Genomic DNA, 116,470 nt, shown 5'->3' with positions numbered 1-116,470 from the left:
ATGAGAATTTCACGGAAAGAGATTAGCATGTGTTTGAAGATACAAAAGTAAGACCATGAGTTGTCTATCAGCCACGGGATGATGGTACATGTTTGGTTTTAGGTCAAGAATTTAGAACCAAGGAGGAAGCAAAAGTCCATATTCAGACGACTTCACATCAGAAATGTTTTGAGTTTGATATAATTAAGTCGGGTACTAAGAGATTTGTGCTTAAATGCCGAGGATCCAAAGACGACTGCAAGTGGTTTGTGCGAGTTGCAAAGTTAAAGAATACAGATCTTTGGACGGTTAGAAGTTACATCATGCATAATACATGTTCTGTTGTTACTACAAGAACACTGCCTGATAGAAGGAAAGGCACATCACAAATCGTTGCATCTGTTTTGGCTCAAGATTATCCTGGTACATTTGACACACCAGTTCCCAAAGTTCTGATCGATTTGGTCCATCGAAGTGTTGGTGTGCATGTATCATACACCTCAACATGGAGAGGAAAAAGAGAAGCTGCTAATGAAATGTGAGGAAGTCCAGAAGAGAGTTTTACTTTATTATATTGTTATATGCACATGCTAGAGCAGACGAAAATTGGCACAAGGACTCGTGTGGTAGTGGATGAGGCCAACAAATTTAAGTATATGTTTTTTTGCCCTGGGAGATAGCATAGAAGGGTTCAGTGCGATGAGGAAAGTCCTCATTGTGGATGGAACACACCTCAAAAATGTTTATGGTGGAGTTCTCCTTATTGCGACTGCTCAGGATCCTGATCATCACCACTACCCAATTGCGTTTGGTGTCGCAGATGGTGAGAATGATGAAAGCTTGATATGGTTTATGGAACAGTTGAAATCAGTGATATCCGATTTCCCATAATTGGTATTTCTTTCAGATAGAAACAAAAGCTTGATCAAGTCAGTACGTCTAGTGTTCCCTGAGGCCGAACATGGGTATTGTATATGGCATTTGTCTCAGAATGTTAAAAGCCACGTTCATAACAAGAAAGATACTTGTGCATTCAAGTTTAGAGAATGCGCACACACTTATACGAAAAAGGAGTAACTGGGGAAGGATGGTTAATGAGTGCCTTAAAGATGACGCTTGGAATCAGCCAAATTTCGTAACGTCTCCAGATTTCTGTCGTTGGTAAGTAGAAAGCCAGACGATAAGAAACAGATGATGGATTCCAACATGATATGGTCGGATAACAATCAATTTACATAAAATCGGTGGATAGTACGGCGGTAAGATGAAAAGAATCTGTACTTCGGCGGCCACAAATTCAGATTGTAACGGCGGAGTATCCAAGAGAAGAAGACACGAACTCGGAGTGTTTCAGAGATAGGGATGAATATCAGAAGTCAGCCACATAACAAAAATGTGAGACGAACCCTAGGTCTAGCGTTTTCTTTTAATTATTTACAAACCTCAAACCAATCAACTGAACAACTACTTTGTTCGCTTTGCTTATTTACAGTTTTCATAATTTACCTAACTTAATCACTATTGGTTAGGATCTATTGTGTGTCCTAGCTCCTTGTGGATTCGATCCCTAAGTACTACAACTGAACTTTTTATTTGAGAGAGTAAAAGTCACTCCTTAAAATAATTTGAGTAATATCAGAACTGCAAATCAAATCTCGTAAATTCTATTATATATTCTTTAAATAAATTAATTAGTATATTCAGTACTAACATCAGCTATGTTATAGGTAGAAAATCAAGAAAAAGTTCCTCAAACAACTGCAAACAATGTAAACATGTTTGAACGAATATTAGATAAATCAAAAGCACCCCTTGCTCTTCAAAAGCATAAGTATGTTTATGAAATTCTCTTTATACAAACTAAATAAAGAACAAGAAGTATAATCACAGATTGAAGACCAAGACAATAAAAACCTTATGAAGTGATTCAAAGTTACATATTTGCACTGAGTAGTAAATATAAATGATAAATATTACTATTTTTTTGTTTTTATTATTCAAACCCCTGATTTTAAAAAAATATATATTGATAATATCTTTCTCTAAAAATATATATATATATATATATATATGTAATTATTATTATTTTCTTTTTTTATTTCTAAAAATACTTGTAATTATTTTTACAATGGCTCAGAAAACCATCTTATTATATAAAGCTTGGTTCTTCAAAGTTGCAAATTAACATGATCGCGACACATGTCAATTATATATTTAAGATTGTGACATGTGTTAATTTATCTCATAATTAAAAATATATATATTAAGATATTAAAAAAAACAAATTTTATGAAAAAGTAATTATAAATATTATTTAAAAGTAATTTTACATTTTTAAAATCCTAATCAAAAGATAATTACAAAATATTACTTGATAATATTTATTTTTTTAATATTGTGACATGTGTTTAAATATATACTGATTAAAATATATATAATAAGATAAAAAAACAAATTTTGAAAAAACAGACTTTCAAATTATTTAATAGTAATTTTTTTGTTTAAAATATTTAATATTATTTTTTAAACAATATTTAGTGGTAATTATTTTAGAAATTTTCCTTTTTCAAAATCCTAAAAAATAGATATTAAAATTTCATATAGTTTTAATTTTCTAAAATCTTAATGAAAATATTATTATAAAAGATTATATTGAGCCTGGTTCTTCAAAATTGCTAATTAACATGATTGTGACACATGACTGTTATATATTTAAAAATGTGATATCTGTTAAAGTATCTCATAATCAAAAATATATATACTAAAATAATAAAAATGATTTTGTTAAAAAATAATTATAAATATTGTTTAATAGTCTTATTATATAAAATTTATCTTCAAAGTTACTAATTAACATGATCGCGACACATGAAAATTATATATTTAAGATTATGATATTTATTAATCTATCTCATATGTTAAGATATTAAAAAACAAATTTTATGAAAAAGTAATTATAAATATTATTTAAAAGTAATTTTACATTTTTAAAATCCTAATCAAAAGATAATTACAAAATATTACTTGATAATATTTATTCTTTTAATATTGTGACATGTGTTTAAATATATACTGATTAAAATATATATAATAAGATAAAAAACAAATTTTGAAAAAACAGACTTTAAAATTATTTAATAGTAATTTTTTTGTTTAAAATATTTAATATTATTTTTAAACAATATTTAGTGGTAATTTATTTTAGAAATTTTCCTTTTTCAAAATCCTAAAAAATAGATATTAAAATTTCATATAGTTTTAATTTTTTAAAATCTTAATGAAAATATTATTATAAAAGATTATATTGAGCTTGGTTCTTCAAAATTGCTAATTAACATGATTGTGACACATGACTGTTACATATTTAAAAATGTGATATCTGTTAAAGTATCTCATAATCAAAAATATATATACTAAAATAATAAAAACGATTTTGTTAAAAAATAATTATAAATATTGTTTAATAGTCTTATTATATAAAATTTATCTTCAAAGTTACTAATTAACATGATCGCGACACATGAAAATTATATATTTAAGATTGTGATATTTATTAATCTATCTCATATTTTAAAAATAGATATATACTAAGATATTAACAAAAAATGAATTTTATTAAAAAGTAATTATAAATTTTATTTAATAGTTATTTCCATTTTTAAATTTTGAAATCAAAAGATAATTGCAAATGATTATCTTATAGTAATTTTCCTTCTAATATTGTGATATGTGTTTAAATATATAATGAGTAAAATATGTATAATAAGATAATAAAAACGAACTTTTAAAAACGAATTTTAAAAATTATTTAATAGTAAAAACAATTTAAAATATTTTTTAGTAGTGATAATTTTAGAAATTTTCCTTTTTCTAAATACTAAAAAACATATTTGAAAACAATTTATTTAATATAATTTTCTTTTTCTAAAATCTTATGGAAAATATAATTATAAGAGATTATATTGAGCTTGGTTCTTCAAACTTGCTAATTAAAATGATTGTGACACATGGCAATTATATATTTAAAAATGTGATATGTGTTAAACTATCTCATAATTAAAAATATATATACTAAGATAGTAAAAACTTTTTTTGTTAAAAATTAAATATAAATACTATTTAATGGTAATTTTACATTTTTTAAATCTTAAAAAATATAATTGCAAAATATAATTTGATAGTAATTTTCTTTCTAATATTGTGACATGTGGTAGAATATATCATGATTAACACTATATATATAAACTAAGAAACTAAAAAATAATAGAAAAAAGTTTCAAAATTATTTAATAGTAAGTTTTTATATAAATTACTTTTTTTTAAATCGTAAAGAAAAAATATTTGTAAAATAATTAATATAATAATAATTTTCCTTTTCTAAAATCCTAATGAAAATATAGCTGCAAACGATTATTTGCTGTTAATTTTTTTTTAAAATTTTTTATATTAATTTCTATCTTGATCTTAACATGAAACTGATGTTGATTTAAAAAAAAATATATAATTGTTATGATGTTGTATGTATGTTAATGGGAAAAGTTAGTGTGACTATTATGCTTATGTATGATTATGTTTATGTGTGTTTGTTCTTATCGACATATAAATTTGGTTATGTTGTTGTAAGTCATGCTACTAAAGAATTTAAATCAAATAGAAGGGCTTTGCAATGGAACAAGATTACTAATAACTCGCCTAGACAACATGATTATTGAAGTAGAAATCCTAACAAAAAACTTTTTGAAAAAATGAATTTTTATTCGTAGAACAAATGTCATACAAACAAATGTAAGATGAACTTCAAACTGAAAATACCATAATTCCCTACTCTATATTAAGGTTAAAGCTTAAAAAGTTGATCTATATTTGCCAAGTCTACTCTTACAATCATACGCCGCACTACTATGAAGAATCACTACAACTACAGAGCTTCAGATTTTTAAAATATTACGATAATAGTGTTCTACAAAATATTATATATCAAGAAATTTTCAATAGTATATGATATATAGAAAAAGAGGTTAAAGTCATGCTGCTAAAGTAAACATTTATATTTTGATTTTTTTTTTTAATGTGTCTAAAACAATATAGAGAGTTCACAGTTTTATATGTTTCAATTAACTACAATCAATATTATTTTGAAAAAAATAAAAGTGATTATTTACTAAAAATTTACAAACTAATATACTATTTAAAACACCATGATTATTGAAATAGAAATACTAATCAAGAAACAAATTATTATTACAAAAGTAAGTCACCAATATATACTGAAAAGTTCAAGAACTAATGTGAAAAAAGATTTTCATTCTTCTTATGTGTTCATGAAATTAAAAACTCAAATAAAACCCGTGCAACGCACGAGTCCACATCTAGTATAGTAATAAGAGTTCGACATATAGTCATAAAAATACCAATGGTTTTGGATCGATTTAAATTGAGCTAGTATAGTAATAGTAAAGCTGTAGACAGCTTTAATGATATGATAAATAAGAAAACTTCACAAGCTTTTTTCTCTCTTAAAGATAAGGCAATGTGCATAGCTTTTGACATTATAGTGATGAGGAAGAAAGATCTGATGTGGAGTTCAGGATCATGGATTCAGGGTATAGTGGATAGAGATCACAACCAGAAGCATCAGATTTCATTGTGGTTTCTGTTTGATTTGTCACACCTGACGTGCTCGAGCTACCAATTGTAGTAGTGACCCTCATCTTTGAGATGCTCAAGTTGTGTTCATATAAACCGTGATCTGACATTACCGGTGTTATTTCCATCTCTCCCTCGAGCATTTGCACGGCCTCTAACATAGTTGGTCTTAAGGCAGGTGATGAATTTGTGCAGACAAGAGCAACTTTGATCATCCTTACTGCTTCTTTACTGTTGAAATCACCTTGGAGCACTGGATCTACAACCTCCATTGCGTCTCCTGTCTGGTGTAGAGCCAGCGCCTGAGATTTGATGTAGGAAGGGGTTAGTAAACTCATAGAAACACAAGTACACATATTCAACTATAAAAATGTGAATATAATGGATTAAAGAGATAGAAAAGCTCAATGATTACCCAATTGATAAGCGAGACATGATCATCATTTCCCTGCGGTTTAACATTACTCTTCCCACTAACAATTTCCATTGCCACAACCCCGAAACTGTACACGTCTGCTTTCTCTGTTAATTGACCCCATAGTGCATATTCCGGAGCCATATATCCACTGCGGCATTAAAACAACCCCAGGATGAAACATATCTTTGGCTATGGTATGGTTTTTTTTTTTTTGCTTTATGTTTTATAATTACATGGTTCCTGCAATTTTGGTGCTAATGTGACTGTGTTCTTCTTCATGGAGCCTAGCCAATCCAAAGTCAGATATCTTTGCATTTAGGTCTGCGTCTAGAAGGACATTTGTGGTTTTTATGTCACGGTGAACCATTCTGATCATTGATCCTTCATGAAGGAATTCGAGCCCTCTTGCGATTCCTACACATATCTTTTGTCTTGTTTCCCAGTCCAATGTCTGAGAGTTATTTCCTACAATTAAATTGTAAACCAAAAAATGATATTACATTACATGTGCTATAACATATTTGTACTAGAAATGACATCACTAGAATTCGAATAGACTTAAAATTAAAGAAAAGATGAATGACTGTTATTTACCATACAACGCAAGCGCAAGAGAATTGTTTTCCATGTATTCATACACGAGTAGCAATTGATTCTTCTCGACACAACATCCATAAAGCTTGACAAGGTTTGGATGGTTCAACCCTGAGATCATTCCTATCTCATTCACAAATTCACGGTTTCCTTGGCATGAATTAGAAGAAAGCTGCTTGACTGCTATGATAGTTCCATCCGACAGCTCTCCCTGCATTGAGTTTCTGATATCATAAACCAAAACAACAACAGCCCTATTTACTCAGATATCTGTTTTTAGCTTACTTTGAATACGGTTCCAAAACCTCCTTCTCCAAGTTTGTTGGCTTGATCAAAATTGTTTGTTGCAGTTTGTAATTGTCTCCACGTAAAGCAAACAGTTTGCAAACCTTGGGCTTTCAGATCTACTTGATCAGGTTCCCAAGAGAAAATCATTAACAATGCTATGAGGGTATATGATGAATGGATTCACATACGCTTTGAACTCTGTTACCTCTTTCTGTCGTGTTCTTGTCTCCTCTACATCTTTTCAAAGCATATAACCCAAAAGCCAAGATAGTAATTGCTACAACGGCACCCGTTACCCCAAAAATTAGTGTATTCTTAGTGTGGTGCTTTGTTATCTCCGCTGCAAATGAAAGAAATGTAAGTATATATACATTTACATCATAAAACAAGCCACAGAAGTATAAACAAAGTATTTTTATTTGTCTTTGAACCTCCACATTGTGGCTCCCGGCCTGAAATTTTTAAAAGATAAGATTATCGTTAGATGGCAGGAACCAATTAAAAACTGAAGTTATGGCCACTTCAGAGTAAAACAACACGTTTGACAGTTAAATAATTTGGAGTTTCAAGCAGTGTGTGTTACTTACTACTGTGACACAAAGAGATTGCAGATATAAGAGGACCATAATTTCCTCTTTCGGGAATGAGAGTTGTCCCTTTCCCTGCCCAATATAACTGAATCTCTAACACATGGTCGGTCACGTTCAAGCTCACTTCTTTCACAACAGGTTTTAGAGTTCCATTAGCCTCCTCTTTTATGTTAAAATCCCTTAAAAACAATTCTCCCTAGCATACGAGGAAAGAGACTAATGGAAATGAACTTCCAATCTGACATAATTGATTAATGAAAACAAATATTCAGTAAACTTGATGCTTTACCTGAATATAGACGTCAAATATGCGTCTGCCTAGACGACTGTATAGTTTTTCGTCTGTAAACTGAATCTCCATAAAATGGAGTTTCACATTGTAGGCTCCATTTTCCAAACAAAACGCATAGTAAACCAGAGAAATAGCAGATCGACGTGCAGTCTTATAAAAATCAGGGGAGCCTCCAGGTAGAGTTAAACTAGTGGAAATGGTGTATATGTCATTCGACAACAGACCTGTGTTACTGATTCCCCAGTTTTGAAAGTGTTGATTTGTCACGGATTTTGTTTCACTGTTATCAGCTTCATAAGTGATTTTACCCGAAGTGTTTGTAACCGTTGTACTTTCTCCACCACAATTTATATGTAGTGAGCGCTGATCTACAATTAATAACGACTGTAACCGTCAAAAAAAAAACTAGACACGTCTGATTTGTTTTATATGATACGAATATTATAAAAATCATAAGCATATACGGGCTCAATAGGTACTTACATCTCTTGCAGTTCATTGGACCAGCGCACGGAAGAAGTCCAATTCTTTAGGAAAAGAAGATGATAGTAATCAGGCATCTTATCAGCACAAGATATCTATTCTTGTTTCTGGATTGTTGCAGGATAAAGTAGAAGAATGTACTTACAAATTGTTCTTCAAATATGAGCTCCGGAATGTGTTAATGTTACTGATTCAACAGAAAGTGGAATTAAACATTTAATTAACATTGGTAGGTGATAAACAAGTCGATAGAAGATATATCTTATATACCAATATATCGTGTTCAGACCTTTTGTCCTTGCAGGTAGAAGACCATGAGAAATTGTTGTAAGAGATATCACTTTAAGGATTTACCAAATATTAAAAACCAAGAAAATGATTAGCTGGCATGATGATGTAAAGCTTTTTCGAGCTATACAAACAATTGAAGTTTTGAATTGTACATATTGGCTTCTTCGTAGATTGACAGAGCAGATCCAACGTTTCCCGAAAGCATGTTTCCAGTCAAATAGCTGAAACAAAATTTTGAAACAATATATTACTCGAGCGTGATTTTGTGGTATTAACAACATTAAAAGGTGTTCAATGCTTTAAAACTCTAGATCTCAAATTGTAGCACTTACGTATTTGCGGGTGCTTTTTCTAGTTCTTGAACTCCACCAGTCAACTTGTTAAAAGATAGATCACTTCAGCAAACAACATGTAATAATATTACTATTATTATTTAGTGACGCATAATTGTATATATCCAGTATACTCTCATACTTGCATATTAGTCTCATACGTATAGTCTATAAGTCTTTTTCTCTCTACGATGCTTTCTTAATATTATTACCCATGAGTCTATAAGTTCACATAGATGTGCATATGTAACTGTAAAAATATCATTTTAGTACGTGAATCCAGTCTTATGCAAACTCATTAGCAGAGAAATGTGGAAAGGATATTATAAAAAGCTAGACAAATTACTATCTTACACAAAGGCTCTTCACATGTCATGAAAAATAACTTACAGATTCTTTAGGTTTGGCATACTCCAGATGTAAGATGGAATTGGACCAGACAAACCCACATTCCTCAAAGTCCTGGAAAAGGGACAGAGACCTAATTAGTTTGACATTAATAAAATTAAAGCACCAATAAGAAAAGTGGAAGATATGTACAGGGTTTGGATGGCTCCGCTGGATAGAATTGGAAATACGTTTATCCCAGTCGTATCACTAATTCTCCTGCATATGAATATATTCGCATAAAACAAAACATCAGTCTTGTTTCAGTTGTCTTTTTTTTTTTGCAAATCTATTGAAAGTGGTTCATTACAGTTCATTAAGATTTTTTAACCGGGCAACTGCTTCAGGAATAGGCCCTTTCAGTCCACTTGCATGTATATGTCTGCTGATCATAAACACAAGTTAGATTGTGCGTAAATACAAACTATAAGAGAAACTAAAATAAGCAATGAAGGAACGAGCTTACAGCCTTTGAACCCCAAACCAGTTGCCAATATATGCAGGGATGGTACCACTGAAGTTATTATCACTTACCCTACTGAGTAATGAAAACAAACAACTAATTTAGAGCTTCCGTAAACTTTTCATAAACTGAAGTGAGAATTTCTAAATGGAAAGTAAGTTCACAACCAAACAATCCATCGTAAGAAGGAACAACAAGAAAAAGTTCAATATATGTGCCAATAAACACAACTCCTTCCTCCTAAGCGAATTTACTAATTAAAGTTGAGCATCTTTAGTTACAAATCAAAAGTAAGCAACAACTTACAAATCCTTAAGGTTCACCAGTCTAGCTAGAGTGATTGGCAAGCTTCCATTAAATTGATTGGATGCAAGATGCCTGCAAAAACACAGTTTCAAAAAATATCAGTGTTGGAAACTGATTGGATGTCTGCAAAGCCAAAGATTGTCTTACAGTTTTGTTAGGTTGGTCATACTACCAAGCTCATCAGGAATTGGACCAGAGAACTGGTTGGCTTCAATTCCTCTGTATCACATTAGTGTAGTATCAGACTAATACAGAGGGTAAATCCAAACAAGATAGAGGTGTAAGAAACAATTTGAGACGTACAGGAACGTCAGACTCTTAAAGTTTTGTAAACCAGCTGGTAAAGGCCCAGTCAAATGATTCGCGCAGAGCGACCTGCCAGAAAACTCAAAGTTACTAGCAAATCATGAGAGAGAGAGAGAGGGAGAGAGAGATAGAGAGAGAGAGAGAGAGAGAGAGAGAGAGAGAGAGAGAGAGAGAGAGAGAGAGAGAGAGAGAGAGAGAGAGAGAGAGAGAGAGAGAGAGAGAGAGAGAGAGAGAGAGAGAGAGAGAGAGAGAGAGAGAGAGAGCTGACATGGAAGAAAAGTATGGCAAAGAAGCCCACTCCATTGGGATTGTTCCTGAAAGGTAATTTCTGCAAAAATCTCTGCCAATAATAGCAAAAACTCGCATGAAACTTTAGTAGTTGCTAAAGATTTTGTTGATTTCTTTAGGACTATTTCAAATTATAATCTATGAATCTCTTAAAGAGTAGAACACCAGACCGTGGAAACCTTGACGAGTTTGAATTTTATTTATTAAAGAATTAATAATCAGAAAAATTTTTAAAGTTAAATTATTTAAATAAAAAAAGATGCTCTCCCAACAACATTGGTAATTAGGGCTTATAATCCTTGATATGATCTGATAAAAAGTACAAATGAGATTCGGTGGTCAAAAGGTTTCGGTATAAGGCTATTAGAGCATGATTAATGGGAGGTTCTTAGACCATGATTAACCCGGGGTTCTTAGAGTGTAGTTATTAGCGGAAGTTAAGAAACTATTTCTTAACTTTTAACTAAAAAAATTAAGAACCGGTTCTTAAAGTCCTTATTTAAGAACCGGTTCTTGGTTCTTTTAGTTAAAAGTTAAGAAACAGTTTCTTAACTTCCGCTAAGAACCCCATCCTAAGAACTCCGGGTTAATCATGCTCTTAGGATGGGATTCTTAGCGGAATATAAGAACCCGTCTCTAACTAAAAAAGCTAAGAACCGACTCTTAAATATCTTAAATAATCTTATTTAAGAGTCGGTTCTTAGCTTTTTTAGTTAAAAGTTAAGAGACGGGTTCTTATATTCTGCTAAGAACCTCATCCTAAGAACCTCCCATTAATCATGCTCTTATATTATTGGCTTGTCGTTTATGGAAGATTTTTCATTGAGACATCGAAGAATTTCAGAATTCCGTTTTTGTTCCAAATGATATATGATTGGCTTATCATATTTTAGTGTTGTGGTTTGATTTTTGTATTAATGCATAGAGAATTGGAATATGATCATGCAGGCCCGTGATCAAGAGAAGATATTAGAATATCCACAAAACAGAGGAAGAACCGACTTTTCAAGAGCTTTCAAGTCAGATGATCGTGTCTAGCGTCCTGGACCCTCCCAAACTTACGATCAAAATTCACCCCCCCCTTTAATGGTCCTCTCCCTCTTCCCTCTCCCTTCTGAAAAATGAGGAATGGATAAGACAATCTTTGATTTGCTAAAAAAAAATTTTAGACAGTCTTAAGCGCCTGGAAACATGAGAAATTGCTACTGCTGGCAGATCTGCTCTGTGAATCTGGGGAAGATAGTCTCATACATCTCAAAGGAAAATCAGTTATCCCGTACACACTTACCTCACGCGCATGAGTCTCCTCTGCTTGTGACACCAGCACGGTTATTCGAGATTAAATATCTTCCTCATCACAATCCAAGAAACACTTTGATCCAAGGTATGTTGAAATCTCCTCTAGTCAAGATGATAAAGCGAATTAGAATGTAGAAATTATACTGTGCTAGAGCTAGACCTAGAGGAACCACTGACAGGTTGCGATAGCAAGGTTGATAAAATGGCTGTGGAGACTTAGCTTTTACAAATGAATGATGAGATGATTAATAAAAATGATTTGCTTGGAGATACTCATGATTATGATGCATGACAGATTAAAGCAATTTTTCAGATATCTCCAGCAATTACTGAAAACAATTAAAAACACCTGATTGATCCAGTTCAGTGTGTAGCTGTGCCACCTATAGTAGCAGCACAAAGCTCGACAAAACAAAGCCATCTGATAAGAAACAGTCTGAAGGACACATTCCAAAAGGCTACCTGAATAAAATAACTCCAAGATGCCTTGACCTCAAAGGCACAAAGCATCCAAGAAGCTTATGAATCATAGAGGTCATGCCTCACCAAAGAAGAAGCCCAACTCGGGTAAACGCCTTACTTCTTCTTTGATTACTTTCGTTCAAAATGAGGTGTTCCCTTCTATTATAAGAAAGAACTCTTTGTCTCTCTCAACTTCACTGGTGTCTCTGAAACCACCCAGTAATTTCTTGGAATTTTCAGGGCGCCAGAACCTATCTGAACAAGCAACATCTCCAACAACTTCAAGGAAGATCCATCTCCCTCCATAACTCTTTATGTTCCATCATACAGTTTGAACCATAAATAAACAAAGAGAGATATATATCATATGTATCTTTAAAACACACCCAACAAGTTATCATATGTGCACTAACCATAAGTGGCACAACTTCAACAGCTTCAAACCAGCAAACTCAAATCCTTCCCAGTCAATGATGGCTGTAATTGTGCAAATATTGCCAGCCCGAGAAAGTATAAGTAAAGACCTTTTTGAAAATTATCATGAACTCTCGTTTCCACCAAAAAACCTAAATTTATTTTTTCCTCCTTAACCCAATATTTTACTGCATTGTGTTTGCGCGGTTGATTGAATCCACGCATATAACATGCAAAGATTGACGTCATCTGTTCCTACTAGAGGAAAGCTTCTTGCTTTGGTTGTTAATCACTGCATTCACCAATCCTCTAGTATTCGCAATCATCGACTGACCTCTTCCTTTTCTTTTATGTACCGCATTATGTCCCATTCTTTATTTCCAGCTATATCTTCCCGTTCATGAATTTGTTCCTCTTCATTCAGCGGAGCTTGATATATCTTGTCCTCCATAACTTCTTCATCCTCCACAATTTCCCCTTCCTCACGTATACCTTGAAGGAGGTGAAAGCTATTTGGAGAGACAACCTTTTCCAACAAGTTTTGTTCCCTGAGAGATATTGTGACTCTGCCCTCCCATAGTAACCCACTTCTCTGGTTCCGCACCAGAGCTAAGATTGTTTAGAAACAACCTCAACTCCTTCCCAAAATCCTTCACAACCCTTTCTTGTAGTACAGAGGTTACTGGAAACTTTTCTAGTTCATTAAGTAGTTGTGCAACAACCTCTTTTCCAGATAGTTTACCGACTTTCTGATTTCTATCGCATGTAACCTCTTACTGTTCTTTCTCCTGTGGCTTCTTCAGAATCTCCACTGGTATTTCCAGATGACAATCCTTCTCATGATGACCCCATTTAGAGCAAACACCACAACTAGGAGGGAGAAATGGGAAGCTCATCCCAAACAGTGACATCCTGACCTTCTTTGCCCTTAAAGTAGATCTTCTTTGACAGTGGCTTCTCCAGATTAACCTCAACCAGGACTCTTGCAACATCAAGGCGAACACAATATTCAGTAATGAGATGCAACTTCATGAATTTGCCCACCGTCCTGGATAGAAAACTAAGACCCTTCTTTGAGTTTAAGTAAATCAACCCATAGTGGCATTGCTGAGAGATCCGGTGGGGCTTTGGCTGTCTCTGGAGTCCACTCATTCAACATCAGGGGAACTTCCGAGATATGCCAGAACTTCCTTCTAATGATTCTGCTGCGAACATGAGCATCCTCCACTCTAAATAACACAGTCTTCTTGCCAATAAACTGAATATCAATCTTTGAAGCCTTCTCCGGTAAAGCCCAAATCATGTTCACTGTGGAATGAATGGAACCTATGTGAGGCACATCATTCATATAATACCCACCACCAAAAATTTCCATAGAGGATCAACATCCACCAACAGCTCCTCCGGAATAGAGACATCAGCAACACCATCTTTAATCTCAAACTCTGGTTGAATCTCTTCCGACAAAGCATCAGTTTCTATTGCTGAGTATGATTCCTTTTCCGCTGAGCCCCACCCCCCCCCCCTCCACTTCTAACCCTCCCCTATTTTCCCTTAGACAACCAGCATCGTCCCCTCCAATAACCTCCTGAACTTCCTTACCAAAATATCCTCCCCTCATCGCCTGAATCTGAAGATCCGATTGATCCCATCCACCAGAAACAAGAGTCCCATCATTCATAATCTCAACAAGAGCCATGAAAGCTACTTCAGAATCCGCAACCGAAGCACTCGAAACCCCCTTCTCCTTACTTTCCACCGCCTGAAATTTTTTTCTCCTCTCTAACAAATGATATGTTGATTGTTACTCCCTGGTGAGTTCCACCTGTTCCCGGTTAAGATAATGTTTCTTTCGAGGTTTACTTGTCTGCTCTGGAACTGGTTGTAGATCTACTTCATATATCTCTGTTGCTGGTTCTGATAGGCATCAGTAGAGTTATTGAAAGATCTAAAGTCTAATCTCACTTCATTTTATCATGGTAGATTCGTGTGTATGTGGTCATTCTATGTTTGTGTTACATGATGAGTAAATACACCAGAATGATGAGTCAAGGAGGAAGCTCCTACCAAGCGAGAAGGCGACTTTATCTTGATGATGGCATCATTTGGATCCCAAAGTTTGATATGATTGCTATGGCCGAGTGAGTCAAACTCACCTTTATTGGAAGGGTTGTCCACCTTGGTGGCAGAAGCATTAAAGCTTTGATTCTCTGCTCCTGAGAGTTCGCATATGGAATGTTGAAGGTCGGGTGCATGGACTGAACCTAAGAAATGGTCAATTTCAATGTGATTTCGACAATAAAATACACATGATGGTGATACTGAATATGAGGCCTTGTTATTTTAACCAATAGAACTTTGTGCTTGAGTGATGGGAGAAAGCCTATTCACAGGCTGTATCAGATTATAAACGCACTTTACCCCAGATTTGGAGGTGATGAGAAATCCATAAACCATTTCTTATTCTAATGCATGTGTCCTCCAGACGTGGGAATTATCGGATATTCCATCAGTTCCAGAACAATTCCTGAGTGGTTCCGTCCATGGAAATTTTGACTTCCTCCTACTTACAAAATCAGCAGAAGGCGTACCGGCAAAACTATTATCAAAATTCTCAAGGATTTTGTCATACTTACGGAAAGCCAAAAATGATAAGCTTTTCATCAATAGACATCTCGCCTTTTCACATTACAGAGGGTTATTCAAGAGACCTAGGTTTGGAATGTTGCACTAACAGTTTTAAAGACAAGAGACATGAGGGAATTCCCAATCAACCAACCGGGAAGAGAAGAATATGTAACACAGAACAAGGTGTCAAATGGATGTATCTTGGACAAATGATCAGTCTACTTTGGATGGAGGTTTTGTTATAGAGCAGGAATCGGGAATCATGGTCTTTGGATCTCTAGGAAGGAGCCAAGTCCATCCACCCATTCACATGGAGTTCAACACACCACTATGAGCAATGAGTAACCCTCTTTGTATGGGTTTCCATCTATGCATTTGGCATTGGATTAGATGCAAATGGTGAAGCCGATCGATGACGAAGAAATACAATCGTCTCTCGCTAAAGAATAAGAATATATTGTTCACCTTCGTTCTATGTAATTCACCTTATTTTTACTATTTTTATTTCTCTCGATTTTAGTTTTCGAACTGACATCTTTGCAAAATGAGTTTGTGCAAATGTTTCTAAATTTTCTATATAAACTATATGGTTATGTCATAGTTAGTTTCTTATGCTAATCCTTTAGAACCAGTCTAAAAATATATAGAAGTTTTCATAATATAATTAGTAATTGGAGTTTAACGGTTTTGTTTAGTAATCTCAAACTCAAATTACAATCTAAATAAAATTAAAATTGTAAACAATCATAATCAAACTCTAATTGTACAACATTAAAAAATTTTAAAAGAAGAATCAACATTTTCAACAGCATTTATAACATTTATGGAAACTTTTTGAGATATACCATATTATAAAAAAATGTTCATTATGTATCACAAAGAAAAGATGTCTTTCTAAAATATCACTTATATAATACATTTAATAGAGTAATTTAAACCCATAGCATTTTTAACTTAGTTTTTCGTTTATTGATTAATTATTAACTTATTCGTTTCTTACAATATGTTAGGAGAATCCATATTTGTGTCATGAATAATTTTACAGTGAATTTGAATTACTCAAGTTTTAACCGATGAATGTACTTAAGTATTTCAAATATATTTTTGACATTTATTATTTTAATGATGAAAATATTCTTGGTACTGGTGATATTTTGATGACGGAAAATGAAAACTGTAATGTACTATATAAATTTTGGTCAATTTGTTCTTCATCAAAATTAGATAGTAACCGGCGGTGGTAGTCCAGTGGCGCTTGAACGAAATAAATCTAATACGGCGAATCTTGGTTTGAATTCCGCTGGCTACACAGATATGACCTATTGCTTTCGCCTCATTTGAGTGTCCAGGTGAGGGTCTATCCGTGGGTTGTACCTCCATCCGGGGGTTAGGTTTGTGTCTTTAATAGATCCGAGTTTAACTTTTTTCAAAAAATAAAATAAAATCACTTATATATTAATTGAGAAACATTATAACTTTTAAGTGTAGCCACGTGTCATCACCAAAATAAAATTCGGAATCTTTAGAAAATATGTTGGTCCAATTAAGTATATATTATACTTTTCATTAAACTAATCATAAAATTAATTAAAGTGTACAATTACTATTTTTTTATTTTCATAAATAAAAGCTACAGAATTACCAAATATCACTAATATATATATATATATATGACAATTAATGTATCTAAATAATAAAGATTTGATAACAATTTATATCCCATTCATTGTTTTTGTTTAATTTTATATTATTAAAATAAATTAAACAATAAAATTATCTATAAAATTAAAATATAGATTTTTTTCGTATATGTTATATTTTAAATTTTTAAAAACGACAAAATTACTAAAACTGTTAAAATTATTTTGTTAAAAATTAATGATCAATGGTTTAACATCCCCTATATATTAATAGGGAAACATTTAAAAAGTTTAGAACATGTAGTTTGTACTAATTAAAAAACTGTCATGCTGAGTTGTCACATAATTGGAATGTTAATTTTTACTTGGCTCCTTAAAAATCAATTGAGAATTTTGTTAATCAAAAATTAAATTGCTAGAGAATGTTATATTATATAGTATGTCTATTATGGACCATTTATTTATTAAATTAAAATTTATTATATATTATTTCCTTAAATAAAACTTACGGAATTACCTAATGTGATTATGATATATATAGTAATTAATAATTTTAAATAATAAAGATTTGATAATAATCATTATACTTTCTATTATTTGTTTTAATTCTTTATTATTAAAATAAATTACACAGTTACATTAATCATATATTAAAATTTAGATTTTTTAGTATATAGTGTATTTTTAATTTTTCAGAACGAGTATAAATTACTAAAACTATTAAAAGTCTCACATAAACTTTTGTGATCAGTGTTTAATTTTTTTTTATAATAAGATAAAATGATAATAAAATTATATAAACAAATAATTTTATTTTAATAGGTGCTTATGTTAATATATATATAAATATACTTCATGTCGTTTAAATTTAATTATATATCATATACGATAGATAAGATTAATTGTTTTGATTTATTTAATCTAAAATGATTGTGAATAAATAAGAGCGGTCATTCGATTTATATATGCAAGTCAATTTATTACATAATAATAACTGATTCTTAGTTATTTATTATATAATTATTATTTTATTATTTCATAAAATATACAAAAATATAAAATAAGTAATAAATATAAAATTTTTATTCTACACAAGGCGCATATCTTAACATAAGTATGTATCTCTTTAATAATTTTGAATCTTAAAAAAATTTCTAAATCTCAGGCCAAAATAAAAGAAAGAAAGGAGAATAAACTCAAAAATTAATATTTATATCGAGCAAATAATCAAAATGATACAAAAATGAGAAAAATATCGAAGATAGATAAGATTGACACGTAAACGTAAACTTCTCGTAACCATTATTAACTTTTAAATTGCTAAATCATGATATAAAATTGAGCTGACATAGTTTCATTGTAACCAAATAGTAGGCATGAGATTTTTCGGCCTAAACGTTAGGTTTTTATGTGATAAATAATGTTTTAACCTAAAATACTTTTAAGAATGGGACCAGTTCATTAGTAAACAAATTATGTAGCTAACAAAATTTTTTTTGAAAAATTGTTGAAGGGCCAAAAATATTAATTCGATCAATAATATAAATTTTATTTTCCATACGATATTTCTTAAATAATTTTCATATAAATTTACCCGAGGAAAGAAGAAGAATGAATGTGAACATATATGTCAATAGTTTGACAATCTATTTAAAATAATGGAAAATTGCCAAAACGAAACAAAAAAACAACATAGTTATCCCTATGGTATAAAACCATATTTGTCCATTTATTCTCTCTTTTACCCTTTTCATTTCTGAAATTTAATGAAATAAATAGTTTTATGAATCCAAAAAAATATTAAAACTATAAACAATTAATAAAACACCTATATACACAAACACATATTTTGTTTTGGTTAAAAAACTTTGTAAATAAAATTTTAAAATTACGTTCCACTAAAAGTAGAATTCGTCTTCTACGGAAAATGGGTTAGTAGAAAACGAATTCCAGAATAAAAAAGTCCGTCTACTTTTTTTAGAAGAAAAAATCTAAAAATGATTAAAATTCTAAATATGAAGAATGTGAATTCTACTAATTGTAAATATCGGTACTTTTCTTTTGAATGCATTTTCTACTTTTATGAAGTATTCTAAAATTCCGGGTATGCGAAATCCAAACTTAACATGAACATCTACAAAAAGTTAAAATTATAATTTCTATTCAGAATTTTTGTCATAGTTCTACACAGTGTAGAAAGTGCCTTCTACAGATAAAAAAACCAGTTTTTCCGAAAATTAAAGAAGATTCAGTTAAGAAAATATTCTAAAAATATTTTAATTTTCTAAAATGTGTCCTGGTCGATTTTCTTTGTCAAAAAAAAAAAATGATTTTGGCTTTTCTTCTTCATCAATATATGATTTCTCCATAGTTTGGCTTGTGATTTTCAAAAATTCTTGTTCTATGATGCATATCTATACAATATGTGGTGTTTGGGAATTTAGTGCAAGCACAAGATGGGTTTTTTGGCTGATGATAAAGGAGGTAGACTACTGTTATTGGAATCAAGTTCTACCTTAGAGGATTTTAAAAGAATAGTTTTGGAGGATTTTAGAAACCAAATGCAATTAGGTTACGGGATATTTTTGATTTGTGTCGTGTGTTCTTTTTTTAAATTTTTTTTTACATTTTTTTCCTTTCTAAAACATTATAGGATTACCTTATTTTTTTATCTTTTTCCATTAAACTTTTTAAAAATAGCTTTAATTTATGTTTAATTTGATTAAAGAAATGTTAGTTTTGGGATTATGAAAAATATTATACTATAGGGACAACTTAGTGATGGTTTTATACAATAGGGACAACTATGTTGTTTTTTTGTTCCGTTTTGACAATTTTCTCTTAATATAATTGATGTATTATTTGAGAAAAAATGATTCAGCAGAATATTATTTTTCTAGAATAAGGTCACCATTGAAATCTAGATTCCTTTTAATCGATTGTTTATAAATTTGATTCGCCGTAGAACTCACATAGATTGCAGATACTGAAGTTTGACTAACTCAGGTGGAAGTTTTCCAGGAAGACTGAGGGTCTTGAGTTTCCTGATAACCACAAGATACTTTGGTTCGATGAAAAAGAAAACAAAAAAATACATTAGAAAAAGAAACTCACAACTCTGTAATATGGCATGTCGTGCTGTCGTTGAAGGTACAGTCACAAATAATGCTGTTCGTGCCCTCCGGATTCTGAGCATCATCAAACTTAAGGATTCCTAAATGGCAAGGATCTCCGTTCCGTAGGTTCAGTGTCTTGATACCAAGTGTATTAGCTATCTCTCCAAGCGCTTTTACTGCATAATTCTTAACCAAAATAAAATTAATACTTATACCCACAATATCTGCAAATTACCTGTGATTTTTCTAAATTTTTTTAAGAAAATGGTGATTCTTGTATTACATTCATCTTTGTGAAGAGCTGATGAATCGGCCGACTTTATGATAATGGTGAAGAACAAAAGAAAACTTGAAAAGACGACCGACATGTCGATATAAATGATGTATATTGATTTTTTTGTTTGTGTGTGTTTGATTCACAAATGGTTTCGTCAACAAGTGAGTCAATACAACATTATATATAGAAAATACTTTATATTTTTATTTTAGGGAATTTTGGGTCGTCGGGACGACCTATATCAAGAAAATATTGTCAAAAATAATTAATAATCCTGGTCACAAGGTCTATAGTGATGAACAGAGAGGTTCATGAATTATAGATATTTTATCTCTTTATGTGTTTGCATTGGCATATAAAATTGGGACCACTAAAAACCCAAATCAGAGGTTCAAACCGAAGTAGGGAGCATTGAAATATATGGTAGATACTGCCTTTAATGGATTCATATAAACTTGGATTGAATAACATTGTTAAATCTAATTGATTAAATTCAAAGTCAAAATTTAGAGCAATTCAAAACTCAGTAGAAAAGGAAACCGTATTTTGACTGATAATGGTTTGAAGCGACCAAAACAAATGTAACTATGTAATAAACCGTGTTATGGCAGCTATTTATAAAGTATAATAAATATACATATATATATATATATAAATATTTTAAATTATTTTAAATAACAAAAATGCATAAATATATTTTAATTATTTGATCAAGTTAAGATTGTATAAATGTTTGACTTTTATCATTTCAACTATAATATATAATTCAAAAATTTTAAATTAAAATATTTATAAATATAGGTATATAATTTAATTTAAACAATATAAAAATAGATTTATTTTTATTTTTTATTTTGGATATCTTTTAAATGAAACTTCATATGGATTTATGATCATTTGTATTTTTATAGCATAACTTTTAAATGATTGATCACAAATGTTTTGATATATAATTTTTAGCAATTTTAGTAATTTAATGTTGTTTTTAAGAATTCAAAAATAAAATATTATATAATTAATGTAAAATTTTATCTAGTTTTAAGAATATCAAATTAAACAAAAAATAATATAACATACAAAACTTGTTATGAAATATTTTATTATTTAATATCATTAATCGTCGTATATTAATCAAATTAGATAGTTCTATAATTTTATTTAAGGAAATAATGAGCAAGATTTTTTGGTAGATAACTAATTGATTATATATTTAGTTTAATGAGAAATATAGTACATGTTAAGATTTTTGACCAAATAAAGAATGATATGCATTGAAATTATTCTAGTAATAATAAACATATTTTTGTAATGATTCTAAAAATCATTGGAGTGATAACACATTATCATAATAAAAATATTAAAATGCTTCTCAAATAGTATATAAAGGATAAATATCAAATCCAACAAGATAAATGAAAGAGAAATTTCCAAATATGACCTACAATTTGATGTTAAATATAAAAGTTTACCATAAATTCAATCAAATGCAAAAATAACCCAAAATACTAGTAAAGTTACAAGCATCTCCTGATGACCAAACAAAAAAATTTGTATGTACTTTTACGAATATAACCTCGTGAAGTCTTCTTTGGTTTGTGTAGTTTTTATGAGAAGACTTTCCAATGAGTCTTCTAATGGAAGTCTTCTCATGCATAAGATCTTAAAAAATAGTTTATATATTTTATAAACAATATATTTTTGCAGGAAAACTGAAATCATGTAATTATAGACATTTCTATATGATGTAAATTTGGATTTATTAAAATTGAATTGTTTTCAACATATATGAGTGGAGTGTTTTAGTACTTTATATATACTAGAGATTCTCACCGCGCTACGCGCGGTTTATGTATTTTCAAAGTTAATCATTTTATGTGCATGAAAAATTGCATTTTATTTTATATTTAATTAAAAAATTAGTATAACTAATATGATTTTTTTTATTTTCGATGCGGCTTAGATCTTCTTAATTGAAAAATATAAATATATTATAAATAAATGAATAGAAAGAAAATATTTCTCCAATAGTACACTTAAAATATCATTATAGATTATGTCCTTAACGTGAAATCAATTTTTGAATACCGAAATAGATATGAAACTATTTTTAATATATTTGTAACATGAAATGAATTAGAAGCATGCAATATATAATATTAAATTTTATTAACATAATATTTGATTCATTTTTTACATTTCTTTGTTTTTTATTTTTATTATTTGAAATGTTCAACTTATGACTGGCTAATTTCTTGATAGAGGTATTGTCGTATTTCATATAATATGACATGTTTGTTAGGACAAAACATTGATTGTTTGATTAATTGTTGTTTCTTCCTTTAAAGGTATATTAACTATTTGAGACTATTTGGGGATATATACCGGTTCTATGTGGGTTGCATTTTTTTTTTGAGATTAGTCTGGTCCATTTCATACGTCTGAGATACCCTTAGGTTAATCAAGAAAAAAAAAATACTAACTACTTCTGGAAATATTCTTCCTCAATTGTTATGTGATCATTTTTAGTGTTTTGGTTGCATGTAGTAATCATTATTCCTGTTTATTTTGGTTTAAATTTTCATTTTTATCTTTGCTAGTGTTTTGTTACATTTAATCTAATTGATAATAGAGTTTGATATGAACCATAAGTCTTTTTTAATGTTTTGTGGTTCATATATTTAATCTAATTGATAGTAGTGTTTTGTTATATATCTTGCTATTTTAGATGCTTGATTTATAAAAATAGCTGAGTGGACCATATTCATTTTTTTCATTCCTCTCTTGCTTCAGTGTCTAAGTTTCTCTTATACAAATTAGCCCCAAAAACTATGGAAGCTATTAAACTGCAGTTGACTTGTTTTTATTGCTAGGATGGGGAACATCGGGAAGCTTTTAGATATCCTCTTCTACAGCGACGACATGCTTTTGCTAAAACTCCACCCAAGTATGTGATGATTTAATCTCAATACTTTATTCAAACTAAATAATGAAACCTCTTATGTTATATGAACGTTAAATAATAGTCAGTAATGCAGTATTCAAAAAAAACTATATAAATTAACTTTGAAGCCTATTAACCTTCTGTTCTCAGCTTATTCAGACAATTTTTATCTTTATTCTAATAGTTAAGTTGAAGTTGTTGTAGAGTTTTTAATCAAAAATATTGTTAGTATATTTTTCTGATAGGTGTATTTATTATTTGTACATGTATTATTAGAAAATGTTAAGTATTTTAACAAAGAAATACCTTAGTAATGTTATGTTTTTTTACAGTTGAAACTTTTATGCTCGGCTAAAACCATAGAAATACGTTAGTAATTATAATAGTTTAAAGTAAACAAAAGTGATCAGATGAAAAAAAAATAGTACTATAGATACATGAGTACGACTGATAAGTGATAAGTGAGACAGACAGTGGAACATGAAAAAGAATTTAGTAAAATAGTTTCATATCCACCGCTGTTTTATACTAATAATTATTTAGAAACAACTACTTAAACAAACATTTTTAGTATCATAGTTATGTTTCAAAAAATGAAAACGTTGAAAGATAAACACAATCATACTTTTGGCTAAATACAACTATGGAAGACTAACAGAAGCAATGATCCTTTAAGGTGATCAATTTGTTTGTGGCGGACCTGCTAATTACAACCAGACAACAAAAAAAATCAGCTTAGGAAATAAGATAGCAAGCTAAAGATTAATCAAAAGATTATGGGAAGAATTAAATTAGACCACATACCATTTCCTAGGAGTGTATAGCTCAGTTACGACTCCTTTTTTTGCATGATCCTAGCTTTGAAAATTGATATGATCCGTAAGTGCTAAAATATTCCGACTCTCAGTCTCACACTTATTTTCTCCGCTGGTATTGGCACACTTGAGAATTCGGCCGGTAGGCGGGACCGTCTCCCTCCTGATCTATTTCTCTCTTCTATGTTCAAATGCAGCTGGGGAAAATATCCTCCACCATTCTCCTCCCACAAGTGGATCCGTACAATGGTGTTCCTGTTGATCATTTGTGTTCTACCTCCAAGCATGTAGTGTCAGTGTACACAGGAGAAGGTGCCATGAATGAGCTGCACATATCATAGGGAGTTACAAAATAAGTTAGATTTTTTGGTAAAATTTGTATATGCTTGAAGATTTAAAAAACAGAGAAATACAGAATGACTTACAATTTCGGCTTTGGGTTTTTGGCTTCTGATCCAAACGTTCTTTTATCTGTAGAGGTCATTTTCATGTAAGAGAGCTTATTGATTTCCAAAAGTAAAATTTAATTTGAGACTCACTATTGATTATCTCCCCTAGACAATATAGTGCCACAACTTCTTGACAGAGGTCATTCTCTTTTGGATCCTCCTGGTAGGTAGAAACATTAAGTATCTTACTTCATCAGCTGTTTGGATCTTCTCATAGCTCTCACCATGAATTTTTGTAAGAATCATTCAACTTTTCCATAGACTTTGCCTTTCTGCACAAAGTTTAACACTATCAAATCATGCCATGTGACAAAAGCTGACTGTGAAACTACGATGAGGACCATGATGAAGAACATTACCTAGATATTTTGTGACTGAAGATCTCAGTGGCGTTTTCCACCTTAGAATCCATGTGCAAAGCATAAACTATATAGTACGAAGCATGTGTCTTTCCAATGTCATGAACCTCCAAAAACTTGTAAATCATTTATGCATAAGCGCAATGCTCCGCCTTTGAAAATTAACAGAAGTTACCATCAAACCTACTGAGTACATAGATAGCTACTTCTTTCAGCATGTGTTTGAAAGTGTTAAGACAATGCACAATTACAGAAAGGAAATGATTTATAGAACAACCTAAGCAAGCAAACTAAAATAGTTCAGAACAAAAAAAACATGTAGCATGAACCAAACCACAGATTAGTTGAAATTCTTGGTTTCATACTCAACTAAAAGAATATAATTATAAGCAAAGGAAAGGTAGCTAAAGTACGCCACTTCTTTTCAGCTTTATCGCAGATGATAAAAATCACAAAATTGATATCAAAACTTAAGACAAACCAATGCAAGAGAAGCTAAAGAGAGGAATTAATACTATAGAGAAACAATAATCATTCAAAGAAATTTGATCCAATGAAAGCATAGACTACAAAGAGAAAGAGGGTCGAAACATGCAAAAAACTAAATGCTGCAAAAACATTAGCAGTGAGTTAGCTATCTAAAGAGAGGAATTATTACCTCCAAGACGTTTTGTGTTAACAGTCGGTAAAGCATGGTGGGAGTGTTTTCATAGGATATGAATTTCTTGCAGAAATCTGTTGCAGTCTTGTCCCAAAAGTACAGCTTCATAACAGGTACCCTGCAAAAGATTATAACTACCAGGGTTAGGTTCAATACAACTGATTGTGTAGATATGATTCAGATTTTGAACAGTTTATTATCTCCTAATCGTTAGAATTCAGTATTTCTAAATACATATATTATATACTGATGTTGGGAGAGTCAATAGAACACATACATTCATTCATCATAAGACGCCGTGTGTTTGCTATTTCCACTTCGTCAAGGATGGGAGCTGTCCATTCACCACCTTCACGTGGCCAACAAAATCTACAACATTTTTTAACAAAGAGTATAAGTTTAACGTGGGGGTAAATAGTGATAACTAAAACGCAGACGAACAATAGAACTCAAAGATAATATAAATACATATACAGCTAACCATAGAGATCACCTTTCAGTCCACAAAGGCTGTAAATCTTTCATGGTTTGATGCAAGTATTTGAACACTGCTTGATGGTACGGACCCGTGCATCATTGTGCTCTTGTGCTCTGTCAGGAGATAAATAATTCAGGGTTTATAATACTGATTAGGTGACGAAAATTTTGGGTTAAAATCACAAACCTGTTCGTCAATGATGAGCATTTCCAGTCCAATAAAGGTTCCTTCTTTTGCTGCGTTTTTTTGTCTCCCATAGAAATGTATGAGTCGGAATTGTAATTCGGATCGAGATGGACGTGGTGAGATGTGAAATACAAAGCGACATGAAAATTTCCGGTTTAAACGGGTGACTTTCAGTTGGATTTCATCGCTGTGGCTTAAGATTACTAAGAGGAGGCTTTCGACTTTCGATTTGTAGTAAGCTCAGAAGAAAGCGTTTATAAAGAAGGAGAAACAGAGGGAGGTGTAAGGAACGATTAATTGCAGAGGAGAATGGGTAACGGAGATGGAAGGTGATAAAGGTAGCCGAGAGAATGCTTCGAAGGTTCGAGCTGTTCGAGAGTAGAGAGTTCAAGATCCGAATCGGCTAGGAGCGTCTCCTCAGCTCCTTTGAGAATACGGTGGAGTGCGGATAAGTCCCCGGAGCTCGCTGATAGGCCCTGGATTGACGTTATCAGATTCCCCGTCGAGCTCATGCCTCCGATCGTTATAGAAATTTACGATGAACACAAACCCTAATCGATCGCCTGTTTCTCTCCCTCTCAATATAAATTACTCAACTGTTTGATTAATTACAAAGAAGATGAAACTGAGAAGACAGATTGAATGGAATGAGTGAGTAGATGGACGTTTTAGAGGATTAGGGTTTGTCAAGTGTTTTTCACCTGGGCTGTATATGAGGCGCAGAGAACTGATTTACGGAGATCGAAGATCCCAAAAGCCCGGGGCCCGATTTCTTTTAAGAATTGGCTAAGCATAGATGACGTGGCATAAAGGATTTCTCTTATTGGTTGATTATTATTGAGGATATGGACAGCATGAGAGGAGCTCTTATTTAACTTTTACTATAGTATAGATTTAAGGAAATGTTTGTTGCTATCAGGTTAGTTATTTGATTTTATGATTCAGAAGACTTTTTGGGAAAATTTTCTAACATGTAATGGATTAGAAGATTTTTTGGGAAGTCTTCTCAGAAGAATACTAAATTTAGGGTTTAAAAGACTTTTTTTCCAAATAAGTGTTCTGAACCGAAAATATTCAACCTAATTGATTTTTTTCTCTTTATATTAAGAAAATTCGCATATTCTCTCTCTTCCTCTCAAATGACTGCAACAAAAATGTAATGTTTCTCACTCTAAAACTCTTCAACCTCTCTCTAATCTCTTTATACTTGAAAACACCAAACTTTATATCAATTTCTTATTTTTGTGTCTCATGTCTTTCTTACTAATTTATCTTGTTTTTGCAGATTTTTCATTACATGATTCTCAGTTTCCACTTCTTTGAAGGTAGATCTATAAATTTTGGATATGTATTTTTGTGCTTTTTATACATTAGATTCTAGAAAGTTATAGATTCAATCTAATGTGAATGTTTTATTTATTATTCAAGCATAAAATCTTATTTTTGAAGTTTTTCTCTATTTTGAAGCAATTTGAACGTTTTTAGATATGAAAGTTTTTCAGATTTGAGTCAGACTCCGGAAGACTAGGAAGTCTTCTGTAGTCTTCTGAAGTTTTCCTAATTCAGGAAGACTTCCCGAAAGACTTCACATACATGATTGCTTGTCAAAAGTGGTACAAAAGGATGATGTTAAGTGGAGTTCAAGCTTATCTATGTTGAGGAATGATCTCTTGCTCCATGTGTAATAATTTTGTTTATGATATATTTTGTGATTTGTATGTGTACTCTTTTAGTTGTGGATTCTTTTGTAAAATTGAAGAGATGTTAATGAAAGAAATTTGGTAAATATATTTATGTCTACAATATTATTTAGCTAACATTATTTGACATTATTGAAGTTATTGATACAACATAACAAAAAACCTTTTAGCAATATCAATCACATTAGGCTTCTCGGAAATCTTCCTTCAACATTATCAATCATAGAAGATTTTTTAAGAAAATTCTTTAAAAACATAACCAGAGAACACAGTAAGATTTCTCTCAGAATACTTTTTGGAGGTCTTCTCCAGAAGTCTTCTCTCATAAGACTTCTCGGAAGACTTCTCCTGAAGATTTCTCGGAAAATTTCTCGCGAATTAAATGGGAAATAAAAATAAGCGGGAAAATAAAATTTAACCAAGAAATTGAAATTTCAAGTGAAAGTTGAAATTTTAAATCTCATGAAAGTTAAAAGTATATCTTATGATCTAAGAAGATAAATTAAACCACATGACTTGATATTCCTGAAGTTACTTAACACTTTTGAAAGTTAAAACACATATATTGAAGTTACTTAACACTCTTGAAAATACAAGTTTTACAAAAACTAACGTAGAAGACTTCTCTCATTAACTAGAAACATTAATAAACATGAATATTAGTAACCTTATAATTATCACCAATTAAGCTATGAATTTCATTCAGAAGCTTTAATATTGACTAATACACATGAATTAACAAGAAAATCTTATAAAATTTATTTTAAATTTGGAGAAAATAAAAGTTTAATAAACACTGACGTAGAAGACTTCTCATAGAATTCTCAGAAGTCTTCCAAAGAAGACTTTTTTAAGAATTCTTCCATTTAGGTCATTTGGCAATCGTAAATTTACTAAGAATACTTCTAAAGAAGTCTACTCTACATGAGACTTCTTAAAAAGTTTTCCTTTGAAAATATTTGCTTACTTTTGTATTTGAATTTTCTTAAAAATACCAGAGAAGACTTCTAGTGAAGTCTTCTCTGATAAACATGTTAGTTTTGCAGATATTTGACTTTTTCTTAGAAGAAGTTTTCTAACAGTCACATTAAGTCTTCTCACTATCGCAAGAAGTCTGTATAGGTTACTTTTGCAATTAATCATATTTGCCTTTTTCAGATATGTAGAAGTCTTATGACAAAATACTTTTATAGAAGTTCTTTTTCGTAATCAAATGTTTGACCAGAAACACTGAATAAAAATCGAGAATACATTTAGAGAAGTCTTCTGACAGAAGACATCTCTGGAAGTCTTCTAATTAATATTAATTTTTTTACTATTAATTTTCAATTGCTAGGAGGACTGGGCTTTAAAGATATAGAAACTTAGAATGACTCGCTTTTAGCAAAGCTTGGCTGGAGAATCTTGAATAACCCAACCTCACTGCTAGCTCAAGTTCTCAAGGGAAATACTTCCGTGAATGCTCCTTTATGGAGAGCACAAACAAGAACAACTCATCTCATGGGTGGTATGGAATCATGGCGGGGAAGAGGCTCTGAAACTGGGTCTTGGTTATGTTGTGGGTAACGGACAGGACATCGCTGTCTGGTCTGACCCATGGCTGTCTAGCACAGAGGTAGCAACTCCAATTGGCCCCATTACGCTCAGCGCTCAACATCTAAAGGTTGCTGACCTCCTAGATCACTCAACAAACAGCTGGGACTTGACTAAAATACGTCAAGAATTACCTCTCTATGAGGAAACCATCAGACAGATCATCCCAAGCTCACTTCAACCACCAGACAAGCGAGTTTGGCTGGGGGAGAAGAATGTAATCTACTCCACCAAGTCAGGGCACCGGTTGATGAGGAAGAAAGTCCCCCACACTGGAGACTCGGCAACAAATTGGATGAAGCTGATTTGGGAGGTCCATATACCACCTAAGATCTAGTTCTTCCTATGGCGAGCTGCAAAAGATGCACTCCCAGTAGGATCTCTTCTTGCTACTAGAGGCGTTCGCTCAGAGCTCAACTACAAACGATGTGGAGATGAGGAATCAATCCTCAATATCTTTTTTGACTGTGACTTTTGATTCCACTCTAATTATCCTAAGGAGTGAATTACTCTCTCAAATAAGAGGTTCAATTGTAGTACTTAGGGATTGAATCCACAAGGAGCTAGGGAACCTATTAAATCTAGATGATTATTAATTCTAAGGTTTTGTTGTTTATTGGTTTAAAAGTAAATAGCAATCCTAAATGAGCAAGTCTATTGCTCGACTAACAAGATGATTGGGGGTGTAACTTATTGGAAAGATATTAGATGCAGAGTTTCTATTCAGGTATTGGAGATTATAATCCTATAGAAGCCTATCAGTTGCTTGTATGATATGTTAGAACTCAACCCTTTAACACAGTGATCAGCAATGGCAATGTTTCACTGGTTAACTAACTAAATCTTGGATCTCAACTGTTGTTTATTGACCACAAGAAAGTGTCGATCGATGGTCCTATAGGGACATCGATCGATACACCTTTCGCAAGATCGATCGATTATCAGAAGACAGTATCAATCGATGCTTCTAGTTAAGCCCTAGGCGCAAGTTGATAATGAACACTAGCTTCCTGGTTCAGCGGTAGCCTTTTTCCTATCGTCTAGTCTGACATATTAGATTCAGGACTGGATGGTCAAGGTTGCTTGACTCATGCAGATTCCTAGATTCAATATTCTAGGTAGCTAATCTAGAACAAGCATTAAGATCAATCTATCAATAAATACCACAACTTAGCAATCTATAGTTGAGGCTAATCCCTCTAACCTATTTGAACCCTGAATCTAACAAGTGAACTACTCAGACATAGCTAAGGATTTCATGAAACAAAATGTAAATGAAAAATGCATAGAATAGAATAGATGAATCAAATGGAGTTCCAATCACAAATCTCTCTATGATATTCTCTCCTAAAACTCTTTACTGAAAATAAGAAAACACAAAAGGTGGCTGAAAAGCTCTCCTGCCTCTAAACACTTATGCAAGTATATAATCTATTAGGTTAAAAACTCGTCAGGGGTATTCTTGTAATTTGGTGAAGTCTTGGGTTTAAAGTCGGCTGCAACTAGGTCGTGCGTCCGCGTCTCGGCATCGATCGATGGTACAGGATGTACATCGATCGATCATAATCTTCAATCGTCGAGGCGTCTTTTCTGTATCGATCGACGACACTGGATGTGCATCGATCGATTGTCTCTCCTTCGTATCGAGACCTCTAATGGTCAGCTTGGATGAAATCTCATTTAAGCTCCTAAATGCTCCATAATCATCACTTTACTCCAAGATACTTCTGAACCTGAAAACATACCTAGTAGGATGGAATATATAGTATATAGATAGTAAAATACTTATATACCATGGGTGAAAATGGGTCAAATCCATGGTATATCAACTTTGCGAGGAGAATTTGGCAACTGGCTCCTATCTCTCCTTTATCTTTCGCAGGTCTCGACGGGTAGTTTCATAAGCAGACATGCCATAGCGCTAAAGGCTACCAACCTTTCCCCGTCAGGCCTAGTAGGAGCTCCTTTTGCACCTTGGATCCTTCTGATTTTCAATGTTTTAGTTTTAAAAATTATGAAAATATGGAAATCGCATAATATTTACTGTATCTAATTAATTAAAATTTGAGAAAATATAGAAACCTCTCTCGAACCCATTACCCATGACAATTGCCCAAGGCATTTAACCATCAGGACGGAAAGACCTTATGTATCTCTTATCTGTTCTGCAAGACTGACTCCTCCTCTCTCTCTGTTTTTTTTTTCATTGAATCCTCTTCTAGCAAACACTTCAGCTATCTTGGTTAGGCACATTTAGACCCCATCATCATCATTAAGAAAACTTGCAATCAATCACAGAGTCTCCTTCTCTCTCTCAGTTTTTTTTCATTGAATCGTTAGCACACAGTCTATCTCTCTCTTTCTTTTCAATTTTCATTGATTTGTTTGCTTAGACATCAGATTATTTACTTGTTTTTTACAGTACAAAGGTCCAAGGTTTCTAATCAATCTATAATTTTGAATATTCATTTTACTTAAAAGTCTAGAAAATTAAAGTCAGTGTGCAGCTCTAAAAAGAAGAAAATAAAAAGACGACTGGTTTTGCGCACACAGCTCAAAGGCTGTTCCTTTTTTTCAATTTCTCATTGTGTTCTTTCATATTACAGACATAATCATAACTTATCAGAGATTCTATAACGAAAACAGAGCAAGACAAAACGAGCATTGTGATGAGTTTATTGAACTTGAGGATTGAACTTGACTTTGTCTTGAGGATTGAACTTGACTTTGTCTCAGGGTACTGTGGAAGCTGTCTAACGTATCTCCTTATCTCCTTGTGTTGTCACTCCTTAAGAACCCCAAGCTTGAATCCTTAAGAATCACTTTGGTGCAGAAGAAAGGAGGGAGAGGGATGGAGGTGCTACTAATGCAATTTTGGTTTCAAACATGAATGTAATTAGCTTATAGTCTTATCTTTTTGAGGTTTAGTATGCAAATTGATTTGCAACAAAGTATGCACTAGTTGTAATAAGGCTTTTTTTTGTGAATAAATTTAACATTCATTCAAAAAAAAAAAGAATCCTTAAAAAGAATCACAGTAAGAGAAAGAGAGTTCTTAACCGGAAACAAAAGCTCTCTTGTCATTGTTTGACCGAGAATACAACCTACGGACCAGATATCAATTGATGCTGTTTACTCTGAGCAATTAAGGAGCAACTCTGGAGCTTTGTAACAAAGTATAACAATGTACTCACTAACTTGTAAACTAGAAACAGAAGATACTAATGTTCTACGTTTAAGAAACATGGAGGTTGACACACATACCCAGCAATGATCATCAGTTAAAGGTTGGTTTGAGCGTATAATCCAGTGAATATCAGTACTCATAAGCTCATAAAAAATGTGAACAGTCCATTAAAAGATATGAAAATCAAACCAATCTAAATATAGGGCTCTAAGTGAATGAGAAAAAAAAAATCATATATTGATCGAGAGGTAGATGAATTTGATGCAATTGAAGGTTTGGAGTATGATTTAGAGCATCTCCAAAAGACACTCTATAACATCATATATGAAGTTTTTTGTTCTCAAAAAAGAAACTTCAAAATTTCAAATTTGAAGTTTTGAATAGTGAAACTCTATATTTGAAGTTTCACTAATATAGAGTTTCACTACTCAAACTTCAAATTTGAAGTTTCATATTTTATTTGCATTGTGGTCCCTACAATCACACACCACTTTTATGATTCATAAATATTTATTCTTTATTGTTTTAATCTTTAAAAAAAATATATCTCATAAATATTTTAATTTTTTATACAGATTTTAAATCTTACACATAAAATTAAATAAAACTTTAAAATAAGATTTAAAATATTTTAAACTAGATTTAGACAACAATAATATACAAAAGAAACTAAGCAAAAAAAATTTAAAAAGTTACATGAAGACATAACAATTACACAAATTTAAATATTACAACAACACTAATAGTCAGGTAAGTTTGATCCGAAACCTTCAAAATTTTCAAATATTGTCCAAATTTTTTTTGTGTAACTTAAGATGGTTGTTGTTGTTGTTTTTGATGTATTTTCGTACAATATTTTCTTGTTCATATCGAATATATTCACGAGTATTAATATCATTGAAAAGAAATTAGTCTTTTAGCAATATTTTATGTTTCTCTTTTACTTTCTTGTTCAGATCTATTGTATTTACAAGTATCAATATCACCCGATTTCAACAACTTTTAGCTCGTAATCTACAAAGTAAAAATGAGGAGAGCTATTTTTACCTCGAAATGCACTAATAGATCATATATGCATTTCGAAACTCATTTTATAGAATAATATGGTATTTTGTTTGAAGTTCAATATTAATTAAGTTATTTTTATTTAAATTTTTATATTTTAATAGAATATTTTATTTATTAATATTGTTGTAATATGTTTATATATCTGCTAGTTATTTACAAAATTTTTATGAATTCAAATTAGTTATGACAAATATAAGGACCATATTATAAAATACAAATAGTTTTGAAGTTGAATTTAAAGTTTTGCTTTTGGTGTAGAACACCTTTAAACTTCAAATATATAATTTTGGAAACTTTAAAATAGAGTTTCTTTTTGGAGATGCTCTTAGTAGAAGAAAACGAAGGTGAACTGCCATGGAAGTGCAACAAAACGACAAAGAACAAATACTAGGAAGAAGAAACATAGAAAAAAAAAACAGGAAAGAAGAAATAGAGAACAGCGATGACATATTTTAACAGTGTGAAGAAGAAGATATCACCATTGAAGAGAAGAGGAAGCTTTCGGCAGAGTAAACAGGAGAAGAGAGTGAAAAGTAGGTTAACCATATGTTTTTTTTTGTATTTTACCTTTTCTTTTTATAAAATTGTATTAACAAAACAATTAACAAATATTCTATATTTTAATTAAGTTAAATTTCGATGTTGTCAAAAAAAGAAGAAGTTAAATTTGGATTAATCTAAGGGTATAATTGTATAATCTAAGTAAAATGAATTTTGGCATACAGGTGCATATTTTTATTCGAATTGATTACATAATGAATCACATTTTGAATTTACTTTACATCTAAAGTCACTTTCTACTTGTGACACACAATCACAGAAACCAAGAGACTTTGTTGACAATTTTACCCTTACTAAGACAAATGGAAAGACTTTGTATTCTCTGTTTTCTGTGCTATAATAAAGGCCACACGATCAAAAAAAGAATGTCAATCTAACGGCTTATAATAAAAAAAACTAGCTAATACATTTCGACATAAAAAACAAAAATTATGGACATGGACATAGAATACGGAGAACACATGGATATAAAACTGAAAGTTGTGGACAAGATTTTGTAAAAAAAATTGTGTGGACATGGACATAGAAAATAGAGAATACATGGACTGAAAACCTAAAGTTGTGGACAAGCTTTTGTAATGGACATGTACATAAATTAAGTCGTCACTGTATTTGATAGTACCCAATGCTATTAAAGCAGATGCAAGTGTGCCCATTTGTGCAAGCCTCTGATCAGGATCTTCTGATGGAACTATAAGTAATAGTTTTCTCCTTCTTTTCTTCACAGTCAAGGGAGCAAGATTATCTTCCTGATGCTTTCTACTCTCTTCTTCAAAGCAACAACTGAAACAATCAAAACTGAGCTTGCTCAATCTCTAACACATTAGAATAATGATTCAATGAAGCATTTCTGTATAAGATGTATTAGTAGTAAGCCATAAAAATCCTCTCTTCATCTTCATTAAGATGTTAATCAAGTGAAATATCTCTTCAAGGTAATGTGGACAAGGTGTATTGTGGACAAGGTTTCTTAAAAAAAAAACTATATCAAAAAACTCGAAACTTTCTTCTGAATGAGCTTACATGATTGATGAATCTGAATCGCAGCATTGAGAGGCTCCACAACCACGGCGGTGACAGGGGATACTCTGTTTCATTTAGTCACACAGTCTCGTCTCCATCCTTTGATTACTACATCTCTTGAAGTTATCCATGGACAAGACAACGACAGAGAAAACAGCTTGGTCACTATAGATGTCTCACTTTAAGGTAGTGTGGACAAAGATATGTGGACAAGGTTGCGTTTACGGCAGCATGGATGCAAAGAACACGCGATACTAGAGCCAATATGACCACCACACGGCAGCCCAATGGAATCTAATCACGCCTTGGAAGGAGCAGAAACCTCCCAAATTCTCTCGGGTATGGATGAGACAAACTATCAGTTTACTCTGGCTTTGCTTCTAATGTCCATGCCATATCCGCTGAACCTGTTCAATCAAAACCCATATGGAAATATCACATACCCAGAAGACAAAAAACTAAAAAATGGACAAGCTTTAAGCTGTACACGTCCACATCATCAACACAACAATAGCAAGAAACAGAGATAATGAGAGTCGTCGTGAGATAGAAACAGAGAGAAGGGAGAATGAACCATATGTATTAAACAATGATTTGCTTGGTTTTGTCTGAGAGGTTGAGGTTGACGAGATCTGAGAGCAGAGACATGGCTTTGTTGGAAAGGAGAAGAATAAGCAATCCATGTACCATGTTGTAATGCAAATGGAATCTTGCCGGAATCCTTGTCTCAGTATTTTGTAATATACTTGTCTCTGTTAAGACAATGACCAACAATTCAGAGTTGAAAAAATGGAATCTTTTTGAATAGTCCAGAATAGTTAAGATAAAATGTCTCTCTTTCATAAAACAAGAGGAAACTGAAATAAAATAAAATTGAGACGTTAGACCTAACAACAACAACCACAAGTAGAGAGATTTGAAACGCTAAGAGTTTGCATTGAGATGATGACCTGCAACGAGTATAGAGGCTCAGAGAAACTCGAGATCGGGATCCCCAAGGCCGAATTGGGGGAGATGAAACTAGAGTCGCAAGAAATAAGAGATAGCTTAAGGGACCATAGCAATCTGAGATTCAATTTAAATGGGATGCAACATCGAAAGGAGAGGAGGGATGGAGATGAGAGCGAGGCTGATATTCAGAGAAGGAAAACCCAGCTCGGAGGATGTCTTAGAGTTCTTAGTCTTCTTGTTGGAATCTGAAAATTGGGAACTTTCTGCAGAATCAGGGTTCGCGATTTGGTAAAGGGAAAATTAGAGGAGAGAGACGATTGTTTGGATAACTCAAGTTAGCAAGTAAGTTGGTTCTATCTCTGGTCAAAGGGTGTTGATGTCTTTCACACCTAATAATGTGTGTCTCAAGTGCAATGTGGCTCTGCTTGTAATAGCAAACTCATAAAGGAGAAATTTACATCTAGAGACACATTATCACTTTACAATTACATCTAGAGACAATCTTGCTTTTGACACACTTTCTTCATGTGATTTGTCTCTTCTACCTTTTGTTTAACCAAACAATAGGTTTAACTTTTATTCCAACTAAAGAGAAAAAATCAATTGTGGAATCTCACATCGCCGCCGCCGTAGCCAACCCTTCTTCTCCGATTAGAACCGCCGGATTGGCTCTTCACTGCTGCGATCTTCCTCTTCTACAACACGAACTCGCATCGGTTCTTATTGACAAGATCTGGAGCCGTTGTCTCTCCAATTCAATCTATCAGGAGCTTCTTCTCTTGGTAACATGTCTCCTCCGCCGTTTGTCTCGACCCTGAAATCTCACATCAATGTCGTCGTTCACCGTTTAAAATCATTGTAGCCATTAAAAAGTCACAAACTTCACTGTCTGAAGTCAATTGTCACTAATGAAAGGTAAAGTTCTTGGCTTTAACGAGATAGCTTTATCTAAAAATTGTAAAGTTCTTGGATTGATTGAATTAAATCCACATAAATCCTCAAATACAAAGACTATTGATGCTGAATTGCTTTTAATTAGTGTTTTTTCTTCTTGTTGTTGATGTAATCCTGTGCTGATCTATTAAATTGAACTTTTTTATCAACAAGATTAAGGCCAGAAACTCGTCCACAATTTGTATATCCACAATTCACTGGTTCAAACGATATCATTCATTCTATATAATCAATATCAACCCGTCCACAATCTGTATATCCACAATTCATTGGTTCAAACGATATCATTCATTCTATATAATCAATATCAACCCGTCCACAATTTGTATATCTACAATTTATTGGTTCAAACGATATCATCGTTCTATATAATCAATATCATATATACAAGATGTTTATGTGTATAAGAGATATGTACGTTAAAATTGTTCGTCCACAACTTGCTTTGTCCATAAAAATTAATGTATCTATATCCATAAATTTTCATGTATCCATGTCCACAAACATTTTTTCCTTCTTATTAAGGGTAGATTTGTCAAAAAAACACATAGGTCCCACTAGAAAGTGTGTCAAATGTGGAAAGTGTCTCTAGGTGTAAAAGAAAGACAAAAAGTGTCCTTTAGTGTAATCAACTCCTCATAAAGTGTCTGAGAGAGTAATTGTTTCTTTTTATTCGCATGTGTGCTGCCAAATTTACACACAGTCACCCAGGAATAGTAGTCGTACCAAAATTGCAAATAATTATACTTTGAATGTTTTTTTATTTTAATTAGTATTACCAAACATTAAACAAAAGAAAAATTATAGTTTTCCAGATGATTTAAGTTGATTAACATATTATCATGAGTGATGTATGCATTAATATGTTGCGAAACTGTATGTTTTGTAACTTTTCTATCCTAAGCCGGTTATTATTTACAAAGCGACTTTAAAAGTATATTCAACATGAGATTTGTGAAAAGTCACTAAAACACATTTGCAATTCCATGTTATTCAATCAACAATTCGTAAAAACTATATCAAATCAATTGTTATTCAATTGTAAACAGTATGTAGTAAGAAAAACTTTGTATAAAGATTTTAGAAGACTTGAAACTCATTTTTAGTTAGAAATAGTTCTTGTAGAATAATATGTCCATAGATGTTATTTAAAGTAACTTGAAAATATATTAGTTAATACATTCTGAATATATGTACAAACACATAAGATTTGAGACTTGCTTTGTGTTCTCGTTTTGCTATACCTCCTCACCCAGCCACCACTCTCATTCCCACATCACATCCTCCTCTCTCTCTTCCTCATTGGACCACCACTCTCTTATCCACATCAACCCCACCTCTTGCTCTCTCCTCCCCACTGAGCCACCACTCTTTATCCCTTCTGTTGCCACCGACGAGCTCGTATCTAAGGATTTCAGTTTGTAATTTACCTCGCTAATCCTCAGTCCCTCTTCCACCTCTATTAGCCTAGTCGTCTTTTTTTTTTGGTAAAAAATGTAGCCTTGTCATTGATTGTGGGATATTCAGTTGAGTGTTTTTCTGTTGAGATAACTAAACTTTTTCACCATGTTCCTTTTAGAAAGTAAGAATACTTTATAGTGATGGAAACACCAAGGGAAGAATGTCCCGGATCAGCTATGTTGACGTCTTTGAGAATAGATTTGACTGACACAAAAAAAATCTTTACATCGTCTTGATAAGGTATATGATGCTACTCTTAATGGAAGGTAAGGGTGTTCTGTACGTGTGAGTTTTAAGTTGTAGTTGTTCTGAAATTTTTTTGTAGTCTTCATGGTTTGATACGTGGTGAAAACATGGAGTTTGGTCGGGATTCTGATATTGGTGGACACGTACGTACTCTTCTTCCTGCTAGCACTTTTTCATTCCAATTTTGGTTGCTCAATTCACACTGTTTCAAATGGTTTGTCAGGTGCAGTATGTTGTGGAATTTGCACGGATATTGGGCTCAATGCCTAGAGTCTATCGTGTCGATTTGTGTTGACCAGAAAGATATCCGCACAAGAATGAGATAGCAGCGACTCTGAAACGAATTAAATGCTAAATCCTTTGGACACAGACAGCATAGAGCAGGAGCATGGAGAGAATAGTGGAGCTTAAATGAAATTTTATCTTAGCATGGAACAAGATATATAATATGATTCTACTTTATACGAAAGTCTTCTTCAGCAATGAGTCAATGAGAAACCGACACACACTGTTTTCAGCAAGATGATGCAAAGATGGGGAAAAGCTTGCAACAGAGAAATATCAGTTATATATTACCATTTCAAATCACCTAAACATTCTAATTTTTTTAGAAAATATCTTATCAAATCCCCTATAAATTTTACTTTTATTTTTAAAATTTTATTTAAACCACTCAAACAACTTCAAAACTCATCTAAATCCCACCAAAATTAAAACACTCCAAAATCACCTAAAATACTTAAATCAATACACTCCAAAAGAGTATGTTGTGTAGATTCTTTGATAACAAACCAATATGATATAATTTTTTATTTCTTCTACTTAGTACATGTTTATAACATTTATTGTGACATTTACAATGCCAATCAATCAACAAACTAAAATAAGTATCTTCAAATTTGGAAAGATACAACTTCATTCAGTAATACTAATCATCATCTATATGTTAATTGAGAAGCATTACAACATTTTTTGGTAGCCACGTGGCATCAATAGAATGATTCTTAGAATTCTTAGATAAATACGTTGACTCATCTAAATATGTTAGCAGCTTCGTCATGATGTTTTCTCTTCTCTTCTGTTTTAGTTGCATAAATAATCGTAGGCTCTTTTATTCATATTTTGAGTGAAATCCCGTTTGAGAGATGATTCCCTTTGTTTGGTCATTCTTAAGACTATTGATGTGATCTTGGGCTGACTTATGAAGTTTTGGACACTGAAAATATTTAGAAATCAACCCGCGATGTTAGGTGACATGTACAGCCCATTTTATGAAGTTACAAGCCCAAAAAGAATCAAAATCAAGTGGTTTCTTTGCTGTCCAAGAGAAATGACGAAAATCAGAAACTAAATTGCATGGAAAGCTTCTTTCTCCTGCATGCAAGGATTACGATTGCTTCTTCCAAGAACCTTCTCTCTCCTCCATGCACTGTTTTGTGATTCCTATGTATTAATTATCTAGCTTTCTCAACAAGTTTAGTTTCCTATAAATAAGGTGTAATCTCTAATGGAATAAAATAAGCTTTGAGTGATTTTTTGGAACCTTGAGAGTGATTCTCGCTTTTCATTCAATGATGTGTAATATCCATTGATCTTTTTGATCTGCCTTGGTGCGTCATATCCAAGGGATCAAACTGATTCGTCCTGGTGCGTCATATCCAGGGAATCATCCTCATTGTCGTCTAGGTGCGTCATATCCTAAGGCATTGAGTTGGAATACTGAAAGCCTTCTGCATCCTTCGTGCGACCATTCACTCCACATCTCTTGTCTTTGATGATTTACGGTTTCATAGCAGCAAGGCTTATCCCCCTTACCAACTTAGAGTGTCGACTCCTCGGGAGGTTTTCATTATTTGGTATCAGAGCAACAATCCGAGTTTGGTATTCACTACTATTATCCACCATTCTCATCAATCCATCTTCTACAAAAAAAAAGAGTTTTATTATTTATGTTCTACAAATCTGTTGGATCTTTAGGAAGTGTGTGTTCAAGTTTTCTTTTTTCAGAGAGCAAGATTTGAGGACAAATATTTTTGAAGAGGAGGAGTATGATTTGATCTTGGGCGGATTTATGAAGTTCTGGACATGAAAAATATTTAGAAATAAACCCATGATGTTAGGTAACATGTCCAGCCCATTTTATGGAGTTACAAGCCCAAGAAGAATCAAAATCAAGTGGTTTCTTTGCTGTCCAAGAAAAGTGACGAAAATCAGAAACTAAATTGCATGGAAAGCTTCTTTCTCTTGCATGCAAAGATTGCTTCTTCCAAGAACTTTCTCTCTCCTCCATGCACTGTTTAGTGATTTCCTATGTATTAATTATATAGTTTTCTCAACAAGTTTAGTTTTTTTATAAATAAGGTGTAATCTCTAATGAAATAAAAAGCTTTGAGTGATTATTTTTGGAATCTTGAAGGTGATTCTCGCTTTTCATTAAATAATGTGTATTATCCATTGATATGTTCGATCTGTCTTGGTGCGTCATATCCAAGGGATCAAACCGATTAATCTTGGTGCATCATATTCAGGGAATCATCCTCATTCCCGTCTAGGTGCGTTCCTAAGGCATTTAGTTGGAATATCGAAGGCCTTCCGCATCCTTCGTGTGACCATTCACTCCACATCTCTTGTCTTTGAAGCTTTACGGTTTCATAGCAGCAAGGTTTATTCCCTTTACCAACTTAGAGTGTCGACTCCTCAGGAGTTTTCATCATTTGGTATCAGGGCAACACTGAGTTTGGTATTCACTTCTATTATCCACCATTCTCATCTATCCATCTTCTACAAAAAAAAAAGTTTTATTATTTATGTTCTACAAATCTGCTGGATCTTTTTGAAGTATGTGTTCAACTTTTCTTTCTTCGGAGAGTAAGATTTAAAGACAAATCTTTTTGAAGAGAAGGAGTATGATGTGATCTTGGACTGATTTATGAAGTTATGGACATGAAAAATATTTAGAAATCAACCCATGATTTTAGCTAACATGTCCAGCCCATTTTATGGAATTATAAACCCAAGAAAAATAAAAATCAAGTGGTTTCTTTGTTGTCCAAGAAAAGTGACGAAAATCAGAAACTAAATTGCATGGAAAGCTTCTCTCTCCTGCATGCAAGGATTGCTTCTTCCAAGAACCTTTTCTCTCCTCCATCCACTGTTTTGTGATTCCCTATGAATTAATTATATAGCTTTCTCAACAAGTCTAGTTTCCTATAAATTAGTTGTAATCTCTAATGGAATAAAAGAAGCTTTTGAGTGATTATTTTTGGAACTTTGAGAGTGATTCTCACTTTTCTTTCAATGGTGTGTAATATCCATTGATTTTTTCGATTTGTCTTGGTGCGTGATATCCAGGGAATCATTCTCATTGTCGTCTAGGTGCGTCATATCCTAGAGCATTGAGTTGGAATATTGAAGGCCTTCTGCATCATTCGTGGGACCATTCACTCCACATCCCTTGTCTTTGAAGCTTTACGTTCCATAGCAGCACGGCTTATCCCCTTTACCAACTTAGAGTGTCGACTCCTCAGGAGGTTTTGGTCATTTGGTATCAAAGCAACACTTTGAGATTGGTATTCACTTCTATATCCATCATTCTCATCTATCCATCTTCTACAAAAAAAAAAAAGAGTTTTATACATTTATGTTATACAAATCTGCTGGATCTTTTGGAAGTGTGTGTTGAAGTTTTATTTCTCCACAGAGCAAGATTTGAGGATAAATCATTTTGAAGAGGAGGAGTATGATGTGATCTTGGGCTTATTTATAAAGTTCAGGACATGAAAAATATTTAGAAATCAACCCATGATGTTAGTTAACATGTCCAGCCCATTTTATGGAGTTACAAGCCCAAAAAAAATCAAAATCAAGTGGTTTCTTTGTTGTTCAAGAAAAGTGACGAAAATCAGAAACTAAATTGCATGGAAAGGTACTCTATCCTGCATGCAAGGATTGCTTCTTCCAAGAACTTTCTCCCTCCTCCATGCACTGTTTTGTGATTTCCTATGTATTAATTATCTAGCTTTCTCAACAAGTTAAGTTTCCTATAAATAAGTTGTAATCTCTAATGAAATAAAATAAGCTTTTGAGTGATTATTTTTGGAACTTTGGGAGTGATTCTCATTTTTCTTTTAATAGTGTCTAATATCCATTGATCTTTTCGATCCGACTTGGTGCGTCATATCCAAAGAATCATCCTCATTGGCGTATAAGTGCGTCATATCCTAGGGCATTGTGTTGGAATATTGAAGGCCTTCTGCATCCTTCGTGCAAGCATTCACTCCACATTCTTTGTCTTTGAAGCTTTACGGTTTCATATCAGCAATGCTTATCTCCTTTACCAACTTAGAGTGCCGACTACTCGGGAGGTTTTCATCATTTGGTATCAGAGCAACACTCTGAGTTTGGTATTCACTTCTATATCCATCATTCTAATATATCCATCTTCTACAAAAAAAAAAGAGTTTTATACATTTATGTTCAACAAATCTTCTGGATCTTTTGGAAGTGTGTGTTCAAGTTTTCTTTCTCCATAGAGCAAGATTTTAGGACAAATGGTTTTGAAGAGGAGGAGTATGATGTGATCGTGGGCTGATTTATGAAGTTATGGACAAGGAAAATATTTAGAAATCAACCCATGATGTTAGGTAACATGTCCAGCCCATTTTATGGAGTTACAAGCCCAAGAAAAATCAAAATCAAGTGGTTTTTTTGCTGTCCAAGAAAAGTGACGAAAATCAGAAACTAAATAGCATGGAAAGTTCTCTCTCATGCATGCAAAGATTGCTTCTTCCAAGAACCTTCTCTCTCCTTCATGCATTGTTTTGTGATTTCCTATGTATTAGTTATATAGCTTTCTCAACAAGTTTAGTTTTCTATAAATAAGTTGTAATGTCTAATGGAATAAAATAAGTTTTTGAGTGATTATTTTTGGAACTTTGAGAGTGATTCTCACTTTTCTTTCAATGGTATGAAATATCCTTTGATCTTTTTGATCCGTCTTGGTGTGTCATATCTTATGGCATTGAGTTGGAATATTGAAGGCCTTATGCATCCTTCGTGCGACCATTCACTCCGCATCCCTTGCCTTTAAAATTTTACGGTTTCATAGCAGCAAGGGTTCTCCCCTTTACCAACTTAGAGTGACGACTCCTCAGGAGGTTTTGGTCATTTGGTATCAAAGCAACACTTTAAGTTTGGTATTCACTTCTATATCCATCATTCTTATCTATCCATCTTCTACAAAGAAAAAAAAGTTTTGTACATTTATGTTCAACAAATCTGTTGGATCTTTTGGAAGTGTGTGTTCAAGTTTTCTTTCTCTATAGAGCAAGATTTGAGGACAAATGTTTTTTAAGAGGAGGAGTATGATGTGATCTTAGGCTGATTTATGAAGTTATGGACAAGGAAAATATTTAGAAATAAATCCATGATGTTAGGTAACATGTCCAGCCTATTTTATGGAGTTACAAGGCAAAAAAAAATCAAAATCAAGTGGTTTCTTTGCTGTCCAAAAAAAGTGACGAAAATCAGAAACTAAATTGCATGAAAAGCTTCTCTCTCATGTATGCAATGATTGCTTCTTCCAAGAACCATCTCTCTCCTCCATGCACTGTTTTGTGATTTCCTATGTATTAATTATATAGCTTTCTCAACAATTTTAGTTTCCTATAAATAAGTTGTAATCTCTAATGGAATAAAATAAGCTTTTGAGTGATTATTTTTGGAACCTTGAGAGTGATTCTCACTTTTCTTTCAATGGTGTGAAATATCCATTGATCTTTTTGATCCTTCTTGGTGTGTCATATCTTAGGGCATTGAGTTGGAATATTAAAGGCCTTCTGCATCCTTCGTGCGACCATTCACTCCATATCCCTTGCCTTTGAAACTCTACGGTTTCATAGCAGCAATGCTTCTCCCCTTTACCAACTTAGAGTGCCGACTCCTTAGGAGGTTTTGGTCATTTGGTATCAAAGAACGGGCATTCCTAGCTAGTGAATCATCAATTTCACTTTGCGCCCTTGGGAAGTAGCTGATCTTGAAGTCAGAAAAACACATCTGGAGAATTTGAATGACCTCCTGCTCAGTTGAGAAGTTTGGCCAAGCTTGTGGGTCCGTTATCATTGCAATCAGGTCCTTGCAATTTGTCTCAAATTCCTGACATGTCGAATGTTGTAGCATGCTCTCCATTGTCCATCTTAGCGCTTCCAGTTCTGAGTGTAGTGCTGTCTCATGCCTCCTTAGGTTTTGTGTCCCCATTAATCGGATCTTTCCTATGCTATCCTTCCAAACCCATCCAATTTCATTGTATTGACTTGTGGAGGTCCATGAACCATCCACCATGCAAATATTACTCAAGCTTAAGGCTTGTGTTTTTTCAACAATTTATGCTTGTGGAGGAACCTGTATAGTATCATTTGCATTCTATCAAGCCTGACACTCACTCACTGCATATCTGACTAGTTTCAATGGGTCCATGTATATACCTCTAAATAGCCTATCATTCATAGCCTTCCAAATATACCTAATTATCCAAGGATATGTATCTATATCATCTTCTGGCTCCATTATACTATTCTTCCTCCAAAATAGACAGTCCATGTTGGCGTAGATACTCGAGATGGGGAAATTTTGAGAGCTTGACGGTGTTGATGATAATGCCCATGTTTGTAAGGCCGGTAGGCAAGATCGCATGAGTAACAATTTCTTCTGGCTCTTCACATCTTGGACAGTAGTTATCACATTGCATATTGCGACGTACCAGATTCCTTGTGACGGCTACCTGCCCTGAAATTAATTGCCATATAAAATGACAAATCTTTTGTGGTGTATTCACTTTTCAAGCAAAGGCTTGGAATTTGGTTATACTGGGCTCTAAAACTTATTTTTCCTCGTCATCTGTCATTATATTTGTAGTTACCCAATATCCAAACTTGACTGTATATTGACCATTTTTGGTGTAGCTCCTCCAACAAAAAATATCACGTTGATGTAGAGCTTATTGCCAGACTCTGAATCATCGGTATGTCTTCTTGGTCTACATACTGTTCCAGCAGCCGAGTGCCACACTAAGATAATTAGTGGGTTTGATAATTAATGGATTGTTCTCATTAAGATAAATATGACACAAACTAAATACACAAAACATACATCCAAATGTCAACCTTTATACACTTTAACTTAATAGGAGAATAATCACCACAAACCAAGATCAAAAGATGGCCCATCCTTCGGCAAACCATCATTCCTCTGATTGCCCAAATGAGGTTTCACCGATGCATCTTCTTTTGTTTTCGTTTCTGACCTTTGTTTCGACAATAGCAATGTCGCATGCGCTTCCATGGCATCAAAGTCCAGTGTCGCGTAGAATGCATCATCATCTTCATCCTCATCCTTGTACTGTGATGCACCTGCATTGCTTCTCGGACCTTCATGGCTTTCCTTCTCCGTGGCTTGTGCATGAGCTTCAAACTTGTTTTCCAAGTTAATCACTGGGACATTCGCTGAGTTGCATAAGCTGAATTTCCTTTTCCGGCTGTCTGTTGAGATTTGTGCTACCGAAAGGTCTCCTGTGGCCATTGCATCCTTGTTTGACTCGTTGTTCGTTGTTTGTGGGGTTCTAAGAGAAGACAATGATTTATCTGAGTCGCTTCTGCTCTCATTTATTGTCTTCAAGAGACCAGAAGAATAAGGACTCGGACTTGATGCAGCTACATCACGAAATCTTGCCGGTAATGGTGATTGGCTGAGTAGAGAACGTCTGTGGAAACCATAGCTTATGATTCTTAGTAAACTCATAGACCATTTTACTCATAGTAGAAGAAAGACTTGTTTTGATTCGATATATACCTGTAAACGGCCATCATGTCAACTTTAGCACACTCGGCTTGAGTATTTGCTGTAGGCATTGTACCGTCATCTATGAAGCTATCTTCAAATGAATCGCTGGTCAAATCTACGTTCTCATCAACCGACATTTCTGATTCCGAAGACACCCTAATCAATAAGACATGTTTAAACAAGTAAATGTCAAACTCTGTATCAAGGAAAACTACAAACTGATTTGTGAAAGTAAGAAAGATAATCAGATGGTTGTTTTCGGATTAGATGATAACTTACTCAGCTTCCGCTTCAATGAAGATTCTAGCATTATTATCCGCGCGTATCTTCTTCTTGCCTTGAACACAGAGCAACTAATTAGCAATTAGCCAATTACTCAAACAGGTCAATGTAACAAGTGTTTCATTTTACGTTGAATAAAAAAAATTTGCTGTCGCTAATGCACAAAGTGTAAAATTCGACTTAAATCTTCCACATTAATGAAAGTAGATTCTGGAGATGTCAAGTTATTTGAACAAGGAAATACAGAATCATTTTACCTCTTATGTTCTTTACACTGCGAGAACGAGATCTGATATGGTCTGTCTTTGCAATACCAGGATTATTCTCCTTCACAGCACTCGAGCAATCTCCAAGTCTACGAAGTCTCTTCAACTTGCGAGGCTGTCGAAGAGTTTCTGACTTTTCTCCCGAACTCACGCGCCAATCTTTGCTAGCGCTGCTGCTTGCGTTGGTGATATTCGCCAAGGGAGTTCTCCACTCCTCAGGCATTGGAGAAACAGCGAAGCTTTCTGTTTCGTTGGCTAAATCTTCTTCCTTCTGAGGAGTTCTGAATTCATTGGCCGTAGAAGCAATGTGAACCTTTTTCTCAGGTGTCGATGGCTCTTCTGCCAATTCATTAGTTAAACTCGTGTGTGGAAGATCAAGGTCTTCTTCTCTGTTTGCTTCGTATGCAACTCCTGCAGCGTTAAAGATGTTATCAGAATATAATAAGTTCCAAGTCTTTGTTTGCACAAATGGAATAGAAAAGGTATATAGATGTGTCAAAGTAAACATGTTTCTGAGTTTTATTTCTATTACGGGCTCAAATTCCAGATGTTCTCATTGAAGAATGTATATATAGAACTTATCTAATACCAAACCTATGTGGTTGCAGCCAGTTGCAAGTTGCAACCGCAACCTCAAACACTATGATTGATGCGTTCAGTCTGTGTGAATCAATGGCAGATGCAAATACGTTCAAGCAGATTTGCTAGTCATTTAATTACTATCTAGTTATATTTCCCATTCTAACCGATAGTAAATGTTCAGGATATAACACTAACCTTGGTCATAGACAGGTGAATCTGGAACAACGCCACTCTTGATGAAGTTAGTGAGCCTTGGACTAAGCTCCAAATCCTCACAGTCGTCTTCTTCATCCGATGATATCATAATTTCTCCAGCACAATTCTCTATATCTCCTTTACCTACATCGGTGGAGTGCCTTTTCAAAAGGCTTTGGGACTCCAAAGTCTCGTTGGCACAATCTGGCAAGAATCCTTGCTTTAACTTGCATGAAATATTATCTTGCCGATGTTTTGAGGAACTATCTATCGGAACAACGTCAGTGTGGGACTTATTCGGGGAAGAAAGTTCTTTTTCTCTTCCCACGCAGTCTGACCCTGGTACATTAGAAGAGAATGAGAGAGGAACCGGCAATACAAAGACCTTCCCCAGAGTATCAACGGACGCACATTCTGAACTGAAAAGATAACAGTGTGTGGGTGAAGATGCTTCGAAATCCTTCTCTGTAGTCTCTAATGTGCTTGTGGGAGATTCTAAAATTTGTTTTGCCTTTCTCTGTGATGTGTTGACATCCAAATCATCGGAAGAGGGTAAATCTGCACATTAATACAATTGAACGGTTGTGTTTCAACACTATAAGGAAATGCCTGATTTTCAGATGTATGAGATGCAGAAGATACATGACAATAGCAATTTGTAGTTCCTTCCTTGATGCATTGAACTCTAGCTAGCATTACGTAAGATAGAAAAACATCTAAAGATTGATTTCAGGATATAAGTTTGGAACTTTTTACGATTCATACTGCAGCCTCACGCGTATGAGAGCTGTTATTAGTTCCACATAAACAAGACCATAAACTGTTTGATTAGAGTCTATAAACATCTACATCCTATAATTTAGTAACATTTTATTTGGGTTTGTGAGAAGTGACATGGATCTATATAGAGTATGCGTCCAATAACCAAGGCTATTTAGAAAAGCACTACCTAAACAGAGCAGAGAGTACATCCCTAAATAGGCTCTTTCGACCATGTCGTCTATAGACCTCCTACTAGCTAAGAGTAAATCATATCCATGCGTGTTAGAATAAGATGAATGAGACTAAATTTACCTTTCGGATCATCACCAACCCTCAGACCTGCGTCAAGCTCATCTCTTTCAGCCAAAGGAGCTCCATACTATCAGAGCAAGTGATTCCACGTAAGTAAAAATGAAAGCAAGGAAATACCCATTTTATTTACCAATATTACGATCCACACCTTAATGAAGAAACTTTTACTTTGCTCTGTCAAAGTTGTCTCTTGCAGATGCTGCATAGCATCAATTAATATGCTTGTTTGGCGTGAATGCATTACTTTGTGCACTTTGGATGGCAATGTTTGGAAGTGAGGGAAAGCAATCAAGGAAACTCTCCACTTTTCCTCGTTGGGTTTGAAATACTTGGCGAGCATATCCATCTCTTCCGGTGTAAGCTTTTTCTTGAAAGCTGGAGTCTCAGTGGCAGGCTCATCTTGTAGCTTCTTTCCACGTGGAATGAATTGCTCGATCGAAAACTTAACATGCTGAACTTCTGGCTTATAAACATGGGGAATCTATAATAACACATGACAAGAGTATATGAAAATTGAACACTGAAGCAAAAAAAAAAAAAGTAAGGAAAACAAATTTAAATGAAGAAAGAAAGAGTTTTTAACAGCTCTTACCATCCTTGGACTAGGATGAAAATTAAAACTATTCATTCCTCCATTCCGCATGTGTTTTTTAATGGCTTGGCCATTTGCTTTCTTTCGCATATAGCTATTCTTTTCAGATCCTTCACAAGCAAGAACTAGTAAAGGCTAGTCAAGGAATGGCATAATCCGATAAAAGTGGCACTGGAAATATATGTAATGAAAAGGTCAAGCTTAAGGATATCAACTCGGCCATTATTTTTCCTTCCAGTTCTTCCCATGCGTTGGATCATCCTCAGAGGGGATACATTAGCATCAAAACATATAACTAAGTCGACTTCCATGATATCCAAGCCTTCTTCGCCGATAGATGTTGCAACAATAACATTAAACCCACCAGATCTAAATTTCTGTATGTATATCACGCAAGGGATGGTTTAAGAACAAATCATAGTTGAAACTTCTTCAATAAATCAGATCAAGGGGAACATGAATACCTCCAGAACAGCCTGCTGAACTTTTTGCGACTGTCCCTTCAGTGTCTTACCTGCAATAAACATTCATTGTAAAAATTATAAATGATACTTCTGAGTAACTGAAGATGAAAGTAACAAACCTGAACTTTGACCAATAAACTCAGTTGCTTTGACAACATCTCCAATATTACTTAATGCGTCCATTATGTCTCTGAAATGAATGAAGTTACGTAAATGCAAGAGAAGAAACGTGATAGATAGTAAAACAAGGGAACAAAAACAACGATTATACAGACCTTACGCTTCCTCTGAAATTCGAGAAAATAATGACCCGTGATGTCCTCGGATCTTTTATTTCTGCAACCATAGAATAAAATCATATGAATATTCAATTAGCTGAGAACTAACAAGACGCCCTGATCAAGATCTAAAAAGAAAACATACTGTAGTGATCAACTAGAATCTCCAACATCTTGGACAATTTCGGGCTTGGTGCTCCGTTCGACAACCTTTGCTGCATCAAAAGCTTCGTCATCCTAATATCTTCATTCTTACTCATCAACCTAGCAAATGGCCTGCGGAGAGTGATAGACTTAGTCTTAGAGGCAACTTCTTAGTTTATTGAAAGAAAAAGCATACCCTTCCTGAAGTTTTTCTTCAAGCATCTCATACGCTGGCCTTATTCCATGACTAGAAAGAAGCTTGCGAATGTGATAAAGCGTGATAAGAGCTGCAAAGCAAGATTCTACATCTCCGTGACTTATATGGGGAATGCCTGGTACAGGTGCTTCACGAAACTTATCCCTTGCCATAAGTAATTCGTGTGGACTCAACTGTCAAAACCTTAGATGACATGAGCATTGACGCTAGTGGTGAAAAGAGAGATATAAGGATTCAGTCGAGGCACTTACAGTTTGATAATCCCTGCTTAGAATGACCCCGAAATTTTTAAGCCTGACAGCATATGGACGTATAACATCTAATAGGCGTTTAGATACCTCATCTGCATCTTTACCCAAGGGAACCTGCTCTGCCACAAAGACGGCTACAATTATTAAAGATGAATTTGGAACACATTTTGGAAAGAAAAAGAAAAAGCGGAAACGAGCTTGAACCTCGATTAGTTCTACTTTTCTGTCGTGGACATAAGGGCAGACATCATGGTCACTCTCGTTTCGATATTCAAGTGTTGATATCTGCAAATTATCAAGGATACCCTGTATGGCCTGTGTCTTTGCTGAAAAATGGCATCCAACAAGTTAATGAGTGAGGAGATTCATATAATAACCAAAAAAAAACAATCACTTACATCCAGGAGTTGCAGTAAGAGCCAATATTCTCAACTGCACTGGTACTGCCATCAACTAAAAGTTTAAAACAGGGAATTAATTTGGTAGCTTTATCTTGATCACCACATATAGATGGTACAAGATAAAAGCGTAGGCAAACAAACCTCACGAACTACAACACAATAAGAATAATTCCCTAAAGCTCGATGTGCCTCGTCGATCACCAAGCAAACCAAGCAGTTGGTAACACACGTTCCTGAAAGGGACGGTTTTTGTTATAAGTATATGAAACACATTACGAGTGTTTTAAATCAGAGCATCACCTGACTGTATATCCTTCTCAAGAACTTGTGGAGTGACGAAGAAAACCCTTTTGGTTTTCCACAAGGAAGCTCTTTTGGAAGGGCAAGTCTGACCCGTCAAGTCAATCGTCCATTCCTGCAGTCAGTTTAAACCCAGAAAAAACAGATGCTCAATCAAAAATCATTGTTTGTGGAAGAGAATCAAATCAAATGACATACTTGTGGTATCCCCACGATATTATGGCAGGCCTCAATCTGCTGCATCACAAGAGGCCTAGAAGGTGCGGCAAAGACAATTTTACCTGGCAAAACAAAAGGATAAGCGCAGATTCTAATCATGGAGACAAGAGTGGGTTTGTTCTTACCTTGTGGAAACCATCTGAAGTAATTATACATTACAACTGCAGCTATGAGCGTTTTACCAAGGCCTGTTGGTAAAGCAACTAATGTGTTTGAAAACAAAGCAGTCTTCGTTATAGCAAACTGATAATCTCTTAGAGGAACGTTCACTGGATAAATCCAAGTTTTAGCTGTCTCAGGATCAATCCCGACGCTGGGAGTGTTGTCGTTAGTACCACACTCGAAACTCGGGTCGGAAACAACAGGAGGATCCGGAGGAGGAGGCTTGTTGTCGGCTCTTGCGATGAATCGATCAAGAGTAGATTGTCTTTTAGCAGGTTTAGTGCCATTGCCGTTGGTGAAATGGGTCGAAGAAGAAGAAGAAGGGTTTACGGATTTGAGGCAAGCCAAGTCGATTTCTCTGACTGCTGCTTCCCAATCGAACTGCAAAAACAAAAATAACTTTAAATAACGAAATCTGAATTGACCCAGCCAGAAAGAGACTCGGTGGTAACTCACTCCATCTTCTTCTTCAACGAGTTCGATCGGAAACTCGGGTCCCATTTCACTTGATGCTCTGTTTTAGTTTACGGTGGATCTACGCCTTTCTTTTCGCGTGAGATAAGTAGACAGCGTTTCTCGCCGAATCAGATTTTAGGTTGAGTGGGGTTTTGTGGAAGAAACCCTCGCCGAAGCCACATTGGCGGGCAAAACCAATTTTGGACAAGGGAAGGAGCAAAAGGAAGATTTGCTATGTGTAATGTTAATCCAAATTCTCTCAAAATTCAAATACGTAAATGAGATTTACAATAGTCAAAATCCGAAGATATTTGTGGTAATTTTTTACTAAATTTTTTACATCACACTTTCCCACATTCAAATTACACAACAAGCCACTTATCACCAATGTTTTTAAACCCGACCCGGACACTGAACCGGACGGCTTACCGGGTTACTGGGTCACTAGCTCGACCGCGGGTGAACCACGGGTGAACCGCAAGTTAATAAATGAATTAATTTTATTATATAATAATATATAAAAATATAGAAACTAAATTTAAATATTTTCTAAAAAAAAATTAAAACATAAAATAATAGTTTGGATATGTATATATTTTATGTTTAAAAACATTTAGAAAATACTTAACTTTAATTTTTATATTTTTATTTTCATTTGACATAATATCAAAAAATAGTTTAGACTATTTAAAATTTTCTCTAACAAGGTAAGAGTTATAACATCTAAAAAAAATCAAGACATAAAATTTATAAATATTTAAATGTCTAATGCGAATAATAAATTAAACTTCAAATACAAAATAAAACCAAAAGTAAAAGATTATTGTAATAAATTGTTAAAAACAAAAATAAACTAACACCAAATCACATCAACTAATTTTGGTTTTCTCTACCATCGTTCATTTCATTTTCTTCATGTGGCATAGTGAAATCTTCATCAAAATCTAAAAATCACAGATATAAAACTGAAAAGGGAAAACCTTTTTTTTTGTCAGCACCTAACTTCATAATTGGAAACTTAGAATATAAAACATAATTAAAAACTTTAAAAAAGAAGTAAAAATTATTTATTGGTTGAACCTGTGGTTCAACCGGCATCGGGTTCTGGGTTTTACTGGGTTTTTGCGGGTTTTTGCGGGTTTTTGCGGGTTTTTACGGGTTTCTAAATATTGGGTTTTTCACAAAATCCAAACCGGATTTTTTCTGGGTCACCGGGTTTAACGGTTCAACCGCGGGTCCGGGTCGGGTTTCAAAACATAGTAGTTATTGTGTAATTTGAAAGATTCACTTAACACACTTTCTTTTGTCAAAAAGACTCTTATGACCATAAACTAAAAAGATTATCTCTCCTCTTCTTATTTCATTTTATTATTTTTCTTATTCTACTTTATGTAGTTATTTACTTTTATCTCAAGTCCTAAAATATATTAAACAAAAATAATTTTCATAATAAACTATTTATAAAATTGTCTATCTTTTAAGATCTATTTTCATATTTTATATATATATATATATTAATGTGTAAACAAAATGTGGATATGGACACGAAAGCTTATATAACATAATTATAAATTAGTTGTGGACATGAACATCTTAATATAATTAAAAACTAGTTGTGGACGTGGACAATATTCATTCGATTCCATTCATCATCTCGGGATCTAAATTCAACTCCAATCAAAACTACATTCATCCACATCATGACAAAACGCAAATTCCTTAGATCAGAAATCTCTAACATTCAAGATCTATTACTCTCCGACAAAAGGTAAACGCTTCTTTGATTTTTCTCTCCGTTCATACTCACAATATCATCTCTTTCTCATCTTGATTGAAGTTTAACTGCAGATAATTTATCAATTGAGCTGAAGAAGCTAAGTGTTTGTATTGGAGATAACAGAGTCCGTGTCCACGTTTTATGGTATAATTTTAGTAATACAAGTTCATGTCAATGTATTGTTGTATAGTTTTATGGAATCAAAACAGAGAGTTTGTCCACGTTATCTACTATAAACACATTAACATCACATATCCACACATTATTCATCACTCATCCACATATCACCCGTCCACAAATCACCCAACCACACATCACTCGTCCACAAATCACTCATCCACAAGTGTCCTTTTCATTAAGGGCAAAATTGTCCACAATCTGTTGCTGGCCCACAACAAAGTGTGCACATGTAAAAAGTGTCTTTAGATGTAATAGAAAGTCAAAAAGTGTCTCTTAGTGTAATCAACTCTTTTTTCTTTATTTTTTTTGGTGTTCCAAAACCAAATTTTCTTTTCTTTTTTTACTATTTAAGACACTTTTTATCTTTCAAATTACACAATAAGTCACTTGTTGCTGGAGGCACACTTTCTGTTTGTGCAATGTTCTATATGTCCTCAATCTAACTAACTACGCTCTCTCCTAACCACAACCCTTCTTAACTAAGCTGTCACTTTCCCTTCTTTAAAAAAAAATCGATTAATCAGTTTCTGATTTTTGAGTTTTCAAAAACCAACCTGTATTCTCTTTCCAACTTTACTTTTTCAGATTCAGATTTACTTTCCTCAATTTGACGGTCCCTTCGTTTACTAACCCTAATTCCGTGAACCCTCTTCTTCTTCATCTTCAATTTCTCCATAGAACACCGTGAAACCAGAGGTCCTCCGCGAGTTTGATTGTGTAATCTCATCTCCACAACTTGGGAACTCTCGAGAATCCTCCACCGAGATATATATGTACGACAGTCTGGTTCTGTGGTTCTCCCTTGGACGAATCTCTCTATTGTGCTGTGTCTTGATTGGATTCAGCTTAGTTCCTACTGATGAAACCAATCTCCACAGCAAAGGTAAACATTAATTTGATATACGGCGCGTAATTATCGAAGTTCTCTCCTCAAATACATTCAAAATTGATTTGTTTTGTTTTGTTTTGTTTTTGGAAATTTTGTTCAATAACACAAACCATAAACGAAAAGTTTGAGATGAAATCATGAGGAAGTTGAAAAGTGGGGAGGAAATCAAGAAGGATTTGAGAGTTCGAGACAAACAAAAGGTGGACTGAGTTCGTTGATTGTCTCTGTTTCTCGAAATCGAGGTAAGATTCTTTTTTGTTTTCTTCACTCGTGATTTTGTGTTCTGAGAAATTGATGTTCTGAAAATTTGAGGAAAATGGGTTTGAGTTTAGTTTGTTTGATGTGTTGTGTGCATTTTCTCCATGAAAATATGAACTATCTTTTGGTTGATATCATTGTATTGTAGTGTTTGGTATTGAAACACGCGTGGATGATTTTTTTTGTTTTTGTTTTGTCTAATTTGATGTTCGGTTATTGTTTCGTCTTTGTATATGTCATCGTCTTTGTGTTTCTATGTCACTGTATTTTACTGTGTTTGTGTGTTTTGTGTCTCGTTTGTGGTATCATGTATGTGTGGTATGGCAAAGAAATTGCAGACAGTGTCACCTACCAACAATGTTACCAATCGTATAACTTCTGAAAGTTTTTGTTGGCTACATGACAGGATCCTTGAGGAGAGTCTAAGAGGTCATAAAGCTCGAGAGTTGATGCTGACACCTAGTGGTGTTTGTCTTTCATATTTTGTCCTTTAGTTTGGTTTGAGTCGTTGCCTCAAGACCTTTGTTCTTTCTCTTAAGTAATGAAAATGTTTTCGTTTACAAATTTTTATCAACAGATTCCATCCATGTCCACAAATTTAATCCATGTTCATGTCCACATATTCATTTACTATGTCCATGTCCACATATTTGTTTTATGTAAATGTTAATAAATATATATGAAATGGATGTTAAAAGATAGAAAATCTTATAAATAGGTTACTATAATAATTCTATTTATTTTATTTATCTTACAATTGAAAATAAAATCAATTAAAAACATTAGGTGGTATAAACAGTAATAAAATAAATAACCAAAAAAAATTTTAAAAGAAAAATATCATCCACTGACACAAGCATTAACTCAGATCCTAGTTAATTTACTTTATTATCACAACCACAAGTCCAACTAGTTTATTCTGCTTGGGAGGGCAAAAGAGTCTATAAATCGCCTAGGAAACAGAGAAAGTGCTCTTCAGGCACAATGTGTCTTATGATGTAAAGAAAGTGACAAAAGTGCCTTATAAGGTAACTCACTCATTTTCTTTTCTTTTTTTAACACCAAATCATGCATTTTATTTTTCTCTTTTCATTAAACAGTTATTTTATCACTCAACTAGGGGTTGGCCTATTTTATATAATTTTAAATTATATTTTTATGTTTGATTTTTTATTTAAATATACAGTGATATTGGTTATACAAATATATAATGGTAGATAAATGAAAATGTGATGTTTATTTATTCATGATGAACGAACAAAATTATTTATACTCATATTTTTGCATTTTGTTAACTGGAAATTGTATTTAAGAAAGTTAATTAAACTTTAGATATGAGCAAAATAGTATTTTATCTTGTTCATTCATGTTTTTATGGAAAAAAAAATTAATTTACAACTGATTTTTATTTTTATTAGCTTTAAAATAATTTAACTATCATCTTACAAACCAATATAAAAATTGATTCTTTTTTGTTTAGTGATAAAATAGATTCATTGATTTAACTATATTTATGCGATCTTGGTCTAAACAAAAGAAAATCAAATTTTAAGATATATTGTTGCGCAGAAAATAGTTAAGAAGATGGTTATGATCAAATGTTTGCAGAATTAAGAAAACATAAGTTTGGTGAACATGATTTTTTTTTGAATTGATGATCGGTTTAAAGCGGCTATTTCTCAAACCAAACTAGTGATCAGTCAAAAGTATTAAAAATTATAGAGAAATAAATCATAGTGACTGATAAATGAATACTAATAATTCAAGTTATATATATGATGAAACTTTATTGTTTACGATTATATACATAAGAATATGGAGTAACCAGTCATTAAAATAATATAACTGAGCATATACAAAGTGAAGATTGACAAACAAAACACAAACTAAAGATGTATAATGATATGAAATAAATTAATGGAGATGACGAGTAGACAAAGCAAGATAGATTAAGTTGGTTATGGAATTTTGAGAACTGAAACAGAAAAAGGGATTTAAACTTGAACATTTTTTTACGTAAGCCTATAATCTTAAATCACTTGAACATTGTTCTCATATTCAGAACTCTGCTGAAGTTTGGTCTGAAATTATAAAGTATAAAGCTTATATTAAGAAATTATAAAGATAAGGCCGAAAACAAAAGGTAGTAAGAAATTTTATTTTATTATTATGTATTTCACCAAATTCAAATTGTTTTATTTTTCTTTTTCTTTTATATATTAATTTTTTTGTTTTGATTATTATTATTTTTTCTGCTCTACTATCAAATTTTTAATTTCTATAAATTTGAATTTTGTTATCAAAAACGGGAATACTTCAATTAGATTCAGTCATTTCATTTTAAGTTGCTTGAGAATGATGAAACTTAAAAAATCAAAATCGTAAATAGATTTCCCTCTTTTCTTATATTTTTTTATTTTTATAATTTATGTATAATTAAGATATACTGTATTTAACGTGTTTTAAAATATTTGGTGTAAAAAAATAAGAAGAAAAATTAATAAATAGATGAATAAAGATGTTACCTAATTTGATGTGTCGTGCTCATGTCGTCTGAGAATGTATAACTTTACATATAGATACCAATCATACATAAACTGTTATTATTGTTGTTTCTAACCAAATAAAAACAATATATATAACAAAAGAAAAATTACAGGAATCCAACAACTTCCAAACACTATGCTACAAAGGTACTATTTTTCCTTCACGTTCTTTTGAAAGTTGAGGAACTTGATACCATAAGCAAAGACATAGCCAAAGACAAAGAGCAGTAGTATATATCCTATGTGGACGTCAGCTACAACTGGTAAGAAGTCATGTTCGAACCCGAACCCATATTTCAGCAAAGTTTTAAGGCACATGTCTCCAACACCAGCGATCTGCACTAACGTCCTAGACACTGGTGTATGCCCAGTAGTACCATCTCCACCATATCGTTATTTGCGACGTACCTAAACTTATAAGTTAGTTTAGATACACTCTTTTAAATTATTGATTATGTAAGTTGATTAAGAATGTTACCGGTCTTGGTCTGAGTAAACCGGAGAAGTGATTCCAGAGACTAAGGAAGAAGGACATGCAGATCCCATTGATCTGATAGTTTGGTGTCAAGGCCACAATCATCATACCGTATAGCGTGAAATATGAAGCTTGTTAGCATTGAGTAGTAGAACCATAAGAACTTAGCCACAGTCCAGTCGTATCCAATCATTGAGTAAAGGATCAGCACGTAAACTCCCGTTGTACCATGTTGTTCATGATTTCCACGGCCACCTGCGTCATTTCAAGGACATGTTCTTATTATGGTCTAACCATTGTTTAAGTCTTTAAAATATGAAATAAGAAGATTATTCAGAATGGTTAACCTGAGAGATTGCATAAGGGATGGCTAAGTACATTCCAGCAACTCTTTTTCGGTAGAAAAAAGTACGCTCAATGGCGATAGCAGTTCAACTGTTGCAGCGTTTGTGGCACCGAGAAACAGTATCGCAGCGTACATGGCTCCAAAGAAATTATTCATGTCTTGCTCCTATCTGTTGTGGTTTTGGGATGAATCAATCACGGTTAGATAAGATGACAGTTTAATAAAATGAATATGGAAGCAAGCTTACATTCGTTCATATGTTTGGCAGAAAACCAAACCCAACATGACGCTAATATTTTCATGAGAAACCGGATGGCATTGTACTAAGGATGTCTCCAGTTAGACCATTACTGTTTCAAGAAGCAAGCTTTGGTTTGAGTAAAAAACAGCTGCGAGTACTTAGTTCGGAAGTAGAGATATTTCAATTCTGGTGGTGGAATACTGAGCTTTTTGATGAAATCATGGTTTCTCCTGAAGCAGCCATCAATTTTTGTAAGTAACACTCTGGTCTAATACTAATAGTAATGTTTATCTTTGACATACCGATAAAAAGAAGAGTTGGTGAATAGTTTAGCAAAGTCTACACTCATTTGTGACTCCATTGAAGGAGTAGTGACGTCAAGCATCCACATTGCTTTTATTTTGGAACCCCTTCAACAGCCTGAAGAACAATGCTTTTATTTTGATTACTCCAAAGTCTCCAATGGATATAACTAATGATCACAGCCAACACAATAACACAGCTATACGACTTAGAAAGTGAAATGCTGATCAAATGATTGACAATGGAGGAGATAAAACTGGAGAAGCAACATACCATGGAAGGTCGCAACCATCAGGCTTCCATCTCCAATTGAGATCGTCTGAATCGCGCATTATGTTCCTCTGGAAATCAGAAGCTTCGTCAATCTAATGACACGATCCAGGCTGATACAAAGGATACTCGTCGTCATCCTTAACCCACGATCCTCTGGACAAAACGCAGTCTCTCATCTTCTCAACCATCGCCTGCTCCACAAATTCAGCATTGTTTTCCTCAATGAACTCTTCGTTGCGCGAGGCTCCTTCATCTTCCAGATCAGGTTTCGTGGTGAGGTCAATGCTGTCGGTGCTAGGACAAAATACGGAGATGGAACGGCGATTAAAGTTTTTGAAAATTTCGTGTGGGAGGTCGCAATAGTAAGAGGAACAAGAAACCTAATGTTATGTGGGTTCTGATGATTTTTTTCAAAGGATTGGGCTTAATACAAAACTGTAATAAAAGCGCAATTCAAAAAGGGGAATGAGATAACCGATTACACAGAATTTACATTTTGTTTAGTGAGACGACATGTGTCCAAAAATGCCCCATGCTTCCTGATGATGTGGCAGCCTGTAGAGAGAGACAACTCTATTTTATTTATAAAGATTTTGAAATTGTCTAAAGACCAAAACAACCAATGTAATATAGATCCATATGAAATTTTTTTGCTATCTTAGTTAATGAATCAAATGATACATTTCCAGAACAAGAAATAAAAACAATCGAGAAATCAGAAAATCTATTCTTCAGTCTTGACAACTCCTTCAGTTCAGTGGAAAAGTTCAGCCATGCTTGTGGATCTTGAATCATCGAGATTAAATCCTTACAATTGGTGCCAAAAGCCTGACACATCGATAGCTACAGCATGCACTCCATTGCCCATGAGAAAGCTTCAAGTTCCGAATGTAGGTGTGAGATTCTTCTGCATTGATTTTTCTTCCAAAAGTTGAATTACTTCTTTAGAATTTTTCCATGTCCATCCACAACCATTAAAGAGTGTGTCATGTGTCCATGATCCATCTATCATACATCTCTCTGTTGTTGAGACATATTCATGAGATTGTTGCACCTAGGGGTGTTCAATCCGGATATCGGTTCGGTTTCGGTTCGGTTTTTTTTGGTTTTCGGTATTTCGGTTAGTAAAATATAACTACCATTCTAAATCCATATTTACTTCGGTTCGGTTCGGTTTATATACCGCCGGTTTTCGGTTTATTCGATTTTATACCAAAAAAACATAATTATTTTGTTTGAGATCATATTATATAAATTTTAGAGTCATATTGTCAACACCGTCATTTATTAAAAATATATTACATATTCAAATAAATGAACAAAAAAGTAAAAATGCTTCTATCATCAGATAAAATAATCAAATATATAACTAAAATCAAAGCTTGAAATTTTGAAAATAAAAATACGAAACAAAAAAGAAACATGAAAGAAAAGTTTTTCCACTCTTCCATATTTAGTGTTCATTAAAGTCATGCTTTTTCAATTGAAAATTTTCCATTAATTATTATCAATCAAATTTATAATCTTCATATTAATTTAGTGAAGACTAAAATAAAGCAAAAAGATCAAAAAAAGACTTAGAAAATAAGATGTCTGAATTGCGATGTATTGTTATTTAGTTATAGTTCAAGTGTTTTACAAATTAAGGTTTTTTATTACTATAAAATTATGGTAATAGTTATTAACACAAATTTAACTTATGTAACAAATAGATTTTCATGTATTGTTATAAAATAGATACATATTTACATATTTCTATTTTTAATCGGTTTTATTCGGTTTATTCGGTTTAATCGGTTATATACCAAACCATATCCAAATCCTACGGTTTTTATAAAATTATATCCATTTGGTTTATATGGTATATACCAAAACCAAACCATATTTTCTATTTCGGTTCGGTTCGGTTCGGTACGGTTCGGTTTTACCATATTGAACAGCCCTAGTTGCACTTGCACCACTGGTATTTCTTCATATTTACTATTAGCTTCAAACTAAGCATGACATTTTGATTCAGCGTGTCTGACAGTTTCCAATGGGTCCATGTGTATCCCTCTGGATAACTTATAATTCATGCTTTCCAAATATAGCATATTATCTAAGGGTATTAGTCTTTATCCAGCTCAGGATCTTCAATACATTCTTTGGCCAGAATAGATAATCCACATTTGTGTATTGGCTTGCGCTGGGGAACACCAATAGTGGAGATGGGTTGCTGCTAGAGACCATGTTTTTAAATTTGCCGGACATTCAAAGATAGTGCGGTTAATAGTTTCATTCTCTGCTCCACTTCTTGGACAATGATTGTTGCGTCACATATGATGATGTGTTAAGTTATTTGTCACATAGAGTTGTATTTAGATTATTTGCCATATAAAATGATGGATTTTTGGTGGAGAAGCAAAGGCTTGTAGTTTTGCGATACTAGGTTCTGGAAGTGGCTCCAACGTTTCTTTGTTGAGAAAATTTGTTGCTACCCAGTAGCCCGATTTTACAGTACTAAACGTTATTTATATAACTCCATCAATACTCGTCCCGATGATTTCCTTAACTTATTCCCAAAGATTGAATCAGCGGGATATCTTATGGACTGACGTAGTTTTCTAGTAGCCAGAATTCTACCTTTTTGGGCACCTTATTAAGAACTCACTTACTGGCATCATTGGATGAACGACATGTGCAATAGGCCTGGTCATGCCGGTATCATTGGTATCCAAAGGTCTTCCCAAATTCTGATCTCATTCCCTAAGTGTATCTTTTGTTTGATCCCCAATGATATTAATGGTTTCATTGCTATTATACTTGTCCATTCATATGATGGATTGTCAATCTTGTTTAGTCAAAAAGGTGAACTACATCTCAAATATTTTTTCCTCAAAATCCTTGCTAATAAGGAATTTGGTAACTGCACTAGTCTCCCCAGCTGTTTTTAGTAGGGCAAGATTGAACTCATCATCTTGAATACAATCCCTCCTTCTTCTCTCGATCTGTATAGCTTTTCCCATTTTGCCAATGTATACCTCTTTTAAGTGGGTTTAAGCTCCACAAGAACTGCGCAATGGAACTAACTAAATTCTCACAAGTCTCTACAGGTAGTAGCAGGGTCGACATTACATACGTAGGTACAACCAGTAAGATAGATTTTATCAGAACATATTTTCCTCTCCTTGATAACCATCATCCCGTCCAACCACTAACCTGATTTTGTAGCCTTTCTTTTACGAAAGCAAATAATTTTTGTTTAGAGCCACTGATATCCATTGGGATTCCAAGATAAGAATCCACCCCTCCGCCTGACAAGAAAAATTGACATAAAAAAAAGAATCCATTTTTTTTCCTTCACTTGCTATTCATGTTGAGGTTTTGATTGCATCCTTCACATTTCTGGGTATATACTTACCAAAAAGTGAAGACGATTTTTCAAACCTTGAAGGTTTCTCATAAGTCTTAATTGCTTTTAATTTTACATTTTATTAAAAGAGAAATAAGTTCATGATATATAGACGAATGAAAACACATACTTCATAACTACGTCAATACAAAAGAGGAAAAAGACTAAATCGTAGACTAAATCGTAGATAATGTTTTCTTCGAATTTATTTTTCAAAATTTATTTTTGAAAATCGAAAAATTATTTTTGAAACTACATATTTTTATTTTTAAGTATATATATATAAGTATTTATTTATATATTTCTATACTTTAATTTAAATTTTTGTAAGTTTGGTTAGAGAATAATATAAGAAAATAAATCATTTTGGTTAATTAATTAAGTTTGGTAAGTTTGGATAGAGAAAAAACTAACAAAACAATTAAATAATTAACAGTTATTAATTCAGTGGTACAAGTTGGTAAATATTAAGGTGAAATCAAAGTTATTTTCAAAGATAATTTAATAATATAGAAGATAGACAGATATGTCCCTAAGTTTTTTATATGCCAAATAAATTCTACTTCTATGTTCTTTTTAGGAAAATATTAAAATTAAAATTTATTTGTTGTATTCTTATAATTCATACATATATATATATATATATATATATGTGTGTGTGTGTGTGTGAATTATATTAATCATCAAATTATTTAACATATATTTGAAAAATAACTTTACTTGTTTTAACAAAAAACACTTATATTTTGTATGTTAAATGAAATAATACTGTATATGAATATGTAAAATATAAATTTTGTAGTCATATTTTAAACAAATTTGTTTAATTTACTGTTAAAGTTAGTTAGAGAATAATCGGCTAAAGTATAATTCTATTTTTGGTAAGTTTGGTTAGTGATAATATTTAAGTATAGTAAGTTTGGATAAAGAAGAGTCTAAAAAATAATTAATTAATTAATAGTTAGTAATTCAATGGCATATATTAGTAAATATTAAGGTAAAGTAAAATTATTTTTAAAAAATATTTCAATTTTAATAATATAGATAGATATCTAGCACTTGTGTAACCTCGAAGGCTCTAAGCACCAAGAGGATTTGTTTTTGATCTTTGTCTTCTTCTCTGTTACAATGGTCAATACATCTTAAACCAGCTTTCTCAATTTTCGATTAGTTAGAACCGATACTGTGTAAGAAATTGAATCATCGAGGTATATGAAGGTTATCTGGTTTCTTGAAGGCCTCATCGTATAGTCTGTTCAGCAACGTTTTTTAAGAAACTAAGTCCCATAAATTATTAATTGGCCTTGCCAGGTTCATCAAGAATTCATTTCATTTTCCACATCTATATATATCTATATTATTAAAATTGAAGTACACATTGGAATTATTTGAAAACATAAATATCAGTATAAATGAAAATTGTTTCGAAACATGAATAACAGTATAAAAAAGAAGTATAGTGTCATTTTAGTAATTTTATTAATATAATTATATTAATTATTTTTTTCATATTTCATTCAATTAAACAATTTCAATAATTGTTACTGTAACAATACATCACATCATTAATTATATTACCATAATAATAATAAGACAATTTTTTTATTTATTAGTTAATCAACATAAACTATGTTCCAATTATAAAATCAAAAATGTAAAGTAAATGGGTTTTGCATATGGTTAAACGTTCGGTTTTGTTTTTTTACTATTTTTTTTGTTTCAATCGATGGAAAATTATGTAGCCAAAAACATAATTCAAAGACATGTTTTGTGAATAAAATAATAACTTAAATCAAAATAATAAAAATATATTACATTTATTGTCACTTAATTTTTCACTCCATATAATTATTTTACTAAATAAAAAACTCTTTCTATTTCACTTAATTTTGCCAAACAATAGAAAGATTCTTTTTATTAGTTTATAAAATCATTTAGGCGTAAACATTGGCTACCCATGTAGGTATCTGTTGTTTTTTTCGGGTATCATTTTTTTTGTTTGGAAAGAAGGCCCCGCTTGAATATTATAATGTGGGTTTTGAGTTAGGTATTTATGGGTCTGGATGAGTTCAGTCCTGATGTATAGAACTTAAAATTTTCAAATAACAAATGTATTTGAAACGGGTTCGAATATTTGTACCAAAAATAACTATATTACCTGATTTGGTCCAAGTCTTTTGAATACAATTATTTATATTATGACAAATCTAAAATGTATAACACTAATTATGAAAAAAAATATATCAATGTATAAAAATGTAAGAACCAAAACATGCGCGGGTGCACGGGGCAATCTCTAGTTTCTCAATTAAAATTTGTTAATAGCAATCATGAAGCTTATTGTAGGAGATGAATTTTACTCCTCTACAAGTTCGATAAAATAAAAGATCCGGCCCGCTAAGCCGAATAGAAACATAACTTTGGCTTACCGACTCCCAACCAAAGGTGTGGCCTCGGTTTGAAAATAACTTGCTTGGCTCCACAAGATAGGCGAACCAGCTCGGCTTAAAGCTTGATTTGTCGGTCCAGTTGCTCGGCCCGAGAAGGACCAGAGCCTATTACCATATTACCTGAAACGGGTTCGAATATTTGTACCAAAAATAACCATATTACCTGATTCGGTCCAAGTCTTTTGAATACAGTTAGTTATATTATGACACATCTAAAATGTATAACACTAATTATGAAAAAAAATATCAATGTATAAAAATGTAAGAACCAATACCTGTGCGGGTGCATGGGGAAATCTCTAGTTTCTCAATTAAAACTTGTTAATAGCAATCATGAAGCTTATTGTAGGAGATGAATTTTATCCCTCTACAAGTTTGATAAAATAGAAGATCCGGCCCGCTAAGCCGAATAGAAACATCACTTTGGCTTACCGACTCCCGACCAAAGGTGTGGGCTCGACTTGAAAATACTTTGCTTGGCTCCACAAGATAGGCAAACAATCTCGGCTTAAAGCTCGATTTTTCGGTCCAGTTGCTCGGCCCGAGAAGGACCAGAGGCTATTACCATATTACCTGAATATTACCTGAAACGGGTTTAAATATTTGTACTAAAAATAACCATATTATCTGATTCGGTCCAAGTCTTTTGAATACAATTAGTTATATTACGATACATCTAAAATGTATAACACTAATTATGAAAAAAAAAATATCAATGTATAAAAATGTAAGAACCAATACCCACGCGGGTGCACGGGGCAATCTCTAGTTTCTCAATTAAAACTTGTTAATAGCAATCATGAAGCTTATTGTAGGAGATGAATTTTATCCCTTTACAAGTTCGATAAAATAGAAGATCCGACCCGCTAAGCTGAATAGATACATCACTTCGGCTTACCGACTCCCAACCAAAGGTGTGGGCCCGGCTTGAAAATACTTTGCTTGGCTCCACAAGATAGGCGAACCAGCTCGGCTTAAAGCTCGATTTGTCGGTCCAGTTGCTCGGCCCGAGAAGGACCAGAGCCTATTAGGTTAAAGATGACCTAAGATACATGAAGGAAAGACTAATCTATAAAGAGAGGAAGAAACTGATGGAGAAGGAGGATCCGAACATTCACACACATACTTGGCAACTAGAAACTAGGGTTTACACATTATATTCTTGTTGACTTGTACTTTCCGGCCAGCTCTCCGAACACCAGCTTACTTTTCAGTTTATTTCCTCATTTGTAAACCGAACACTTTCCGATCAATAGAAAATGCGTTCGAACTATCCCACCGACGATTTTGGTCTTATCGTATGAGTCCTGACCAAACTCGGTTCAAAAACTGTTCAAGATGTTCTTAGGATTTGGTAGAAGCTCACTAATATTTTGATCATGGATTCGCCTTGGAAAGAGACCAAATTATCCCATATTTTGGTAGAGTGGGAAAACTGAACCAAAGACAAGGCTACTTATAGATATATTAGATTTTATTGAGAATTGTTTCTCAAACAGTAGTCTAGCACAACCTACTTAAAATGCAATATCTTTATAAAGCACTTAATTACAGTTTTAATAACCCATCTCATCTTCTTGTATTATTCTGTTCTCAAGCTCTGACTATCAGATCATCATCTTCATATACATCATGAGTCATGACAAATAGCCAATTTCAAGTTCAAACATATCCATCTCAATCCTCATCAGGTTCACTCCCGTTTCAATACTTTTTTTAATCAGAGACAATATATAATCAATATCCTCAAGATCCTCAAACATTCTAATGGTTTTGGTGTGAAACATTTGAGTTGCTAGTAAAAATGTTGTCTAACCATAACATCAATTAAAACTGAACACATAACATTATCAAACATGAAACGTATCAGTAAAGCCTAGATTCGTAGTCACATTTAAGCAACAAAAAAAAAGACACAGTGAAGGCTTAAAATTAGGGGTCAGAGCTCTTACTAATATTGCATAATGAAAAACCAATTCAAATCTCTAAACCCTTGAAACATTAAGAAATAGTCTCATAGATATCTCTCATGCAAACGTAAATAGCATAAAAGCTACACTATGACATTTGCACCGTTTTGGTAAGCATGCGATTTTGACGATTCTGAGCCGATTTGGGGTTTCGTACGACATATGCACTGAGGCTCTCTACCAGAGCTGGCTCCAGGGTTCCGATGGCAGATCGGAATCTCCCGGAGTCAATGGTGGACGATCAGGATCTTTGGGATACATCAAAAATGGGAAAGCAAGGTATTACGGGATCGAAAGCAATGGATATAATTTGGCTAATTTCATCAACTTCGATTGGTCAAACTCAGAAAATGAACCAATAGGAGATAAAGAAGCAACACATGTAAGCAACTCGGTGTTTACCTCAGTAAAGCGATCATTAAATTCTTGAAGTTGCAAATCCAAAACAGCATATAACCAATTGACCTTGTAGTGATGCATGTTTTGTATTCCTGTTTTTTTCCTTGGTCTCTTTGGGTGAATAAATTCATCTTCCATATCAACCTTCTCAATTTCATACTTCTCACAAAAAGAAAGGACCTTATCCATCAAAGAATGCCACCCATTATCTCTGAAATCTTGGAGTTATCTCATTGTTAACTTCACCAGTGACATAGCATTCAAAATGTCTTGATCCCTTTGTTGCAAAGCTTTGGATAAGCTATCTGTAAGTCCTAAAAGGTGAACCATCATTTGCAAATAAAACACAAAATCAAAATCCTGGAAGTATACAAGAAGACCATATGCTTGTCGCCTTTTCGAGTCTTCCAAGCTCTCATTCTGAATATGTTTAAGCACATTGATGATGGGAGAAAATAACTCAATCAAACGCAACAAAGTTCTGTAGTGAGAACCCCAACGTGTCTGCCCTGGTCTCTGAATAGCAACCTCTTGATTCAACACTTTTCATGTGTTGATTTTACCATCAAGAATATCTTCCTCAATCATTTTTCTATGATCTTCTTTAATCTTATACTTTCTCTTACATGAAGCTCCAACCACATTCAACAATAGAGAAATCATATCAAAGAATCCTCCAACCTCAAAATGTTTTTTTGCAACAGCCACAACAACCAATTGAAGTTGATGAGCAAAACAATGGACACAATAAGCTGAGGTGTTTTCCCGTAAAATCGGTGACCTTAGTCCATTGTATTCACATTTCATATTACTTGCGCTATCGTAACCTTGTCCTCTCAACATTTTTATGCTCAACCCAAGCTTAGCAAACAAAGAATCAATAGCAGATTTCAGATATGCTGAAGATGTCTCAGCCACATGTATAATGCTAATGAATCTTTCTTTGACATTCCCACTTTTATCAACAAACCAAACTACTACTGCCATTTGTTCTTTATCGGAAACGTCAGCAGATTCATTAACCAGCAAACAAAAAACGTCATGATCAATTTCTTCAATAATAGATTTGATTACTTCTGCAAAGCAATGCGCAATATATTTTTGAATCTTCGAAGACACCATCTGATTATTTCCTGGAGCATTTTGTAAGACAACCTTACTCACAGCTTCATTTTGCTCAGCAGTGTATTTCCGAAGCTCCATAAAATTTCCTTTATCAGCAGATGTTTCTGACTCATCATGACCACGAAAAGGAAGACCTTGTCGCAACAAACATTTGGAAACATCAATTGAAGCATTTAACCGAATTCGACACTCATTCTTGGTAATATCATCCTGCTTATGCAAAGTATGCTTAATAGACTGACCTTGTCTCATCAAGTTTTCACATTTCATAACTGCATTATTATGAAAGCTATTAACTTGTCCCACATGCTCTGCAAGCCTACTAAACTTATTCCAGCTAGAAAAACCTTCGTTACTCAATGCATCAGTTTTTCCACCTTTTCCATTACTATCTCTAAACAAGTAACAACATAGGCAATACGCAGCGTCTTTCTTAATACTATACTCTAACCAGTTCTTATACTGATCAAACCAAGCATGATTAAATCGTCTCATTGCACCTGATATCATTTTCTGTTTAAAGATATGACCATGAGGTTGGCAAGGACCTCTAATCAAATATCTACGAATTACCCCATCTCTTTGATTTGAAGGGTATTCAGATATTTTTTCCGATCAGCAGGATCCCATGGTAAATCATCTAAATCACAAGACGAGGATGGCTCTTTTCTTTTTTAAATTCACAAAGTTTTCCATTGATTCTGCTGAAAAAATATAAAATATATTATTAAAAAGATATAATATACATAGAAACAAAACAAAAGCGACAATTTCTCATCTGTAGACTAAGAACAAAAAAAAGTTCAATTGAGTTTGTTAAAAAATTAACAATTACGTAAAACTAAATTGTTGTAACGTACATATATCCCTTTTTTATTATTTGAGGAGCATTGATAAAAAATAACATTGGCTTCATGTGTTTATTACATGTGTGTCGTTTCCTAGGTGTCATCACCACAAGCTCTCTCACCTCATTTTTTTAAAAGCCCTTCCTCAACTAGACTAATTACAAACAAATGTCACTGGTCATTACATTATATTATAAGATTTTCGAGCAAAATTATCTTCACAACATTACATTTGGATCTTTAAAAAAATCGGATCTTTAAATAAGGAAACATTTTATTACCATTCAAAGAGAGTCTTTATTGTTATAATTATGTTCCTCGGTGAAGAACCTTGACAATATATCCAAGTATATGTGTGGTGATAATTCTTTAAGCTTAAGTAAACGATTGGTTCTTTAATCTATTAAACTTCTTTATATTAAGTTCTTTGCACTTCGAATTGGTTCTTTAAGCTTGATACGCCCATTTGTAAGAAAATATCATAACCATGATTGCAGTTCATATCTCATCCTCCAACAAGTTAACCATGTTTATCATAATGTTTTGAAAATCTAATATGAGCTTCAAATCTCCTCCATTGCATGTTAACCATAATTGTTCTGTTTCCATAATTATCACTTCAATTGTAATGCTAATTAGTCATGGTACGAAGAGGTAATATGCCATGACCATATGAAAGTACCATGACCATTTCTTAGATTTAATTTAGTCAAAGTATAATATGCCAAATCGTTTTATGATCTTTTATATTCAAAGCAACACAATTAATGGATTATTCCCAAAAATTAATGCTTCAAATTTTAAAGGTTATTTCAAATTGACTTGATCACGGGATCGAATATATTATACAAAAAAAGTTTAGAATGTTAGCGTATTCAAGGAAAAAGTTGAATTAAAAAAAAAAATTTCTATATCACGGATTTAACTTAAGTACCATAGATGTTATTTGAATCAAATTATACCATCTAAACTATTAAAACAGGAGTACAAATAAGATTTGACCCTGAGTTTTCCTGAATAATTACCCTTCTATGCCACTTCCTTAAAACACAACCGTTTTAACTTACTAACCCTGCATAATAAATTTTTCAAAACCGAGTGCACCTAAAATAACGTGGTTTGTTATCCAATATTGCCTTGGTTTAATTTAGTCTGCAGAAATAAAAACAAACGTGTTTCAACTGGTAATTAACCATTCTTTCATGTTCAATATTACAAAATCTGCCACTGCCTTTTAGCAGCATCATTTTACAATATTACTAAACCAGCTTAACTAAATTTACATACTCACCCGAAATTAACGTGTTTCATAACCAACTATACCTCGGTTTAGTTTTCTATGCTGTATCAATACCAATCTATCATAATTCGATTGACTACTATTATACACCAATTGAATAAAACCTATAACATAAAATAAACAGTGATTAGATTGTCGGGTTTGTTTCTGGTTTCGTCAAAAAAATTCCGAATCAAACAGTAGGTTTGTATAAAATATAAAATATACTTAAAATACTTTATTTGGTTAGTTAGAATCTACATATATTTTCGATGCACAGAAACAAACTAATAATTTCGTATTTTACTAAAATCAATTACATTCCAAATACCTTCCCTATTTTTAAACAACCACATCTACTAAAACCATATTAATCTTACCACGTAAATATCTGCATATTATGTTTTCGAAACGTGTGAATCAAGTTTTACTTAACTAAATATACGAATATACCTTTTTAACTACATTCTTATTGGATGCTATTATATTTTGTTAGTAAATCAAAATTTCCTATATTAGCTAACAAAAAATGATAAACCTTTAAGGACTGGATATTAAAAAATATCAAAAACGTATATTCTGTTTTCAATACGTTCAAATCATGATTTAGTTAAGATTTTCTATTTAACCTACACACTTGAAACAAAAAATATATAATCTCATTCATGTTATGTTTAAGCGCATTTTTATTCACAAAACAAACTAAACATGTCTAAGAAAACAATTTTTACTTTTCTCAAAAATCTCAAACTTTTTAAAACATCATGGTGAGTTCAAGTTAAATGCTTACATACGTGGAAACAAAACACCTCCTGTGAGGAAGTGTCGCTTGAAATGGTTCTAACTGTAGACGTTTGTAATGTACAGCAACAACAGATGAATCAGTAACTTAGCTTGCCCTATCAATACTATACCAAAACATATTTTACCAAAAATAATAAAAATGGAATCAAAAGAAAAAATGAATTTCCGCGCGGACGCGCGGGTCCAACTCTAGTTTCAAAGTTATTACGAATTTCAAATTGTCCATCTTTGATTTACACTTACCTTAATCGACCGGAGAATATTTTTGAAATTAAATTTGCGGGACTAGAACTTCATTTTGTTATCTATTTGACATCCAAACATTTCACAATTTTGTACAACAAGGCAAGTAGTATATACAGTATTAACTTTGGCGTGGTGAGGAAAGACCTAGGCTCCGTTCATATATAAATAGTAGACGTGTTCGTTTACATCTCCTCTCCATTTCCTCCTTCTCTAAACTCCTTTAGCATTATATTTCTAGCAAACACAAAAAACTAAGGGAGGATTTTTTAAAATAATATGTTTAATTTCGCAAGATGATCTCTTTTTATTGCTCATAATAGGATTGCAAACGAAGACTTCTAAAGACATTATTGACAACAGTTATTTTGTCTCTATTTTTTTTATTTTCTTTTGTTTTCTGATACATTGTTCCTTTCATATTTTATTAAACTATTGCTTATGTTTCATTTAATCTTATATTTATAATTTACCTTTATGCAAACAAATATACAATTTAATTTTAAAGTCGATCACATATAAATTTATATTGACATACTAAAATTCTTAGCTATAACCCGTATTTTCTTACATATATTTTTCTTACTATGACTTTAACCTTTATTATGTCTACAAATTGAAAGATAATATTTTTAAATCTACTCACCTCCACGTAGGGCGCGGGTTATCACCTAGTAATTGATTAACGTTAGTAGAAGACAATAATATAAAAGCTTAATTGTAAAATCTGAGTTTACATAGAATGCACTATGGATTTGGAGAAGAGAAGAGAAGGAAGTTGAAAAGACAATAAAAAATCTATTCTAGAAACAGAGAAAAAAATAGGTTAAATATGTTAAAAGGGTTTAGGAAACAAAATTTTTTAAAATTTATTTTTCTAATTGTTAGATCCATCGCCAAATATGTTGGGCTTTAGCCTGTGGGTCCAAACATTTTTTTGTGGGTTTAGAGAATCAAAAGTTTGTAGGTTCAATTTATTTTATTCATGCTATTAATAAGGAATTTTTTTTGTGGTGTCAGCTGACCCCACCACCTTCAACGTGGGTCCGCCCCTGCCTATATGTCACATGAGTATGAAACACCAGCAGTTGAGATTCTTCAGAATCTACTCCAGTTTAGATTCACTGAGGAAGATCAAAGGATGTTGATAAGTGGGGTTTCAGAAGAGGAGATAAGAGCAGTAGTATTTAATATGCCATCCAACAAATCACCTGGTCGAGATGGATACACTACAAAACATTTCAAGTTTGCTAGGTCGATAGTGAGAAATGATATTGTTAAGGCGGTACAATCTTTCTTTCTGAAAGGCTTCATTCCAAAAGGTATCAACTCAGCTATTCTTGCCTTGATACCGAAAAAGGAAAGAGCTACGGAGATGAAAGATTATAGACCAATCTCGTGTTGCAATGTCATGTATAAGGTGATATCAAAAGTTCGTAGCAAATTGTCTGAAGGGTATTATGCCAAAGTTTAACTCTGTAAATCAATCCACATTTGTAAAAGATAGGTTGTTGATGGAGAACCTTCTTTTAGCAACTGAACTTGTAAAAGATTACCACAAGACAGAGATTTCTCCTAGATGTGCCGTGAAGATTGATATCTCCAAGGTCTTCGATTCAGTACAATGGTCATTTCTATTAACAACATTGGAAGCTTTGGGATTTCCTGCAAAGTATATACACTGGATTCATCTATGTGTATCTACAGCATCATTATAAGTCCAAGTAAATGGAAAATTAGTTGGTTACTTCAACAGTAGAAGAGGGCTGAGACAAGGTTGGAGACAAGGTTGCACGTTATCACTTTCTCTGTTTGTCATTTGTATGAATGTCCTCTCTAAATTGCTAGATAAAGCTGCAGTGGACAGACTGGTCGGATATCAACCGAGATGTCAAAATGTTCGTTTGACTCTCAAATTATAAGACGACAAGGAGATCAAATTGGAGGAAAGTTAGAATTTGGTTTGGCACAAGATAATATGATATAGAAGATTAATCTTTTCTTTAAACATTCTATCTCAAATGTAAAACAGTTTTTTTTGGACGAATAAAATTTAACATTTATTAGAAAAAAAAGAAGACAAACTGTCGATTGAAACGGCAACAAAGAAAAAGGTGTAATGTTGAAATAAAAAAACGGCAAACGAGCTTTTTCCATTTCTTTTCTTCTTACTTGCAAGGCAAGAAAGAAGCAATCAATAAAGTCTGTGACCCCATCTTCCGGAGAAGTTTTGAATATCATCATTATCATACAAACAGCCAAGCAAAACAAAACAAAAACAAAAACAAAAACAAGAAAAATTATAACGTGACAAGTACTGAGCAGATCAGAAACGAGATCGGTTTTTCAAAGTTGCGGCCAAGACGCAGATCGCTTGATAACTGGCTTCATAAGTTTGTCTTCTTCGAGAGAGATCATACCGATGTGTGAAGGATCTTCCAGCAACATTTTAGCCACTAAGTAACCTGCTATCGACCATGTCTGATATTTCCTAGCCTGTTTCCCCACGTACCGTCCAAGCTTACCGTCGTAATACTCTGGCCAACAGTCTCTGTGAAGACGCGATTCTATCAGGTCAACCGCACGTCTCGCGATCTGCGGTCTTCCTGTCTTAATGCAGGCTGCAGTTAGCTGCCATAACAGAACTGTACATTGGAGCAGAAACAACAGAAAACGGCATGGTCAGAATCAAATCAATTCTTTGATACGTGTTGACACAATTCAATCTATCTCAGTTATGAAATCAGGCTTAAGGGAAAGAAAACAGACCTGGCCAAGAACCACCGTTGTGGTAGCTCCACCGTGTGTTCTTGGGGTCACAGCCAGTGACGATGCGCCACTCGTGGCCCTCGAGGCAAGGATAACAAATCTTGAGGGGCATCTCGCCTACAAGCTCATCCCACCTGTGCTCAAGAAGGTCCATAATGGCCATGGACTGATCAGGAGTGGCCAACGAAGACATTATGGAGACGCAATTGCCGAGTGCAAACCACCGGAAGTCCATATGGGCAGGTCCTACATTACCCACAAAGTAGCCTCCCCGGAGAGGCATGAAGTCAAAAACCCAATCTGGTATTGAGTCTGGCATCACATTGAACTTGTTCACCGCCGTGTGTGAGTATTCCTCAGTCTTGTACCTTCAGATAAAAGATGTATCAGTTTCAAGTTTAGAATTATCATCTCACCCAAAAACAGTATAATTAATTAATACCTGTAAATGTCATTGAGCTGCTGGTAATCAAGCCAGAAGTAGTTACGCATATGGAAGCTCAAGGCGTGAAGTCGCTTAGTGATCTTCTCAATGCACTCTCTGCCATCTCCATCAGGCTTTAGCATTGACAAGGCACATCTCAGAGCCATATAGAACAACGCTTGGATCTCAATTGGATACCCATAAACACCCTTCACATTCAAGAGCAAACAACCAATCAATTCAAGAAACAGTAACTAGTTTACAGCCAAGAGGATGACCTTAATAACTTACCATTCTACGATCAATCATGGAACATCCATCAGCACAAAGCAGCGTGGGGAAGGTATCGAACCCTTCAGCCAAGCACAAAGAGAGGATGAGTTTCATTCCCTTTTGACACTCTGGTGTCTCCGAGAGAGTCAAATCTCCGGTAGACTTGGTGTAAGCACGGAGAAGGATGATCCACCAGAAGCCTGAATCTACAGGGGCCACTCGTCCAATGGCGGTTTCACCAAAATCTGCAACCAGGTGGTCCGTCTCTCGGATGGGATCGTGACTCACCTTGAAGCTCGCAGGCATCACACCTTTCCCAAGCTTGAAACGGTCAACACGCTTCTCGGAATCTTGAAGCTGAAGGGTCTTGAGCAAAAAGTGTTTCACTATGTCCGATTCACCATTCATCAGAAACGCCAGTGCACTGGGTACAAAATCACGCACAAACACCTACAGGAACAGAAGACAGCATTCAAATTAATATATAGAGCTACGAGCCAACCCACTGATAGATAATATTTGATTGGTACCTGGTCGTAGTTTAAGACCTCGTCGGTAGTATTATCGACGGCAGCGAGAGTACCAACAGGAAGGCCACGGAAGAAGACCATAGACCTCCGTAGAGCCTCCCAAGCCTCAGCCATCATAGGATGAGGCTCAAAGGAGTTTCTAGCAGAAGAGAGAGGCGTGTCCAGAACCGACCTGCCTCTTGGAGAATCGTGCCTAGACAGTTCACTCATTGACCTCTCGTCGAAAGATCTCTTCCGTTCGATCTTCAACCTCGGTCTGTCTAATAATGCTCGATTCAGATCAAGATCGTCCATCTCCGATAGCGAACAGTGCGAACCTACAGCTCTTAGTCCAACTGATTCCATCTCGCTTACAGTCTGACTAGACCAAGATCTGAAATCATAAAACAAGATTATTACACACAACATCAGTTGACTCGAACCTAATGTAACTACTGTTGGATCGCGCGATTATTAGCTTATCCACTTGTCAAATCATTTTGAATATGAACTCTCATTGCTCCATCAAATGAAACAAAGACAGATCAAGATCCGACAGAGTCAACTTTGATGAGTGATATAAACCAGATCTAAGAATCAAACTGGGATACAAGCAGAGTGAGTTTGTTCCTAAGAGAGAAAGTAAATCGAACCTCCGGCGAAGAAGATGATAAAAGGAAAAATTCGTCGGAGCTGAAAGTTGATTGTTCTCCGACGGAAGTCTCCGAGAAATGTGAGAAGAGGAGGAGGAGACAAAGGGGAGATTTATAGGGAGAGGGAAGAGGAAGAAAACTGAGGATTGGGCGAAGAAGCTTCTTATTTATATTGCGGACAAACGGAACGAGACGGACTTTAAACGGAGTTTTTTCAACGAATTTATGTTTACCGGTTATAATCGGTCAATAGCAGGACAAGTCTACTCTACGTGGACTAAACGACGGCGTTCTGACTTGCTTTGTCTGATTTGGCATTTCTATTTTCTAATGCAATACTTGGTTTATCGGTTCCCGTCTTTTTTTTTTGACTGATACACCACCAAACAAAGTTAGGTGGGCGGTACATTTACTAGGCATTAAAAAATACTATTAGGTTTTTATTATATAGAGAAATTGACAGCCTCTAAATATTTTTGTCTTTCCAACTTTTTAGGGCTATTCGAGGTGTTCCAACTTCCAATGTCCATATGCTCGACACTATAGGTCAGACCCACCTTCTAAAACGCAGCCGTTGTGAGTGATTCCACGGAAACATAACGCTCTACAGAAGGTCTGGGCGTTTTTTCCCCAACCCGAAGTACCTACCTCAGTACAAACCGAAAAAACCAAAATCGGATCCGAACTGTTATACAAAAATATTCGAACATGACTTATGAGCCTAGTATTTTGGGGTTTGGTTATAACTGAAATTTAACCAAAATCCAAACTAAGATCCGATAATATCTAAAATTAGTTAAATATGTTAATGTTTTTATATATGTTAGGTGATTAAGATATTTTAGAGTGTTCAAAATATTTTTGTAGTTTGTTTTATCTATTATTTTGAATATTTTTTAGTTAATTTAGATAATTTAACTAATTTTAATTAGATTTGTGAATAATTTATAAATTTTGATTTTTTTTGTTAATTTTGGAGGTTTTAAAAAAATAATTTGGACGGTTTCAAACATTGGTTACAATCCAATCCGAACCGAATCCGGAAGGAACATAACCGAATCCGACCCGATAATTAGTAAAATCCGAACGAAACTTATCTCCAAAATGCTCCAAAATGACAACATTGCTCCAAAATACTCATGAACCTGTAAATACTCTAAAAGACTCCAAAACATAATAAATAGGTTCTAAAACACTTATATATCAATTCCCCCAAACTTATTATTTTGTTTGCCCTCAAGCAAAACAAGAGTAGTCCTAATGAAAGAGATTTTTGAAAATAGCAAAGACTCCCATATTTAAAATCACCACTCTCACTTTTGCAAATATGATAAGTGCAAGTGAAACATTACTAACCTAGGATGATTCAGTGTACTACACTCTAGTTTAGTCACTGATATCACTCAAATTACTCTAATTAGTGACTTTTACTCTCTTAAATAAGAGGTTCAGTTGTAGTACTTAAGGAACAAATCCACATGGAGCGTGGGCACACAATAGACTCAAGCAAGTCGCAATTAAGCTAAGCTAATAGATATGAAGAGATGGTTTCTAGACTTAGGTTTTCAGGTAATCAGGATTATAGTGATATAGATGCTAAGGTTATCAATCCTAGAACTCGAATTATACTGTAAAGATATCCAGCTTCTGCATGCGAGTCTTATGTATTGACTAAGTCCAATATCTCAGCTTCCGCTTGTTGATATGGATCAAACGTTGATCGATGCTATGAGATTAGCGTCGATTGATGTTTCCTTAGACAGACCTTAAAGAGTTGATCTATAGGTTCACTAGTCTTAACTAAATCAGATGTCTCTTGTTTCTAGCAATCCTAGCTCAAGGGAATCTATTATGGTGTAGAACCCACCGCCGTATAGGTTCTAGTTAGCTACTCTGGAACACATGCATTGCAATCAATTCTTGAAGGATATCTATAACCTTAGCAATTCTATATTTAAGGCTAATCCCTCATAACCATAATAAACCCTAAATCTAACAGGTGAATCTATTCAAGCATGATAATTATCACATAAAACCATAGATGAATAGATGAATAGAAATCAATAATAAAACCACAGGAGTTCCAATAGGACTTTGAAGGAGTTCCTCTCTTCTCCAACCCTAAACCTATGGACAAAACTAAGTAAAGAAAGCTTAGCCGTCAACATTGGCTTAGAAAACACATAAATATGATTTTAGGTCGTCCAGGGGTATGGCAATAATTGAAGACTTCTGGGCTTTAGTCGATTATGAAATAGGCTCGGCCAATCTTCTGGGATTACCGTCGATCAATACCAAGGCTTTTTCGTTTATCGACATTCCTTCATTTCTTCGACAGCTTCCTCTCACGAGGCAGACGTACCACCCTTCAGTAAAACAAACATAACTTCTTCTACATGATGCTGATTGACCTCAAACTGGTAGAATTGGAAAGCTAACTCAAATATATATCATGTGTCAAAATATGTAATCAAACCGTGGAAATGTCTCCATCCATATCTAAACTTTTGACGCGTCTGTGTAGTTCTGCACCTCAAAAGGCTCCAAAATCACCAAAATTCTTCAAAACGTACTTGAACCTGAAAACACTCTAAAAACATACTCCAACCCCGTATAATATACTTTAAAACACTCATATACCATGGCTAAAAATGGATAAAATTTATGGTATATCAGTCACCATTACCATACATCACACAACTCCATTGATAGAGCCTGACATACCCCTCTATTTACCTCATTTCTGCATAAAGTAAATGTGTAGGCTACATATTGGGAGCATCGATCGAGGGACACATGGAATCAACTCAAGCAATTATATGGATCTACACGTAACCTTTCTTGTTTTCCCTCTCTCTTCTCTCTTCTCTGAATCCATTTTTTTTTTAGTTTTAGATAGTATATATAGTATTACTAGGAAAAGTTATAGGCGAATTGTGGGGTCATCGATAATGTATCTACTCCTCATTTCCAATCAATGTGTGATCATTCTATCATAGTAGAATAATGGGGTCGCAGGAAACAGTCCTACCCCACTAAACCGCAAGAAATCATTTCAATCTTTTGTAAATATGGATGCCAAAGAGAGGTGGAAGGAGAACCATGGAAACTGAGTCTAATACCTTCCAGACTCGCAGGAGGACTCCGGTCCAATGTGTACCAAGCCCCAAAAGAATTGTGTAGAGTAGATTAAGATTGGATGTCAACTTTGATTTTTCCAGACATTCTCAGTAAGTGTGGATGTGAGCAACACATGATACACTGTGGTGTTTCCATCTAATACATCCCGCAGTCAATAAATTTAGATGGTGCTAGAGAGTAGTTAGGGTAGCAATTAAATTGTATATGATCATAATCCCCTTCTTGACTTAGTTAAACATAAGTGAAAACATTTATTTTATAAGACTAAAACTAAACTTAATATCAGTAAACCCCTTTCATACTTAAACAACACTATCCCATTGTTTATTCAATCGAAGTTTGGTTAGAACATAAATAAAAAATACTCAATGTAACAAGGAAAATGATATACCTGCTCGCGGAAGTCAGTGTCGATCAACAAAATTAAGTGGCAATCGATCGTTGGCGGTGGTGTACTGTCGATTAATATCGACTGGTCTCATCGGCCAATTCTTAGAGAAATCGTTTCCTCAGATTTTTTTCTTTTTTTTCTTTTTTCTGAAACAAGGCAATGACAAAAATTAAGTAAAATTGACAATTAAAACTTAAATAAAACTTACCAATAGGTTACCTCCCATTAAGCATTTTTTATAGTCATTTAGCTTGCTATTTGGAGGTCGTTTGGCTAGTATGGAGGTAGGTGACTACTTTTTGGAAAAAAAGTGTTTACATCTTCTTTGTTCATCTCAAGCCAGGTAACAACAAAGCTTTTGATTGCTTCTTCACGTCGGGTTCTGTGATCTTGCTGCCTCTGAATAGTCTTATGAGAAGAATTTACTTTCAACTTCAATGCCTCCATCTGTCCTTCCAATGCTGCAACAAGGTTGACAAGAGGGAAATATACATCATCTATTTGTCTATAAGACTTCTCGATGCCACGATGTCATTGAGGAGTTCTTCTATGTAGTCTTTTCTGTATGAATGAGCAGGCCAGTAGGGTTGTGAGACATAATCACCAGGTAGCTAAAAACATTCCTCATACTGTGGTACACGCAGATACTTCCCTCCTGATTTATCAGCCATCTCTAATATTGCTTTTATATCCTTCTTAGAAACATTGATGATTCTTTCATCAAGTGCTTGTGCATTGCCTTATTCATCTCTGTGTACTCCATACTCATCTGGCTGTATGACACAAATCTTCCTCCTTGAAGGGATAGCAATGTGAATCGCAAAGCTCGGTTGGTAGTAATCATTCTTCCAATTGTCGATCGATCCTTCTGAAAAATCATCTATCTCATTCGCAGGATTATTGTCGACCGGTGCCTCTAAGGCTATGTCGATCGTGGATTCAAAACGACGGTCGATAGACGGCTCATGTTGAGTGTCGATCGATATCTCACCATCTGATTCGCGTTCAGCTCCAGAATCGGAGTAACATACTTTTTGAATCCTGGATCATCTCCGATCTTGATGTAGGACGTTTGTGACTTGACAATTCTCACTGGATCATAGTAGACATTCAGGTCTATGAGTGTCAGGAACAACTGGTTTGTCTGCATCTTACAAACTGCTCCTATAGTAGCCATGAAATATCTCCCAAGTAGTAGAGAAGAATTCCAGTGAAGCTTGATATCTAAGACATGGAAGTCCACTAAAATTAGGCATTACCAATCTGTACCTCAAAGTTTCTGATGATTCCTCTTGAGTTCCTCCTATAACAGTCTCCAAAAAGAAACGAATCCTCCGAAGATTCTAATTAATATTCATTTATAATAATATTTAACATTAATTACAAATTTTATTAAAACTAAATATCAGAAAGAAATATATCTTCACATTTAAATAAAAACCATTAAATATCTTTTAGATATCTTATATTATAAATATTGAAATAATATAATATATTAGGGTATATATTATTGACTAAGTTAATTTTATGAGAAATAATAGGAAGTTATATAATGTAATGGTCCAACTATGATTTTTTTGTAAGTAGGATTTTTTAGTGCTTCTGTTTTAATAGTATATTTTAATAGTATAGATAAAAAAATTAACACATGTTTTAAGTGTTCAAAACACTACCTATTTTTCCAACTTAAGTCGCCAACTCTTGACCATATATCTACTTTATGAGGTATACAAAACAGACATTAAACATGACCGTCTGTGTTTAGATTTCGTCCTAAAATTAGTCGTGGTTCATATTTAACAAAAGGAATTGTTAGTTGGTTGAATCTAGAGTAATAAGTGTTTAAAAGTCCTATTTGTAAACCATAAATCAATTGGAAATGTAAAATTTGTGGAGCTTTAGAAAGAGAAACCATAATCAGATAAATCTATGAAAAAAGGATCATAAAACACAACTAAAAAATAGTACATAGAGCAAACATTCAAGTGAAATGTTAAACAACCATTAACATATGAAAACATGTCAAAACATCATCAAAAGTTGTCAAATTTCATTTAGAAATACTTTTTACTTATAAATATTATGTTGATGATATTATCAGCATAACATATATTCGGAGGTCTTTTTGTAATTCATATAATCCATGTAATTTTAAAAAGATTACATGGATTATATGAATATATTTGGATACATGTAATCTATTTTTGTTAAGCTAGATGGATTTTCAACTATCGATGTGGGAGACTTTTTCTCTAATATATCTCCTCTAAATGATGGTTCTTTGAGCGTCAATCTCGGAATGTTCGAGGATTGATCGATGGGCTAACTTGGGCTAGATCGATATGGATCATGTTGTATTGTATTTATCGGGCTCTGATACTATGTTAAAAAGTATATGAGTTTCCAACCTAAAACTAATAGCTGATAAATGGATTGGACAATCTATTTTATGTATTAATAAAGATCCTTTCCAACTACCAATATAGAATATTTTGTCTTTAATAATCGGTATTGTTTCTCTGATAAAACAAAATTTTGTAACTCATCGTATTCCCATTTTTGAATTAGTAATGAATTTATTGTTTAAAAAATCTTTTATCCTTCTATCTCCTTTTTTTTTCTCAACCTACTGTGTTTTTGTAACATCAGTTTGTTAAATCCAGTCAATAATCTCAGAATAATTGTTATTAACTAGACATTTGGTTAACACCTACAGACCGTTCAAAGACACAGTAAGTGTTTTTCCCTAATTTTCGGATCAGACATATTCCAAGAGCACAAAACACTTTGGTAGACAGACTTGCATGTGGTGCGAAAATTTTTTCTACAGCTATGCTTTATGTGGATTTCACACCACCGGCTTGGCTCTCTGAACCGGTTGGCGTAGTTATTTAGTTTAGCAGTTGTTGTCAAATAAAAAAAAGTTTACACCTATCGTGTGGGTAAAAGACCTAACCTTTTTCTAAGGATTTTGAAACCCTTGACGTTTACAAATATTTATAAAACATTGACAGTTCTATGAAAAACCACGTTTTTCTTTTCTTGTGGCAAGGACCACGTATGTTGGGTTGTTGCCCTACGCATAGTAAGTGGATATAATATAGTTTAGTTTATATTGTATATAAAATATACATATAATAATGCATTATATAGTCTATATCCAATGAAATAATTAACAAACTTAAAATAATATAATGCTGTGGATGTTTGAACCCACCATCTGAGCATATATAATATCATGCTTGCCGTTGGTCCTATCCCTACTATGTTATCAGCCCGTTTTTTTTAGAGCCGGGCAAAGAAAAAAAAGACCGATCAGAAAAATCGAACCCATCTAATCCGAGAAGTAGTACCAAATTTTTAGATTTAATATATATAATATATAAAGTATTTTGAAGTTTGTCATAATACTCGTAAATATATATAAACAATCAAAATAAAAAATAGTTAAACAATACTAAAAATACCAAAATACTTGAAGTGTCTATTAATTATCTATCTAAATATTCAAGTGACGCTAATTTTTTTAACTACAAAGCCAAACCATTAAATTTAGGTATTTGGGCATACGTTATTCAAAATTTTCTGTAATAATATTTTATTTTTATTTTTAGATTTTGACAAAATTTAAAGTATATATGAAATTTAGAATTTTAAAATTAAGTTAAACATATTATCTGAACCCAAACCAAACCCACAAAGATCTAAACCAACTCGAACCGAAATTTATAAATATCGAATGAAGCTGAAATTTGTAAATCCAAAAACTCGAAACCCATATAAACCCGAACCGAACTGATACTCTAAAACACACCCCTAATTTTTTTGATTTTTATCAACAAGCCAACTAATTGATTAAAAGCCTTTTAGTGGCAATTGAACTACACCTGCCTAATTGTTTTCAATTCATTTTTCCCCTTTCGAATCCGCTCAACTTTGACGATCCAACCCATGACCGACGTTACCTAGAGGTACTTCTTCATCCTCATTGCGAATTGGTTCAGTTTTTACATGGAAGACTACTAAGAAAAATTCAAATTCTGGTGACTCATTGGAAGTACAATAGAAATCTTTTTTAAAGGACAAAGGAGCGGCCATTGAAAACCTCTAGTTAGTCACCATGAGAGAAGTTTGTTTTTGCGTTTGTTTGAAAGGATTTTAATGACTCTGAGGTGGGATGGCCGTTGGCGATGATTTCATCTCCTCCGGCCTAGATCTTCTTTCTATGCATTGAGAAGGGGGGGGGGGGTGTACGCGGCTTGTCAGAATTTCTGAGACAACGAGTCATAAAAAGGCGGCGGTGATAAGCCATGGATTTGACCAACTTTCACCCATGGTTTATAGGTGTTTTTATAACTAATTATTATATTATAGAGTCTATTTATTATATTTATAAGATCAGGAGTGATTTGGAGATAAGTGATGGTTTTGGAGCATTTTGGAGATATATGAAGCAAGCACCCGAGATGACCATCGAGCTCGACCATCGGTCGATACTGAGGGAGAAATATTGATCGATGTTAACATCGATCGACAGCGAAGCGCGTAGAAAGACCGTAGTCACAACCGACTTGAAGCCCAAGTCTTCACCAATTTACAAGATTACCCTTGACGAGTTTTAATCTAATTATATAAGCTTTGCCACCATGTTAGAGGCAAAGTGTGCTTTTCTTGTGTTTTCGTGTTTTACTATTTTCAGCAAAGGTTTTCTAAGATTTTGATAGATTGGAGAGAAGATCCAAGTTATATTTGTGATTTGAACTCCATTGATATCTATTTACTATTCTAATGAAGTTTTCTTACCTTATTGCTGCTTGAATTGCTTGGCCATGTCTTAGTAGTTCCATTGTTAGATTTTATGGTTTAAAAAGGTTATGAGGGATCAGCTCCAACTATAAATTGCTGAGTTATGATAATAATCATTAGGATTGTCATTAATGCAAGATTCTAGATTAGCTTCCTAGAACTTGCCATAGGATTGTTAGATATAAGCGATAGCTTTAATCTCTTCCTGAAACCATAGAGCTAAGATTCTTGCTAGAGTAAGGCGAGAGCTGATCTAGTGAGCTTAGTGAGCACATTCAACCCGCGCATTAACGCTTGACCAATAGCATCGATCGATATTCAAATAGAATAATCGATTGACGTTGCGAATAGTGTATCGATCGATATTCATATAGAATCATCGATCAACACTGGTCAATAGACAAACCTAGAAAGCGAAAGCCTAGTGGTTCGTTTATAAGTGTTGAGCTCTATATTATCATGCATGCAACTCATTTGGCATTTGTAGGATTATATTTTCAAGTTTCCTGAATAAAAACCCTAAGTATAGCTATTTCCTTTTTAAGCACCAAAACCTCTACCAATCAATCGAGCAATTACATGCTCAACAAACTACAATTTTACATTTAAATCATTAAACCACCTTACTTAACAAATCTAATTAGATTTATTAGGTTTTCTATCTCCTTGCGGATTTGATCCCTAAGTACTACAATTGAACCTCTTATTTGAGAGAGTAAATTCACTACTTAGGGTAATTTGAGTGATATCAAATTTGGCGCCATTGTCGGGGAGCTTTGATCGCCTATTAAACTTAATTTTTTTAAGTTTCTGACATAAATTTTTTTTCTTGGATTTTCAGGTACATGCCCAGCAGTACCAGAAGCAACAAGGAAAGTCAACTGCTATTCTCACTAGATCCTGCAAGCTTGGAGCGTTCAATCCGCAAAGAAGCGCACTCCGCATCGATCGACAACAACACTTGTTCGTCGCTCGATTTTCGTCAATCACCGTCGACCCATGCACTAGTCCTATCGACCGACACTCGCTCACCACCGTCGACCAAAGACACTCATCTTCCGTCGACGGACATCTTCCATCCGATATCGATTGATACTTCAGTCCGAACATCGATCGATACTGAGCGCGAGACATGGTTGCAACCTTAATTCTTATACGTGATGAGAGGGGAGACCTAAATGAACATGAGAGTCATCTACGTAATGCAGCAGGCCAGAGGATTATTGCTCAGGTGGCTGCAATCCCTGAGTCCGATACTGATGCTACATGCACTACTTTACCTGTAGATGAGGCTGCTCGACCCAGAAGATTGGCTGACTACAACCGTCCATATCAGTTCTACACCAACAGATCAGCCATTCGTCCTCTAACTATTCAGAAGGATTTCAAGTTGAAGGCGCAATACTACACACTCGTGGGACAGACACCCTACTATGGGCTATCTCATAACCATTCTATGGACCATCTGGAGAGGTTCGAGGATCTCATATCTGCTATTAAAGTCGAGGGAGTCTCTGAAGACTACTTCCTATGCAAGCTCTTCAAATACTCAGTTGTTGTAGATGCTTCACATTGGCTTAAGCAGTTACAACTAGGATCTCTCACATCTTGGAGCGACATCAAGAATGCATTCTTATGCAACTTCTTTTATGAAGCGCGTGCTGAAGACTTGAGGAGAAAGATTGCTACATTCACTCAGGAGCCTGCAGAATCATTCAGAAGCTCCTGGATCAGATTCAAGTCTTATCAGAGAGACTGTCCACACAATGGATTCAATGAAGTACAACTGCTCAGTACTTTCTACAGAGGCATCACAGTTGTCGGGGAGCTTTGATCGCCTGTTTTCTAATTTTTGTTAAGTATTCTGACATAAATTGTTTTTCTTGGATTTTTGGATACAAACCCAGTAGTACCAGAAACAACAAAGAACCCCAACTGCTATTCTAACCAGATCCTGCAAGTTTGGAACACACGATCCATAAGGAAGCTCGCTCCTTATCGACTGACAACAACACTTTTGTGTCGCTCGATTCTACTAAACCACCATCGACCCAGACACCAGTCCCGTCGACAGATTCTCGCTTACCCCTATCGATTGACAACACAAACCTTCCGTCGACCGATACCTTTCACCCGACATCGATTGACATTCCATCTCAGACATCAATCGATACTGAACTACGAGAAATGATTGCACCTTTGATACTTGTTCGGGACAACAATGGAGACCTGCATGACCAGGAAGGTCATCTGCGTAATGCAGCAGGTCAGAGAATATATACTCAGGGGGCTGCAATCCCTGAGCCTGATGCTACTACTACATGTACTACCTTACCTGTAGATGAGGCTGCGCAACCCAGGATGTTGGCAGACTACAACCGTCCAGATCGCTACTACACCAACAGATCAGCCATCCTTCCTCCTACCATTGAGAGGGATTTTGAGCTGAAAGCGCAGTACTACACACTTGTGGGACAGTTGCCCTACCATGGACTATTCCACGAGCATCCTATAGACCATCTGTAGAGGTTCGAGGATCTGATTTCTGCTATTAGAGTCAAGGGGGTCTCTGAAGACTACCTATTATGCAAGCTTTTCAGATATTCACTTGCTGGAGAAGCTCTGCATTGCCTCAAGCAGTTACAACCAGGATCTCTTAAATCCTGGAGCGAAATCAAGAATGCCTTCTTATGCAATTTTTTTGATGAGGCGCGTGCTGAAGACTTGAGGAGCAAGATTGCTACATTCACTCAGGAGCCTGCAGAATCATTCCGAGGCTCTTGGATCAGATTCAAGTCTTACCAGAGAGACTGTCCACACCACGGATTCAATGAAGTACAGATACTCAGTACTTTCTACAGAGGCATCGCGGTGCAATACCAGATGGCTCTTGATGCTTCCAGCAATGGGAACTTCAACACCAGGAATCCAGAAGAGGCAGTGAAGGTCATTGAAAACCTAGCATCTAACATCAACACCAAGAACACTGATTTTGAGAGGAAGATATCTGCCACCATCCTTAGGAATGGTCAGATGGATGAAGTAAAAGCAAAGCTGGACAATGTTCACAAGCTTCTCACGAAGCATGTCGGTTTGTTTGAAGATGCAGAGGCTGTAGACACAGAAGGTAGAGCAGAGGAAGAAGATGTGAACTTCATCAGTGGAACTGGATTCCAAGGTTCTGAAAACCAAAGTGGAAACATAAACTCCTATAGAAATAGAGGTAATTTCAACCAGAGTTCGCAACACCAAAAACCCTACAACAACAACTACAATAACAACAAAGGTTATGGAAACTCCTACTACCAGAAGCCACCACCGCCTACTCAAGAGAGAAAGATTGAAGAGATGCTTGATAGGGTTCTTGAGGGACAGCAGCGCATGACAGTGGACTTCAATGGGAAGATTGATTCTATCTACACCAACCTGAACACAAAGTTTGAGACTTTGAGCACTCATGTGAAGAAGCTGGAGATGCAGGTTGTTCAAATATGAGAAGCTCTTAAGAGGCAGGGATCCTTGACAAGAGAGGTAGAAGATGATGTGATGAAGCACCACGTGAATGCCATCATTGAGGATGATTTCTGGCAAGTGGTGAAGGAAGAGAAGCTGGAAGAAGGAGATTTCAAAGTAGAGAGTCTGATGAGTTTCGGCGGATCGCATTGGTGTTGATCTACCCCGAGCCTTGAACATCGGTCAACAGAAGTCATTCAAAACCGATCGACATCCTCACCCGAACATCGATCGATAACACCTACGGAGTCAACCACATCTTGTAATGACATAAGGATCATGAATCAAGAGGAGTTCGCAGCAAAACTCCCACATTTGCCTAGCCCCTGTCTACATAAAAATCGATCGATATTCTGACCCCGTCATTGATAGAAATCAAGAGACCTCCATCGATCGACAACCTCCAGCACCGATCGATCGATGAGCACCTCTTACATATCGAGTGCAGATGCTAAATATAGATGTTGAACATCTTAATGCACTCATGCCCAAACCCAAACCTTCAGAAAACCCACCAAAGACCGCCAGGACATCTTGGACATTAAGTTAAACTATAATTCTTTTCAATTACTTGGGAGAGCCTTCTTGTCAATAGTAGGAGCAGTGTGCAACTTGCAAACCAACCAGTTGTGCCTAACACTCATAGATCCTCATGTCCACTACAACAAGAATCAATGATCATGGAATCATTGCAGCATGCCACTATGGAGCCGAGTACGAAACAGAATACTCGGCGTCGATCGAAACTCACACTGCAACATCGATCGACAATGCCCATCAAAAATCGACCGACGCAGCAAGGAAAGAATCGGTCGACAGTAGTTAAGGAGAATGAGAAAACGATTACTACAATCCCACTATGGCAGCACACACCATACATATGGAGGAGTATGGTGAAGATTATGAGGAAAAACGAGCTATAGAGAAAGAGCGATTCTTGACGAGGAAGATAGACTTCTTCATCATTCCTCTTGGAAAAAGAAGTCGCCATCGATCGACACAAACGTTTCAACATCAATCAACATTCAGCTTCATCAACCAAGCCGCCTTCGAGCATCGACCGAAATCGCCTACTATCCATCGATCGACACTAACGTCGACTATGCCCGAGACGGAGATTACTCAATTGGCAGTTGGGCAGATGATCACTATCACGAGATCTACGCAGTAGATACAACATACCGTGATCAAGGAGCTGATGAACTTCATGAGGCTTTCACATATGTGGAACTTCTCAACATGCAAAGAAGCGATTAAATAGATCAGAAACGAGCAAAAGCTGCTTGGGAAAGAACACGTTTCAGCCATCCAATCGACAGAGCGAGCCATCCATCCATAGAAAGCGAAAGCCTAGTGGTTCGTTTATAAGTGAGCTTTATATTATCATGCATGCAACTTATTAGACATCTATAAGATTATAATTCCAATTTTTCTGAATAAAAATCCTAATTCTAGCTATTTTATTTTTAAGCACCAAAACCTCAACCAATCAATCGAACAATTATTTGCTCAACAAACTGCAATTTTACATTTAAATCATTAAACCACCTTACATAACAAATTCAATTAGATTTATTATGTTTTCTAGCTCCTTGTGGATTTGATCCTTAAGTACTGCAATTGAACATCTTATTTGAGAGAGTAAATTCACTATTTAGGATAATTTGAGTGATATAATTTAAATGAGGCGGCTAGGGTTTTGGAGCCGTTTCTTCATTAAGACAAATAATTTATGGTCGTAGGATGCATCTACAGATGGTTTAACTTTAGCGCTGACTAGTGACGGATCTGTGGTGGCGTTGTACATACCAGCCTTGAAGTCTCGAAAACCGGAATGCCAGCTATCGGTGTTCACCGGAGGGAAAAACGCGCTTCCCAGTCTTTTTACCCATTACCTTCTCTTTTTGTTGCTCAAATCTGTTTGTTATTATAATGTTTTGCCAAATCTTCTGTAACCAATAAGCTGTTGTTTCAGTTAGCCAGCCTTGCGTTTCTGTTCTGTCGCCTGTTTAAAAGTTGAGTTAATGCATAATTTTATTTTTAAACAAACTGACTAATTTGTGACGACGTTTTGCGTATTACATATATGATGTTATAATCCTAATCATTCATTTACATGTCCTACATGGTTATTATAATACTCTTTCCGTTTATTAGGAGACGACGTTTTGGAAAAAATAATGTTTGTTTTAAATTACATGTCCATTTTGTTTATCAAAATAAAATTTATTAATTTTTATATATAAAGATTTTTATACTCTGAAAATTATTTTTATTGGTTAAAATATAGTTAACTAAATAGTTAATAGATCGAGAGTTTCCTTATTTAATTCGTGCTCCAAATAGTCTGAAATCAAATTTAAATATTAAATTATATAATAATGATTGGGATCATGAAAAACGAGATAACTCATTTTAACATCTTATACTCGTGACACGCATTATCGACGTGGCATGCACACCCGGGTTGGAATTTTTTAACTGGCGAGTTATATTTTATCTTTGATGTGAGATGTATGATTTTGTATACTCATTTTCATAATGGGTTGACAATAAAAAAAATGTGTATGCAGTAGCGTGAAGCGAGCGTTATAATTTTCTAATAATAATCACGTGCACCTAATCCACCCGGTCCTTGAAATATTATAGATAATCCGAACCCTCTTATGATATAAATTGGTGATTCTGAGTAGCCATTTCCGCGAAAATGACCCCAAAACGAGTTTTATCATACTTTTTTCATGTCAAATATGAAATGTAATCTAATATGTGTCGATTTATCTTCATCGTTTTCAATCAATATATGATAGTGACACGGAGACCATTTCTTTCGCGTTGGTCTTTATTTATTTTGCATAGGCATAAGTCATATGTTTAAACGTTACAAAAGATTTGGCGTATCTTATAAATGATAAAATTACCAAACATAAAACTGTCAATTTTCTAGCGTGGATAAGAATCTGACGCGGAATCAGATTAATTACTAGAAGTTTTCAGATTGGATATTTTCAATTGTCTATTTTCACCATGACTTCATGATATATACATACATGTCCAACCAGGGGCGAAGCTAGGAATTATTTTTAGTGGGTGCAAAATTCATAAAGGGCAAAATAAATAGCAAAGTTGGTGTCGAACCCTGGATACTTAGGGGTGCATAAGTAAACATTAACCATTTTTACTAGCTGGAACTTGCAAAGTTTTATACAAAACTCCTTAATAGTCATAAAACTATGGGTGCATGTGCACACACAGCTGCTTTACTGGCTTCGCCCCTGTGTCCAACTATCTCTCAGTGAAATGATACTGACAAATAGTTCGACTCCAGATGTTCTAATAAGACTTAAGATATGGTTTTTCCTTTATTTGACCATGCATGATCAACTTTAGTCTTTGACGGAAATCATATCTGAACTATCAGTACTAATTTTCAAAAAAGAAAAACAACAATGATTGCCTGATTTAGTGTACACTGTGTTTATCTCCTCTATCTCTATGTAGTCAACACTGAACCTATCATTCACTTAACTCTTTTATTTGTAGCACCTTCCAAATACTTACCTACTTCAAATGTTAATTTCAAAAATAGATGACTCAAAATATTTTGAAAATGCTAAATAATTTATTGTAATACTATTGTTGGGTTGCTTGAACCAGGCCCAAACAAACTCATTGAAAGAGACAATCAGCTATCAAGCTCAATTCCATGTACAAGTTGTTGAAGACAACATATACTACAATCATGGGTCAACGTTTTCAAGATCATGTAATCAAAACATATCGAGCTTGTGGATAAATAGAAAATGGTTGTACATGCGAAGTGTTAAAAGCGGAGCAAATATAAACCAATTTGGTCCCTCCAATAAGCCAAAGGACACTGATTGAAGATTATTGATATTTTCAAGACTTGCTCATATTAGTTACTTTCACAAGCTATTTAATCACTACAAGAAAATAGTCAATTCAATCAGTTGGGGGAATCAGTCGTTTATTTACGGTTTGCGACTGATTTGTGACTGAGGCACTTAGTCACAAAGCGTCGTGTTGCAAATATAAACAATCGTACATCAGTCACAACTTAATGGCTGATTTACGGCTGACTTGGAAGTACAGAGTGCAGTGGGTATCTTGTCGAAGTTCAGTTGCAAAAAATTGTGCCTAACCCGCTACGTACCAAGCGTCTGGTCTACGACTACTTGTAAGTTGGTATGTGGTTGGGGAGAAGTTGTCGTTTGTCAATTGTCAGTCGTACATACGCAGTTCCTATATAATCGTAAAATTGCGACTAAGGGCCTGACTGGTTCAAACGCAGCGGTTGCGGTTGCGGAAGTTTGTGGATGCGGGTGGTTGCGGTTTCTAGCGGTTTTAAGAGATTTGTACGACTGGTACTGCGGTTAAAAATTGGTGCGTTTTTGCGGATGACTTATGACTGGTTAACTACCAAATGCGGTAACAGTCAAATAATAAATTAACAATATTTACATTTAATATAATTATAAAAATATCAAAAATCATAAAATTATAATAAATATAAAATTTATATTTAGAAAGTTATAATTTTAATTTTTGAAAATTTATTGAAATTGTTTTTATTATAAATTTTTATAATATTAATTAAAATATAATAGATATATTTTAGTATTTTCATAATTTTAATTTTAAATTTTTTATTAAATATTTTTACTTTTGTATATATATTGTTTTTAAAAAAATAAAAAATTTTTACCCTCCCGCAACCGCCCACAACCGCAAACGCTAGCTGGAGCCAGCTTTTGAATTTATGAGATTCAGAGCGGTTTGAAGCGGTTAAGAGCGATTTGAGTGATCGTTGCAAACCGCTGACAACCGCTACCAACCATAAAAACTGCATTTGCGGGTGGTAGCGGGAAAACCAGTCGCCTCCTAAGTAGTGATGATTGGTTACTGATTTGGTGAGCAGTTACGGACTATCTGGGTAACTGAAAACTGTAATTTGGCTATTTAGTGACTCCTTTACAACTGATTTGTGACGTTTTACCGACTGATTTGCAACTTGTTACGTATTTTGTTTCTGGGATTTTGAAATTTTATTTTCTGGATTTCTTGTTTGAATGATGCCAATGTTATAAAACTATCCTATTGAACGATTCTAAATCTCAAATTAGAACTTAATTTGAAAACTAAAAATATTAACAAGCATTTGAACTTAATTTGAAAACTAAAAATATTAACAAGCATTTGATACAAGTTACAAAAGAAGCTCCTATTCTTATGGAGTTAAACTAGTTTTCAACCAAAAGACATAAGTTTGTACAAGAGAAGGGGACCAAGAAGGGAAACTAAGCATCAGGTGGAATTAATGGCGATGTACTCAAGAAATCTTGGATCAGTTACAGTCAAAAACTTCTCCACCAAAGAGAGGTCGTTGATCTTCTTTTCTTGCTTTGCGTTATAAGGAGCCTGCTTCTCAATTTTGTGGTGAGCGTCGCCTAGCTGTTTTTGCAGGTTCATGAATGAAGAAGAGCATGCACTGAACGTTCGCTTTCCATTGACAAGAGTACTCTCTTGAGGCTTCCAATTCCGTAGTGTCGCCCTCTTTTGTTTGTGAAAGTAGACTACAAAAACAAATCAAATTGTCAGACTATCAAACTAGAAGAGATATCATGTATCAAAATAAAAACCAAATATAAAAGAAGCAGTTTACCATAAGGAATATATTGTTATACTCTTCAAGGGAGAGCTGTGGATCGTGTGAAGTACTGAAGTCTTTGAGTTTTCAGTCTCAAGGGAAGTCAACTTGGTTGCTTATTCTTTTGGTACGCCTCTGCAATCTGCTGCGCTTTTTTTTGACAAAGGTCCCATCCTTTTTTGTATGCGTCGTGATGAAAGCTTATTCAAGATTAACCGGTCTGCCGAAATTCCTCAACCTGAAATGGTAAACAAATTAAAGGTTAATGTCACATAATAAAGCTTAACTTGTATGAATGGAGATAGAAAGCAAGTTACCATTTCTTGTTCGATTTGTAGGTACTTCTGCCGGAGTTTTGCTTGTGAGGACCAAGTTCTTTATGGTCTGGCATTTGAGCTGCTGATGTTTTCACAATCTTATCATGGGATTCAGCATTGTCCCAATACTCTGTCATTTGTTTCTACAATCCAGGTTGATTTCCCTCGAGAGTTCTACATGTGCAAACCATGTCTTTCATATGGCACTGACATATAGAAACCGATAATAACCCAATCAATCATCACTCATATTCATACAAATCAAATTGAACCCTAATTATATGAATGGTCAGTAAAGGATTGAAAATTGATATCATTCAAATTACCTTAAGGAGTGAATTATTCTCCCAAATAAGAGGTTCAAATATAGTACATAGGGATTGAATCCACAAAGACTCTAGGATTACACAGTAGATTTATAGTCTTCGAAATAAAGCTAGATTAATAGGTTTTAAGCAGTAAATGAAGGGTTGAGCAAGACAATTGCTCGATTGGTTTGATTTGAGGTTGTTAACAGTTAGGGAAATAGCGAGATTCATGTATATTCTCAGGTATGATGAGTAAGCAACTTAATTTGGGGTTTTAGGGGTTTATGGATATTAATTGTTCTCGAACTCAAACTTAGGTAAAATCAAATAGATTTTCTATATCTACATCTCGAATTTCAACCTTCGTTTATTAATCACGAGAAAGTGTCGATCGATGATTCTTAAAGAATATCGATAGATACACCTTTCAAAATATCGATCGACACAAAGATTGCCGCGTCGATCGATACTTCTTCCAGAAAGCATTTCGAGCGGGTTTGATTAGTGTTCTCTAATTTAGTAGACCAACTTTCGTGTGTATCTAGTCAGTTATATCATACTAGTTTAGTTTCAGGTATTGAGTCAAGCTATGGCTTGTCTCAATTAATCCTAGGATCTAAGTTAAAGGGTGATCAATCCTAAACTAAGCATTAAGAACAACTAGATGAAGAATTATATTTTAAACACCCTAGCAACAGTTTAGTTAGCAATACATATATCAACCTTATGAGAAACCTAAATCTAACAGTAAGACTACTCAGACATATTCATAAGAAACATGGTTATGATGGTCTGAATAATACTTAAATATATCAATAGTAAGAGAAAGGTCTTCTCTGTTATGCAGTTCAGATCTCTCTCTCTAATCTTAAGCTCTCTCTTAAATGGTGGAATGGGTTTCTCGTTTACAAACTAGGTTTAAAAGGTCTCTAGGCAAGTTTGCCTCTAAAATGATACAAAACTGTAATAATATAGCCTAACAGGCGGCCATGGACTTAAATGTAAATATTGGGACTTTTGTGAAACTTGCAATCTTCTTATTTGTCATTAACTCGGGTGGCTCCGCTGTCGATCGATGGTAACAACTCACCGTCGATTGATTATTCTTGGTGATCGTCGGTCGACATTCTGGCTTAATAATCAAGTCTTTCTCTGTTTCCAGCAAAGCTCAAAAAGTCTCCAAATTACCCCAAATTCATCATTTTACTACATGAACCTGTAGTTACCCTAAAAAGGGTTCGAATACATATAAAAGACTAAAAACCTATATAAACCATGGTTAAAAGTGGGTAAAAATCCGTGGCCTATCAAAAAGTACCTCAAACTTGGCGCAAGTGAAGTACTTCCTTCTAGGTAGAGTATCAAACTCGCCGGAAAACTTCAAACCCAGAGAAAACTCATCGGCAATTTTGTCTCCACAGAAACAGCGGGTCGGAATCCCGTGATGGGCATGTTGATGTACCCACACATGTCGTTTTCTCTCCTTGCTGCCTTCATTTTCTGGTACTCCTCTTCTGGATGCATCATGGTTCAACGAGAAAGTTGAATTCCCGATTCTTGGTTGTTAGAGAGAGTGAATTTTTGAAGGAGAGAGAGATGGATAAGAAAAAGTGAGATGAGGTTGTGTTTGTGTGGTTGGGATGGGAAGAGAGGGATTTCGATTTAGAAATACGAAAAAGAAATATTATTTCCAAATGTTTAAAATTGTGTAGGCGAAAAAACAAATTTCATTTCCCTCCATTTGATTTGTTTTTAGTTAGACAAAAGATACTAATGTTACGAAATTTGGTCATAGTTTTATTTTTGATGGTTTCTAATTTATTTAGTGTTACTAATCCGTTTAATTTCATCTTTTAGTTTTACTCTCGATTTTAGTTCTTTAAAATGTTAGTTATATTGTTATGTACAATAATAACTCGGTAATAGTTATTCATTAAGAAAGTGTGATTAGAATGATAAGGTAGACAAAATATGATAACCAAGTTATATTGTTCTTTAAAATTTTACTCACATACATTTATTACGTTTATTAGAACTATAAGTTATAGTTGAGAACTGAAATGTAAAACAATGATAGCCGAGTTTTGATATAGATAATACTAATGTCATTACAAAACAAAGTAGAAAAACTATGATAACCAAGTTTTACGCAGTTTTCCAAATCACACTGCACAAAACAAACATAGGATAGAGCTAAATTCATGCACAGGGGGGGGGGGGGGGGCACTATTTCCAAATAACAACCAATTGAAACCAAAGTTTTGCCTTGGCCGCCTTTTGTTTTGTTTCCTTTTACACCGTTCTCCACAAGAAGGATGCCTTTTAACTCTTTTCCTATCCTTCCGCGTGATGTACGATCTTCAGCTCCTTGATGTCATCCGGTACATTCCAAGAGAACCTGTCGGGCACAACATAAAGTGTCCGGGAATATGCCAATGCCCACAGTTCCGTCCAGTAGTATTTTGAGCACAACTCATGATGTACTATATGTATATCACAGCGCCTCCCAACGTCGCCAACAACGTTCTTAGTGAAAAATATGTAAGAAGCCAGTCCGTGCAGACAAGGAAATTTCTCATAATCCCATACCTTGCAAGTACAAGTTTTCGCAACCAAGTTCTCCAAAAAAATCTTTCCATCAGTGTGGTGTTCTCGTATTCAAGGTCATAAATATTAAGCTCCCGCACAGGAAACATTCGTGCAACAGGCCATATATCGTGCAAGTAGTTCTCAACCAGAGGCACCAATTTGATATCGCTTGATCCAGAAACATCATACAATGTTGATTAAACCAATCAGAGAATGTCCTGATGATAAAATCCAACATTCGTATTAAGGCCCACCTCCTTGCTTCTTTAAACACGTTGTTCATTGATTCCAAACTGTTGCTTGTGTCCAAGTTGTATCTGTCACGTGAGAAAAAAACCCTTGCCCATTTGTCTTTTTCTGTATGCTCCTCCACATGATTGTACGCTGAATGATATCTTATCTTAAATATATCGTAACCGGAGTTTAAGTCAGCTAGCGTGTAATATCTGCCCAACTCCATGAATCTATGCCCGACTATCTCTTTGTTGACGTTAGAAGCATGCCCTTTCACATTTTCCTTTAAATGCCATAAACAATGCCCATGGTGAGCCTGTGGAAACACGTTTGTTATAGCAAAGATTAGGCTTTGATTTCTGTCACTCATGAAAACCAAGTCCAGCTAGCATGATTCTCTCCATCTAGTACTGCAAACATAAGTGGATAATAGTGACGGTTAGGATCTTGAGCTTTGGCAAAAACAAGAACACCACCATATCCGTTCTTTAGCCATGTTGCATCCACAACTATCACTTTCCTCATGACTGCAAACCCTTCAATGCAAGCTCCCAAGGCTAAGAAGAGGTATTTGAATTTACGTTCCTCATCCAATTTCACACGGGTTTTTGTTCATTGATTCATTTTCTCTAACATGTACAAAAAGCTATACATCAACATGTAGCTCTCTTCCGGACTACCACGTGTATCACAAACCGTAAGATTCTTTCCACACAACACTGTGGGGTATGATATAATGACCCTAAGTTTGAACTTAACGAGACCCTTAATAACTTTTGGAACTGGAGTTTTCAACTATCCGAGGTATTTCTCATTCAAAAACGCCGACATTAGTTCGGCTGACCCTCTTTGTCGTTGTTGGTACTTTGACTAGCCCTAGAGCACGTATGCATCTTCGTGTAGCTTCTATGTAACATCCCGAGTTGTGATATGTGAAAAAGATTTAAGAGAATTGATTTGGCTACCTATGTCACCAAAGTTGACTTACATTTTCCGGAGCATATCCTGAAAGAACTCCAGAGTTAAGCGTGCTTGAGCTGGAGTAGTGGAAGGATGGGTGACCTACCGGGAAGTGATTTGCGGTAGCGTGCGAGTGAGGCCAAAGCACGGGGAAAGGTCATGTGGTGATTGCAGGGTCAGTAAACAATGATTTTGAGCCTTGGAAAATTAACGGATCGATCGCTGGAACGGGATGGGGCCCACGGGCCGAGAGAGCGGGTGTGGGTGGCCCTTTAGGTGTGGGTGTACCAATAGCTGTGGGCGGTCGGGATGTTACAAGTGGTATCAGAGCTGGTTAGCCATCTCCGTTCTGACCCGAGAGGTGTCTTGAGACCTGTCGTGGCACGCAACAAGGACGTTGCGTTCTTTGAGAGGGGGAGAATTGTAACATCCCGAGTTGTGAAATGTGAAAAAGACTTCAGATAATTGATTTGGCTACCTATGTCACCAAAGTTGACTTACCTTTTCTGGAGCACATCCTGAAAGAACTCCAGAGTTAAGCGTGTTTGAGCTGGAGTAGTGGAAGGATGAGTGACCTACCGGGAAGTGATTTGCGATAACGTGCGAGTGAGGCCAAAGCACGGGGAAAGGTCATGTGGTGATTGCAGGGTCAGTAAACAACGATTTCAAGCCTTGGAAAATTAACGGACCGATCGCTGGAACGGGATGGGGCCCACGGGCCGAGAGAGCGGGTGTGGGTGGCCCATTAGCTGTGGGCGGTCGGGACGTTACATTCTAATTGAAAAAATTTTGGTCTCAGAAATCCTTGCAGCTCGTAATCCCCATTTACAGTTAGGTTGCGAACATCCTATCACCAATCGTCTACGATCAGACTTTTTTGTGAGACAATGATAGTATTCACTAAATGAAGCCCTATCGACCATCTCCTGAATTGCCTTTTTACTTGGAAATTCTGTCATGCTTACTCAAACTCAGACCATCACCCCATTCCTCTATATACTTAGTCAATTCTATGACAGGTGGCTGTTCAACATACTTATCAGTGGTTGAAACAGCGGTATTGGTCTCTGCAGCGGTATCAGTCTCTGCAGCAGTATAGGTCTCCGTAGCTGTATCGGTCTCCGCAGCCGTATCGGTCTCTGTAGCCGTATCAGTCTCAACAGCCGTATCGATCTCAACAGCCGTCTCCATACCAGTATCAGTCTCCATACCGGTATCCGTCTCCATACAATCATCTCGTGTTGTATCATCATCATTCTTACCCTCTATCACCTCGTTATCTCACTACTTTTCTTATACGTACAAAGTTATGGGTCCAATTTAATCCTCCAATGGCTCCAACTGTTTGTAGTTCATACCAACATAAGTTTTACAAACTATCGAGAGTTTATCTACCAATTCTGATCTTAAGTAAACAAAAAGATCCTCATCATCAACAATATTTAAAGGTCGCTCACATCCTACCACCATCGGCATGTAGCTCATTGTCAGTTTTTTTCGTACGTTCATCCAACCCAAGCTTCTTATACATCCTCTCTTCTATCATTGACAAAGTCATATCCTCCACGAATGTCTTCACAGTTATACTAAACATGCGGTCTTTGAATTGAAAATGAATGCTGACGTGATTGCTCATTGTATCATGCCAAAAAAAAGGAACAAACTCAACAAACTGGCTATATTTATCCAAAGTTCTACCAGTTGTTCCGGGTATTCTCAGTTACCCAAAGTTCTACCAGTTGTTTCGAGTTATACAGTTTTACTACAATTGTCAAGAACAAATTGAATTAGGTTTTAGGTGCGGATTGATATATGTCCCATTCTACACCCCCATTCAACCATTGACATGTATTTTATACCATTTGACCCAAAAATGAATCAATGACGTTGTGCATTACTCCTAAATTGAATCCAGTTTATAATCCACTACAACCTACCGCATAAAGAAATCTTGAACCAGAGAGCAAAACTTACCAAAAACTCCACCGGCCCCGACGGAATGCTAGACGTCGGGAAACGATTATTCTACGCCGGCGAGAAGCTTCGGGAGAGATCAGTGTAGGAGGATGATAAGAGCTGAGCTGAGCTTCGGGATTGATGGAAGAGGGGAGGGGAGCTGCGGTTTCTTTTTGGAAATAGGATTTCTGATTTTCCTCTACTTTTAATTATTGTTTTATTCAATACCAAACCGATTAACCCAATTCCAAACCGCAATCATCTATAACGCTGTTTGAATACCAATTAACCCAATTCCACCCGGATTTCTTTTTTTTTTTAATATTCTGAGGGCATTTTTGTCATCTCCCATTTTATTAATGGGAGACGGGGATAAGCGACTTCAGAGGGGCATAAGCGAATTCTTCATGAGAAAGGGAGGGGGGGGGGGGTCCCTGGTACCTGGAGGATGGAGAAGAGAAGGCATTGTCCCTCCATCTCATAGAACAATCTCCTATGGGTCTGTGAAGTTTCCTATGCCCATGTCTCATTAACTAAATGCGAATTAACGAAAGTGCCCTCAGATTATTAAATCTGAAAAAATGAAATGTGGTTTGGTATATTGGTTTTCCCACGATTGGTTGGGTGATTTGGTTGAAACAAATCGGGTTGATCATTATGAATAAATAATTAAGATGGAAATTCTTAATTGAAATCCCCAATTCAATCCCGAAACGGAATTCCTCCCGAAACCCTCAGCTCAGCGGAACTCCCTTTCTCTTCTCCCACAGCTCAGCTCCGGAACCCTCAGCTCCTTCTCCACTCACAGGTTCTCAATCTTCGTCGGTGCTGGTCGAGTTGCAGGTGAGTTATGCTCTCTGGCTCAAGTAGGTTTTAGTGGATTTTTAATTGGGATCTGATTAGAAGTAGGAATCAAAATGACATTGTCTCTTTTGAAATTGGTGATCCTAATGCATTTCGGTGGTGGAATGAGAGTGTATAGGGGAACTGTGTATAGGCAGTAGAATTGGACCTAGATCGATCTGGGGCAACTCATTTGAAACCTAATTCAAATTTTCTGATAATTGTAGGATAACTGGAAAACTCGGAATAACGAGTAAAGCTGTGGATAACTGGAATACTAGGAACAACTGGTAGAACTGTAGATAACTGAAAAAAACTAGGAACAACTGGTATAGCTTTGGATAACTGTAGTAGATTCTTGTATTTATTCCTTTTTATGGCAGGGTACAATGAGCAATCACGTGAGAAAGAATCAGGCAGTTTGTTATATACCTGCTAGTCCAGAAGAGAGCTACAAGATGATGTATAGCTATTTGTACATGTTAGAGCAAGTGAATCCGGGAAGAAAAACATGTGTGAAATTGGATGAGGGATCTAAATTCAAGTACGTCTTCGTAGCTTTGGGAGCTTGCATTGAAGGGTTTGCAGTTATGAGGAAAGTGATAGCTGTGGATGCGACATAGCTGAAGAACAGATATGGTGGTCTTCTAGTTTTCGCGAAAGCTCAAGATCCTAATGGTCACAATTATCCACTTGCATTTGCAGTAGTAGATGGTGAGAATGATGCTAGCTGGACTTGGTTTTTTGAGATGCTTAAAAGTGTTATACCAGACTCTTCTGAACTGGTTTTCATGAGTGACATAAATAGAATCCTCATCTCCGCTATAGCAAATGTGTTTACACAGGCTCACCATGGTCATTGTTTGTGGCATTTGACGGAAAATGTGAAAGGGCATGCTTGTAGCGTCAATAAGAATATAGCCGGGCATAGATTCATGGAATTGGGCAGATATTACACGGAGGCTGACTTCAACTCTGCTTATGATTCATTTAAGATAAGCTATCCTTCAGCCTACAAGTATGTTGAGGAACATACTGAAAAGGACAAATGGGCAAGATTTTTTTTTCCACGTGACGGGTACAACATGGATACAAGCAACGGTGTGGAATCAATGAAGAACGTGTTTAAAGAGGCAACGAGGTGGGCCTTAATACCAATGCTGGATTGCATCATCGGGAAAATCTCAGATTGGTTCAATCAACATCGGAAGGATGCTGTTGCTGGATCAATTGATAGCAAACTGGTGCCTCTGGTTGAGAACTACTTGCACGAGCTATGGCCTGTTGCACAAAAGCTACCTGTGCGGGAGCTTGATAGTTATGAGTTTGAGTACGAGATCACCAACACTGAAGGAAAGTTGTTTTTGGCGAGCTTAGTTGTACTTGCAAGGTGTGGGATTATGAAAAGTTTTCTTGTCTGTACGGACTGGCTGCTTACATATATTTCACTACAAACGTTGGCAGGCACCTTCATATCCATGAGCTGTGCTCAGAATACTACTGGTCGGAACTGTGGCCAATGGCATATTCCAGGACACTTTATGTTGTGCCCGACAGGTCTTCTTGGAATGTACTGGATTACATCAAGGAGGTGAAGATCATGCCTCCGGATCACATCGCATGGAAGGGAAGGAAAAGAGTTAGAAGTTAGTTATTTGGATTTAGGAGTAATGCATTTAGCTCTGTAATATGTTTATTTTGTGTTGTATGCTTCGGAAAACTGCGTAAAACTTGGTTATCTACTTTGTTTTCTAATGACATTAGTATTATCTATATCAAAACTCAGTTATCATAATTTGGAAAACTGCATAAAACTTGGTTATCTACTTTGTTTTCTAATGACATTAGTATTATCTATATCAAATCTCGGGTTGTGATAGTTTTACATTTGTTTTCTCTACTATAATTTATAATTATAACAAAACTCGGTCGTCACGTTTTTGAAATTTTCTTCAAACTCATGATATATCCATTATGAAACCTTGTAATTCGAATCACACTTTTCAATGAAGAACTTCTTACAAAGGATTTTTTCGAGTTATATCTATTACGCCTATATTATTGTACAAAACAATATAACTTACATTTTGAAGTACTAAAATCGAAAGTAAAACTAAAAAAACAAATTAAAAAAATTAGTAACACTAATTAAATTAGAAACCAACAAAAGTAGAACTATGACCAAATTTCGTAACACTAGTATCCTCTGTATAACTAAGAACAAATATTAGGAAGTAAATGAAATTTGTTTTGGCGCCTAAACAATAAAAAAGGAAAAGAATGTCTCTATCTCCACTCTAACCACACAACATCGAAAGTACCTTCACTTTTTCTTATCAATCTCTCTCTCCTCCAAAACACACACACTCTCTCCTCTTTAACCACACAACATCGAAAGTAATTTCACTTTGGATCATGGTTGTTGGTCGGAACTGGTATTCATTATCTTCGGTATAACTAAAAACACACCAGTATCTTCGGTATAACTAAGATCAAATTTCTGGAGGGACATAAAATTGTTTTGCTGCTTAAACATCTGTTCCAAATATCTTATCCAAACACTTGTTCTCATCTCAGCCACACAACATCTCTCTCTTCCAATTTTGTGAGTCAAACTGGTCCAATTCCCGAATCCACTGACCTCACCTATTACATCTCTCTTCTCTTCCCTTGTCTTGTACCCTCTTCTCTTCCCTTCTCTTGTCTCTTCCCTCTTATCACCTTTCGATCTCTTGCCTCTGTTCCTCTCCCTCCCTCTCTTCTCTTCTTCTCAGATACAAAAAGTAAAGATGGAAAAAATGAAGATGGAGAAAGTGAAGATGGAAGTGGCTTCGGGATCGTCGACGAGGAGGCAAAATTCTGGTAGGAGATTCTGTATTTGTGGCTTCCCGGTGAGTATAACGCAAGGTTGGACTGACAGAAACCCAGGTCGACGCTTTTATGGCTGTCCGCGTTTTCCCAATGGATGCAATTACTTCTCTTGGTTTGATGAAGAGGACGGTACAACTTGGCAAAAACAAGCTTTGCTTGACGCCCGTGGTGAGATCTGGGAGAAGACTAGAGTGATTGAGCAGTTAACTCAGACCATCTCAGAAATGAAAAACAATTTCGAGAACAAAGAGACAGTGGATGACGAAAATGAAGATGAGATTGTTAGAAAGTTCGAAGAATCTTATCTTTAAGTGTTTTGGAATGTCGGAACTTGTTTAAGTGTTTTGTATTGTCCGAACTTAGAGCTTCAATCCTATTTGTTTTGTTTTTCTTTGCTTCGGCGGATAGCCTTACAAGTCTTTATTTTGTGGTTGTCTAAGACTTGTAAAATTCCAAAGTTTCGTTTCTTTATTTTGTGTTTCACGATAACATGAATTTGCAACATCCCGAAAATGAATTTGAAATTGTAACTGTAATTGTAACATCAAGAAAATGAAATTATAGTTTCAAACTTCTAGAAACCGAGAAGCATAGAGTTTTGTAAAACAATCGGACATGAAACAACTCCGGCTTCCTTTCTTCCCTTTCTCTTCGATCCCTTCTGCCCTTCCTTCACAAACGGATGGGAACATCGTCGACAATGAACCACACTTCTCTGATTGCTTCGATGGGCTCAAAATGCTGCAAATTACATTTACGTCTACGTCAGTTATACCAGTAATACCAAATAGTTTTCCCAAAGTTACTATAGTATTCTCTAGTATACTTACGTATTACTAATTTTACCAAATTCTGAATGTTTCACCGAGTGGTACTAGTATTACATATAGTTATACCATAATTTCCAGGTTCTACACATCATCACCATAATTTCTAGTTCACCAAAACATGACCAATTCAAACACAACTAGGATTCAAAATCCAATTCTAATTTGGGAATTCTCCAATTTGTTACCTCGTCGTCCTCCTCCTCCTTGTCGTCCCCATCTTTAACTCCATCCACTACACTTTTCGAACCCTTATCCTCATGGACATCAGCGTCATTGTCATTCTCCTCTCCAGATGTAACTGCCACCGCAGCTTCGACGAAGACACTTATCGGCTCCGAGATTACCCCATCTGTCTCCGTCGCCATTGCCGTTGCTGGTCCCCCTTGCGACCCTCATCCGACATCTCCGTCATCTCTTTTCACTCTATCGATTCTCACACACAAATCGACTTCTGCGACCAAGAAATGGAAGAGAGGGGAGGAAGGAATCGAACTCTCGAAGCTCAGAAAGGAACAAGGAAAGGGAAGGGGAAAGAACAAAAGATTTTTTTTTTAACGGGAATAGGATTTGATTTCGTTAAATCAGAAATTAGGGTTTCATTAACCCGGAATGGGGAATCGGTCTGGGTTTCCTTCGGTTTTCATTTTGGGTTTGTTTGGTTCGCGGTTTGAATTAGATCAGATTGAATTTCGATACAACTAGGTATAACTCGTAAATAACTGAACTTTCCTACAGTTTAATGGTCTTTTACATACTATCCTAATTAAATAAAGATAGAAAATATCCACGTTTTATAACCGGTTCTTAGAAGATTGATTCATGATATGTGGGGGTAGCCAAACTCTTTCCCCGAAAGGGGGCAGGCAAGACGATGATCCCTTCGCATGCGATTTGGCGGTTCTCCGATGGTTCTTCCTTCTGCCATCGTCTTCAGTGGTTAGGAATTAACGGAGGAGATAGAGATTTCTAGAGAGCTTGTTTGGTTAGGTTTCTACGTTCGTGGTTAGATTTTGTCAATCTTTTAGGAATTAAGTTTCTAAGTTCCTGATAAATTCCGTTTTGTTGATTAGGATTTTGTGAGGAGATATAAATTTTTAGAAATTAGGGATTTTGAGTTTCTAAGAGGAGGTTAGTGGGGAGCTAATTCACAGTGATTTCAAAAGTCAAGAGGATTTTAATTCCGTAAATATTTCCATTGATTCTCACAATATGTCTTCCCATATTTATAGAATCCATATATTCTTTTGGCTTGATTGGCGATGACTTATTGTGATTTATGTTAACTTTTGTCTACTATTGTTTATCTATTTTCCATATAATATATTCAAAATAAGGTATGTTCAATTGTGTATAAAGAAAAGGAGAATCCTAGAATTGTTCTTTTCTTTTTATGCATCATCAAAGCTCGCAAGATAATACAAGTCCTGGTTCTCACTTTTCTTATCTCTTTTTTTTCTGATATATTTCTCTGTTTTTCATTATATCATGTATTAAAATGGTTTGATTGTTATATCTGTTGCTTTTAACTTTACGTGTGGTTTCATTATTTTATTTGTTTAGACTAGTAGCAAGAACCTTGATGTTTACCTGTATGTTTGTGATAAATATTTTTGTGTGTATGTTCTTACTAATATTGATTAACTTCACATAAGATTGCAATGAGTGATAAAGAAAAAAACAATCAGCATAGCCTATGGAATTCAGAGGAAACCAAGGTTTTAATGGAATTGAAAAAAATCAGTATAGCCTACTCACAACGATTTATAACTCATTTTCATTTGTGATGGTGTTATTTTCTGGATTTATCATTTTGATGTGATGTTGTCTGACTGTGGAATCTCTTTCATAGTTTTTCTATGGATAAAAAATTCTGAGTTTATCATTTTGATGTATTGTAGTGTGACTGTGCATGAAATCTATTTCATAGTTATATATATGCATGTTTGATAAAAGAGATTATATGGAATTGATAATGCTTTTCACGTATCATATTTGCATGTTTGGTAAAGAGATTTGATTTGGTCATCTCGACTTTGGGAATACATGGGTTAACTCTAGTATTTTGAAAGTTGTGAACAGTAAGTTAAAATGTAATGAATCATTGTTCCAATAACACCATAGTTTAATAGAATTACAAAATCTAAAAAATACTTAACTTTTTGAATAACAAAAAATTTATATAGAATTGTAAAATCACCACACCAATAACACCAAACATTTTAGAACTTTAAGAGTCATGTTACCAATAACACTAGAATCTTTAATTGAGATTGATTGGTTATTCTCGAGCATATACCAAATGGTCAACTGCAAGATCTTCAATTGTAGCCATCAATACATCATTATCACTGTCTTTTTTGCAACAAAATCAGTTAATTTTCTTCATAATCTACTAAAATATTTCTCGTTGGATTCACTTTTTGAAATTGAGCCACGACTGCTTTGGTTTCTTTACCTATATAAAAAACTTTATATGCTTGAGATGTTATGCAATATCCATCAATAAAAGTATGATTATACATATATATGATATGGACAATCCCATATATATTAATCTTAGAGCATTACAACATATTTTCATAGCCACGTGTCATCACGATGATGATTCTTAGAATCTTTAAAAAAATAAATTGGTCCATATAAATATATATTATATCTTTTTTATTAAACTATCTATCAAATTTATTAGTAGTGTACGAAAGAATATTTTTTTCGTTCCTTAAATAAATGCTACGGAATTACCTAATATGATTAACATATATATGACAATTAAAACATATTTGATAACAATTTTGTATCATCTCTCTTTTTGTCTAATTTTATATGATTAAAAGAAATTAAAAAATCACATTAAGCATAGAATAAAAATTTAGATTTTTTTAATATGTTATATTTGATTTATTTTAAACGGCTATAAATTATTAAAAATGGTAAAAGTCCCACATTAAAAATTTTGTGATTAACGGTTTAACTTTTTTTTTTGTTCAAGAAAGATACAAAATATTATAAATCGTATGAATATGAAGTCTCATTAATAGATATTCATATTATATATATATATATTAATATCATTTAAAATAAATTAAATAGATACTACATAAAATATGTTAATTTCAAAATTTTAGTGAAACATTTAGTGAGATCTTAATATTTTAATTTTAAAATTTGTACTTCAAAATCTCAACATTAAAAGTTGGGGGATTTGCCAAATAGGACTCAAAACTTGATTTTAAATACAAAACTATACCCAAACTTGAATCAAATGCAAAACTAACCTAAAAGCCTTGTGAAATTACAGCCAACCCCTTGTGATAAAAAAAAAAACAAAACTCTTTTTTACGAATATAGCCTCGGAAAGTCGTCTGAGTGAAAAAATGTTTAAAAAATATTAAACAAGTGAAAAATTAAAATCATGTAATTATAAACATCATTAAGTAATACAAATTTTAAGATATAATAAAATTGAATAGTTTTCAACATAGATGAGTGAAAGTATTTAATCATGATATTTTTTGGCTTAGGGTTTAACAACATATGTTGTAGTATTGTATGTATTTTTAGGGTTAGATTTTTGAAAGCTTAAATGTTTTTTTGAAAAATTAAAATTTTACATATATGTGTTTATTTATGTGTATAATAAACACTTTTTAAGTTTAATTTGATTTTATAAAGTGTTTAGTTAGTTAATTTAGTTTAGGGTCTAGAAGACTAACAGGTAAGTCGTCTCGCGATTAGAAGATTTCTCTGAAAGTTTCCTAAGTCCCGCTAAAAATATTTTAGTTTCCCCTACAAATATTTAAGTCTTTTGTGCGACTTACAAGTACATTGTCTAGTAAGTCTTCTATTAGAAGACTTACTTGAAAGTCTTCTGAATCGAAAATATTTAACTTTATTGGAATTTTTGTCTCCATATATAAAGAAAAATTTACACATTCTCTTTCTTCCTCTCAAATGGCTGTAACAAAAATGGTATGTTCCTCATTCTAAAACTCTCCAACCTCTCTCTAATCTCTTTGAACTTATAAACACTAAACTTTTTATCAAATTATTGTTTTTGTCTCATGTCTTTCTCACTAGTTTATCTTGTTTTGCAGGTTTTTCATCACATGGTTCTCATCTTCCACTCATTTAAAGGTAGATCTATTAATTTTATATATGTATTTTTGTGTGTTTTATAAAGGTAGATCTATCTAATATTCCATTTATTTTCTCTGTTTATAAGCCATTTGAACGTTTTTGGAAATGCAGGTTTTCCAGATCTAGATTTGGATATGCAGATTTTTCAGATCTGGAAGACTTCTGGGACCACTTACCTGTTAGTCGTCTAAAATATAATGCGCTAGAAGACTTCCAGACGACTTACCTGGAAGTCTTCTGACGGAGTCTTCTCCCATGTCTCCCTTTTATAATAAATCTGAACGCTTTGGTAAGTTTTTATGTCTGATTTTTTTTTTCATTTGGTAACTTCATGTTGCATAAAGTTCTTACCATTTTCCCAAACTAAAACTCTCCAAACCCATTCTAATCTCTTTGACTTGAAAACACCAAATTTTATATGGATTTTTCATTTTTGTCTCATGTCTTTCTCACTAATCTATCTTTTTGTTATAGGTTTTTAACCAGATGGTTCTCATCTTCCACTTGGATATGTACTTTGTGTGTTCTATAAAAGTATATCTATATAATCTTCCACTCATTTTTTCTGTTTTTAAGCCATTTAAACATTTTTTGATATGCATGTTTTTCAGCTCTGAAATAGACTTTGGAAGATTTATGGGAAGTCTTCTAAAATATAATGTGCTAGAAGACTTCTAGGGGACTTCCCATAAGTTTTCCAAAGTGATACAAGCCTAAGCTATCAAAGGCTGTACGTTCCCAAGCAAGAGAGAAGGAGCCGATCTAACACAAGGGTGATCCGGATGGACTGATCTAATCAACCAAGGGATCTGAACTGGAACTGTATGATGGGATGAAGTGCACCACACGAGAGATGGGAGGCTCGTGATACAACACAAGGTTCCTCTAGGCCGTGGAGGTACTGGTCTCAATAGGCAAAGAGAAGGAGGCGAGTTCTAACTTGAGAGCTCTAGGGTTTTCTTTAAAAGAAAAGTTTATGATTATTCAAAGTCTGCCCCAAAAGTGGGCTTGCGAAAACATATAAATAGGACTACGGGAACAGGCTCCACTTAGGTCACGAAAGTACAAATAAGGAAACAAACTATAGTGTAAAACATGAAATAAGGTCATGAGTCTTCTTAGCCTTGGATCGAACTTAGCACTTGGGATAAGTGTGAAGCAAGTTGTGGCCTCGTTAAAAACCTCCCCTGGAAAACCCATTTGGGACAAAACCAAGAGTAAGGGAAAAAGAGCACACACAAAGAGCTTGGCCTAGTTGCTAGATTCGTCCAAGAGACTTGCTAGGCAAGTTGATCTTCCATGGTAATGATCATCAGGTTGGTGTGGCATTGCTCCGGGATGAATGGCCACATATCCTCACTTGATGCTTGTTTCTCCTTAACCGGTTCTGCACCCTTTAGTTCATCTTGCTTCAAGCTTGGTTCACCAGCCAGTTTAACCTGTCCAAGATCAGAAGCAAGTATCATGCTCTCATTAAATTTATGTTGAAGTACCTTAGCTCTTTGTCTAGTGATAGCTCCCTTGAATACGGTTGGTACTGGCACTTCTTGGACTGTCTCTGATTTGGTTATGTTGCTGATCATGTCCTGGATATCAGGTTCAGTTAAGTCTGGTTCCGGCTCTGGTTGAATGTCCTCATCATTCCCTCCCTCTTCAAAAGGTTTTGACCTCAAAACTGGTTCATCTGCAAAACAAGGAGATAGATCAGTAACATTGAAAGTAGAAGACACATTCAACTCACCTGGCAGATCAAGACGGTAGGCATTGTTGTTGATCCTCTTAACAACTTGAAATGGGCCGTCTCCTCTTGGCTTCAGCTTGGAACTTCTCTGGTTAGGAAACCTTTCTTGCCGCATGTGTAACCAAACCGACTCCCCTGGTTCAAATACAATGTCCTTGCGGCCCTTGTTGGCATGTTTAGTGTACTGCTCAGTCCTCTTCTCTAAATTCTCTTGAACCTTCTGATGGAGTTCCTTGACATAAGCAGCTTTAGCTTCCCCGGTAAGACTGACAACTTCAGCTGGAGGTAATGGTTTAAGATCCAAAGGGGTTTTCGGGTTGAACCCATAGGCTGCCTCAAAGGGGGACATCTTAGTGGCTGAATGCTGAGCTCGGTTGTATGCAAATTCGATGAATGGAATACAATCAACCCAATTCTTCATGTTCTTCCCAATGGTTTCCCTAAGCAGCGTAGAGAGCGTCCTGTTGACAACTTCAGTCTGCCCATCAGTTTGGGGATGGCAAGTAGTAGAGAATAGCAACTTTGTACCCAACTTCTTCCATAGTGTTCTCCAAAAGTGGCTGAGGAACTTGGTGTCTCGGTCAGATACAATAGTCCTTGGCACCCCATGTAAGCGCACTACCTCCTTAAAGAACAGATCAGCAGTTTTGGACGCATCATTCACCTTGGCACAAGGTATGAAGTGTGCCATTTTGGAGAATCTGTCCACGACAACAAAGATTGAATCCTTGTGATGAATTTTTGGTAATCCTAGAACAAAATCCATGGAGATGTCTACCCAAGGAGCTGTACGAATCGGCAGTGGCATGTAAAGGCCATGAGGCTGGACTCTAGACTTAGCTTTCTTGCAAGTCACACATCTGGCGCAATGAGATTCTACTGATTTCTTAAGATGCGGCCAATAGAAATGTTCCCTGACCACAGCAAGTGTGTTATCTACTCCAAAGTGACCCATGAGCCCTCCTCCGTGAGCCTCTCTAGTGATTAGATCTCTCAAGGAGCATTGAGGAATGCACAATCTCCTGCCCTTGAAAAGAAATCCCTCATGCAAGTAGAACTTTCCTTGTGGTCCTTTGGTGCAACTTGAGTAGATAGCAGCAAGATCCGGATCTTCTCCGTACAAACTTTTGATGAACTCAAATCCCAACACCTTTGCTTCCATGGTTGCAATCAAAGCATATCTCCTGGAGAGTGCATCTGCTACAATGTTCTCCTTGCCCTTCTTATACTTGATAATGTAGGGAAATGTCTCAATAAACTCTAACCAGCGAGCATGTCTCCTCTTGAGATTGGTTTGCCCTCTTAGATGTTTAAGGGTTTCATGGTCAGTGTGTACCACGAATTCTTTAGACAGCAGGTAGTGCTGCCATGTCTCTAAAGCTCTCACCAAGGCATACAACTCTTTATCATAGGTCGGATAATTAAGAGCTGCTCCACCAAGCTTTTCACTGAAGTAAGCCACGGGTTTTCCTTCTTGAATAAGAACTGCCCCTATCCCAATCCCTGATGCATCACATTCTACTTCAAAGGTCTTATTGAAGTCGGGTAAGACCAGTACTGGTGCATGGGTCAGGCGATACTTCAAGGTCTGAAAGGCTTCCTGTTGAGCTTTTTCCCAAATGAACCCAATACTCTTCTTCACCACAGCAGTAAGGGGTGCAGCTATACTACTGAAATCCTTGACAAACCGCCTGTAGAAGCTAGCTAGACCATGGAAACTTCTGACTTGGCTGATGTTTGTTGGAGTCGGCCACTCTTGAATGGCCTTAACCTTCTCTTCATCAACCTGTAAGCCCTGTGAACTCACAACAAAACCTAGGAAGACAAGTTTATCAGTGCAGAATGTGCACTTCTTGAGGTTTGCATAAAGCCCTTCTTGTCGAAGTGTCTCTAGTACTTGCTCAAGATGTGTCACATGATCAAGTAAACTAGTACTGTAAATTAAAATGTCATCAAAATAAACCACAACAAACTTACTGATGTATGGCCTAAGAATGTGGTTCATGAGACGCATGAAAGTACTAGGAGCATTGCTAAGTCCAAATGGCATCACCATCCATTCATATAGGCCTTGCTTTGTTTTAAAAGCTGTCTTCCACTCATCTCCCTCTTTCATTCTTACCTGATGGTACCCACTCTTAAGATCAATCTTGGAGAAGATGGTGGCTCCGCTTAGCTCATCTAACATGTCATCAAGCCGTGGGATGGGGTGTCTATACTTGATGGTGATGTTGTTGATGGCTCGGCAGTCTACACACATTCTCCATGTCCCGTCCTTCTTTGGTACAAGTAAGACAGGCACAGCGCAAGGACTGAGACTCTCCCTCACATATCCTTTGTCTAATAGGTCCTGTACTTGTCTCTCCAACTCCTTAGTCTCTTCCGGGTTCACCCTATAAGCCGGTTTGTTTGGCAGGGCAGCTCCTGGCACAAAATCTATCTGGTTCTCAATGCCTCGGAGTGGGGGTAAACTGTGCGGAATCTCCTCTGGAAACACATCTTTGAACATGTCAAGAAGCTTAGTAATCTCTGGATGAAGAGTTAACTCATCAGAACCTGCACTCAAAAGCTCCTTAAAGATCATTAGTAGCATTGTGTGTTTGGTAGTAGCAGCCTTTCTTACACAGCTAGAACGGATAAGAAAGTTTGATTTAACAGACTTTTCCTTTTCCTTAACCATTTGCAAATGAATTTCATGAACTTGTGTTGGGGTGAGAGGCGCTAAGCTTATCTTACGCTTATCATGCATGAATGTATACATATTAGTTCTACCATCATGCTTAGTTTCTCTATCCCACTGCCATGGTCTTCCTAGCAATACATGTCCAGCTTGCATAGGGACTACGTCACAAACTACTTCATCTTGATACTTACCAATGCTAAATGGAATGCTCACTTGTTCCTTAATTTTAAGCTCAACCTTATCATCTAACCACCTTAGCCTATATGGATGCGGATGCTTTGTCTTTTCTAAACCAAGTTTTTCTACCATGTAAGCGCTAGCAGCATTGGTACAAGACCCACCATCTATAATAAGGTTACATACCTTGCCTTTTATGGTGCAACGGCTGTGGAATATGTTTTCTCTTTGGATTGTCTCGGCGGGTTGAACTAAGACGCTAAGCACACGTCGGATCATCAAGCTCTCTCCCACATCAGCATATTCAACTTCTCCATACTCTTCTTGGATCTCAGGTACTTCTCCTTCATCACGAGATTCATAGCCATCATCGGTGAGCAGCATAACCCTCTGGTTTGGGCACTCTCTTGCCATGTGCCCTCGGCCTCTACATTTGAAACAGGTGATGTCTCTGGCACGTTGGGGGTTGGTAGTTTTGGCTGGCTCGGTTTTGTTGTCCTTCGTGGGTTCGGTGGTGCGAGGCTTAGGCCGGCTGTCTCCTTCAACCCCTTTTCCTTTGTCCACCGACTTGTTGTAGTTGCTATTGCTTGAATTCCAAGAAACTTGAGACTTGCCCTTGGAGCTCTTCTTCTTGATGTGTTGTTCAGCTTGGATAGCTAGATGGAACAGGTCCTTCATGTCAGCATAAACATGTCTCTCCACCTTGCAGCTTAACCTCTCCTGTAAACCATCAAGGAACTGAGCCATGGTAGCTTCCTCATCTTCATTAAGGTCCAAACGGTTTCTTAGTTTCTCAAACTCTTCATAGTACTCTTCCACTGACTTGCTGCCTTGCTTGAGTGCCCGTAACTTCCTTTGCAAGTCTCTGTGAAAGTGTTGAGGCACAAACCGTTGCTTCATCGCATCTTTCATGTCTAGCCAAGAGTCTAGTTGCCTCAGGCCGTTCCTTCTCCTATCGGAGCACAATCTATCCCACCAGGAAAGTGCATTGTCCGTGAGCTGAGCTACTGCCAAAGCAACTCTTTTAGGACCAGGGTGGTTATAGTAGGCAAAAATGTGATCCATCCTTTCTCCCAGTCTAGGTAAGCTTCTGGATCAACCCTTTCCCGCATAGCCGGGAGCATTCATCTTGATGTGCTCTGGCCCTTGGTTATAGTTTTGTTGGCGTGGGGCTCTGTGTGAGGTAGGTAGGAGTTCCTCTTCTTCAAACCCTTGGTGCCGGTTTTGCCTGCGTGGAGCTCTGGGTTGAGGTGCAAACCCTTCCTCCTCCTTCTTCTTCACCATAGTCATCTGGTTGCAACCCTGCTCTCTGGTTTGGTATTGGACGTGCTGCTGTCCCGTGTTTCATCAGTCTGCTGGTTCCGGGTGCTAGTCTCCGGGTGTCATGGACGGGCACTCCATATCTTCTGTTGTTTGGATTCAAGAACTATCAACGTTCCGTACTGGTTGCAAAGGAGGAGGTCTTTGCTCAACTCTAGTCATCCTTTCCCCAAGGTCTTGCCGCATAACCCTCATCTCTTCTCTCAAAGCGTTGAGGACTGCATCATGGTAGCTTGCTCACTCGCTTCTCCCATGTATGCGGCTGAGTTGTACCTTGCAAGATAAACAAGAGATGCCTTAGCTTTTCAATAGGTAAATAAGGAAGAAAGCGAGAAAGAAAAGATACAAATTTCCTTTTTTTTTTTTTTTTTATAAATTCGAATAGGCAAAAGAAACTAATAAAAGCTGTAGTAGTAATAGAATTGGAAAGACTTGGAGAAGGTGATCGACCGGGAAGGAAATAATTTGAAAACTCTTCGCAAATATGGAAACCGAAATAACCTGTCGATCAAACAGTTGGAAACCAAATTGTGCAATCCTACCAACACGTTTTATTTTTATTTTTATTTTTGACTTTATGAAGATTAAAACTAAGCAGAACAGGATGTAACAATCGGATGCAAGCAATATATGAAGAAAACAACTAAGTGCAACAATGAAAAGCGATCTCTTTATTTGGTTTATGATTTCATGAAAGCAGAAACAATGA

General features: G+C 34.9%; 5 protein-coding genes and 5 long non-coding RNA genes across 20 annotated transcripts; 4 read left to right on the top strand and 6 right to left on the bottom strand.

The window, feature by feature from the left end:
* Positions 1–5,263: 5,263 nt before the first annotated feature.
* LOC103868825 (probable LRR receptor-like serine/threonine-protein kinase At1g29720) lies at positions 5,264–25,648 on the bottom strand. 6 transcript variants are annotated; one of them, XM_018659281.2, is made up of 25 exons: positions 20,506–25,648; positions 20,221–20,398; positions 20,079–20,150; positions 10,644–10,715; positions 10,373–10,444; positions 10,217–10,288; positions 10,070–10,141; positions 9,767–9,835; positions 9,611–9,682; positions 9,454–9,519; positions 9,304–9,375; positions 8,914–8,976; positions 8,734–8,802; positions 8,580–8,630; positions 8,436–8,477; positions 8,291–8,334; positions 7,805–8,181; positions 7,513–7,711; positions 7,357–7,377; positions 7,131–7,265; positions 6,923–7,044; positions 6,638–6,848; positions 6,277–6,508; positions 6,041–6,191; positions 5,264–5,927 (listed from the first exon to the last, which is right to left on the bottom strand). In XM_018659281.2, exons 1-25 carry the CDS (start codon positions 20,588–20,590, stop codon positions 5,529–5,531), a joined length of 3,018 nt encoding a protein of 1,005 aa, XP_018514797.1. In that variant the 5' UTR covers positions 20,591–25,648; the 3' UTR covers positions 5,264–5,528. The 6 variants fall into 6 exon arrangements, with proteins under 6 accessions (XP_018514797.1, XP_018514794.1, XP_018514796.1 ...); XM_018659278.2 differs by having other exon boundaries at positions 9,767–9,838; positions 20,506–23,931; XM_018659280.2 differs by having other exon boundaries at positions 7,805–8,175; positions 9,611–9,685; positions 9,767–9,838; positions 20,506–23,908.
* A 537-nt stretch (positions 25,649–26,185) lies between these two features.
* On the top strand, positions 26,186–30,972 carry LOC103868824. Its single transcript, XR_633038.3, has 2 exons — positions 26,186–26,425; positions 26,750–30,972. It is a non-coding gene; the product is annotated as an uncharacterized LOC103868824 (long non-coding RNA).
* Positions 30,973–34,860: 3,888 nt separating this feature from the next.
* Positions 34,861–36,807, bottom strand: LOC117133974. The gene is made up of 2 exons (XR_004458059.1): positions 36,471–36,807; positions 34,861–36,272 (listed from the first exon to the last, which is right to left on the bottom strand). It is a non-coding gene; the product is annotated as an uncharacterized LOC117133974 (long non-coding RNA).
* Positions 36,808–37,085: 278 nt separating this feature from the next.
* Positions 37,086–44,848, top strand: LOC103868822. Of its 6 annotated transcripts, none has more exons than XR_004458055.1 (3): positions 37,086–41,013; positions 41,140–42,701; positions 42,833–44,848. It is a non-coding gene; the product is annotated as an uncharacterized LOC103868822 (long non-coding RNA). The 6 variants fall into 6 exon arrangements; XR_004458056.1 differs by having other exon boundaries at positions 41,126–42,701; XR_004458057.1 differs by having other exon boundaries at positions 38,920–41,548; positions 41,661–42,701.
* A 1,363-nt stretch (positions 44,849–46,211) lies between these two features.
* LOC103868821 (DEAD-box ATP-dependent RNA helicase FANCM) lies at positions 46,212–53,182 on the bottom strand. Its single transcript, XM_018659358.2, has 22 exons — positions 52,852–53,182; positions 52,359–52,776; positions 52,213–52,295; positions 52,015–52,129; positions 51,856–51,947; positions 51,712–51,766; positions 51,518–51,639; positions 51,314–51,427; positions 51,042–51,235; positions 50,847–50,977; positions 50,699–50,759; positions 50,543–50,613; positions 50,424–50,473; positions 50,171–50,336; positions 49,960–50,087; positions 49,516–49,848; positions 49,368–49,434; positions 48,294–48,851; positions 47,508–47,927; positions 47,248–47,305; positions 46,978–47,124; positions 46,212–46,888 (listed from the first exon to the last, which is right to left on the bottom strand). Exons 1-22 carry the CDS (start codon positions 52,894–52,896, stop codon positions 46,324–46,326), a joined length of 3,993 nt encoding a protein of 1,330 aa, XP_018514874.2. The 5' UTR covers positions 52,897–53,182; the 3' UTR covers positions 46,212–46,323.
* Positions 53,183–53,800: 618 nt separating this feature from the next.
* LOC103868820 lies at positions 53,801–57,877 on the top strand. Its single transcript, XR_004458060.1, has 2 exons — positions 53,801–55,939; positions 56,362–57,877. It is a non-coding gene; the product is annotated as an uncharacterized LOC103868820 (long non-coding RNA).
* A 632-nt stretch (positions 57,878–58,509) lies between these two features.
* On the bottom strand, positions 58,510–74,520 carry LOC103868819 (zinc finger MYM-type protein 1). Its single transcript, XM_033291263.1, has 7 exons — positions 62,098–74,520; positions 60,140–61,193; positions 59,866–60,035; positions 59,570–59,793; positions 59,324–59,491; positions 58,980–59,231; positions 58,510–58,909 (listed from the first exon to the last, which is right to left on the bottom strand). Exon 1 carries the CDS (start codon positions 69,982–69,984, stop codon positions 68,896–68,898), a length of 1,089 nt encoding a protein of 362 aa, XP_033147154.1. The 5' UTR covers positions 69,985–74,520; the 3' UTR covers positions 58,510–58,909; positions 58,980–59,231; positions 59,324–59,491; positions 59,570–59,793; positions 59,866–60,035; positions 60,140–61,193; positions 62,098–68,895.
* A 261-nt stretch (positions 74,521–74,781) lies between these two features.
* LOC103868818 (alkaline/neutral invertase CINV1) lies at positions 74,782–77,472 on the bottom strand. The gene is made up of 6 exons (XM_009146876.3): positions 77,277–77,472; positions 76,645–77,017; positions 76,133–76,564; positions 75,860–76,050; positions 75,418–75,785; positions 74,782–75,293 (listed from the first exon to the last, which is right to left on the bottom strand). The coding sequence occupies exons 2-6, from the start codon at positions 76,987–76,989 to the stop codon at positions 74,995–74,997; spliced, it is 1,635 nt and encodes a 544-aa protein (XP_009145124.1). The 5' UTR covers positions 76,990–77,017; positions 77,277–77,472; the 3' UTR covers positions 74,782–74,994.
* Positions 77,473–77,722: 250 nt separating this feature from the next.
* Positions 77,723–93,594, top strand: LOC117133973. Its single transcript, XM_033291262.1, has 2 exons — positions 77,723–87,422; positions 88,478–93,594. Exons 1-2 carry the CDS (start codon positions 86,747–86,749, stop codon positions 89,107–89,109), a joined length of 1,308 nt encoding a protein of 435 aa, XP_033147153.1. The 5' UTR covers positions 77,723–86,746; the 3' UTR covers positions 89,110–93,594.
* Positions 93,595–94,303: 709 nt separating this feature from the next.
* On the bottom strand, positions 94,304–108,597 carry LOC117134253. The gene is made up of 2 exons (XR_004458478.1): positions 99,705–108,597; positions 94,304–99,576 (listed from the first exon to the last, which is right to left on the bottom strand). It is a non-coding gene; the product is annotated as an uncharacterized LOC117134253 (long non-coding RNA).
* Between the last annotated feature and the right edge of the window lie 7,873 nt (positions 108,598–116,470).

The sequence above is a fragment of the Brassica rapa genome, chromosome A05 (assembly GCF_000309985.2).
Source record: "Brassica rapa cultivar Chiifu-401-42 chromosome A05, CAAS_Brap_v3.01, whole genome shotgun sequence".
Classification (NCBI taxonomy): Eukaryota; Viridiplantae; Streptophyta; class Magnoliopsida; order Brassicales; family Brassicaceae; genus Brassica; species Brassica rapa.
This window is presented reverse-complemented; position numbering and strand designations above follow the sequence as displayed.

What these genes read in the sequence shown, in the direction of transcription:
- LOC103868825 (XM_018659278.2), bottom strand. Translation starts at nt 20,590, where the DNA reads ATGTCGGTCGTCTTTTCAAGTTTTCTTTTGTTCTTCACCATTATCATA. An exon ending in TTGCCATACTTTTCTTCCAT is followed by an intron (nt 10,445 to 10,643) that starts GTCAGCTCTCTC and finishes GTTTTCTGGCAG; the next exon opens with GTCGCTCTGCGCGAATCATT. An exon ending in CAAGAACACGACAGAAAGAG is followed by an intron (nt 7,045 to 7,130) that starts GTAACAGAGTTC and finishes AACCTGATCAAG; the next exon opens with TAGATCTGAAAGCCCAAGGT.
- LOC103868821 (XM_018659358.2), bottom strand. Translation starts at nt 52,896, where the DNA reads ATGGGACCCGAGTTTCCGATCGAACTCGTTGAAGAAGAAGATGGA. An exon ending in ATTGTGTTGTAGTTCGTGAG is followed by an intron (nt 51,767 to 51,855) that starts GTTTGTTTGCCT and finishes TTAAACTTTTAG; the next exon opens with TTGATGGCAGTACCAGTGCA. An exon ending in GAAAAGTAGAACTAATCGAG is followed by an intron (nt 51,428 to 51,517) that starts GTTCAAGCTCGT and finishes GTGGCAGAGCAG; the next exon opens with GTTCCCTTGGGTAAAGATGC.
- LOC103868819 (XM_033291263.1), bottom strand. Translation starts at nt 69,984, where the DNA reads ATGATATCAGGTGCAATGAGACGATTTAATCATGCTTGGTTTGATCAG.
- LOC103868818 (XM_009146876.3), bottom strand. Translation starts at nt 76,989, where the DNA reads ATGGAATCAGTTGGACTAAGAGCTGTAGGTTCGCACTGTTCGCTATCG. An exon ending in AGGTCTTAAACTACGACCAG is followed by an intron (nt 76,565 to 76,644) that starts GTACCAATCAAA and finishes CTGTTCCTGTAG; the next exon opens with GTGTTTGTGCGTGATTTTGT. An exon ending in CAGCTCAATGACATTTACAG is followed by an intron (nt 75,786 to 75,859) that starts GTATTAATTAAT and finishes TTTTATCTGAAG; the next exon opens with GTACAAGACTGAGGAATACT.
- LOC117133973 (XM_033291262.1), top strand. Translation starts at nt 86,747, where the DNA reads ATGGTTGCAACCTTAATTCTTATACGTGATGAGAGGGGAGACCTAAAT. An exon ending in GCTCAGTACTTTCTACAGAG is followed by an intron (nt 87,423 to 88,477) that starts GCATCACAGTTG and finishes CTTTCTACAGAG; the next exon opens with GCATCGCGGTGCAATACCAG.